The 108,594-nt window shown below is 39.9% G+C and overlaps 1 protein-coding gene across 1 annotated transcript; it reads left to right on the plus strand.

The window, feature by feature from the left end:
• The first annotated feature begins 29,701 nt into the window (after nt 1–29,701).
• Nucleotides 29,702–108,139, plus strand: tmeff2a (transmembrane protein with EGF-like and two follistatin-like domains 2a). The gene is made up of 9 exons (XM_061842260.1): nt 29,702–29,740; nt 30,161–30,290; nt 45,589–45,615; nt 73,960–74,056; nt 90,540–90,688; nt 96,829–96,876; nt 98,768–98,876; nt 104,804–104,962; nt 107,522–108,139. Exons 1-9 carry the CDS (start codon nt 29,702–29,704, stop codon nt 107,616–107,618), a joined length of 855 nt encoding a protein of 284 aa, XP_061698244.1. The 3' UTR covers nt 107,619–108,139.
• Nucleotides 108,140–108,594: the final 455 nt, after the last annotated feature.

The raw sequence follows: 108,594 nt of genomic DNA on the forward strand, positions 1-108,594 counted from the left end.
ATAGGTCCAGAATTTTTATTCCGAAGTGCCAGATAAATCTTTCTATTACAGCGACTGTATCGGGGCTGGAGTGGGGGCTCTGGACAATGCGGACAGTCCATCCCAGTCTACTTTGGTCGTACTGGACTTTGTGGCAGTGTCATTTGGGACTATGGGCTGTGGCACCTTTCAGTGTGGATAGGCCTCTGTTTATCTTACCTAGATCCTCAGTACTCTGACATGCCACCACACTATTTATCAATATGTGTTCAACTGACTGCTGGTGAAACAGCAGCGTTGGAAAAAAAAAAAAAAGAATGATTAATATGATATACATATGTGAAATTAACTGTAAATAAACAGTACAAGTCCACATATAAAAACTGTGTTGAAAGACAAAGAGAGCAAATGTGTTTGAAGAGGAATTTAAGCAGCATTTGTTTTTTTTTTTTTTTAATTTTTCATCCAATCCCAGCTCATGTTCAGTCAAACAAATATCATACCTATGGACAATTTGGTCTTTTGTTCACCCAAGTTTTAGATATGTGAGAGAAATCTGGGAAGAGTACCTGGAGAACACACAAAACTCCACACATCAGGGAACGAGCCAAGTTTGGAACCCAATGGACCTTTCCGACTGGCAATCTTCAGCTCCGCCCCCCGTAGCTACAGTTGCCATCCCCCACAATCTTCCAAAATGGCTACTGAAAATAACAGGTTTGAACTGGATTCTCAATCGCCTATTCCAGATAATATTTGGGTATGTTTTTTGCCAAATATGTCTGACGTAAAGTGATGTAAAGCAGAGTGAGTACTTTTTACTTAGAACAATCACGAGTAATATCATTGTAGTCTTTATAAGTGAGTAAAGTGAGGAGGTGTATGCATTTGACTTGGCTCGTAATGGAACCCAACGCCCTATCTTAAAAGTCCAATGCAATACAAATAGGCGAATGGACATTTTTCTTCCATGACATCGCGCATTTACATATCACTATAACCCGACTCTTTGGCATAAAACATGACACACTTCATTCAGCAGGTCTGTGACACACTCACGAAGTCAAAGTTGTTCTCCTGGAATGTATGAAGCACTGATAATAATTCAATCAAACTCAGAGAAGATACTTCTCCCTCACTTATCTTTGAACATACAGCCTTGTGTTTGTTGATATTGCTCACATTTAGTTGTACGTGCGCTCTTCCCCGAGCTTTAATCCATCGTAGACACTTCCTCAACTGTGTTTTAGGCTTTGGAAAATGACTGAACCCCGCCCCTTATAACCTAGCAGGATATCTTTCATCATAACTGCATGTTCCCCAAGCGCATCTGAGGACCATTTTCTTTGTAACATTAACTTTTGCAAGCGCACGCAACCAATAACCGGCATTGCTCGTGGGACATGACGACAAGGGTCAAGCCAGGGGTTAAGACAATGCGGCTATCTGATTTCTATTATTGTACGAGTGATTGACAGGTCGGAAAGGTCTATATCTGTCGACTGATTGGTAGATCTTCAAACCACTAACTCAATGTGCTCCCCACGTTAGATGAGAACTGAAAAAATTAATTCTAAAATTGGAGCGGGCAACACTCCATCAGCACACAAAATACAAAGAGCAGCTGCTGACAGAGCCGTTTACTCAGACACTAAGTAAACTATTAGCAATGGTAATAAACACAGTACCGTTTGATATTTAATCATGAAGTGTTTTATCCCTTATATCTACTATTAATTTGTTTTAGAAACGGAATTAATTCATGGATGAGTGTGCAGCATTTCTTTCACATACACAAATTCAGAGGAAGAGACATCTGAGGGACTCGGTGAGGAGAAAGTGAGTTTGCTGTGGTGGAATCAATGGAGGTCATTCATTGCAAAGATGAATTAGATTCACCGCACATTGACGCTCCAAAGACTTTTTCCCACTGAGTCAAGATGATAAGAGCTGTTTGCTTGTAAATGCAAAGGGAAAATACTACTTTTATTTATCTTTTAATTCAGGGATTCTCAAATCTTTTGGGTGCAGCGAACCCTTCCGGGTTGAAATATTTCCAAGAAATTATTTGAAGAGTTCAAACACAAAAGCAGACATCTCCATTTTATGTGAATTTAGTCGATATATAAATAAATAATATATATATATATATTTTTTTTTAATTCTGGGTTCCACGTTAAAACTGATCATTTTTATTTAGTGCATTATAACATCACATAAATCAAGGAGTGAAGAGGATAGATTGGATATAAATTAATTTTTATTGAAAAAGTCTTTCAAAAAGCTCTTGTATGTTATTTTGTCGCAAAATCAGACAACTCCAAGAAATAATTTTCCAAGCATTCCACAAAATCTTCACATAACTATAAAATGACACTGAAATATTATTATCCAAGTATTATTATTATATTAAGCATTATGCTTTGTCAGTCAGAATAAATAGAAAGTGAGTGTATTAAAACTACAATCGTTTGAGCTAACAGTTAACCTTAAATGAAATGAATGCTTTTCCTAACACTTCAAACTTGTTTCCACTCCAATCTCTGATGGAAATGATGTTTGCTGCAATAAAATGCACATGGCACAATTTGGTTTCTGCATTAAAGCCTTTATTTTTGTTTATATAAGAGTTGTTTGGTTTTGCAGGATTAGGAAATGCAACAGTAGTGTGCTTGTAGGCGTGGTTTTATTTTTATTAAAAAATCTGGCTTGTCTGCTTTTATAATTCAACCTTCATGTTTATCCCTAAATTCCAAAGGGATTTATAAACTGCCAATTTTCAACAAAAAAAAGCTGTAAGATACAAATTCGATTTTTCAACGGTATGATGATAAAGTTCACTTAAAAAAGAACAAAAGTGTAAGTCATTATGAAAAAAAGTTATACGTTTGCAAAGTCAAAGTTATATAAGGTAAGAAAGTCACATTTTAACAAGTTAACTTTATTTTCATAATGTTACGTCTTCTATTCTGGAAAAGATGCCTTCATTCTCATAAAATTATGTGATGATACATTGTGATCATATGGAGGTTACTTTCGGCTTGTCCCTTTCGGGGTCGCGACAGCGTGTGATCTCAGATGAACGCACATATATGTTTGGCACAATTTTTATGCCAGATGCCCTTCCTGACGCAACCCTTCTCAGGGAGTGGAGGCCGCAGCAAAATGATCAGTTTCTCTGATTTTGGATTTGTATATGTTTGAGTAAGAGGAACATTTTTGTTTTATTTTATAAATTACTGGCACAATAACTCCCAAATTCCAACAACAAGTGTTGCCATATAGTGCATTTATTTTCAGAAAATGCAAAGTGCCGAAAATATCCAAAAAGTGGTTAAGTCATTTTTTTGAGGCAGTGTGTGTGTGTGTGTGTGTGTGGGGGGGGGGGGTCCTTAATTTTTTTGCAGAGCAGTATATTCATACAGTATATTAGTGCATTGGTTGGTGCAGTCATTTTTTTTATTTGACCCCCGGTATTACCAGAAAACCTGAGCAGTAACTTGACAAATGGACCAAAAACAAATTAATTCATAGTAAATTAAGGTATTATGATGTGGTTTAAATGTCCATTTTTAAAAAGTTATTTTGGAGGTCATTAAATGAGAATGTGCACCAGTTGCCTGTTTTTGCTTAGCCTAATCAATTCAGTAATTGAGATGAAAAGGTCGCAGCACAACTCTACTGTCCTTTCAAAATAGACAGAAAAGATACTATGTTGTTCTTTGAAGATTTGGAAAAGTAACAAGTGTGTTTGTGTGTAAAGCAGGACTAATAGTTCTAAACATCACCTTGTGACAGCAATCTATCATCAAGCTCTAATTGGGCACAGAAATAAACAACCCAAATAGAGATCAGAAAACAAATGGGCCCTAAATTGGTGAAAAGAAAGACTTCAAGTTTGCACAAATATTTGTTATCTGTTACTATTTAAAATTACTCTCTTAGATCAATATTCCTTAAAGGTTTCAACATTGATTGAAAATGAACTTGTCGATTTGAGGAAAGAACTGATTTGACTTTGGCCCTGTGTTGCATAAGGTTTAAAGTCCATAGGGGTCCTGCTTTTATATATTTCTATATAATAGATTTCTACCCTTTTTTGTGATATGTTTTGAAAATGGACAAGACAGGAATTTATTTGAACTTATATTGATGAGCGACATAGTCTGAGAGAAAGCCCTTTGTACAGATGAGACGAAACTGGATCAAAAGTCATGTCATCTCTTTATTCAGAGATCAAAAATTATGTAGATTAGAAATAAAATAACACTACTTACTGTGGATGGGGTGGCTTTACATTATGTTGAATTGGTGCAATAAAAAAGAAATCTCAAGACAATTAAAGGAAACCTAGAGCAAAATCTGCAGATAGATATTGAAAAGTTTGATCAAAGCCACAGGTAATGACGTCCTAAAAAAAAGCCAAAGACACCCAAGAGTGGCTGAAAACAAAACATTGGACAATTCTGAACTGAACTGAGTTTGTTTGTCTATGTTACAAATGATGGACACTGCGAAAACAAGTTTAGAGAGTGGTAGAAACGAACTCCATTTAAGATGTGTGGTGTACAGAGTATGAATCTTCCGCTTTTATGTATGTGATGAATGTTTTTGTACGTGTCCACAAACCAGCACATTCCACAAATTTGAATAGCAGACATCCACGTTGAGCCTTGCCTTGTGGCCGGATTAGCGAGTTTTAATTTATGTAAACCCTCTCGACTTTGCAGTCAGGGAAAGTTGAATCGGAGCTTCTTTCAACATCACTCCACATGTCCTCCCTGACATCCTAATACACGTTCAGCATCTTAATCTACTTTCAGTCAGCCAGTCCTTTTTTTTTCCTTTTTAACTGAGATAGATAAAAAAAAATGTCTTGAAGCGCATATATTGGTCAGTATGGCCCTGTTTGTTGCTCAGGTTTGGCCACGATTCCCTCTGAGGTCTGGTCTCAAATTATTCTCTGAAAGCAGTCTAATGTTAGGGTTGTTATGGCTGGCTGACCAAAGCTCACTGCACTTCAAAGAGCCCATATTGGTTCACCTGATGCTGATGGGTGTGAGTGGAAGGGCAGCATGTCCTTCAGTTAAAAAAAAAAAAAAAAAGTAATATTTTCAGGGGCCATGCCAAACCTCATTTTAAAAAAAAAATCCACACAAAGCTGGTGGGTTTATAACACCTAATTTGAAATAATAAAACACGTCCTATTAAACAGTTTCACACGGGCCTAGCTGGTGGGGATAGCAGCTTCTGACGCAGACCTCATTCCATATATTTGCATTAATTTTTCATCTTTTTTTTTTATCTGGACAAAGTGTTTGTGAGGTGGGGAATTTATTACCTGGGCCAGGCCAATAAAAATGAATCGATGTAATGGCAAGGAGTAAGGTAAATACTCACCTCAGATGACATTGCTTTGCAACTTGCCTTTGACGCAATAGTGTGACAATTAGTGTCTTCCGGCTTTTGCGTAAAAGTGATGGATCTTTGGCCAGTGTCGCTGCCAGGTCACAGTCAGAAAAATTTGTTGTAGGGGTGTTTGTTGTGAAAAGTAGCCAAATTGTGACATTACAAGTGTGTAAAATTCATAATTGCTCTTATAAACATAGAAGTATATTTAAAATTATTTTTACCACTTGTTAAAATGTAATGTACGTGTATGTATATGGCCTCACAGTTCTGAGCCCCCTGCCTCTGTGGACTTTGCATGTTGTCCCCATGCTTGCGTGGGCACTCCAGTTTCCTCCCACATCCCAAAAACGTGCAGTAATTGAAGACTCTAAATTGGCCCTAGGTGTGATTCTGGGTGCAACTGTTGTCTGTCTCTATGTGCAATTGGCTGGAAACCACTTCTCTGGTTCGAGGCACCACTCACTGCATTGTTATTGTAAAGGGAGATATTGACATTTTAACAAATCTTTGAGCTTCACCTTCTTATATGTGTGAATAGGCCACCTAAGGGCAGTATAATACACACAATGGGTAGACATGAAGACAGCTCTTGAGTAAGCTATTCTAATATTTAGCATTCTTTACAGATGTTTGGAATGATTGTTACCTTCCTTGTCTATATGGTTTGTGCTCTCTCTCTCTCTCTCTCTCTCTCTCTCTTATATATATATATATATATATATATATATATATATATATATATATATAAAACATGGGGACACGGTGGCTCAGCTGGTAAAGCGTTGGCCTCACAGTTCTGAGGTCAGCCTGTGTGGAGTTTGCATGTTCTCCCCGTGCATGCATGGGTTTCCTCCAGGCACTCCGGTTACCTCCCATAAGCCAAAAACATGCAACATTAATTGGACACTCTAAAATTAGGTGTGATTGTGAGTGTGGATGTTTGTCTCGATGTGCCCTGCGATTGGCTGGCAACCAGTTCAGGGTGTACCCCGCCTCCTGCCCGTTGACAGCTGGGATAGGCTCCTTATATGCACATAAATCTTGCCATCAGTGCTATTTGTTAGCCCATCTATGGCGTGATGCATTGTTTGTTAAAATCATGCCAAACAATGTGGGTGTTGTGGATTTGTTAAATACATAATGTGTCATTTCTAATTAAAAGCTTAAAGCCCCTCTATTTTTTTTTTTTTTTTTTGATGAAGTGTTCTATATCTGCCAAACTGCTCCCCATTGTAAAGTGGGTTGACAATTGTTTACAGCCACCCTACAGCTCGCATCTCAAAATTTTACTTGCAGGTTAAAGCAGAAAATGGCTCAAACAACAGCTCATACCTTGAAAAACTCAAATTGGGTCTGTCTTACCTGAAGGCACCACTGTGTTTGAAATCTAGAATTAAGTTATGAAAACCTATTTTGTTTTTGATATTCTCTGTTCATTTGGAGAAAAGGTTTGAATTTATATAGATTTATCTTATAATACAGTATTTATAGCTACTATAAAAGCAATTAAAACATGTTAGCATATCCCATAACCCCTTTTTCTTTGCAGCAACAATATTCAAAGTCAAGAGTTAGGGCATGTAAAAAGTGTTTATTTTGTTTTGACATGATGCAATAAAAAAAAATCTCAGAGAGCTAATCAGCAGTTGTTTTATTAGATCTAGTTCACTTCGCAAAACATGATTGAACTAAGCACATGACTGCATTTGAGAGGCGTTGCGTTGACTCATGAATCATTGTGTACTGTTTGTCGAGGCGAGATGAGTGGTCAGCACAGCGAGCTGTCTCTCATCAGTGAACCCCTTCTGGCAGATCGCTGTCTTCTCACTGGTTCCTCCCGCTGTTGATTGTGCAATTATCATTACTTGGGTCTTTGATTAAACCCTTTCTCCCGTGATTAATTCCTTCTGTAAATAGCTATGCGAAAGTCCACTCAAGAGCCAAACACAAAGCTCCAAATTTTGAATCAACAAACATGCCATTCCTCTTATTACCATTTAGCAGACTTTAAGCAAATCTTCAAAAAAAAAAAAAAAAAAAGCTTCAAGCTGCCTCTCTCCACTCTAATATACTCTGAAACTAAACATTAAATAATTACATATCATGAATTCAAAACAACCATAACTTTGCTTTGATAGCCTGTATAATTTAATGCTAACAACAATGCAAAACTCCATAGGCTCAACATGAAGCATCAGTGTCACTGTTTTATAACTCTAAACAATGGATTTGACTACAGTAACCAGACAATGTAACAATACACAAAGCCATAATATATCTTCATCTTTGGAGAAAAATATTAATATTACTGTAGGTTTCTGAGTCCATCCATCCATTTTCTTCACCGCTTATCCTCACAAGGGTCGGTGGGAGTGCTCTAGCCTATCCCAGCTGTCAACGGCAGAAGGCGGAGTACACCCTGAACTGGTTGTCAGCCAATCGCAGGGCACAGTTTCTGAGTCACTTCTTCGTATACTTCTCTATAACTTTATTATACTGTTTCTTTGTGGTTAAGGTGCGCACACCAAAAGGAGCAGCAAAATATCTACTGCACTAAAGAAAATCCTTCACATTTATTTTATTATCCATCCATCCATCGTCGCTTATCCGCACGAGGGTGGTGGGAGTGGTGGAGCCTATCCCAGTTGTCATTGGGCAGGAGGCAGGGTACACCCTGAATTGGTTCTAGCCGATTGCAGGGCACATGGAGACAAACAACAGTCACACCTAGGGACAATTTAGACTCTCCAATTAATGCATGTTTTGGGGATGTTAGAGGTAACCGGAGTCCTCAGAGAAAACCAACCCAGGCACGGGGAGAACATGCAAACTCCACATGGGCAGGGCTGGGATTTGGACCCCAGACCTCACAACTGTGAGGCCAACAATCTAACCAGATGCTCCACCATGCCACCATTTATTTTATGACTGTTTTTTTATGAAGGTTACTGATGCTGTTGTGGTACACTCCCCTGACTTTGGTGCCGGCAGCTTTGGTTTAATTTCCACTCAGTGATGGTGTCTATATGTGGCCTGTGACTGACTGCTTACCAATCCACGGTGTAGTCTGCGTTTCGCCTGAAGTCAGCTGGGATAGGCTCCAGCACCCCACGATCCTAACCATCTTAAGTGGTGTTGAAAATGGGTGGGGTGTTTTCATGAAGTCCAAAATTATTTAGTGGTATATTTTTCTCATTAAAACATATGACAAAATATTTGCTGATTTACTTTGAGAGGCTGGAATGGATTAATAATGTTTTGATATAATTCCAAAGGGGAAATATGACTGGAGATACAACTGTTTTGAGTTACAGTACGAGTGTGGTCACTGGATGAATTCAACTCAAATCCCAAGGTACCATCATACTGTATTATAGGGGTCACCAACACTACTCATTTACGAGCTCCCTCTGATCAAATTGCTTAGTTTTCACCCTAAGAGAGCTCACTGGTACAAGTTGAAAAGCTTAAACATGCCCAGATAGATGGCTGACATTAAATCCTGAAGTATTTTTTACCTTCCACATCAAATGTGGGTGGAGAATAATGTCAAAGGTTGACTATTTCAAAGATTCGCCACGAAAACAGTGCATGCGATGGCCCTTTTTAATCAGTGCTTGCCTTACAACTTTGATTGTAATTATTTTCCAGTGATGGATAGGGGCGACAATAAAGCCTGAGAAGATGGAGAAAATTGCAGCTAGTGTCTTTCCTGAAAGATAGAGCAAGTGTGTCAGCTCCTCCGTGACTCTGAGCTCGCCTGTCAGACACCATTACAGAAAAGCCCGTCTCCCGTGACTTGGCTCAGGAGAGTCCACTGGGACATGCGGCCCAGGTCCTAATCAAGAGAAGACTGCCAAAGCAATCAAACAGCAAAGGCACATGCCAGACAACCTCCTACCGTCTGTCTCCCCCATTACTCCGAACCTGTCTTTTCCTTGGCCTCACTCAAACAAGCGTCTCATTCTCCCTGGTCTCTTGTGTTCGGCTGCTGTGACTTTGTCTTTGCATCCATTGTGATCAGTGTTTGGAAACAAGACACCACAGAGTAAGAGTTTGTCACTTAGCCGGACAACACTTCCAATTCCTCTGTCTAGAGAGTAGGGCTTGGCTTAAGCTCTACAACGGGGCCCATGGAGGCACGGTGTTTGTCTTTATTGGTTGAAGTTCTCTGTAGAACAAAGTCAGAAATAATTGGAACTAAAAGAAGAGTGAGATGAATATTGTTGCTGACCATTATATCAGAAAGAATTCCCTCTGTGAGGCATAATTTGTTTCCCACTGGTAAGATGGAAGAAGGCCAAGCCTCAGAAATACAGCCAATACAACTTTTTAGACATTTTCCAACATTTCCATCATATATTTCTCGCCAAAGCACTTCAATGAAACTAAGAAGCATTGATAGAGAGGAACACTATGCCAAAGCAGTCTAGTGTTCCCCATAATAGCCATAATCCTGTTGACAGGGAGGAAATGCTTAGTCATTTTTCTCACCACGTTCAATTGATTCCTCTCTCTTTACTGGTCTATTTGTATGCAAGTGCTTCCATGCATACATCCACGTCCTCATCACGAGTGAACTTGACTCTATCCGTGCTGAGGTTTGAGGGAAACAAACTACACTGCGGAATGGTGCCATCCAATCACTGGGCACAAAGAATCATTCATGCATTCACACTTAGACGATTATTTAAGTGTTTTCATTTCATGAGGACCAAACTAGGACCAGAGTAAGAGTATACAATAGTAGGCAGGCACGGGGAGAACAGACCAACTCCGAACAAGAGGGGCCGGGATGTGAATCTCAGTCCTCAAAACTGTGAGGCCAATGCTCTACAGCCGCGTCACCATGCCTCAGGCAAAAATTAATAGAGACAAATACTTTTGAATTATACAGCTACTGTAATTCCAACAGCAGTAAATGCATCTTTCCTCCATACATCCAGATTATATTGATCAATGACCATCTCCATTCTGCATTTATGGCTGCCTGTCTGGTACATTTTGTATTATTTGGACAATGCGATGGTATTTCAAGGAACTTTCCTGTTTCGCCACAGGCAAGTTGTCGTTCCCCTTCTGGTGCTCCCTCCATAAAAAGGTGATTTGGCAGGCGATTTCACAGTGAATTTGACGACTGACTGACCTTTCTCATATGAAAAGTCATCCTTAATCATTTTTTTTAAAAATGAGACATGTGAGGTATTGCACCCAATTTTTTTGGTTATCGCCAAAATGAATTCTTTCAGGTCGTGGTGTCCTTGCTAACCTGATATGCATGCCTTATGTTTCTCAGGGAATTGAATCACTCAGAACTGGACTGTTCTAGTTGTCTGAGAATACATTTTGCCTTTCACCCGAGCAGGCTTCATCAGATCATCAGTTCATGCAACGAGGCTTCTAACTAGCCTAACTAAGCCTTATTTAAATTAGATGGGACAGATTACCCGAGCTAAACCTCGGTGCATAAACTGAAGAAGATTGTACGAATGAGAGATGAAACGTCTTAAGAAAAACAATACTCCAGTTGCGATCTGTTCGATACCCTAAGAATGAAATGACCTGGATGAAAGAATATTTCCTGGATAGGGTCATAAAAAAAGGTTTACAAATGGATGACCAAGTAACGATTTACTAGAACCTCTTTTAGAAAAAGGGAAAAGTTTGTTTGGGGGAAAAAAGATATAGTATCTCAATCAGAATAAAAACCAAAAGAAGGACAAACTACTTCCTTTGCGTGGAAATAATTAGAAACACAGATCCTGTAGCTGATACCTCCTAACTTCCTGGGTGTATTTATTTCTATATTTTACAAATTCAGCCGCATGGCAAAGTTTCTGTCCTTGAACTTTAATCAGTTTAAATGGACATTATTTCTAGGTTAATGGAGTACCTTGAAGGCTTTTACAAGACTGAGACAGATGGACGTCCAGTCTTTAAAAAAAAAAAAAAAAAAAAAAAACACCTCTGGCTATAGATGTGACTTCAGAGTAGAGGTGTGTCGAAATGTGAGCATTACAATGCTTGTGATTGGAGGATTTATTGCTTTCTTCATGCATTATATTCCACATAGTTACTTAATACATGGGGCGAGTGAGTTAAAATTAACGATGGTAGAAAGGCACAGATCATCTCAACTCGTATGGAATGTCATTTAGTCTATATTTAAAGGTAGCCAAGGTACCAGAACAGTCAGTTTTGATGCAGATGTCTGGTTGGATTTATACTACACGAGTCAAATGGTAAGTGGTATGCTAGAGAGGTGTGTTGATTATTAAAAACAGATATGGACCGTTGGAGCCAAGGATGTTTATGGGGTGTGAGAATTTTTTTTTTTTTTTTAAAGCACAAAGTTCTGCCAAGACTGTTCATAAACTGAAAATAGCCTGTAATTTGAGGTCACTTTTCTTCAAAAAATGTATATATTTACATTGCAAACCAAGCTGCTTGCAAACCGAGGTTCTGCTGTATGTCGTAGTCATTGAGTAGGAGTTAGACACTTGGACCAACAGTGTAAATCCAGACTCTGTGGAGAATCACTCTTTGTTAGAAGACTAGTTGGCATTGATGGTTCAAACGAATGATGGGTTAATTGAATCTAAACCACACTCCAAAAGAGCCTCCTGAGTTGCCTTCCTAGGGTATGTTTCGACCCGGGAACTCTCGGACAAGGGTGGCCATCTCATGTCTTAAGCCACAGGTGAGTTGTGCCACCACCAGAAATATTGAGACATCTTTGTGTCAGAATTCATAAACTCTCAGTTTCATAACTGCAATGAGCCCTAAATGAAGCATAGATCAAGGGGATATCGAGGTGACTCAAGAAGACGAGTAGAGTGAAAAAGAAAACGGAACACCGAGGGGCTCATCGGAAGTAGAACGTGCTTTGGTTGTGCCGCCTTCAATCCTACGAGGCTAGGCCCAGTTTTAAGGAGATATTTATTATTGATAGAGGCGGATGATAGTCATGGGAGGGATTGCATAATCTAGAGCCCCCTCTAATGGTTCCAGGAAATGGATCGGGCTGTCAGTCAGGCTGCTGTGTGAATAAGGAACATGTGTGTGTGTGTGAGAATCGCTGTGTATGTGTTTGGATGAAGCTTGTGAAATTATACAGTTCTGGCAGCAACAGATGGAGTCAGTCACTCACAGTGGTTGATATGCCATTTGGTTCATTATTTAGTGTAAAAATATGAAAGTAATCACGTTTATGAAGAACCAGTAGGACATTAAGGATTATGGTGTGTGTCCCCACCCCCAGGAAGATTTAGGCGTTTTCAAAGGGAAAAGAATATGCCATAGCTGTAGTGTGAAATGGCTCTCTAATAGGAGGCTTGAGCGCAGTTGAGCCTTCTGTCAAAGGGTCAAATCAAAGATTTCATGGTCTTAATGGCTTGAATTTGTGTTCCTCCAGACGGTTCTTTATTAAACATAACCGTATTCACTTAACATCAGTCATATGAATCTATCTATTCATCCATTTTCTAACTGTAAATTGTCCAAGCTGACTTCAGTGAAATACCGGGGCTCACCCTGGAGTAAGACCTTACGGGAAAAAAATGCATTCAACCTCACATTCACACCGATGGCATATCTAGTCTTCAATAAACATAACTCGTGTTTTCAGGGGGACAAAAAAACAGGTTCCCTGAAGAAGACTGAACTAAAAGTTAAACATTCTTGGAGAGTTTGCAATACAGTAAACAGCATGAATCACAGTTCTGTATTCTTCCTTGTCACCAATTACAACTTTTCTCTTGGCCAGGGCTGTAGCCATCTTGTAGCATCATGTCATGGGTGAGTTCTTTCATAAATAACTAAAGACAGGTTCACCAGGAAAATGATGTGTAGGGGAATACGTGAATAGGAAATAGAGCAACGAATAGGAGTAGATTTACTGAACATTTGACCAAAGGAAGTACAACTTAAGGTTGGAGACAGATTTGCTTTTCACTGATAGTGTTTACTGCTTCTCGTCGCTTTGGTTTGTGTTGCTATTCTACTTAACCTGACGAAAACACTATTGTCGCTATCAATTTCGAATAATATAATAAAGAAGCCACCTGGTGGCACGGTGGAGGAACTGCTTAGAGGGTGGCCTCATGGTTCAGACCATTACACATGGAAAGGATATCAATACATGGGCTCAGGAACACTTAAAAAAAAGAAACAATGTCAGTAAATACAGTTCGGTGCTACATCCGTAAGTGCAACTTAAAACGCAACTATGCAAAGCAAAAGCCATTTATCAACAACACCCAGAAACACTGCCAGCATCCAAGATGCACTGATCTAAAGTGGAAAAGTGTTCTGTGGTCCGAAGAGTCTCCATTTCAAATTGTTTTCGCAAAGTGTGGACTTCGTGTCCTCTGGGCCGAAAAGGAAACTTCTTTGGAATTGGGGGGGGGGGGGGGTAATAAATCCACAACTTTTTTTTCCCCAAAATAGTCAACTTTTAATTTTTATGACATTTAGAAGTAAACATGGGGAACATTGGAAAAGTCTGTACCCTGTAAGTGCTCTCTGGACCCAAAAGGTTCATGAACCGCTGGGTGCCCAGAGGTTCTTGTGAAAGTTATACATCATACGATGCAATCAGTTTCCGAGTGAAAAAGTGATTGTTCATTGAACTGAATCATAAAATGACATCTCTTCTTTCTCAGCTTCATTAAAAGGGTACCAGTTAGAGTCTCTGTGATTTCGATGCGGAACATCCATTTCAAGGATTCTTTTGAAGGCCACATCAGGTGTTGTGTATCACTTAGGGATGAGTGGGTACCCATCCTCTCTGAAGACTTTTTCTGCAACGTTGGAAAATGCCAAAGTTGTTCCTGAAATTCTTGCTATATGCCACACATGCTGATGCAGCGATAACAGCGCAGCGAAGCATTTCATTTCCCCCCGTTTTATGTCAGGGTAAAGCCTGGGAAGCTTGAGCAGGAAAGTTCCCAAGAGTGTCCTTCAGCTGAATAAAATCTCCTTTCAGCAGTTCTGAGCCACTGGCTCTCGATGCGGAGGCGGATCGCGAGCGGGCCCACATGCACAATAAGCCTCCTGTGAAATTTCGATTCATTTAGTCCGAGACGAGTTTGTTTTCAATTCAGTTGATACTTTATTTTCTATTGGTATTATGGATGTTGGGCTCATGTCTCTTTAGACATTTGAATTCATGTTAGTTCAGATGGGATGTCATTGTTGGGAAATACACGTCAGATAAAAATGTTCATCTATTTTTTTTTTCCATTTGACCTCTGATGATGATGATGATGAAAATTAAACATACTTTTAGATATTTACCTTTATTGTGAATTTGTGACTATAAACCACATTCTGTTCCTGTTGATTAAAGTAATGGTTTATCTAATTCAATCCATCTAATCAATGATGAGGATCATCTGTGGGTTTTTCCCAATACCAGGCATGTTACATTGATTCTCAAAAACTCATTTAAAAATGTTTACGTTTTTCAATGCGCTCCACATTGATGTGTTATCTGGTTATCTGTAAACATTTTTAATTCAAATCCGCTTACGTTGGATTACTTGAATCTGTCATTCTTTCCATTTTCAATTGGCAAGATAAAAAAATGCAAAAATGAAAAGTGACATTTTATTTTTTTAAATTTAACAAAAATAACAATGTGCCAGATTTTTTTTTTAGATAAGAAAAAGCCATTTCTCTATTTTTAGTTGCCAATTTCTCAGTAGACTGAGGTTACTATAAAATGACTCCCCAAAAATGTTGACAATTACCCATCAGTCGTTTAAACCATAAAAATACCACAAACTGGGATTCCAAAACACTTACATGGAATTCCAAAGTCATTTACCACTTGAGCCTTAGAAATAAATAGCTTACCTGACCAAACCTGTATGAAGGTCATCGAGTGCACCCCACTCGCTGCCGGCTGCCCATGTCGTCCATATCAGAAAGTCTGCCTGCTTACCAATTATTTAATTTAGAAAAATGCACCATGACCACGGTGACCACGACACGCTGTACCTTGCACTAACAACCCAGGCTAAACTTAAGTCCTCCTCACCATATGAAGCTTGACTCTCATTCGAGATGCATCACTTCAACATGGACGCCAACTACTGTACCACAAATTCCTGTTAAGACAGCTATGGAAACATTTTGTAGCATCTTTCGGCTTTTCAGACAGAGCACAAAAATACATTTTTCAAAACAAATAGATTTCATGGAGTTGATGCACAAAAGACACAGCAGGCCATTGGAACGAACATAAAAATTCTGGATCACATTAATAACATTCATTCGAATATGAAAGGAAGTTTGTTGAAGCCCTAATTATTTTTGTGATAACACAAGTCTTCAGTCATGGTTACGTCCATTTTGTTTTGTTGTGCATCTTATCTCCCTGCCGCTTCTAAAAATTCCCTCAGTATGAAGCCAAAAGGTTCGCGCCACGCCAAAGTGCGTATAAATGTGCTGCTCATTGTCGGCTCCTTCTCAGCGAGTCTGAGGATGTGTCACCCCATGGTTGCCGGGATTCATAATTATGTATGTGTACTAATGAGCTCTGGGTCTCCAGCAGCTTCTTCTTTGAGGCGCATACCCACAGATTAGTAGAACATCAGAGTCATGTGAACTTCTTCCGGGCGTGTCGTTGTTTATTATAAGATGTTGAGACATTTGTGTTCTTTCCAATTTGATTGATATTTGCGTGCGCACAGCATGTTGTTGTTTCTATGCTTTGCTTGGCAAGATATCTGTTCTGCATGTGTCTCTGGTAGTAAAAGCTGCTGGTTATAAAAATAGTTTGACTCTGGACTGTAGTTGGCTGGCGACCAGTCCGGAGTGTACCCCAGCTCTTGCCCGGCCAGCTGGGATTGGCTTTAGGTCATTGGCGAGACTGAGGACAAGCGCAATAGAAAATGGATAAATGAATGTATAGATTGATTGAATTTGGCCTGAATCGTGTAACAAATCAGCTGGAAAATTTGCAAAAGGATGGCTGTGTTGATGTGTACACATTTTTGCATCGATTTGTAAAACTGGTAGAAGGGTAGAGTTTTCTCAATTTCCAGGTGATACTGGTGGCTGAGTTTTAAGGGGTTGGCTTACAAATCCATAATTTGTTTTTGTTTTTTTTCCCCCCAAACTGAGACAAACACTTGACAAACAACACAAAACACACAAGACTAGGAAAATTCAGATGCAGATGAGGATTTTGACATTGTGCCCTGCTGTCAGGTACTCTTTTGACAAGAGCTCAAATGCTAACATCTTAACAGTTGGTACACTAACAGTGTCATAAATACAGAAAAAATACGAGAGGAAGATGTAAGACAAAATCATTTGAATCAAGAATAGTAACCCATAATTACAAGAGGGACTTAAAATCTTGTGCAGGGTTCTCATGAATGAGCAGCCTATTGTTACAGTGCAGTTTGGGCAAAAGCAGCGAGGCTGCGTCTGACAGCTATAAAACTGATTTGTGTTTTCACTTACGGAGTGTGATATGTTGTCATGTTTGGTCTTGCAGCCATTTTGCAGAGCTCTAACCTCTTAAAACTGCACGCTCATTCCCTCCGCCACACTGCCACGCTCCCATGTACGCACTCCCCGTCACTACGAGTCGCACCTCTCCCTTGTCCTCTACTTGTGCTATTTTATTTCCCTCCCTATTTCAAAGTGTTATGTTGCTTTCTTTAATGGAATGCTTATTTTAACCGGTTCAGACAAATCACTTTTTAAAAAAAGTTTTCCTTGGGGCTCAAAATGCCAGCAGGTATGTTCTGGTAAAATTGTATGTAAAATTGCTTGTTTTTTTTCCCCCATGCACAGATCTGGTAGTTCATGTTGACTACACTGTTACGGTTGGGGCTGGTGAAGGTAAGGAAGGAAAGACAAAAGACCCAAGTGCAAGGAAGCAGGGGGGTATGGCAGGAGTCCAGGAATTACAACAAAATGGTATTTAATTTCAGAAAAACTAAACTAAACAGCATCTCACAACTAATAACCAAAGTAAAGAAACACAAACAAACCTGAACTGGAAGCAAGACAAGACGCAGTACAGAAAAATATGACATCAACAATCAATGGATCAAAAAGAAGTGAAAGAAACCAGGAAGTTAAATAGACACAGATTGATGAGGCAATGAGGAACACCTGGACAAGACACGGGTCGGTGGAATGAGCTGATTGGTCAGCTACACTAACCAAAACATAGTACACATGACATCGTTCGTACATCCCTCAAAACAGGATGTACAAAACCGTCTGATGGAATCATCCCTCATTTTAAACAGGAAATCAACAGTTTTGGTTCAAAGCAAATATTTTGGGTCAATTTCAGGCTTGCATTTAATTATAAACTTGGGGGACAGCCCCAGACACTTGTTTGAGCAATAAACAGGAAGTCAGCAATTTTGATATGAAGCAGCCATTGTGGGGGGAATTTTAGCATTGTACTTTATTAAATGTCCAATTATTTACTTTTAGGTGAATTCCCTCGAGTTGTACCAGTGATGGGGTTGAGGTGTACTTAAACCATACTAGTTACGTGTTTCATTTTAGTCAGTGATGTAATTCTCAGGTCGTCATGAATTGATAAATAAAGCTGGTAAATATGGATGATGGCCATACAGACGAGTCAGTGTTGTAGCTAATGTTAACAATATAGGTAACGGTTATTAGCTGGTAAATTGTTGACAAACTGTTTCTGTGCTCTTCTGACATGTTAGGTGCATAATGTCACAACATCACTTTTTTTAGTCCAGCATAGACAACATATATGATAGATACTCAACCTTCCTTAAGGTGATCAAAAATTGAATCTTGCTTTCTTGTCGCTGCCTCTGCTCACTTAGTGTGACATGAAAAAAGAATGTAATCCGGGGGCATTAGCTGTCACTTAAACTGAATTAAACCGTCACTTAAACTGAATCGCCCAGCAAGGATGAATTCCTTGAAAAACCCGTGAGATTTGTGCAAAAAAATTAAACACAAAAAGTCAGAAAACGCACAGACAGAGATTGGTCTTTTTTTTTTTTTTTTTTGCTTTTGTCAGATTATATCTCAATGTTTTTCTTTTTGCTTGCAATTCACTTTGTTTCACAGCCTTGTTTTTTATTGTTCATAAGTTTTGTGATTGTTTTTTTGGCACAAATCTGATTCCATATTTTCTCACTTGTGTTGTACCTGCAGCTCTCTTCTTCCCTAAACTGTATTTGAAACACTGTTTACTCCAGTGGGATTTCCCTTTTGCACTCATTTTACACATCACATTCTCCACAAACAGTAACCGCTTCCCTTTTTTTTTAATCTCATCCTCCTTCGCCCACCCCTGTGCGAGTGGTGTTTTTGTTAGAAACACAATGCAGGTACTTGCTGCTTTTGAGCCACATAATTGTGATTTCAGGTTCTCCTTTTTGAGCAGTGATTGTGATGCGCTGCACAACTGAATTTTCCTTATGTGCACTGATGCTGTGATTCAACTCTTTTGTGTCTGAGCTACAATCTAATCTATGAATATTATCGATGCAAACTTGTTAATGGAAGGTAGAACCACAGCAACCCCTGCAGGAGACTCGATGAAGAAAACAAATGGCATAACTCATGCAAAAGAATGCAACATAGTGTGTGCCTCGAGGATATACAGTATATAAAAAAACCTTGCAGCGTAGCCACTAGCCGAGCAAACAGCTGTGTTCATGCATCTTCTTCACCTGCCATGTTTTAAGAGAAGTAGCTGTGCGGTTGGCCAGGTTTTGTCATGGCAAAAGTGTGGATCAATGCATGCTCGTGTACGTTTTATGTGTGTGCGCCTTTTGCGGCTCCTGAGCCAGCAGGCGCATAAGGCCATGCCATATGGCTCTGACCAATCACCCCCACTTCCCTGTCTGGAGAGAATTATGGAAGATCAAATTCTCCTGCCCTGTGTCGATTCCCTCCTGTCTAATCCCCACTTTCCCACACAAACATGCACAACATGGCTGAAGATTGCACGAGCCAATAGTTTGTCATTTAGTTGTTACGTTTGTCCATTTGCAATCTCGTGTTGTGTAACTGAGATGAATTAGCATTGTTCAGTTCTGGAATGAGCAGTCATCAGTTTGTTTTAGTAGTAGTAGGAGAAATAGTAGAAGTGTTAGGAGTAATAATAACTGGACAGTTATCATTGAAATTTCACATGATTATCATGATCCAAATAAGTGGTCAGCATTAACAATACTAAATGAAATGTAATCAAAATAAAAAGAATCACAAATACACAAACCACAACATGTTTTAGTGTTGATGCTAAACATTCAACATTTGCAACCTGAACAGCATAATCCAAAATTAATTTTCATCCATACAAAACCTGACCAAATTTATGCAAATCCCGAGAGGGGTATTTTGAAAAGTGGTTAGGCTATCTTTAAACATGAACCTAATTAAACCCTTTTTAAAAAATTACATATATATTTATAATCTTATTTTGGCAAATAAAAACATTTGACACACTAAAGTTGGCATTGGCCAAAATAAGATTGTTATTATTACTGTTGTTATTATTAATCTATTTTTAACTAAGACTTTAACAATTACTATTGCAATTACAGCTCTTAAAATCTATTATTTTGTAATGAGTGGGTAAATAATTTTTTCCCCAAACACTGTAAGTAATTAAAATTAAAACTAAATTAACGATTTTTTCTAAATGAAAAAAAAAGTAGTACAACAGTGAAAGTACTTATTTCTCAGAAAAATAATTAGCTACTTCTCTGCTCTTCTCAGCTTTGTGGCGTAACGTCGGAGAGGAAATGAAGTGGTTAGCCATGCTGGTTATTTTGGTGTCTATGGTGACATGCTAACTCCCATAGCTGGTTGCAAAAGTTCAGTTCAACGGAGCGTTACAGTGAGATAATACATTTTACATATCCTTCATCAACCAAGCTGCGGTGTTGTGATTTCAAGCTTCTTTATTGAGCTGCCAATATTCTCAAGGCTCTAACTCATGAATTCAACTTGGCCACTGTGAAAGTTTAAATGACTTTTTACTCAAGCGCGTTATCCATGGGTTAGCTGTTCCAACACGGGGTTCCAGACTGAGCTCTGTCAGCTCCTCAAAGGGTGAACTGAGGGATATTGGCCGTAGCAGATAAACTGTTTCAACCTCATGCTGTTGTTTTTCTTTCTCTTTTCATTGGTATCAATGTTATAAATGAGTGTTCAAAAATGACTAGGTTTTGCTACCACAAATCTACCATGAAAAACAAGTTATGTCAAGACCAGGGTGGTTGATCTGATTGTCCTACGGTCACATCAGTAAAAAATATTTGTCACGGTACATTAATAGGCTGTTGTGATTCTTCTGATGGATTTGTGAAGCAAATGGCATTGATAGAAACTACTTGAGGTAAAAAAAAAGGGTGACCTTTTAAAACGGCGGTCTGATGATTGAACATCCACAGCATCTGTCGCACCCATTAAGTCGTGATCAGATCATAAACTCGGCTAAAGTCAACTCAAAAGCGCTTGCTTGACAAGCAGCTATGCTCTCTGTTTTCAAACCCCTTGGGAGAAAAGTGCATACTTATCCCATTTCCATCACAAAACTCACACTTTTGCGATAAAGGCTATCAGATGACAACGTGAAAAGAAATCAATGTTCTGTTGCCATCAAGAAAAATGCAGCAATCAAAGACTCAGAAGCTTCTGACACAGACTATTACACAGACACCTTTGTTTCTATTTCCGTATTGTGCAGCGACTACATTGGGGTCTGTACGCAGAACACAGACAAGGAGAACAAAGACCGGGAACAAAGGGCAGCTTAATGAATACTGTGATAACAAGGTCAACGGTATTTGAGAGGAATAGCAGAGAGGAGGCAAGGCCATGTGTGCAGGTATGCTTTTGTGTATGGCAAGAAAGTACAAGTTGGGCATGCGAGTCAAAAACTGGTAGGAATTTTCATATATGTACAACAATACAAGGCGAGGCTGTGCCAATGAACACAAATAAATGGAAACAAACAAAGAGAGCAAAAGGATTACCTAGCTCTAGAGAAAAAATGGTATGGAAATTCCACATTGTGGATGACGATCTCGAGTGAAAATTATCATAGTTGTCGGTGTTACTATGGTATTGTCAAAATAAAAATCTTTTGTAATTTGATAAAAACAAGATCACAGTTTTCCATCATAGCACTTCAAATGATCAAATCGCTCAATGTGTGGGCGTGAGTGGTTTTAGCCACGTTGGCTGGTGCGCAATGGGCAGAAGATAATTTGGGGAAAAGAGACGACACCGTAGACAGGTCGAACGTCAAATGCAGTAGACACAGAAAAAACAGCCTCACATGTACCTGTGGAAAATCTACATTCTTCAAGTAATCTAACATGGGTGGTTTTGGATAGCCACAAAAAAGAGGCATCCACCACTGTGGTGTCCATTGCAGATCCTCGTGTATGGCGCATGCAGGGGACACATTGCCAAACACAAACAACAATGATAAATGACAACATGAGATGTGTAATTACAAAACGGTGTGTAAAACATATTAATTAATTGCATTGTAGGCGGAACAGTGGGGCAACTGGTTAGTGCAGAGGCCTCACAGTTCTGAGGCCTGGGGTTCAAATCCCAGCCCCACCTGTGTGGAGTTGGCATGTTCTCCCCGTGCCTGCAGGGGGTTTTCTCCGGGCACGAGGCTGCTCCGAAAATGGATGGATTTATGATGCATTGCAATAATCCCCTCCCCAATTCAATTTCCATTCAGCAAATGTGAATTGATTCACCTCCTGGACTGTCAGGGACACTTTGCATTCATCTGAAACATAGGAAATTGACAAAACTAAGGTCTTTGTAAGCTGTCAGCATTATTATTTCCATTAAATTTCTAAGAGGAAATAAACACAATTTAAGTTGACTTGCGCTTTACTTTTTCATTGTTAATAAAACTCTTGGGCGGCATGGTGGATCAGCTGGTAAAGTGTTGGCCTCACAGTTCTCAGGACCCAGGTTCGATCCCGGCCACACCTGTGTCGAGTTTGCATGTTCTCCCCCTGCCTGCGTGGGTTTTCTCCGGGAAATCCATTTTCCTCGCACGTCCCAAAAACAAGCAACATTAAGTGGACACTAAATTGCCCATAGGTGTGATTGTGAGTGCAGCTGTTTGTCTGTATCTGGCTGCCAACCAGCTCAAGGGTGTACCCTGGCTCCTGCCTGTTGACATCTGGGATAGGCTCCAGCACTCTCAGCGACCCTCGTGAGGATAAGCGGGAAAGAAAATGGATGGATAAAACTCCTTTTTTTTACATTTGTTTTTGTTCCCATTTTTAGTTTCATATACTTACGATAATTGCTAAAAAAAAAATGACCAAACATACCCAACATTTTTACCAGTCCAAAAATTTATATTTAGAAACTCTCAACAGGTCTTTTAAACATTCATCTCTACTTCTTACTGAATCAGCATCAAAGCACTTCAATCACTATTGAATTGAATCAAAACCTACATAATCTAAACCAAATTGAATCTCAACCATGATCAATGCTGATGTTCTTAATAATACCCCTCTATAGAAATTACTGTATGGACTTGTTTTTGTTGACAGTCCTTCTGTTAATGTCGCTCAGATTTGCCTAAAAAGGACACGCAAAACAACGTGTAGGCGTAGCCACAAAAGCCACACATTAGCAAGCTCCTGTCTTGGCCCAGTTTGAAAAAAATCCCAACTCCTCTGGTGCACCTTGCAAACTAAGTACCTGCGTAGATCAAGGGATAAGATGGTGGTGGTGGATTTATTTTATTTTCGCAAGAAAGTCTTAAAAGACTCGCTTCTTTTGGGCAGCTTTCCCTTGCGTTGCATCATGCCTGGCATGAAGCCCCCGTCTTCAGGTTAAGAGCAGCCCAAGCCAGATGGGAGAGCGTGTGAGCCGGCGGAGGCTAGCAGAAAAACACCAGCCCTGCAGTAAACTATTCCCAGTGTCTTTGTGGGGCTGCCATGCATTTCGTTCTTTTCCTCTCTCCTTCTGAGTTGATTCTCTAGCTCGTTCTGTGGCCCCATTTTTTTCCCCTTCTTCATGATGCTATGGTTCTGTTTTTTGTTCTCCTGCATGCCTTGGGCCTCATGGTGCTTTTTTTTTTTTTTATCATGCCAAGTTTGTTGAGCCAGATTCGCTCTCTTTCTGGCCTCCTGCAGCACACATTTGATATTCTCTTTTACTTTCATTAGCCTTTATTCTTCTGTCTCCCTTCTCTCTGACTTTGCTCCCCTCAGCCCCATTTTGCTCAGCATTTTTTTTCCCGTTGTACTTGGCTTCCCTACAGCCTCGCGCCTTCCTGCATCCAGTCACTTTGATCAGACGCAAGTGTGCTGCTTCGCTTTCACTCCTTCCACTCCTCCTACTGCTTTTAGTGTCTTTTGTTGTGCAGTTCATCTCGTCTTTTCCTGCCGCCGTGCCGCTTGAAAACAGTGTTCGCAATTGATCGTTATGATGCTCCGGGGGTTCTGAATCGATGCTTGTGTTTGCCTTTCCCCTTCGTGTCCCGGTCGTGTGCACGCAAGTGTACTTATTTGTGTGCTGGGTAATCTGATACACGTTATAGGCCCAACACTCAATATAACCAAAATAATATAATTCAAACTTCTCAATTTTTACTTTATTATTATTATTATGAATGTGAGATAATTAGGGATGAAACCAGTAAACCACATTATTGTTTTAAATTGTAATTATATAAATAGCAGTCACTGATAGAGTAGTGGTACACACGCCTGACTTCAGTGTGGGCAGTGTGGGATTGATTCCCGCTCTGTGATGGTCTTGATACTTGCCCTGCGATTGTCTGGCAACCAGTTCAGGGTGTACCCAGCCTCCTGCCTGTTGATAGCTGGGTTGGCTCCAGCGCTCCCGTGACCTTCATTGAGGATAACCGGCTAAGAAAATAAGTGGATGGATGGATTTAAATAACGGCATTTACCATCTCCTGTAGCTCAGTGGTTAGAGCAGTGGTTTGGTAAACCAGGGGTTGTGGGTTTGTATCTCACTGGGGCCTCCACTCCCTGAGAAGGGTTGCGTCAGGAAGGGCATCTGACATAAAAATTGTGCCAAACATATATATGCGTCCATCTGAGATGATACGCTGTGGCAACCCCGAAAGGGACAAGCCAAAAGAAACACACACCATCTCCGAGAGTCAACGCTTCTCTCACTGGCTCCTTTTTGTATTGTGCAGTGGTCGAAGTAATGGACATATGATTTAAATCTCAAGTCTCAACCTTTAAGTCTCAAGCAAGTCCAACGTTAATTGTGGAAAAAAAAAATCTCTGTTTGAGTCTCCACTAAATTTAAAGCAGCGGCACCGAATCTCAGCTAAAAAGTGTTGGCCTCACAGTTCTGAGGTCCCGGGTTCAATCCTGGCCCCGCCTGTGTGGAGTTTACACGTTCTCCCTGTGCCTGTGTGGGTTTTCTCCGGTCACTCCGGTTTCCTCCCACATCCCAAAAATATGCGACATTAATTGGACACTCTAAATTGCCCGTAAGTGTGATTGTGAGTGCGGCTGTTTGTCTCTATGTGCCTTGCGATTGGCTGGCAACCAGTTCAGGGTGTACCCCGCCTACTGCCCATTGACACCTGGGATAGGCTCCAGCACTCCCTGCGACCCTTGTTAGGATAGGTGGCTAAGAAGATGGATGGATGGATGGATAAATTTAAAGCAAGTTATGTCAAGTCATTACACTACATACTCGGGTTAAACAGGTAATAAGTCAAGACATGCAATCTTGCTTTGTCACATATTTGCACATTCACTGCTTTATATTCAGTCGGCATCCTCGAGTAAGTTAGCTGTACTAACACTTCAACTTTTAGAGGTACCAAAACAGACAATGGATTCTTTACACGCAGCACTTCTACATTTGGGATAAGGAGTTATATTAACTTCCGGTTGGAAGGTTAACGCGTAGTGATAGCGATGGCAAGGCCATTGTATTTTTACTTGCATCTCAAATGTTTTGAGACACTAAACCCTCAAACCAACTTTTCAAATTTATAGAGCAATTTGATAAATAACCACACCGGAATAAAATGTATATAAAGACTCAGCATGGAGTAGAAATCCTTTATTGTCATTGTGTAGTGCAGATACAGCTAAAATTGGGTTATGAATACATAAAACCCAATAATATAACTGTAATCAGGACTTGTATGTACTACAGGGAGGATCTTCAGGATCCGACTGGCTTGGTTGGCTGAGCCAATTTTCGCAGAGTGGGCAGTGAACTTCGATAGCTGCTAACTCTTGTATTATTTGTGATGGTGAAATTGATTTAGTGAATATCACCTTTCCATCTCCTTTGTATTGCTGGGTGACTCGGGTAATGTGTTAAACCGCAAAGCCGAGATGAATCACTGAACAGAGCATAGAACATTGTTGACTCGAGGATCTATCTTCTCGTCTTTATAAGGGAAAAACCTTTTGATGGGATTTGAGCTTGAAAAGTAACAGCACTGAACCATTGAATTACACAAACCAAGCTTATCGCACATTTAATGGAGGAAGTGATTCTTCCATTAGATGGTGTCTCAGTAGTTTGAAAATGGAAAACTATGACTTTTCAACTGTATATGCCTAATGTTCCATTAAACCAAACAAATATGTATGAGAGGATTGATTGATCATTTGAGCCCATACAGTGGAGCTACTAAACCACAATGATTTTGGTGAACTTTTATTAAAAAGAAACTAAATATATTATTATATATATTGTTAAAGCTGGTTGGTATTTTCGACTGCTGTTGGTGTGCCCAGCTCTTTCCTGAGAACCATGTGATGGTCTGTGGGGGGAAAAGACAGACAATTTGTCCCAGAGATAACAGACTTCAGGTCAGTACCTTAGAGGTTTAAAAGACCCACAAGTGAAGACAGAGACAATCCAGAGTCTCTTTCCAGTGGGAACCCTCTGATAAGCCTTCATGTTACAGTGACATCCCAACCAGAGACTTTATTCACTGCGATATTCTTCAGTGTGTTACATTTAATCATGCCACGGTCTGTGACTGTGAAGTTACATTTTTCTCTTTAACCGCTGATAACCATTCTAATCCTGGCAAACAGTCTGGAACATTTTTCTGCCGAATTATCGCATTTGCTATTCATGCAAGCGTTGCAGTGTCAGATCAATATCAAATCATATTAATATCTTGCCTGTGAGAAATTTCCACCCACATATATAAAATAGAAAAACAAAATAGAGATGCAGAAAAATGTTATCAATCATATGAAAAATCTCGAGCTTCCACAGAGGCAACAGCCTCAAATGAAATGAACAGATCTCCAGTACAAGTCACTTAACCTCCACCTGTTCCAGTGACTCAATGTTAGGAGAATGAGATACTGACATTACTGTACAGCACAACCTGCTCACTCTTCCTGTCCTGTACCATCCTGTCCTATGGGCTAGATGATACATCTTTTCCTCAATGCATGGTTCACTACTGTTCTGCCCTTTCCTGTCCTGTCTCATCATACTTATTGCATATTGTGACCCTTCCTGAAATGACTTGGCACTGCCCTCCTCACTCGTCCTGTTCTATCCTATTTCATTTTGTCCTGTCCTGTATCTGCGACCCGTTGCACCCCTTCCTCTCAGTGTATAGTGCTTCCTTCCCAGTCCACATACTGAAAAAGTATGTCATATATTATTGTAGTTGTTGGGTTTTTTTTTGTTTGCTTTTCTCTGCCCCGTCTTCTTGCAAACTCCATCCTGCATGTCTGCAATTTCAATTAGGTAACTTTGTTTCTAGGCTACTTCAGGTTCATCTGTGTCAATCGCAGGTTATTCATATAACTGCTAAAAATAACATTTACTATCAGAAAAGATTAAATTGACTATTTTTTTTCCCATGAATTGATTAAGAGCAAGTTACTCTGTTGATCTGAAAAAGGGGAAAACTGTTTACAATTATCCACATTAAAAGCAGATTCTTTCAAATGTCTTATTTTGATTAAATGAAAAACATGCAGTATAGTAATGAGTCTGGTTTCATCAAGAAATAAAGGAATACAATATTTACTGAGAGGCTTTGTTTATTTTAATAAAAACAATGCCTCTAAATAATTAATGAGTTCTCAAAATAGTTGCTGATTAATTTGATGAATTAGTATTGATACAACTAATGTCCTGTCACGTTTGCCCACATCACCTCCACCTTGTCACACATCCCTCCCATTTTGTCCACAATTGCTTGAAACCTAACAATAAGTTATTATGAAAAGGGACAGACCGGTCCAAACAGTTCTGCATGTTCTCACACAAGGACCTCCATCTAAAACATTGTGGTTTGTGTGAGTGGAAAAGAAAGGAGAAACTGCTAATGAGTATCATCTTTTTTGTCAGACTCTTTGCTTAAAAGAAGAACGGACTGTGATAATCTGCTATGTGCAAGCCTGCCAACTAATAAATGATCTCTGTCTTATGACCATCAAGTAATGTTTTAAGTTGTTTGTCTTCACATTAAGGCTAAATTCACACTGTGCAGTAACTTTAGGTTTCACTTCCTAATAACAGTACATCAATTATAAAAGCTGTATCTCAAACTTGTTTAAAAAGATGACAATATTCAGTTAAAGCATTGTTAAAAATGTATTAATTTAGTTTGCAGTAATGAACGATCATGATACTTTATATAGTGTAGTTCCATACCACAAAGCTCTACAATCACAATCATAAACTGCTATCCAGAATCCTGATTCACATATTCATCACTTCTCATCTTGACCACTGCAACGGAATTTTTTCTAGCACAACCACCAATCTCCTCAATTAATTCCAGCCCGTCCAGAACTCCACTGCCCGCTTCCTCTCTCGCACCCATTCCCGCGACCACATTACTCACTTCTGTCCTCCAGAAACTTCATGGCTCGCCATTCCCAAATGTATTCAATTCAAACACCTCCTTGTTACCCCTCAACCCCCCACACTTCCCTTGCATGCAGCCTCTGCACTTCCACCACAACCCTTTCTCCAGACCACTGCCAAACACAAAAACTGCAGGGATAGAGTCTTCTCTGTTGTTGCCCCTGCCCTCTAGAAGTCTCTCCTGCAGCACATTTGAGATGGCAACAAGCTCCAAATCTTATAAAACTGACCTGTTCTGCCCTGCATTTGTTGCCTAGTCATCTTGTTATTCCCCGACTTAATCTTTTGTTTTGGTTTCTAATATTTTTCGTTCTGTTTGTTTCCATGAATGTGTTTGTTTTATTCTTTTTTTTGTCACATCCCATCGGAAACGAGAGTAGGACCCAAATGCAGGAACTCAGAAGACGCAAGGTAGTTCAAGAAGAGACACGTTTATTATATGCAGAGGTAGGGGATCGAGCAGGCAGTCCGGTGCAGCAGGAGTCGGTACACGGGAGAACAATCAACACAGGCAGAAGTATCAAAGGAGTCAGGCTTACAAGGTTGGTCGGAGAACGGACGAAGGTCGGTACACACAGGTTCAATCAGGGATACCGGAGCACACGAATGAGACATGAAGATCATACGAACTGGCGCCGGCCAGTTGTCATCGCGGTCATATAAATCCATACCATAATCAGGCTGCATGAGGCGCAGGTGTGCACCTTCCAATCCCGCACAGCTCGTGCTGAAGCGGCAGGATCATGACATTTTTACTGTTACACATTTTTGTAAGTTTGTCACTCTGTTCTTAAAATGTAGGCTACCGTGTCTTTAAGAACCTTGCATTATTGTTACTATTAATAGCCTTTCCTCAGAAGAGTCCCAGCAATGCTGAAGCAAATCCTAGCTATCTTTGGGGAGGAGGCAGGGTTACACCCTGAACTGGCTGCCAGCCAATCACAGGCCACATATAAACAAACAACCATTTGCCCTCACATTAACACCTACACGTAATTTAGAGTCATCAATTAACCCACCATGCATGTTTTTGGGACGTGGGAGGAAGCCGGCCGTGCCTGGAGAAAACGCATGCATGGGGAGAACACACAAACTTCACTTAGGCGGGTAGGGGATTTGAACCCCATTCCTCAGAACTGTGAGGCAGGTGCTCTTACCAGTCGTGCACTATTGCACCCATTATTATTATTACTATTATTATTGTTGTTGTCATTATTGTTATTACTATTATTCTCATCATCAGTAGTAGTAGTATAAACCTGTTTCAAACATGGTCACTTGTTTTTACGATATTTAATGTCTATGGAGTAAACAGAAAAGTAGCAGGCTCCTCTTTTGATACAACGTGTGCTCAGTTAGCGCAGCAACATTAACGATAGCATCGCCAAGTAACAGGGTGAAGGATAGTATTGATTTGCAGTTCAGCATGCCAGCGTTGTCGTTTCACCTTGCCAACGAGGGTAATGTAATCAACTTGTGCTATTCAAATGGGCTTGGCATCCTAGATTATCCAGTTAAGTTTTAACGTTATCAATAGATGCCCGTTTTATGCTGCTTAATTCACGCAACACTGAGATAGTCTAGTCGAGATTGTATCCAAACACTTAATTTGGGCAAGAGGAAAGTTTCTGTTTTTTTTTTTTTGGCGTCTTGCACGCATTAAAAATGCTATTTGCCACTTGCACAGGGTTTATGATTTTAGATATTTTGTATTCAGAATTAGATTCTTTTCCTCTAACACCTTTTAGCAATCAATATGATGATAATACAATACCAGATCACTGCTAAATTATTTGATTATTTCTATTCAACAAAGATTTATTGATTTTTTTTTTTGTTAAATTGTGATTAGCTTAACATTAAATAACCTGTTCCCTCTCTCCAGTGCAACAATGACTATGCTCCAGTTTGCGGCTCCAACAATCAAAACTACCAGAATGAGTGTTTTCTGCGTAGAGATGCCTGCAAGCAGCAGTCTGAAGTACTTATTCTGTCGGAGGGTGCTTGTCCTGTGGGTAAGTAAATTTATTTTATTGCTTTTTCAGTCAATGTAAACAAGAAGTCCCTCATGCTCACACCAGGACAAAATACAGTACATGAACATAACGTCAAATATAAGTAAATATTAGGATTCTGGACGAGAACAAAATTTCAGTAATGTAAAGAAAAAAAATAAAGAAGTGGAGTCCATGATAGAAGAGGCTTAGTGCCATGTTTGAACTGCCTTGGTGCATTGCAACTTTTGTCACCAACTGTGCCAGTGTCTTTTTTTTGGGTGGGGTGAAGTGACATTGTTATTGTTACTGACAGTTTTTAAGGCCTTCTGTGAGTAATATAAGATATTCTAGGGCAGGTGTCACCAACAAAATAGCACTTTCCTGTGAGCTGCCAACAGTCGACCAATGCAGAAATACTTTTGTGAATAACTTTTTGTATTTTACTTTTGACTATACGTAGTCCTCAAATGCTCTATAGCCACTTAAAATCAGCACTGTTTAACTCCTTCAAACTAAAACAATCACGGTATGTAGCTATGTACAGTAGTTGCACATTAACAAAAAGGTAGAAATGTAGAGAAAATCAAAACCAGAGTCCATGTTCAAGTGGTGGAGTGAAATGACATATTAGTCCTGAGGTGCAGGTATCCCAGACTTCGGCCCTCGAATAGCACAACTATATATGCATCCATTTTATGAGCCGCTTATCCACACAAGGGTCGCAGGAGTGCTGGAGTCTATCCCGGCTATCATCAGGTAGGAGGCAGGGTGAACCCTGGACTGGTTGCCAGCCAATCACAGGGCACATGGAGACAGACAACAATTGCACTCATAATCGCACCTAGGGGCAATTTAAAGCCTTCAATGATTGCATGTTTGGGATTGTGGGAGGAAACTGGAGTGCCTGGAGAAAGCCCAAGCAGACACGAGGAGAACATGCAAACTCCACACAGGTGGGATTTGAACCTCAGCCCTCTACTTACATTGTGAGGCCAATGGTCTAACCACTCACCACCGTGCTGCCGTGAATGTGAATGCTAATGGATATTTGTCTATGTGTTACTTGCTTTTAACCAGTCTAGAGTGTGCCCTGCCTCTCGCCCCCAAAAATCTGACAAATATGGAGTGAAGTGAGGTGTACAAAATGGATGGAATTGGCAAGTCACTAGTATCAGACACCCATTTTATGTTGTAACCCTATATTTCGGGAAGGCTCAACTTGGCAAAAGGTAAAAAAAAACAAGATTCTAATGAATTAATTGTAATGCATTATCCAAGAGCAGCTCTTAAGGAATTGGGATGTAGGATTGGCCTTGGGACAGTCTTTCTATTCACTGGTGGATAGAAAGACTTGGTATGTCCGTTGTTGTTTACATTGCACAAATCATTTTAGCACCGTTTCATGTTTTGAAGCCAATTCAATGAGTGTGCAGTGCATCCTCTTGAATATGCCAGCACTTTGCTGTAAATGAGTCAGTCTGATGAAAAGCGATGGGAGTTGCTTATGAGGCACACATAGCATATGAGTCACTGGCCAAGCTTTCATAGTACTGCCAGCATAAAGTGTGCATTTGCTGACACAGATGACTCAAAAAGCAGGTTAACAGGTCCAGAGAAAATGATGATCAGGGGAGGGGAAAATCCGCCTTTGAGCTCCTATGCAGAGTTGAACAATCATGTTTTTTATGGGTCAGCATCGGAATAAACAGCCTTTGACTGTAGCTCTATTAGCACTCTCGTGTCTCGTGTTACACTCAGACGCACGTGGATGGCATTTAAATAAGGACACCGGGGAGGAGTGACATGGGGTCAAAGAAGGTTAGTTCAAAGCCAATCAAACCAGTTTATAAAAGTGAGTGTGAAGCAGGACAGAATTACATGATGTGTGGATTCCTTCCTAATGTGCCTCATAACATCATGGTTATATTCATCGGGGTACAACATAATCAAAGACCAACGTCTGAGTCAATGGGTAGAAGTGAGTGCTTCCCTTTCTTGGTCCAAGTATTTACAGCAATTCCAAATTCTCTAAGCACCATTGTCTCAATATGATGCAAATCTAAAGATGCATACACAGATCACTTTACTTTATTCTTGTGAACAAGCAGGAATCAATGAGTCCCGACCTGGGAACAATGTGATGGGAATAATGGGGACGCATATCTACTGGGGGTATATATTGAAAATACACATATTTTAATCATTTTTGAAAAGGATGTATTTGAATTATTATGCACTATAATATCATGATATCATTGGCATAAATAAACATCAAGGATATTATTGTTAATCATGGTAGCTTTTTGGAAAATGCATCATCTTAAAAAAATATTGCTATCGTGGCATGATGAAACGTATGTTGAGAGAGCGCAAGATGGAATAATGTAATGGATAATAGAAAAATACTGTACAAAAGTACAAATAAAAATCTCCATGCTGGGACTCACATGGTCTCAAATGTAAAATGATCTATGTACACCTCGATACCAGTAATGAAATGATGCCTTGGCAAAAGGTCTCATACATGATCAAACCGGGAGAATGAAAACTGACAAAACAACTTCAACTTCTTAAATACAAATAAATGGTTTTGTCCATGAAAATAGTACAATAAACTTAAAAATTATATAGTAATAAAAGTAGGCTGTTCATAGTAATTTAAAAAAATAATTAGATTAATAAAAGCATGATCAGCTCTATACTGTATAATGATTATATACGTGTTTGTGTCTTTGTGTATATGTGCATATAAAATTGTACAACTACTGTATATACAGTTTATGTAAGTATACAATCATGTAAGAAAAATATTTCACGACCCTTGTGTCTTCAATTCTTTTTCCTTTTAATGCCTCGTACCACCAAAAGTATTTTAGCTGAAGAATACAAATGCCTAATCGTATTATTTAAATGTAATTTAGGTTATTATCAAAAACTAAAAAATAAAACATTGACATCCTATATCAAACTCTTATGAGTTTCTTACCTTGTCCAAAAAATGAAGTTTTAGTTCATTAGAAAAAATAAAGAAACTGCAGAAACAATGGGTCTAATATTTTTCCATGACTATTAAACATTTCTATTATAGACATATAGATATATATATATATAGACATAATTTCTTTTCCTCATATGCAATACTGTATTCGCTATGAGAGTGCAGTATTCTTGTATTTGACTGCCTTTCATATTTTTCATCATAAACAATGCATTGTGCACCCAGACAGTGCATTACTGTTTTTCATTTCATGCGGCGCCACGACACTCAAAAAGGGACCTTTTTGCTCCACTTGGGTAATAAGGGTTTTTCAGTTTGCATTCGGGTGTATTTTTATTCTTTTCAAGCTCCCTGATTTCCGAAGTGGTCTCCAACGACGAGTGCGGCCTGTATTCTGCTTAGAGCGCTCCAAGCTCGGCTTCGGGGCGCCGCGCACCCACGCTAAATTGTCCCATGCTATCGATTTCCTGCTGGTAACGCCGACACTTGTGTGCATCGCCGGCCGTGAGTCTGGCACATAATGTAACAGAGAGAAGGGTGGAAGAGCGAGTAAGGGTGGAGGAAAAAAAAAGTCTGACGCGGATCGGGATTTGGCATCGACGGGGCTGCTTTAGGGCGCCTCGTTATCGTGGCTTGAAAAAGCCCCACAACACCCTTCTGGAATAAATTCCAGCCACCGGTTATATTTTCATAGCTCCAACATGCACTGATGGCGTGATTTTTCACAATTTGAATTTTTTCCAATTCACATTTGTAGGGTTGTTAACGAGACGCCTCTCACAGGTGTTTGAATTTAATTTCATTATCTATTTATTTTCATTTTACAGGGAGTTTAACAAGCCCAAAGTCGTTATTTTCATTTCATTTTTCAAAAAAATAATTGCTAAACTATATTTAGTTTCCAGTGAGACAAAAATTAAGCATCGAAAGTAATGTTCCTAATGTACTTAATAACTGCACAATTACTCTGTGGCTTTCAATATGTCCAAATAAGACACCTCGGCTATAGATCATAATCATCAGTCCGGGTCATTAGAAGATAATAATGCTGACAAATTTGACTCCAGAGGTTTAATTTCCTGTTAGCATCCATCACATCCGTTAATAGCCCACCATTCTTACCAATGGAAGAGATTCTTAAGATGGTTAAAATGTGATTACAGTGGTTGAAGAAATCCATAAGGACACCTTAAAGTTTGAAATTGCTCAATTTTGATGGTAAAACTTTAATGGGTGGAATTCCTGACGCGGGGCCCTTATGTAACCTAGTGTTAAACGGAGCTCACTCATGTGGAAAAAAAACTGGCAGACAGTTCACACTTTGGAAAGTCTTCCCTCTCCTCACGGCTCGGGTATTCAGTCGGTTGCAGCCAGCTTAACTGAACGCGGAATATGTTCAACTCACTCCAACAGCAGCACATTAGCCCAGCTAGCGGTGCGTCTTATCCACTCCCTCACACCTTGCTCGGTGCACGTACTGCAACGAAGCCTTCTGTGTTTGTTCATTTTTTTTTCTCCTTCTCCCTCAATTCTCCATGGCCTCCTTTCCGATTCCCTTCATCTAAAATCCCATTAGTGGCAGCAGTGGAGAATGTAATAGATGTATGTCAGCTCGACAGTGCCAATACTTGTTTACAGGCTGTACCGGGAAATATCATGAAAGCCATATCCCTGGCCGCATGTCTTGCTGAGATACTGAAATATACAGAGGAGGTGTCTTGTCATAGCTTCGTTTTTTTTTTTTTCCCGTGCATGTCCATGCTGAAGTAGCCTCGCGAACCCCTAATTAGCTGTTGTAGTGCTAGGTACTGTAGTTGTAAGTGGAAATGGGAGCCAGAGTTTCAGAGTGGCATTCTCAGCAACACTAATCACGTACAAATGGCCACGATATGATTCCATTGCACTTTACTGGAATACCATATACAGTGAAGAAAATAAGTATTTGAACACCCAGCTATATTGCAACTTCTCCCACTGAGAAATCATGGAGGGGTCTGAAATTTTTATCATCGGTGCATGTCCACTGTGAGAGAGATAATCTAAAAACAAAAATCCAGAAATCACAATGTATGATTTTTTTAACAATTTATTTGTGTGATACAGTTGCAAATAAGTATTTGAACTCCTGAGAAAACCAATGTTAAGATTTGGTATGGTAACCTTTGTTTGCAATTACACAGGTCAAATGTTTTCTGTAATTGTTCACCAGGTTTGCACACATTGCAGGAGGGATTTTGGCCCACTCCTCCACACAGATCCTCGCTAGATCAGACAGGTTTCTGTGCCGTCACTGAGAAACACGGCGTTTCAGCTCCTCCAAAGATTTTCTATTGGCTTTAGGTTTGGAGACTGGCTCGGCCACGGCAGAAATCTTGATATGCTTTTTATGGCGCGACTCTTTGGTTTTCCTGGCTTTGTGCCTCGGGTCATTGTCATGTTGAAAGACCCAGCCACGACCCATCTTCAATGCTCTGACTGAGGGAAAGAGGTTGTTCCCCAAAATCTCCCAATACATGGCCGCGGTCATCCTCTCCTTAATCAGTGCAGTCGTCCTGTCCCATGTGTAGAAAACACCCCCAAAATGTGATGCTACCACCCCTATGATTCACATGGTGTTCTTGGGATGGAACTCATCATTCGTCTTCTGTCATGGTCGTGCCGGTCCAACCCTAGCTGTGCCCCGTTCCTGCTCTCCCGTATCTCTGATCGACAACCCGTGTATACCGACTAGGGATCGCAACCGGTTACAAATAACCGGTTATAACCGGATTTCGGTCTCTCCCGTATCTCTGATCGACAACCCGTGTATACCGACTAGGGATCGCAACGGGTTACAAATAACCGGTTATAACCGGATTTTGGTCTTTTTAAAACCGAAACCATAATCGGATTTTCGAAATTGGTTAAAATTTCCAATAATTTCTTCCGGTTCCGGTACTCCACATTGCGCTATTTTTTCAACATTATTTCCACTTTTTTCAAGTTTCGCTGTTAGAGTAAAGTTGGACTCAAAAGAACATTCAGTTAAATCAAAGAAACATCAAACATGGCATCGAGGAAACGCTCGGTATACTTTCATGCCCTTTCTGAAAGTTCGAAAGAAGAATGCTAACATTAAAACATTTTTATAAAAAAAATAACAAAAATTTAACTTACACGAGTGCGTTGTTGAAAGCCACATTCAACAAGCTTGTTTGTCAATATTGTATACAAACTACCCCATTACCGCGGAGTAAATTAACGATCAATGGTGTAGCGCCGGAGAAAAGGAGTCGGAGGCGGAGTGTCGGACACAGGACCAAAACTTGTTTTATTGGCAGACATCAAAACACTACTCGCATAACGGGGGGAATTCTGTGAACTCGTCACTCCGGAGGAGCAACAACAAAAACAGTCCGTGCGGAACCCCGCACCCCAACTCGAGGTCCTGTGGGTGAATTATGTAAACACCACAATGGTACCGGTTTTAAAACCGGTTAATCGTTTTTTTGCTACAGCAGTTCGGATAAAACCGGTTATGAAAGTAAGCGTTTTTTTGCGATCCCTAGTAACGACCTCCGCCTGTTCTCCGACCGACCCCGAAAGCCTGACTCCCTTGATACTCCTGCCTGCTTTGATCGATCTCCCGTGTACCGACTCCTGCCTGCCCGCTGACCTGCTCTCTACACCCGACGTCCTGACTACCGCTGCTGCACCTGACTGCCTGCCCGATCCCCAACCTTGGAATAATAAACGTTTTTCCTAATTTACCTCTGCGTCTCCCGACTCCTGCATTTGGGTCCTACCTTCATATCGATGGGTCGTGACATCTTCCTCCAAACACGGTTAGTGGAATTATGACCAAAAAGTTCAATTTTGGTCTCATCTGACCACAAAACCTTCTCCCATGACTCCTCTGTATCATCCAAATGGTCATTGGCAAACTGAAGACGGACCTTGACATGTGCTGGTTTAAGCAGGGGAAACGTCCATGCCATGCATGATTTCAAACCATTACCTGTTAGTGTATTACCAACAGTCACATTGGAAACGGTGGTCCCAGCTCTTTTCAGGTCATTGAAAAGTCCTGTTGTGTAGTCCTGGGCTGGTTCATCATTTTTCTCAGGATCATTGAGACCCCATGAGGTGATATCTTTCATGGGGCTCTACTCTGATTGAGATTGACCGTCATGTTTAGCTTCTTCTATTTTCCAATGATTGCTCCAACAGTGGAGGTTTTTTCACCAAGCTGCTTGGCAATTTCTCCATAGCCCTTTCCAACCATGTGGAGTTGTACAATTTTGTCTCTGATGTCTTTGGACAGCTCTTTGGTCTTGGCCATGTTACAAGTTTGAATCTTACTGATTGTATGGCGTGGACAGGTGTCTTTATGCAGCTAACGACCTCACACAGGTGCATCTGATTCAGGATAATACATGGAGGGGAGATGGATGTTTAAAGGCGGACTAACAGGTCTTTGAGTGTCAGAATTCTCGCTGATAGACACGGGTTCAAATACTTATTTGCAGCTGTATCACACAAGTAAATCGTTAAAAAAAATCACACATTATGATTTCTGGATATTTCTTTTTAGATTATCTCTCTCACAGTGGACATGCACCTTTGATGAAAATTTCAGACCCCTCAATGATTTCTAAGTGGGAGAACTTCCAATATAGCTGGCTGTTCAAATACTTTTCTCCACTGTAGGGGTAATTGTGGCGGTTCTGTTATGTATTTGTTAAACAACGTACACACAATCATTATGAATAATAATAATCTCAGTAAAGAGTAAGAACAATACGAGCATTTGACAACTGTTCAAGTCAACGAAAGTCCATTTATCGGATGTGGTGTCAAACTAATATCATGATGGAGACAAACGTGTTGTGCATCATTTGTGTTCATTGCCCATCTTTGGCATTTTGCGTCGTATATTAGTATGAATTTATTGAACTTTAAAGCAGGGTTATGTGATTGTGTTAAATAGACAAGGTCTACTGTTTACTTTGTCTGTTCATTTTAACTGAGTGTATCATTAAACAGCTTTAAGTATCCTTTTTAAAGAATTCCCCAGGGAAAAAAAATCATTCAACTGACGGCTTGTGTCTCCAAAAACTCAGCACTCTCCTTTTTTGTTTTTTTTTTTTTTTGCCTCAGAATGATTGGACTCTCACATATTAAAAGTTGTTCAAGATGTTTAAAGTCGATATGTGTGCACAAGCATTGATTGGGTGGAGACTGAACGGGAAGATTAAAAACAACAATGTGCACAGGATTGTAAACTTGAGGCATTATGTGCAATGTGAGGCTGCACTATAGGCAAGCTGCAGCACTCCTGTGTTCCTTTCAAGACCCGAAGGTGAATAAAAGGCCTGCCTATGCGGTCAGAATGCATTGTAAACCATGAATGCCGTGACTGCATCAATGCATTATAACGCACGTTGTGCAACAATGTCTCATATGGTACATAAAGACATCAATATATATTCAAGCGCTCATTTATTATCACTCTGGTGGCCAATTTAGAAGGTAATTTCCTAAACTGACAAAGGTAAAACATGCATGGAAATGATGCTGGTTCCATAATGGTATATAAAGAGGAACACACTGTTTTTTGTGTGATCCAACCAAAGATTGTATGTGGAACAGAATGGATATGTTAGGCTGCCGTACTCCATGGAAGCACATGGTAGTGGAATGAGTACCAGCCTTGCTCATTTGTGTCACAGTTTAATCAAAATGTCATTGTTAAAGCCTCCACCTGCTTTTTTTTTCCCCCCCACACATGCCTATTTGAAGATTAAGAGCACGTACTTAGTCTATAAATTAATTGATACTTCTATGCGATCATTCGGTTATAGTACAGTTGTCAACTTCCCCTATATTTGCATATATTGGACGTCTGAAGTCTGTTTATTGGTTGTTATATGAGATTGTGGGCTCTGTTTTCAGAGCCAGCGCATTCGAAGTGGCGGGTAAATGCCGACAATTTTTCATTTTTTTACAAGCACATGGTTTTATGCTATACAGTATGTGCACACAGGTCTGTCCCAAGCGAGGGTAACAAGTTGGTGGCAGGACGTTGGCCTAAACTTAAGACCCTTGACAGAAGGTAGACCGCTTGACCAATACGATTTTGGCAAATTTGATTGGGCCACAGGCAGACAAAAACTGAGTGCTGCAGACATTTAAATCACTCGTGGTTATCACCAGGTCCTTCTGGATTTAAGAAAGGTACCCTGTTACATTATCTGTTGCCACACCATAGCTAGAGCAGTGATAATGAGCTGCTCACACACATATTTTCTGCAATTGCACATCGCCCTCTTCCACACGGAGATATCTCCATCAAGACTCTCAGTAGAATTAAATTTAAAGGAAATCAGATGAGCCGCTTTGATTGGGAGTGGATGAAATTGGTTGTAAACACACCCACAGTAGCACAACATGCCCACTATTGGATCCTCTGAACTGTGCTGATCTACAAAATTAACACCATTATTCTAACGCACCCCTGACACAAGGTTCCGCCACTCGCCACACCGGATTTTAAAATATGATTTATCCATTGTAATTTGAAATAGTTTAGTTTACAGAGATTAAAACTCTCCTTTACAAGTGTGTCCCTGTCCAAGGCAAGCAGTAAACAACATACAGACGACATAAACAATAAAAAATAAATACCTTAGGCACATCCACATATACAATGAAATCAATAAAGATCAGCCATCAAAGCATTTACAACCTGTTGCATCATTGTCCAACCCATTCAATTTATTTTTAAAAACATGTAAGGCACAAATTTTCCAAGAGGTTCCATGCTGCAGGAGCTGCATCTCTAAACTCTTTTTTTCCATTTCAAGACAAACTCTGGTAACAGACGGGAAAAATGGGATCTTATGACTGAATAACAGAACAAATGACTGTAACTTCAGCCTTTTCTCTCCCTGATAATATCACAAATAGTTAAATGGAAGGAAATTGACAATGCAGGCCAACCAAAATTAGAATACAGGTCAAAATGATATCTTCGAGCCTTAGGACTTGTAATAAACTTCAAAGCCCCGTGATATACAGTATCCAATGCCCGAATTCCATATGAAGATGCATGCATGTTGAGAAAAATATGCAGACTTTATCCTTTGGATCATCTCATCAGTCCTGAGAACTTTCTCTAAAAATTTTGAAGGCTCGCCATTGTATCTCTTCGGAAAAGGCCAGCTTATCCTTCCTCTTGGTTTTGCTAATGAGAAGTTTGTATTTTCAGTCCTAGCATCTGCACTTCATGCCCTCTAGAGATTGTCGCTGATGTCATTTGCAGTTGTTTTTGGATCTTTCTTTACAACGCTCAAATTGTTTTGGTGGTCAGCTGCTGTTGTTTTCCTTAGTCTACCCATCAACATCTGTTACTTAGTACACCAGTGGGTCTGTTTCTTCTTCAGAACATTCCACAATGTTGTGTGTAGTGGTTTGTTCAATGGCTCACATTGATTTTTGGATATTTGGTTGTTTTCTGAGCAGCTCAGTGGACTAATGGTTAGCACACAGTACAGCAGAGAGATTCTGAGTTTGAATCTCTGCCCTCCTGTTTGGTGTTTGTGTTTTCTGCTTGTGTGAGTCTTTATAGATACAGTATGGCATCTTTCGCCCACATTCCAAAACCATTCTGGTTAGGTTAGTAAGTGAGGACTGCAAATTGTTCATTGGTGTGACTCTTGTCCAAGTCATCTGGATTGAGCTCCACCTCACCCTAATGACTACAAGCACGTCTGAAAATTGATGTTGCCTTTTTCACAAATCAAAAACCGTCAGGTTTGTGTGTTGGTTGCAAGACTGTATTACGACAGCAATAAAGTCTCAGTTTTTCATAGAATAAAAGACAAGAAAATAAGATTAATTTCCTCCAGTGTAGTCCTATTTTTTGAGTGCAAGTCTTTATCAGAAAAAAATCAGTAATCTTTCGAGACTGATATTGTGTTTTAGAAATTAACTTCTTTACATGATTATGAATCAAAATGTAGTTCTTCCCTCAATAACTTCATTCTCGTTAGATTACGACTTTCACCCTGACAGAAAAAAATTAATTTCCTTGCGAAGATTAAAATTTTTCTTCTTAAAACATGTGATTGTTTTGTCAGAACAGTATATTTTTGTCTGAGAAAAATAAAAATGTATCTTTACATTATGAGGCAGTATGGTGAAGCAACTGGTTAGAGCGTCTGCCTCACAGTTCTGAGAACCTGGGTTCAAATCCTGGTCCTGCCTGTGTTGAGTTTACGTGTTCTCCCCATGCCTGTGTGGGTTTTCCCTGGGTACTCCAGTTTCCTCACACATCCCCAAAACATGCAGGGTAGGTTAGTTGATGACTCTAAATTGCCCTGAGGTGTGATGCGTCTGTGAGTGGTTTACATGTACCCTGCCATTGGCTGGCAACCAGGTCAGGGTGTACCCTGCCTTCTGTTCGAAGATAGCTGCGTGAGGCTCCAGCACACCCATGACCCTTGTGAGGACAAGCAGTAAAGAAAATGGATGAATGGCTAGATAACATCCGTGATTGGCTCGCAACCTGTTTAGGTTGTACCCTACCCACTGCCTGATGACAGCTGGATTGGCTCCAGCACTCCCACGACCCTCGTCAGGAAGAGCGGGTCAGAAAATAGATGGATGAATAGATAACATTAAGATTTTTTTTCTTGAAAATAGGCCCGTTTTTAATCCCTACACCTTTGGGATTTTAAATGGGACATTGGAAGAAAATAATCTCAGCTGCCTCATTTGCAAATATTACTCACAGTCAAAACCCAAATATGAAAGTAAGCAAAGACATTTAGCAGTTTTAATTGTTCGAAAATAGGCAGTGCTTGGTTTACAATGAACTTGTCGGAAGTGGGAAAGGTTTGCTATGCAGTAGCAAGGTCACAATTACAATTAATATTTGTCTGCCAATTAAACATAACTACCTTGTATGCCCCGAAATGGCAGAAGAATTAAGTTAGATATTTTTGAAAAAGGAGTTACATTGTGAGAACAAATGTATATTTTTGGGGGGGTATAACATTGATTTCTTACAAGGATTCATTTTTATTTCATTCAGAAAAAACATGCTAACCTTTACAAGAAAAAGGTAAGAGAAAGTTGTAATTTTTAAGACAAAGTCCAGTTATTATGATATTACATATAGGAAATATGTATCAAAGGAAGAAAGTCATGTGATTCATGTGATGGTACATCACAATCATATCAGAGGTTTTAGATGAAAGCTAAGGTAAAGTTGTGTAATTGGTTCCATATATTTTTTTTATTTGGTGTGAAACCTGCAAAACGTAGGTATACGTTTTTTTTTTTAAATGATTCAACATCATTATTTATTGAAAAATATTATATGAACCCCGTGATGACATGTCTGCATTCAAGCTCTTGAACATGTCATGCATGAGCGCATCCGACACCTTGTACTTCACAGCTTCAAGACACTGTAGATAACCCGCAGTTCTAAACGCCGCACAGCACCGGTTGCATGAAGCTGACACAATATCCTTCGACTGTCCTCAGAGACTCAGGGCACGGTCTTCGGCCTTGCACTTTAGGCTGCGGCTCATATTACAGTGGCTGTTCCTCAGAGTGCTCATCAGTATCCTTTTCACAGCCATACAGCCGTACAGTCCAATGCTCAAAGTGTTTTAGGTCGGGGCTTTAGTGAGATTTAGTGGAAAGAAGCCATGGAGACTGCGTTGTTGACTTGCTAAAGCATTGACCGGACACAACGAGACTTACCATGGGGAGGCCACAAAAGGTTCACAGTTGGATGTGTTATCATCAGTAAACCAGGGAAGATGCTTCAGACCTCGCCACATCTCACTATTATCCTCTTAGCCCTCATGCTCTCGCTGTTTCTTTTGAACTCTGGTGTTCCTGTCGGATCGGTTGTACAGAAATAACCATCAAACGGTTCATCCTCCTCTTTTACTGCCCTGACAAAGACTTTCAGGGTCAATCTGGACTGATGAGACCACATTTTTTTCACCTCCGTAGTTGTGATGACAGCATCTGTCTTCTGGTATTTGTGTTTCAGAAATAAGAAGCGATTGACTACATTTATTTTGGGAAAACTTGGTTGCAGCTGAAACATCACTGCACTGACTAAAAATCAACGGGGACTTTTTTTTTCTTACCTTGGACAGAGTCTGAATTTCTGACCATGTATATATGGAAATGGGCTGGGATACACATCAAACGAAATGATGCAAGTTTGCCCAAGCGTTAGATTTAATCACAGATCTTTACATTCTCCTGGGTCAGTGGTGGAAGAAGTAACTACTCGATTTTATGAGCCGCTTCTCACAAGGGTCGCGGGAGTGCTGGAACCTATCCCAGCTATCATTGGGCAGGAGACTGGGTACACCCTGAACTGGTTGCCAGCCAATCGCAGAGCACATAGAGACAGACAACAGTCGCACTCACAATCACACCTAGGGGCAATTTAGAGTCTACTTTGTTTTTGGGATGTGGGAGGAAACCAGAATGCCCCGAGAAATCCCATGCAGGCACGGCGAGAAAATGTAAAATGCACATAGGTGGGGCCGGGATTTGAACCCCAGTCCTCGGAAGATCTGTGAGGCCAACGCTCTAACTAGTTCCCCCACTGTGCTGCACTTCACACCATAGGTTTCATAAAATATTCTTATATTTTGCTGTTACAGCACACCAGTTAGCGGTGATAACTACAAAATTACTGTTTCATTTGTCAGTACTGTATTTTGCATAATGTGTCTGACAAACATTGAACTTTTTAAAAAGATCCCTCTTCCAATTCTTTCAAAAAAAGATACAATCTAAAAAATCTTGAAACTATTTTCCAGTGTAATTGGAAATGTTTGAAGACTCTGAAACTCCCTCCAGGATGAATGATCACCCCCTCCACGTCCCAACTGCAAGTGAATCATCACTCTTGTAGCTACTCTTTGTGTTTACATGTTGCACATAAACAATGAAGGTGGAATCACACTCATGATTGCACTCAAGAGAAAATGAGAAATTACCACTGAAATCAGCACTCGAGTGTCATTCAGCTCAGTCTGGAGCTTGGGGTGTTCGATATATGCATTCAATGGTGTAAATTTTGCCCACAATATAGAATTGAACTGTACCGACCAAATTTGATACAGCTTGTTGAGACATTATCGAATCTGCCTCAGAGCTGGGGGAGCTGTCAGCAATTTGTGCATCTACTTCCAACAGTCACACATCCTGCCTGCTTTCCCGGCTGCTCTCGAACTCGGGGGGATTGGTAGGCTAGGTGCTAAACTCACTTGAACTCCACCAGCTATGAGCTGAGGTTCCACCAATTTCAGGATGTCACCCACTCCTATCTGGAGCCTCAAACAAGAACGGCTGAATGGGAAAATGCAAAAGTTGACAAAAATTCCAATAAAAACTTTGAATACAGCCAGGGTGAAATCGGGAATCATATTCCTGCAATCGCATGATGTTGTCGCCTGATGGAAAATTCATATTGATTGATTTAATTTCGTTTGTTTTCAGTAATTCATTACTAACCCTTTAATTGCTTTGCTTGTTTTAATGAGGAATTAGATGATTTCCAGCAATATTGATTATCTTTGTTGTTATTATATCTCCCAAATGAAGGCTTTCAGTGTGTTGAGGCAAAACGTGGACCCACGGGCACAGAAGCAGTCATCAATTTAGGATGTACTCAAAAAAGGTTTTGAGGCAAAAGGCAAAGACGACATGTAGAAGCAAACACTACATTAACAAAGGGGAAAGAAATGAGGTTGAAAATAAAGAAAAATGGGTGAACAAAATACCACCACTAAACTAGTAATAACATATATGATGACAATCTGCCAAAACAGACTGAAAGAAAGCAAGGAACTAAATAAGACAAACAAACAGACGAGACAAGGAGGCACACCTGAAAGTGAAGTGATTGGTAGATAAAGGACAGGGCTGACAAGAAGAGGTAAAATAATATAAATCGTAAAATATCAACATTTATGTATCTTGTTTTCGAACTAAGAGATGTTGGATGTTTTTTCTCGTAGTGTTTCTTATTTCTTAAATGTATTATCTGATCACAATCACCCTGATAATCATAATGATTTTAGTCACAATCACCATGCTCTGAAATGTTCATACTGTTTCATATTTAACTCCAACTAACAGAATCATCTAATTTACCTGAAAATAATGTGGCTACATCACAATGTAATGTGGGTCTATTTACTATCCTCTGTGTTGCGCATTTTGAAGAATTGATAAAAATTGATAGAACCACGTTGTATGCCTTGTAACCCCTGTTTTTGTCCTCACCTACAGATGCTGGATCTGGATCCGGAGACGATGGTAAGATTGCTCATACCTTCATTTTTCCGCTGCTCTTATCCCACACACTATGACATTCTGCTCACTGCCCACTGAAGCTATAGTTCATATAGCGGAGTTGAACTTACAGCCCCCAGCAGCATGTAAACCGCTGCTGTAAGCTGTAAACTAGATGCAATTTTAAAGGGTTGAAATGATTTTCTCATATCCCTTTTTTTGGCGTAAAGCGTTCAAATTGATAACTATAAAAACTGGGGAATATTTTATTCTATCAACAAACCCTGATCCATTGTTTGCAGTTCTGCAAAAATGGGCTCCGGTGGCCAGTAAAACAAACATGCTAAACTAATTACTCCTCATGACCTTAGCTTTTCTCCGATCAAAAACGATAAAAAGATTGTAACCCATCTTCACAGAAATCTGACATCCCTACAGGATTTTTTTTTAAACAAAAAGTTATGACAGGAACAAAAGATGCATTTAATTTTTTTTTTAAAGAATAAAGGTGTCTTCCATCTTAAAAGTTGTAGTATTACAATATTGAGTTTGTATCTCTGAAATACACTTTACTGTATACTCGACTGTATTTGGTTGTACTATATACTGTCGTTATGCTTTGATTTTATAACATTATAACGGCAGCTGGTTCACACATTCGCCTCACAGTTCTACACATCCAAGTTCAAATCCGACCTCAACTGTGTGTGGAGTTTGCATGTTCTCACTGCATAGATTTTCTCCAGGTACTCCATTTTCCTCCCACGTCCCAAAAATATGCACGGTAGGTTAACTAAAGACTATAAATTGCAGTTAAGTATGGATGTGAGTGTGAATGGTTGTTTGTTTTATATGTGTCCTGCAATTGGCTGGCAACCAGTTCAGGGTTTATCCCGCCTCTCACCCCCCATTTAGCAAGAAATTTAAAGGATTAGCCAAAAGTAGTGCACACTGTGGGTATGAAGAGGTGACTAAACTGCTCACATGGAAAGTGTGGGTGGTGGTATGAAAGGTGAGCAGCGAGCAAAGACGGGGTGGGGTTTGTCACAATATATAATGGTATATTATTGGACTGGACCCAAAAACAGAGGGAGGCGGAGTGAGTAGGGAGAATACTTTCCTCAGAGGTTTTTTCCAGATACTAGTAATTCCAATACATCAGGGTGGTCTGAAGGAGCAAGAAACTGCCAGAAGGCGTAAGTGTGAGCAGGTGAACGGGCTTGACGTCGTAGTTGAAGCAGGCAGTGCAACGGGAGACACAAAACGAATACCGGAAGTGCAGAATAAAACAAGAGGTTAGGTACTAGTGCCAGGTAAACAACTTACAAACACAAGGAGTTCTCTCAAGAGTCTCCTTGTGTACCATGGACATGTGAATACCCTGGCGCCGGATCCCCAGGTCAGGCAGCCTTAAATACAGGGAGTGATAAGTACTGATTGGGAACAGGTGTGCAGGCAGTGATGAGTGCTGATTGGGAACAGGTGCACAGGCGAGGGTTTGGTAATTGCTGGGGGGGGGGGAGAGAGCGGGGAGGGTGGGGCACAAAGCACCACCCAAGCTCCAAAAGAGAAACTTTTGGCACTGATCATGACAGGGTCTTATCAATTAAAAATTTGATGAATAACTTTTAACTACTCAATTGAACTATTGAAAGGCTACAATATTGCTTTGGTTGAAAGTTTTGCATCTGTAACTCAAATATATCTTGTAAAAAATTGTAAGGCATTTGTATATGGTGTCAATTTGTTGATGATTAAGACTGATTAAGTCTCGGTCATTTTAGAAGGGTAGCTAATCATCTGATAGCTTTTCTTATTACTGATGTGTCATTCAACTAAGTCCTCAATTTGCTGGCTAATCGACTCAAAAAAAAAAAAAAAAAAGAGCTGTTCATAAGGCCGGCGTTGTCGCGCGCACAGTCAATAATCGAGCCCATCTGTCTGCATGTTTGCACATATGCATATATTTGTGGCTGTCCATCTCTTGCAGCCCCTTCTGTGTGTTTCCAATTCCTTCATTATGTCCAGAAGCGCTTCCATCAGCGCCTGCTAGAGTACATATAAGGATCAGATTAGAAAGGAGATTATTCCCCCCCCTGCAAAAAAATGGAAGATGGCAGATGAAGGAGTTGGAATGAAACTAGTGCTTGATCTACCAGAGAAAGAGAGGTAGAGTGTTGACAAGAGAGAGCACAGGGTGGGGTGTCGTGGACAAAAGAAAATGGCCAGAGGAAAATGGCGAAAATAGATAACGGAACTGAGGAAACAGGCAGAGAGAGATGAGGGTGGAAAGTGTGAAACAGCGATAAGAAACTGAAGTGAGGCAACACGAGATAACCGAGGACAAGGCAATGTGGCCTCTGAACACAATATGTACATTTGTTATTCTGTACAATACATGTTCGAGATATATCTCGGGGTGATCCGTGCAGTGAATGGAAATAATTCTCTTTGATCATTGGTCCTCCACCTCATAAATGGCAATGTTAAAAACTAAAGTAAATACACAGATGTATCTAAATACATTATACATGTTTGAAGATAATTGCTTTCATCGTTCAAAGAATGACAACTTTGGAGTATTCAATTATGGAGCTGTATCATTAAAAAATGTTTCACTTTTAAACTTCTCCTGATTTTTTTTTTTGGGGGGGGGGCATCTGCCATGAGTCCTAACTTCCCCACTATGAGGACTAGCCCCTTATTTAGCATCAACACTAATTGAAGTCTGCAGTTAGGTAGCTTGCTATGCCAATAACAAAAAAAAAAGCATCTTTCCTCCGGATAGTGCGATGGTGTGAATGCTTAAGGGTACCTCGTTGTCGGCCATAGAAATATGTGCATCAAGCAAAGAAATGCTAATTTCAATTTAGAGCCCCTCTTTGTTGCGACGTGGAAAAACTAATGTATTCCAGTCACTGAATTCTTTAAGCAGATTTATTTTCGCTGCTCAAATATAGTTATGTGGAGGCATAAATAATATGTTAGAGGAAGTAAGATACATGTGCCCTTCCCCATTTGCGCTTCACCGTTCGCAACCCCTCATATTCACGAGTTTTGGGCTCCAAGTTTTTTTTTCTTTTTTACCATATTTTCATGATCAAAAGGTCTTAAATTCTCTTCTAAATAGATGGAGGCACTGCATTCCACATGGCACCTTCACTGTGGGGCACCTTATGTGCACACTTGAGTTCCAATATTTGCAAATGTTATGTGGCTTAAGGTACACTTACACAGACTGGTTACACTGTGAGCATGCATGCTAGCAAGTGTTTTAGCATGTATATAGGCTACCATATGATGGCACTCATGAGGCAGTGAGGAACCATTCCATTTCACATTGGTAAGCCAAAGAAACTTACATTGCCCCACATACACCCTGTATAGGCAGGTTATTACTGACGATGTTGTTCACATTCACGGTGTCACATCAAAACTAAAATGATCACACTACAGCAAACAGAGTAACATAACTAGCAAATAATAAAACAAATTACAATGAGGGAGTCACTGATGGTGTAGTGGTACACGCGCCTGACTTTGATGCTGGCAGCGTGGGATCGATTCCCGCTTAGTGATTATGTCGATATCTGCCCTGCAACTGAGTTCTGGGTGCAGTCTGCCTTTCGCCCGAAGCTAGCTGGGATTGGCTCCAGCTATCCCGTGACCCTTGTGAGGATGAGCGGCATGGATAAAACAATGACTCACCAATAATTGAGAATTCTGAACACAGCATGTGATTGACAGATGAGGGATGCGTGGATTCAGTGAACTCAGTGGACAAGCCCACATTGAGGGTTAAAATAAAGCCTTTGTTCATCACAATTTCTTATATTTATTCATTTATACTCGGTGGTACAATGTTTTCCCAAGCTTTATTGAGCCAACGCACATATTTTAGTGTTGAAAAATCTCACCGTACACTATCAAACAAAATTGTTCCAAAATATATATTTAGTGGAATATACATGACCTCGTCTCAATTTTCTCAAAAATGTACTCACACTGTGCAATAACTAAGGCTATTTAATTGAACACAAAGCAGTTCATTCAACAGGTGAATACACAGACTAATTGTACCCTCTAACTTGTAGAAAATTGATGTGTGTTGCCTGTCATGGTACATTGCTGGCATAGATAGAGGAACAAGAACACATTTTTTTCAGAGGAAATAATACTTTTCATGCAAATTAAATGAAATTTCTTGTGACACACCTCATGATCTCTCACGAGGCATGACACTAATGTGGCACAGTGGTTGGGAATCACTGAATACACAGTATTCTACTTCCATTTCCACTTCATATTTTGTGCGCAGTATTATGTCAAGAGTCAGATTTTCCCATGCAAAAAAAAAAAAAATGCTGGGACAAAAAAAAAAAAACGTTTTGTACTTGATAACATACCATTTTAATAAATGTTGTTAATGTTGCATTTAGCATGGATGATTTACAGTGTCCTATAATATCCAACAGTAATTTACAGTATCCTATTTCTATTTCCTCTTCATATTTGATATAGAGTGTACATGTATTGGGTCAAAAGTCAGATTTTACTGCTGCAAGAGAGAAAAAAAATAATGCATGTGAATTATTAATGACAACAATGCTGAAGAGAAGAGTCCATTGTGTTTCCCAGTGAAGTAGAACGGGAGAGAGTATTAGACACAAAAGTGAAGGGGGGCAAGAGGGTGTAGATGGCAAAGGTGGAAGGAGATCAGAGCTGCTGTTTTATATGTCAGGCTAGGAGGTGTAGGTTAAAGAAAGTGGTCGTAAAAAAAGCAGGCAGGGCTGGTGTTGAAGAAACCAACATGAAAGGGACATCCAAGGATAAACTCAAACGCATTTTAATGTCCACTGATAAATTTGCACATATAAAGCTCTGGTCAGCTGGGTAGTCGGCATTTTTATTGGCTGTATACTTTATGCATCTGTGTGGTCAAAGTGCTGTAGCCACACAGACAAGTGGATGCATTCATGCTCGTGAGAATGTGTGTCGCTTTGTGTGTGTGTGTGTGGTTGGTTTTTTTTAATCGGATATACAAGAACATAAGTCAGCTGTGCAGGGAAATGCCCTTAAGCCATGTGTCTGGTCACATGGCCCCTACAGTCAGCATCAGACATTTGTTCAAATCAAATTGTACACTTGGAGGGTCGGTAGAACGGAACTCACATGGGCATGAAAGGACAAAGGAAGACCAGAGCTCTTTTGAGTGAGTCTATTTTAAGGAAGTTGTTGAAAGGTTGTGCTCCTTCGCTTGCATGGGTTGGTATTAGCTTAGTCTGCGAGGTCTCTTTCCTGAATGAATTCGACGGGTCCTTGAGCTCAGGACTAAAGAACCAACAGCCGTGGACTAGCATCCGTCTATATACAGTATTTCCTTTTACACAGGAACCTATCTGAACTACTGCATCCGTTTTCAGTGATAGGAGTATTTGGGCATTGGGTATCAGGAATGCAACTATAACTTTGACCTTTTTGACATTTAACTTTTTTAATCAATAACTGTCTGAAGTCTGGGACGGACTCTCAAACCCATCACCAAATTGAGGTTTATTTGACAGGGATTCTCTGTCTCCACTTTCAGTCAAAAGCATCCTCTATTGGATTTTGATCAGACCACCGACTTCACTATCCAGCCATCCATCCATTATCTGAGCTGCATATCCTCACAAGGGTCATGGGAGTGCTGGAACATATCCCAGCTATCTTTGGGCAGAGGGCGGGGTAGACCAGGAACTGGTTGCCAACCAATCACAAGACGTGTCTAAACAAACAACCATTTACACTCACATTCACATCTACGGCAATTTAGAGTCTTGAATTAATCGACCATACAAGTGTTTGGGATGCGGAAGGAAATTGGAGTGGCCGGAGAAATTATTTTTAAAAATGTATTTCAAAGGTCTTGATGGCAGAGTTCTTTCTTTGGGAATGAAAGAGAAAAATGCATTGACAGAATTCAGAAATATCGAGAAAGTAGACTGACTTTGGTCAAAATGTACAATCAAGAGATGCCTTCATAAATGTAAATACATAAATTTCAAACAAGCGGTAACATCTACAAAGAATTTGTGTTGAATTACCCAGAAAAACACCTCCACGGTTTTGGAAACAAATCCACTGAACTTCAATTACTATAAGCTCAGTGTTACAGCATGGATGTGTACTGTATGTAACAATGTAATGACAATGTTAATTCATGTTAAGACAGTGGTGGAGGGGTTTCATGATGCTCATCAGCTCTAAACTTCAAACACTCAGTTAACTTTTAATTTATTTTATTCTAAATGAAATGTAATTCTCAATCGGTTTGGTGGATAGGTTGGTGTAAGAAATGCTGCAACTATTCCCGACTGTCGCCAAATAGCCGCTAAAACTCTTAAAACAGATTTGTTTAAGCCCTGCCACCCACCAATTGACTATGCACCACCCCTTCACCTGTCCACAACCACCCAATAATCCCTCTATTCGTCATCATAAATTAAACAACACCAGTGCGCCAACAGTTCTTTCCACCCACCAAACCATCCATCCATCTTCTCAACACCCACCACTGATTCATAGCACCTACTTTTTGGCAAGTTCCACCTACTTGTTCATCTTGTAGCTTGAGCAACTGAATGTTCTGTAATGCTCGAGTTCAGTCTGTGTGCTTGCTTTCAGAGGATCATGAATTTTGTATAGTTGGGTGCATCCGTCGTAGGTGTTCAGCAATTGAACCGACACGAAGGGGTGTCACACGTATGCTAATCATTTTTCATCCCTGCTGGGGAAATTTGAGGAAATATTCCCATCAAAAGATCCAGATATAATTGAATATTTATCAAGAATAGCAGTTTATGTGATTTGTTGTAGAATTTGGGGAAAATGGGGCAGCCAAGACTGGCGTTGCGATATCAATGCAAGCAGAGCGTTATCTCGGATCTATACAATCACGGAATATAGAAATTCACTTTCAAAAAGGAACTACAGCCTTAATGCATTATTTGTGTTGGTTCAACTAACACTCAAAGCCAATTCTGGTTGTTTTTGCCTTTTCAGTTTAATATCGATGTCATGAGAATCCTTCAGTGGGCTTAAATGAGTCCCCCAATAGGAACAACATGAGAGCCAGCAGGTTAAAATTGACTTTGAATCCTGCCATGCTGTGTCGGGCTGCTGGCATTAAAGTGACCTATTTCACTACAGCTTCTAAGGCTAACTCTTATCTAAATGAAGCAATTTGTCAAGGTCGAAACAGTGTCCCATAACTTATCATAGCCATTTTCTGTCTGAAAGGGCAGGAAAAGGGGATTATATTATTATGTTCTTCGGAACAGAGCAGAGTAATTACCCTTATTTATTAGGCCTTCTCCTGAATGCCTGTCAGTCTTTTGTGTCTTTTAATTGTTTCTCATTCTATACTAATCTCTGTATAGACAAAACACATTATTGTAATGTCTATAGTGTGAACAACATAAACCATGTAAAGTATGCAAAGTCGGCACACTCTGACACACACACATTTCACATTTTCTCTTCATTAAAGGTCGACAAAAAAAAAGATAAACAGTAGATTTAATTGAAATACACTTTCATGATTGGGGTAGTTAATCTAATGATCAGACCCTCCGACACTATGGATCTGCAAGCACTTCATTTATTTGAATTAATTAACTGTGGTGCACTTGTCAATCCAATTGAAATTGATCTACCTTTGTTGGTGTGCACGGCAGTGCAGGGAAATTATTCCACTGTAAGATGGCGCACCTAATCGTTTTGTCAATTATTGTGGTTCAGGAAAAATACAACACTAAATTTGTACATGATTTACAAAAGCCACGTTATGTACTTTTACGATTTAAAATAATTCCTCGGTTTCTTGATAACATGTTTGTGCTTTGGTCAAAATAGGCCAAGGATTAAAATGTATACAATACACTTTTCTCCCATCTCTCTGGGCTTTAGGATGTATTCAAATACATAAGTGACCGTACAGTATATCCTACCCCATATACGACTCATCCATTGGTGAGTCCAACTTTAATTACCATGACGCATTTGCCGGACCTTAACTCTGACAATTGGAGTGGTTTCTACAAGCTGAGAGCGAGCACCAATAAATAGACCAAAAGCATTTTCACTGGTAGATGCAGCACTTCATATGTTACACTATGTGTATGTTGTACATGAATTTGTCACCAAACAAAAATACCCCACTGTCACCGATTAGTCAAGCTATCATGTATGTGTCACATCAAAAATTGAAGAAAACTCGTTGCAGCTCTGTTTACCTTTGGGCTTTAACATGATGACAGCATGCATCTGCTTAGGTGCAGGTCTGCATCCTAATATTAGTCTTGAAAGTGGCTCTGGATCTTCACCAAGCCTGTCTGATCATGTCATGAGTGGAGAAACACATTGTGTGGCAGTTGTTACCCAAATTAGCCTTACTGTTGAACTCCAGTGGGTGTAAGTACATTTACGTAGATGGGCAAATAACTGAAGATGTACCCAGTTGTGTAAATTTTACACTTGATGAGTGGCCAGGCACTCCAGAGGCCAAACTATTTGCATACAAGCTACACCCAAACACAATATTTCTCCTTTCCCAATTGTTAATAATGTACTGATTGTGCTGCAGAGATCTGGACAAAACAATGATGCTATTCATCTTGTCTACCATTGAAAGTATTTGGGCCAAGAATAGATGATTGTTCCATCCCATGATACAACCCTCACAACCCTTCCTCCCTTCCTCTCTCCATCCCTCCACATAATCAGACCCCCACACTTCACCATTCCTGCTCCACTGACTTCTACAATGACGAGTTGCTGCCACAGTCACCCTGCTATTGCCATGGTAACCAAGTTAGAGGTTTATGGAAGTGAGTAATCTAATCTTCCCACTTTGTGGCCCTGCGATAAGGTTCACCACTGCCAGCCCACCCAAGTGTCTGTGTGCATTTATGTGTGTGTCCTATTTGGTCATTTGATGGCACATGTCTTCATACGCAGACACAAAGACACACACGCACGCACACGCACACACACACACGCGCGGACGCACACAAGCACAGAACCTATCTTGCCAATATGTTCCACCCTAATAGGCAGGTGAAAGCCGGAGGGCTCCCAGCCTCATTTAGAAGCCTGAGCCTCACTGAAGTTGATATTCTGTGCCGATATCCGCGAGTTTAAAGAGGACCTCCACTGTACTGATGGGAGCAGTTAGTGATGTCAGGGGAAAAGTTAGACTTCTTTAAAGTATTTGCGCTGTGTTGGTTTACTGTGAAGAAAATGACCAAGTTGTAATCTCCCTCTTTCTTGTCAAGCCTGAGAAAAATCTGTAAAGCTGTTCCTGCCAAAATTGTTGGTCAATTATATGTTCTTGGAATGAGCGGGAGTACATTCACTTCCTGCTCTTTGTATTGCTGATATTTCAGCTACAGCAATGAACCGCATGCGAGGGTCTGGGACAGTACATACGGTACAATGTCAATATCTGTCACATAGGCAACGCAAATGAGCAGAAACAGTTTGTCCTAGTGGGGTTGCCGTAGTTCATAGTAGCGGTAGATGTGCGCAGGCGCAGAAGGGTTCAACGCAGAGCAGGTAGTAACCACTAATTGTCCAAACGATCGCTCAAAGAAAAAAAAAAAAGATGGGGAGTTGTACAGTTTTTGGGAAGACTGGACCGCCATTCACAGGTGGAGGAGTACGCCAAAGTATTCGTGGTTGATGTTGCATCATAACATCCATCCATCCAGACATCCATTTTCCTCACAAGGGTCGCGGGGAGTGCTGGAGCCAATCCCAGCTGTCAACGGGCAGGAGGCGGGGTACACCCTGAACTGGTTCCCAGTCAATCGCAGGGCACATTGAGATAAATGGCTGAACTCACAATCACACCTAGGGGCAATTTAGAGTGTCCAATTTATGTTTGCATGTTTTTTGGGATGTGGGAGGAAACCTGAGTACCCGGAGAAAACCCGTGCAGGCACGGGGAGAACATGCAAACTCCACACAGGCGGGTCCGGGATTGAACCCGAGACCTCAGAACTGTGAGGCCAACGCTTTTCCAACTGACCCCACCATGCCGCCACATCATTGCAATGTTATGAGACTTATTGTACTCTAAAAGTGTTGGTTCTACATAAATGGTCAACTACACCTGTATTTAGTTTTCAAAATACGGATGGGTTTCCAGTTACACCATCTTGTGTGTCACCATCACCCTAAGACCAATCGGATAAATTAACGATAGAAAAATACTTCACGCTTCACCTATCACCTGTCTTCTTCGACCTCTATGACACCCAAGATGGCGCAATTGGAAAACTATCCATTGAATTGCTCTTTTGAAATTTTGGCATTTATGGCTCTCTCAGCCTAAAAGCTTCCCGACCACTGGTCCGGGGACTTGACTTGGAAATAACAGCAGTGTTTTCACACCATATAGACTGAAAAGAAGTACTGTATTTCGTCACACCTCTTAATCCGTCAATGCACCACAATCTGGGCTACACACTCATTAGTTTGCCCTGAATACAAAAATGTAGATGGATCCAGTGGCATCTGCCCAATGAAGTGTTGAAGGGCATCACACCACCATTCATGATGTTTGGCACATTACTTTACTTGAGACAATATATATATATACATATATATATATATTATATATATATATATATATATATTTTTTTTTTTTTTTTTTTTTTTTTTTACAAGATATGTAGTATATGTAATTTTACATTAACAGGACAAATCGATGATGGTTAATGATGAATAATGTTGTTTTGTTCAACTTTTTTGTCCGATCTAACGGCATCTTTCCAGTTTGTAGCCGCACAAATCTTTACCCATTTACTCTCATTAAAATGTTTGACATGCCCAGTAACTCCTCTTTAATTCAATACATAGAACCAAGATTGATACTAACATTCACATCACATCCTGGCTCAAGATTTATGGGGACAGCACTTTGGTGATACAATAAAATTTAGAAAAAACAAAACAAAACATCAATTTCCTGTAGCGTGGATCTCATCACCTCTCACTCAGTGTTTGCCGGAGTTACTCTTCTTTCATTTCAAGTTTTACATCTTATAGCAGACAGTTGAACTTTGGTACATTGTTTGCTACCTCACTCATGCTGACAGGCTGTCATGCTTACTTAATATACATGTGTGAAGATGTTAATGTTGCTGTTGTTTATGGTAATCAAAAAACAAAATCCTAAATCTAACTAATGATTGACGTTTTCTGCTTTCTTTGATTGGAGCTTTATTTCATTTTATTTTATTTTATTTTATTTTGGCGGCACGGTGGATCAGCTGGTAAAGCATTGGCCCACCCGTGTGGAGTTTGCATGTTCTCCCCATGCCTGTGTGGGTTTTCTCCGGTTTCCTCCCACATTCCAAAAACATCCAACATTAGTTGGACACTCTAAATTGCCCGTAGGTGTGATTGTAAGTGCGACTGTTGTCTTTCCCCGTGTGCCCTGCGATTGGCTGGCAACCAGTTCAGGGTGTACCCTGCCCCCTGACAGTTGACAGTTGGCTGCATGATCAGCGTGCTTGTGTTAACTCCATAAGAGAGAAAGAATAAATTAAAAGGGTATTGATGCCCTTTGAATGATGTGCAATAATGTTGTTACGTGGTCCTTGAGCACTGAAGTTGGCCCACCTCTGGATGGATCAGGTTTAATGTTCACTCTATAGATTTAATAGAGTTCACCTTAAACTCGATCCCTCTCATAGCGCATACATTCAGGCAGTGCACATGAGAGCAGTTTGGCAGATGAGTCTTTATTTTGTCTTGGGGATAATGTAGTAATCTAGACCGAGAGGGACGGGATCTGAAAATGAGATAGAAGCAAAGTCGTTCGATCCCTTCATCTATACATGCTCGCTCCCGCTCACCCTTCCGGTTTGCGCTTCTCCCTTCACCTCTCAGCGGGAACGTATCCAATCATGCCGCTCTGAAATTATTATTAACATTTCCATTGCCCGTGTTGGAGCGGGCCTCAGCGGGTCTTCGAATGAAATGAATTCAGGTGGTTCAGACTGTGTAAGGAGGGAATCTAAGAGCATCAGAGCTATCAGCAGAGGTGGATGAAAAGCGGGACAGTGAGCCTGATGAGAACGGCAGGGTCACCTTTGGGCCAAACTTCCATCTCGCCAGCATTAGGGATTTTATCGTCTTATATTTTTTTTTGTCATCTGGAAAATAATGCGTCAGAGGTGAGATGGAAAGGGGCGGTGGGAAAGATTGCTTTGCCCCACAGAAAGAACGATGGACGAATATTGGCTGCGAGAAACGGGATGATATGACCTTTTGGTGTAATGGCAGGATTTGACTGGGATTTAGAGGTAGACCTGAGGAAATTGTTGGGCACTTAAAACTTTTAGACATGCTTTGTGTGTCTGTTCGGGAGTGGATGGGGTCTGTTAAATAGGGGTTCTAAAACTTTTTGGGCTCCAGAGAGCCCTTGAAAAGGGAAGGCTTCTATATAGAAGGGAAGAGAAGGCACTATAATCCTACCTCATACCTCTATATGCTATAGAATTAAAAGGTTGTCCCATTTCAAGAAAATAACATTAATGATTAAAAATATTTTTTTTGAGAGCTTAAATTTGCTACTTTATGCTAGGACGTTTTTGGCAGTGGTATTTTATTCGTGGAAAATATTGCCACTTTTTGACCTAAGTCGTTCATCTACGATGCTACAACCACAAGCAGCTTCACCTGAATGGGGAGTCAGCCAATGTTCATATCGCAAAGAATGCATCCCGGAGGAGATATTGACTACAATGGGAAAACTGAACCTCTGTGTCTTCTGTGACACTAACGGATGAACTAATTAAAATACAGCAGTTCTTTGTTTACATTAAAACTGTATCTCATGCACGCTGTGATCACATGATCAGAGCGAGATCACAATTTCAGCATCGTGACCAGAGACATCTGTGATCTCTGCGTCTTCATCCTGCTTGCTGGAGACTTCAAACCCGCTCCGTTCTTTCATCTACTAAAAGCTTCGCGCAACATTTTGATTTTGCTTTATTTCACTCTGCTGTCTCCAGCCGGGGTGGATTTACATATGTGTTCTTAATTGCCTTACAAGGATAAATGTATGCGTAAGTAAATAAATAAATAAATAAATGCATACACTTTTATTATAAGTTCCAATGCTAAATTATGTGTATTGTGTGTGTGTGTATATATATATATATATATTTTTTTTTTTTAAACTACTCAAACATTATTTTTATTTTGAGGCTAGTCTTCTGGTTTTGTACAGAACTTTATTAGAGGTGTAGTTTTTGTTATAGCGTTCTCAAAAAAAAGCGATAAATATGCTATTGCTAATGCTAATATAGTAATGCTAACTGCTTCAACCAAAAATGCCACTCTATAGTACATGAAAGTTTATGAAAACATTTCTAGAATAGCACAAAAACATGCAGAAGTAGCTCGTACTTCACATGATGTTTTCTCTACATGACCTCAAAGCTCTTGACAAACTCAGAATCAGCTTGAAACCGCAACATATTTTCTTACTTCAAGTGGATTTCTTCCTTTGGAGACTTTTCTCTTAAGGGACGTTCAACAGTGTTGTGCTCAGTGTGTACTCAAACATCTAAAGGCTGTATATTTATGGGTTTCAATACTCATTGGACTGGGTTGAATTTTTTAATGTTAATAGAATGTGTGTTTGGGAAATGTGAATGTGGAGCTCTCAGTTCTCAATGGGATTTGTAGTAAAAAGGCGGTTGAATGAAATGCGAAGTAAGGGAGGTGACAGTAGTGTTGGTATAGATCTTTTTAAATTTACAGTACACCAAAGCCACCTTTCAGATGTGCTAATAAATACAAAGATTAGGATGAATGCAACAGAAGTGATTATGAAGCTTTTAATACCCAAATGAACACATGCATTATCAGCATCTTTCTTGACTCAAATTGAGACCAAGGCGGTACCATTCAGATCATTTAGTGCATTTTCCTTTTTCTATTGTTGACTTCTGGATAGGCAAGATTTCACAGCTGTAAAGTGTCTAGTCTGTAGTTTTTCTGACAGCTGTCTTACAAGACTAGAGCAGCAGCTCTGTGTGGGCAGAATTGGCATATACAATATAATAATTAAGCATGCCTTCCTCGGTGGGTCTGAGTCAGGTGAATTTCCTCCATGTTAAATAGCCCACAGCTATGAATGTGATGACACTGGTGACCCGTCTTTTTGCTAGTTGTTCACCTCAGTCAGTGTTTCTCCCAGTTGTCTTTCGTGTGCAAGTGCAATTGCGCTCAGAAGAATACAGTCCATGCAACGGAAGTCGTAATCTTTATGCAAGCTTTATGTACCAGGAGGAAACGGCTGAAACAAACAAAGACAGCTGACTGACTGACTTTTCCTCCCCCTGTTTCTGTGCAGGGATGTTAAAAAAGCACAAGTTCAGTGTGTGTTACTTTTGACTAACAGTCTCCATCAGCTGCTTCAACTATCACAAGAGCTGCAGGAAATGGAAAATCATCATTGGCCTTCCCTTTTGGCTCAGTGCTTCATTTCTCTTTTGGAAAATTGCAATTGCTCATTTTTCTCATCCACAGCCTTGAGGAAGAGAGAGATTTTTTACCAAGAACAGCCTTGTCTAATGAAGTGGCAGAATGCAGTCAGAGGTTTTTATTCAAGCCTTAATATGGAACTTCTGCACTTCTGTGAAGCAAACCTACAAAGATTCATCTTCTATCTGCAACAAAGTTGACTTGTGGGGTTTCTCATTTCAAAATATAAAAATGTGTTATTTTAAAAGCTGCAAAATTAACCTGAATGAATTGAGTTGTATTCCCAGTTTGGTTAAACTACAATACCGACCCCATACATCTAGAGATCAAATTATCCCCCAGATATTTTATAATTGACGATAATGACCAAGCTGAACAGTTATTCATATTATTGTAATACGTCTAAAAAAATGTAAACAGTATCAAGCACTCAAGCCTGTAAACTGGATATCTTTGCTCTGCAGAGCAGCGGATGATTTGCAAATAAAGCAACATAAACACAAAGCGGAGCAAAACTGTAAGTCTTTGATACCTAATTATCTGGACGATATAATGGGCTGCAAGCCATCTGCATATAGCCTGGTCCACTTTAAGCCCTTGACTCCAACACACAATCCTCAAGAAAATGTTAGCATGCTAAACAGAAGAGATATCCGTTAATTCATTTTGGTTGTGGGACACTTTGTAGTTATGGTTGTCCTCAAAAAAAAAAAAAAAAACTCATTGGAGATCCGAGTGATGTATGGTAGTAGTGAACAAAATTCAGTTTTACAAGAAGCAATATTATAGCAGCAAGTGAGGAGTACGTATAAGAAACTACTAGCTGTTTGATGCCACTCTAAGTTGAAGCTCACCAAAAGAGTCAGTTTAGCTTAATGCTAACAAACAGTTCAAAAAGCTATACACGAGTTTACAAATAGCATCCTTTGTCCTTTGCATAAAAAACTCCCAATTTTACTGCAGCTGAGCCAGTTCTGAAACTCTTCTGTGTATTTTCTGCTGTCTACTCAAAGACGTACATGATGTCCATTGACTTGAAGCAAAAACATGTGCCATAAACTATTTATAATTTTTAAATCATTACTATATGTTTATGAGTAGGATACTATTTTCCTGACTAAAATATTTTTTGCTGTTTGTTCTTGAACACATACACAGCATTTGAGATTTAGCATTTCACAGTGTACCACTGAATAACAAGATAGCTCAGAAAATTGTAAAGGTGGCGGATGATATGAATGTGACTCCTGATCACAACTAGTAAATATTGAATACCTTAGTGTGTAAGAAGTGTATAAAGTAGATGGGGGAAAAAAACATGTTTATCTTCCCCCCTCCAGCTCTTGTCCTTGCACTCTGGTGCTTGTGTGCAGACAGGATTTGCCACCAGCTCCCAGCTCACTTCCTCCTCCTTGCTTGAGCTCAAATCCCGCCACCATTCATCCAGCATCGGGTGGTCTGAGGCGTCTCTCCAGCTCTCACTGGCGTGAGATTGGCCCCTCGGGCTGGTGGCAAGATAAAATGTGGCATGGAGAGGCTTAAGCGAGCAACCAGCTGACACCAGTAAAGTTCGTGCCGCGTGGATGTAGGTCTGAGGCTGACATTTTCTAAGAATTTATGCAAAGTGGAGCAAGCAGGTGACAGGGACAGAAGGTGCGAGGGTTTGCCAAATTTTGTTTGTTGACAGAGAGCGACATCATCTTGGAGAATCTGCTCTGTTGAACTCGGGCATAGATTGAACCCTCGCTATTGGCTGTAGAGAGCAACTCAATACTTCATTTTTTTTAAATGTTATATATTCATAATTGAAACTGAATATAACACATATTATAACCCTGCAAGACTTAAAAACTTTAAAACTCGTTTTACAGCATTAGCCTTAATATCTCAGCCATTATCAGTAAGGGCTTTTTCCCTAGCTCGTGGGATTATAGCGTGTTCTTGAAATAGCACAAAAATCCAAACAGGTGAGAAGCTTTCACAGGAGTAAAGCAATTTGGTAAATTTGTGAATAATGAACCATGACAAGCCAGGATTTCACTGTATTCTTTATGCTTGACATAAAATTGTCATATCACAATCTAGTGTTTTACCAAATGCCCAGTTCACACACATACTGATCTGGGAAATTTCTTGCCCAATTTGACTCTTTTCAATCATAGTCAGCAAAAGCCCGATTAACCTAAGTTACTAAAACATTTGTGGAACTGATTTATTCTGCAGTGTTGTTCTAATTTATTGTGATTCTTGTGGTTATTCTGCTCAGAAAAGATTCAGGGCCAACTATCATAAATTTTAACCTTCTTCAAGATTTCATTTGGCCAGGCCACCGATGACGGCAAACTTCTGGTTTGGGCGACTAGACTTATGATTGCCAGTGGAGATATGAAATATGTTTATAAGCAGTGAGAGACAAATATTTTTTTTCCTTAAGTGGGGTTTTGTATATGTTTAAAAAAAAAACTGTCAAGCTGTTAAAACCCATAATGTATGTAACAGGCTTTGGTTATGATGAGGTTTTGTAGATCTGGGTGAGTATTTTTTCAAAATTTCTTCATTATAGAACGTACACTAATGAGAATTCGTCCGTAGTTGCTATGGTAATTGTGGAATTGTCCTCATTTCTTGTGAGCGGCCATACATTGTCTGCTTTCTCTCAATAGTAGCTATCAAGAGAGTAAAAGAATAAAATGCTTGAATGTTGAAGACAGTTTGAACAGAAAAATCTGTTCCAATCACTTTCTTTATCAAAATGTCCTTCAAGTCCTCATAGGAAATGACTGTAACTGTAAAGATGGCTGTAATTTTGCCTTTTAGGCTTTCCATTCTGGTTTGTGTCAGACTGTTACACCACCACCATTTCAGATAACGTCATTGTATCGTAATAATGGTGCTTGAGTTCATCTAATTTGCCGTCTGAACAAATTCAGACCTGGATGTCCACAAGAAGAACAAGGTCAGATGTTGTTTTGAATCTATGCAACAGAATAATAATCTTACTATATAATATATAATATATAATATATATATATATATATATATAATATATAATATTTATTATATATATATAATATATATAATAAACTATTCGAAAAATGGCTGGTTGTGTAGTCTCCACAGTTCTAGTTATTTATGGGAAGATTCATTCTTTCACAAAGACACAAATCTCAATCAGCTCATCCACAAAGACATTTAAAAAGCAATTTCAGACCCCCTCTTTTTTTGCCATGAATTAGTTGCTGCTTTAGCAAAGTAATGCTACAATAAGTGGCCTTAGAATGTGATTATTTTCATATTTGCTGCCGGCACACGCATTCTACGGCTGTCAACTTGAGGTATGTGCTGAGGACAGTCAAGTGGCTCAGAGCCATACTTGCCATTTAGCCCTCTCCAATTGATATCCTTCACCAGTGGATTACTTATTCATTTTGTTATTATTCCACACCCTTCAACCAGCTGCACAAGGTGATCCTGGGAAATGCTCTTGCCTGTGACAAGACAGTACAGTACTGTATATATACTGTGTATGTACCGTATCTACTTTATTAAACTGACCAGAAACCACATTATTGCCCTTAAACCAGGGATTAGGACTGCCACACCTTAAATTGGCTCAAACTAAAGGTGTTAAGCATGGTTTACGAGGTGGACTCCAACAACATTGAGAATTTCAAACAATGCAAAAGCCTGTCACTTACTGTCAAAAAAAGACACCCTCATTATTTAACTGAAAAGACATACATAAACTCTATCAGTCACTAGATTGACTAAATACCTTTGTGACATACAGATTATCTTTAAAAGCACAAAGATAATGGTATGTTTGAGATTAGAGATATATATTTTGGAAAACTTGAGAATGAATGCGTTGCGATGGGGATTTCTCAGGAAACTGACCAAAACTAGCGAGTGCCAGCTCAGAGGGAAAATTGATTGAATTTCAAATATGCAGATGGAAATCATTGTTTTCCTTACAGACACGGTTTTAAAAAATAAAATGTACATATATTACTGACCTGAAACACTCAAGCAGGAATAAATCCAAATAATGATCATTTAGCAAAGCTTATTTGACCATAAAGGGCATTTTCTTTGCTGTTTTGTTTACCTTTGTGCTGATTCGCTTGGGAACAACCGAACTTAATGATAAGATGTCACCGATGGGGGACGTCATTTTATGCTGATGATGTAATGACACGTCAGCCGATTAGTGGGCATGAATATGTCACGTGAGGCATATTGTACCAACACTAGAATCGTGCATCGCAATAAAGCAATAAATTACATAGCCACCCCAACATCACCAAGTTTGCAAAAACTCCACACTGCCATTACTTTGTCTGACTTTGAAGGAAGGGTCATGAAACTTGTCTTCTTTTTCATAAACACAACATGCATGGTCTTTTCCAGCACTCTGGCTGACTGTAGATACAGGAGGTGCCTGAATTGAAGGCCAGCCGCTGAGCCATTCAGGCGAAAAGAGAAACATAATGCAGTGACTAATCCCTGCAAAGCTGGGAAAAAGGTTTTTAAAGCTATAATTCCTTCTTTTTAATCCATTCAGCAATGGTTTGACCCAGCTTGAAGACCCTGCTCGTGGGCTGGTTAGCGGTTCCTCAGGCACTATCGTGTTATGTTGCACCTGGCATTGGCTAGGCTAAAGCTATGGGTGGGATTTGTCACGAGAGATGAGTGAGGCACACTGGGCCGTCATTTACATGGTTCTGGGTAAAATGCAGTGTCAATTGAGGATACAAGGAGAGGAGCTTTTGTTTGGTTATCTTGCTGACTGTATTACTGTTATGTTATCACAATCACAGAAAATTGACACATACATACATAAAGGCCCTTTCAAAAAGGATGGAATAGCATGGAAAAGTTCATTTCCATAATTCCGTTCAAAAAGTTAAACATTCATAGTTTACAAATGTTTCCCCAGGTGTGATTAAGTTTTGTCAGTTTGGTTCAATTGTCTCAGTTGCGCTGAATATCGGGAAGTTGACACAATGTAATCTAAATTTATATGTTAGACATTATATAGCATAGTTTATCTGTAGCCTACACTAATGGAGAAACAGTGTTGCGCAGTAATACATTGCTTTTACTCTGTTACATTTTCTCAACTAACATTTTCAATACATTCTACTTGTCAGAGTACTTAAAATGCAGAATACATTTTACTTTTAGTTGTGTTTTTATCTGAAGAAGGATTGATACTTTTATTCTGTTACAATTATTGACATGCTACTTGCTACTTTTATTTATCCATTGTTGCCCGTGCACTTCTATTTTTAGACTCCATCATTGGGTTCCGCATAGGGTGCCCGTTGTGCCATTCCATCGTGATCACTAGTGTCCTTTGGCTCCAGTTGACCAATCAGACAATCACCAATCACATGACTGCACATATAGTCTTTGCAAACCAATCAAAATGACTCCTTTTGTGGGGGCGACAGCCTCGAGCAAGCGTTTACTTTACATATTCCAAAAAACAACTGCTTTGTCCTGCAGCTCTTAAATTGTGACTGCCCACTTCTAACTTGAGAAAACAATTGTGGATGTTTTTGTTGTTAATTTGGCAGTGAATATGGCAACATTAGCCCTATCCTATGGTGTCACCCACACAAACGATCCCTAAATCCAAACCCTTTACTTTCAATTGGCATAATTCAGATATAGACAAAAACAAAACAAAACAAGAAGCAGGTATAAGATCAGAATAGGGATTCTTCCAAATGTGAATAAAAATACAATTTGTGTATCTTTTGTCTGCGAGAGCAGGCTAAAAGCCGAGAATTGAATTAGCCTGTCAATGCCAGCTTTCCATCATGAAAAGAAAAAAAAAAACAAAAACAAACATTTGGATCAAAATGACAGTAAATGCATAGACCATTGCTTGTTCACAATGGGGGCTCATGCAGAGGGAGTATTTCAAACTCCCCTGTTGCACAGCAAAACTGCTTCAGCACAGAGTATTTATATTAATAATAAAAGTAGAATGCTTTTAAAAAAATAATTCTTATCAATAGAGATCTGTCCACTTCATCTTTCAATTTTTGGTTGACCATGAACAACTATACTCTTTTTTTTAAATTGGGTTTGAATGCCAGGCCTGTCCACTGAATTTTCCGCATTGTGATTTTTTTATTCTTATCATAGTATTTATTCTATTATCCAGTGCACACCAAATCACCGATGATATCATTATTTATGTCAGTCATTATGCTTTAGTGCCTACTTCATTTTGCCATTTGCGTCACTGGAACAACTGCCCTTGGCTCACTTTTTGGATGCTGCTGCCTTCTCCTCATTTAGCCCAGCGACTGACAAATGACTTTGTGAGCTATGATATGGTCTCCTGGAGGAACAAAAAGGAATAGAAATTGAATCCTGGCCTCTAGCAGCAGTCTCATCCGTCATCTTTTTCAATATTGATATCTATTATAGTTAGAGATTTCTTTTCCTCCTCTTCCCCCCTTCAGCCGTGTTCTTTTCTTGCCCTGTTGGATCAGCCGCTTGGAGGCAGTGACCTGTTGATCATGTCACTTTGATTGATGGGCTTCATTGTTTAATTGTCAGCGCGGTCTTCTTTTAATGGAGCACCTACACAACAAATGGATTATATCTCGGCCGGGTTTCGCAAGGCAGCCACGTTTGGATTGCGGGATGATGCAAAAGGAATGTGACTGTAACCATTGATTCGGCATCGTCATTCGAGACCATTATCAGCCCGTGGGCTCCTGTTTATTTTTTCACAGATCATCTTTCACGGATCGTATGTCAGTTTACAGGAAGATAACATCCCGGGTAACGTTTATCCTACCTTCCTTACAGACACAACTTTATCTCAATAGCTCACGGGTGGTTCTAAAGGACGTTCATTGTTTCAGGAGTTATTATTGCATCTTGTGGTTGAACAGCTATGACGTAAACAATACAATTCAACAATAAATTATGCCTTCGTGAATCAAACTGTACCAAGAAGAACTCTCGCAAATAAGAGTGATTCACTGCAGTTTGGAGGCACCGTGGAAAAATAGCCACATGAAATTTGACATAAAAATATCCCATTGAAAAAAAATGTAGTGAGTCAGCCTGTTCTCACTTTGCTATTCACAAATGCACCTAATGGAACCTATCCCCAGTGCCCAAATTTGTTATTATTTTACACTTGAAAAGGAAAGTGACAATATCCAATGTCCCGAAAGGAAAGCAAAACTTCAGAATTGTATGTCTACAGAAAAGGTGACCTCAAAATCATTTGATAATTTAACACAGCCTATCACCGTAATTTAGAACGTATTGTAATGCTCTCAAAGGTGGTCAAGGTAGACACAACTACCAGTGCACCTTCAATCACTTTACTGACCAAACATTAACAAAAGTGAGTGGACAAACATAATACCTGCACCTCATATACATGTTTTGGAATGGTATTGTTGTTTATTCAATGAAAAACGTTTTTATGTGATTACCAGAATAGTCAATGGGATGATTAGTAGAATGGTAAATTACTTGCACGCCATTACGGTGCCCAAAGGGCTTACATTCATCCATTCATACACGCATTCATACACCCAGAATAATCGATTCTAAGGGTATTTGGTAGCTTCAGCTCTAATTTAACTTTATGTAGGAGGATATAAATTATTTTCACTTTTTATCTAATGTCATGCATTTCCTATATGATTAGATCAATACAATACAATACAACCTTTCTCCTTTGTCATGTACAAACAAACCAAATTCATTTCTCACAATTAATTTGAAGTCCAATGTAATGTATCCATCGTGAATAAAGTCAAAATGTTCAAAAATCATAGGGTAAGATAGTGCAGCATGTTTTGCGACGCCGTGTGCGGTTCAAAGCCTCTTCCAGTCTGACTGTCCAGACTGGCATTTTCACGACTGCCAACGAGGTCGAAGGTCAAACTCGAACCGGTAATTTGCTGGCTTTTGACACCACAGTGTCAGATGCGTGTGAGACTGATAGTCCACCCCTCTGCGTTGAAAACAATTGCCACTTTTCCACATTCTACCTTGAGTGGGGAAAACTGCAACTGCTGTGTGAACACACAATTTGTCCGATTCTGTCTAGTGGCATTCTAACTAATAACCAGATGAGGATGGTTAATACTACTACAGTACTACACTTATAGCACTGATTCCCCATTCTACCTGAATGTACTGTGAACTTGTCTTTAGAGACCCCACACAGCTGCTGTTCACGATTCATCACTCATCCCTCTCTTTTCGGTGGCGCTCCCCAGTGAGTTCCCAAGCAAGGTCATAGTAATCTTTTTTTTTGTCTGTTTCCCAGGGCTCTTTGGGCCTTCATTCATCATTTGTATGAGAGCCCTGCACCGTAGTGCTCCAATTCTTCGCCCTATGTTTAGGCCTTCAGATGTACTTGTTTTTATGGTTCCTGCAGGAAATTGCATATGATGTTCACTCTAACGAATGACATGAATTTGGATGAGCACATTTGCCCAAACAGTCACTAACTGAGGTATGAGATGAGCGAGCGTGCAGGATTTCAAGGCCGTGTGCAGGATTTTAAGGCCGTTCATCCAGAAGGGCATTTGCGAGGTCACACACAAGTTTTTTGACGCATACAATTATCAACAGCTTTTTTTCTTTCTCACTCCTCTCCCGTTTGTTATGCTGGATTTACAAAGAATGGTTCAAGTAATTTAAACACTGGCAGCATGAACAGAAAAATAATACAGAAGTTGATATGATTGGAATAAGGCTTCTTCTAAATGTGTTACAGTCAGAATTTGCCACTTTGACCTGCAGTCTAAATCCAGAACTCGAGATTGCTAATGTTGTATAATTAGATCCTATTTGATGGATGGGGTATGCTTTTGCTGTACTTCTGTCATTGTCTCTTTTTGGTTGGTTTGGTTTTGTTTGTTTCCTGTATTCCAAGTCTCGCCTGTTCATTTTGTTAGGTATGTCCACCTGTTCACATTTACCCTCCTCTCTTGTGTTGACCAATCAGCTCCCTTCAGCCACTCGTGTCTTGTCCAGGTGTTCATTGTTGTCTTGTAAACCGGTGTATTTAACTGCCTGGTTTCTTCAGGTCTTGTCGGTCCATTGCGTTGTTGACATCATGTCTGCCTATGCCCTTGCCATTGTCTCCCTGTACCATGTCTTGTTTCTAGTTTAGGTTTATTTAATGTTTTCTTTGCTACTTTGTTTATTTGTTTGATGGACTGTTTTTCAAATGAAATATCATTTGCTAGATTCCTGGACTCCTAGCTTGCGTCCCCGCTTCCCTGCACTTGGATCCTCCCTGTGTTTTCCTTCCCTTCCTTGCCTTTATTACACTCAACCGTGACAAGTTCAGATTTGAGTTTTTTGTAATGAGTTTGTCATTTGAGCAGATGCATATATTCATCTTTTTTTTTTCTTTCACCCAAAATACATGTTCTACTTCTCATGACTAAAAAATTGAAAAAGCTAGAAACAGACTTTTTTTTTTTCTGGTGACGAGGGTTCTTTTTCGTTTGGTCAATTTGCTGTCTATGTAATCACAGATGACAATATTGTTTGTGTCTTAAAATATCAGTCATAATGCTGTAAAACGGCTGGCAATATCGGGAACTCTGCTTTGAAAAAGGTAACACCAGTGTAAAGCGACTGTGAGGAGGTAGTGTAATGTGGGATGATGTGAGAAAGGAAAGTGCAAATAAATCGAATTGAGTCACTTGAAACATGCAGTGAAAATGTAAATACGAAATTATTGGGCATATGGCATACAAAGCATACAAAAAAAAAACAGTTCCAAAAAACAAAAACATACTCATTTTAATAAATTTTTGCAAAAAACATATGCATTGGGAATATTTTTTTAAAGTCTTATGAAGTCTGTTCTAAATGTGCAGATGTCATGCAGCAACAAGATTGTTTATTTGACCAATCCAGTGGGCTCAAAGTGACAGAGTAATTTGTTCTAGGGTTTTCCAAGGTCATACACCGTCCCTTGTGAAAACAAGTCAAACAAAGCACAGAGTCTACGTGGTCACACGTTGAGTGTTCCAACACCATGAGTGTCTTTGCATGGATGCATCCTGCTCCCAGGATGACCAAACCCCAGACGGGAGTGAGGGGATTAGAGACGGTCTTGAACCGCCACAGGTTTCCCCCACACCACCTTGGTGTCTGATTACCATTTGCTGCTCATCTGTCCTTTGAATGTTTATCCTCCTCATCTCCTCTAATCTTGTGTCATGTCACCATAATCTGATGTTCTGTCTTCTCAAGAGAGTTGATCACAAGCCCCCACCCCAATCCTAAAGCCCTCTGCCTTTTCTCATTGTTTTAAAGGAAAACAAAGCGATAAAGATGGAGATGGGGCTAGCCCAGGTGTGGATCAATACTACATGATGTAGCGCTTGTGTGAGCAAATGTTATTGTGAGAGCACTATCAGACCTAATCATTTCGGTCATTATCCAGTGTGTTTCCTGATTCCAGGGATTTAGAAGACGTAAGAACAGGGGGAATGAGACTCTATCAGGGATTTGAGGAGTGGGAAACAATGCCCACCCCTGTCACCACTGGTAATTGTTTGGATAGTACAGCGAGGGAGCGGAGGAGAAGAGAGAAAGAGACAGAGAGAGAGAGAGAGAGAGATAGGATGTTTTTGCAGTTCAGAGAAAGGAGGGTGTTGTGTTTGTATCACCCATGAGCGTAACCCAACTCTGAATGACTTTGTTCCAAAACAAAAATGGAAACACTACGCATTTGTTTTCGCTCTCATTTTTCATGAGCTGAACTCAAAGATCTAAGACTTTTCTATGTACACAAAAGGCCCACTTTTCTGAAAAAGCGGTCCCAAATCTGTTAGTGAACGCTTCTCTTTTGTTGCGTTAATGTATAAGCCTGAGCTACTGAATATTTTTCTGATCAATTATTCTATGCATTATTCCATTACTTAACTGAAAAATTAGATGCAAATATATTTGGAATTTTATTGGATAATCTTTTGTTATGGTTATTAACTCTCTGTTGTTGACTTATTGTTGTTTGATAAATGCACAACCAAATATCACGCGAGAGGGAGTGATGTTGCACTCAGCGACGTTTTTGAACAAGTGTTCCTGAGGCTTCCCGCAAAAAAAGCCTTGTCTAAAATGTACACTTTTACCAAATAATACAATGCCACTACATGTTTTGTGGGAGCATGTGTCCACGAGAGTTGCTGCCCATTCATATGTTAATATTTCTACAATAAGCCATCTTCAAGGGTATTTCAAAGAATTTTGAAGTATATCTAATCATCCTAACATTTAACTACACTTACTCAGAATCTCTACATACAGCATTTTCACCTCCATGATTGTCCGAGACCAGCAACCGGGACATGTGCCAGAAATACTCTCTGAGAAACTCATCCGCATGTTCGTCATCCTCATTGGGGTGTTGACCTGACGGCAGTGTGTAATTTACGTGGGTAAATACGCTCATCCGATGGCTTTCGGCACTTTGGAAAGGTGTTCTCTGCGTGGATGAATCCTACTCTTACTGTAAAGATCTGATGGTGATGTAAATGGCCCCTTGTGGGTGCATGGTTTTATGAATTCCATATTGTAGATCGACAGTCCCATGGTGGAGATGGGGTTATGCTATGGGAAAGCATACAGTATGTTGTGGACAAAAAATGCATTTCATTGATGGGATGTTGAATCAAGCTACCGTGATGAGATCCTAAAGACCATTGTTAAGCCCATTCATCCACAAACATCAACTCATGTTGCAGCTTTTTTTAATGTACAGACCCATGTTGCAAGGATCTGTACACAATCCCTGAAAGATGAAAACAACCTAGTTCTTGCATGGCCATCATATTGATCTGACATGTCTTTTGGGATTCTCTGGATTAGAGTATACGACAGCTTGTTTAAGTTCCTGCCAAATTTCCAGGCGCATCACACAGCCATCGAAACGGAATGGATTAACGCAGGATAACCTGTGCCAAAATTTGAACCCAGAACACGTGAACTGCGAAGCATGAATGTCAGTATTTCACTGGGTTGCCGGCAAGGAAAACATTGAAAGCAAAGAAAGTTAACTGACTTTGACCTTTTGAATTCCAAGTCAAAGCTAACTTAAACCGATGGTGGAAAATAAGGTCGTGCATACATTCCACCCATTCCCACCAAGATTTTGTTCGTATTCATCCCATGTGTCTCTCAGGGGATCACAAGAAATAACAGTTGTTTCAGAAGGAGAAAATGAAAGAAGCGACACGAGGGAGCGATGCACGATGGCGGCAGCGACGTGGGCGCCCGCAAGTCAGGGAGATTAAATACATGAGAAAATGATGCCAAGTTCCACCCCTTCACCGTCTTCTGTAGTCCCCCCTGTGAGTTTAAAAATAGAACGCGTCTGAGGAGGAGTGGGCCCGCAAGGAAGGTGTACGGAGACTGGCAAGAACCGCCTGCGCTGGGAGAAAGCAATTTGAGATCATCCAAATTGCCTTTTCTTTCAGCTATCCCCCTGCTGCCCCCCTCCACCTCCACCTCAGCCACTTGCGAATCCTCATATGCACTGGCAGAGTCCCTAAGCCAGTGTAAACCCAACGTCAGTACCCACACTGTGAGAAAATCAGCAGGACGGAATAAAAGAGGCAGTCCAAAAAGATCAGCGGGATTTAGAGAGTGATAGATGAGCGTCGGCAAGTAGAGTGGAGTGCGAAATGGGCTTGGAGAGAATGGATGAAGGAGAAATCTTTTCATATGTAAACTTACCGTACAGTATATCGTTGATGGGTAGCATGAGAACAAACATGAGCTAGTTAGTTGTCTTGCACAGATATTTCCAGCTCAAACCAGACCGAGAGAGTTTGCTGCATTGCATCGCATGAAGTGCTTTTCTCAATCGCTCTTTTTTTGTATTCCTCTAGGTCAACTAGAGAACTATATCTGGGATTGAAAACCTGGTAAAAAATAAGGGGGAAATAAAGGCCATGCTTGTTTACAGTTCTGACTTTTTGTTAAGGTCGGAGTAGGCGCTGAAAATTGTACAGCGAAATATTAAAATCAAACAATGCATTTCGGGAGGCTCTCCAACAGTTTATACTTTTTGTTTAGCAATTTTTTTTTGCCATCACACACCCTCACATCCTTATAAGGATGAATAAACTTTGACACCATAATCCGCCTACATTAGATGTTTTAAGGAAAAAGAAGGCTATGCGATTTAGTGTCACCCATCTGTCTAGAATATCTGTTTTTCGATCGGCGCTCATTTGGAACACTTCCCGAGTTGAGTCAAAGAACAGGCCCTGGAACTTAGTTAAAATGATGGCTTCACAACAAAATGAATTACTTCCCATTTGATTTCATCCATGGGTCTTTGAGACATTTTTATGAGACGTATTATGGTATACATGTCTGCCTAAATTTGTGTTCATCGCTGGAATTGGTATCAGTGACTCATTCTTTTCTATCGGGGGACCACGGAATTTGGGACGAATGTGTTCTGCACCCTTAACATACATACATCACCAGGAAAGTAATTTGTACAAAGAATACTAATTAACCTAGTAATTTTATTAATCCATAGCAAAGGTCCAACTTGTTGTGATTACAATAAAAAAAAAAATCTGACATGTAAGTGTTGATAGTAAAACTACAAAATACAACAAACCAAAGAAAAATCTTGTTACATTTTATTTGTTCATAAAATCTTTCCTTTTGTCTTTCAACACTGATGCCATTGTTAGAAAGTGCTATGCACAGAAACATGGACGCTGAGGTGAGAGAGAGAGTAATCTTATTTTGTTTGTTTTTCACATTTCTTACTTTCAGGAGGAGAGGGCTCGGCTGAAGCGGGCCAGAAGGAAACATCCACCTGCGACATTTGCCAGTTTGGGGCTGAGTGTGACGTGGACGCAGAGGATGTTTGGTAAGTTGCCTCGCAAGAGATGACAAAAATGGACAGATACTCTAATTATTGTTAAATGGCTTCTCTACATATTGTATGAGTGAAAAAAAAGTGAACAAATAATTCCCCCATGGTTGTTAAGTGATGAGTTGGAAGGCTGAGTTCAAAGAAAAAAAACAAAGCGTATTAACCTACAAGTTCTGAAATAGAAATCCATTGTGCCACGATGCAAAGATATTCATGAACGAATGGGAAACAACGTATTTTTGTTGGGAAAGGGTTACAATGCGTTTCGCAAAGTCTATCAAACCAAAAGTACTCCAAAAGCTTGTTTGTGTTTCTGTTAACATTTTTGTGACCACTGAGAGAAGAGGTGAAGGTTTTCTGTTATTTCAATATTTTTTTAACATTTCTTTTGGCGTGATGAATCTGATGACTGTGAGCCTTTTAGTCGCTATAATCGCCATATTCAATTTTCATAGTGTGTCATCTCCACACGCACACACCTTTTTTGATTTACAAAGTCAAAAAGACTTACATTTTATATAACGCCACGTCCATCTTCCCATCCATCAATATTCTCCCTTGTTAGTGTAATTCAAAGGTCTTTGAAGAGTAACAGCTTAGATGAGAAATTTTCATTTTTCAGCAGACTCTCGTGACTGAACATCCGCTGAGGTTTGGTGCACAGCTGACCATTTCATTTAACCTCAATTACTATTGTGGGGCATAGAGAAAAAGCAGACTTTCGCTCATTCTGGAAATCCAATTACCATCCTTACAGGACTTGCCAATGTCAGGCCAAAATGAATTTGGCTCACACAAAGAAAAGTAGTTTAACGAAGATGCTTCCATACATTTTTACTTTTTAGTTTTTCTTTGCGTATGAGATGGCAGCAATTTATCAACTGATCCACATGCTTTAGCAGAGAAAAGGTACTACAAAGGGGCTCTGCCTGCAACTGTCACCGTCACCTCTCGCCAACAACAGGCAGGATAACAACTCCATATGTCCGTTTTAAAGCACGGTACAACACACAGAGCGATCTTTAACATCATAATAGATTCATGTACATAACAATATCAGCACCCACAATCATGAGTTTTCTCTCCTTAACTGGATGATTAACATTAACGATCAGAGGATAAACATCCCTCTGAACACACCCAAAACCAGCAGAAATTCGCATCCAAATAATCATCAGAGAAATCTGATAAGGCCTTTGCTACTAACTTTGATTGGAAGGGATTAAAAAAGTGCTCAGACTTGTCTGATTTATTCATACGTGCACCCTGCTTTAGTTCAGAATTTTTCTTCATGAAACTTCATGTTGGCATGATTGTGTTGCATCTTAAAAAGTCCCTATTTTTTCCCATTTCTTCTATCCAAAATGCTCAAATCCAACCCTGTTTTTGGTATGCGGATATCCGGGATGTGAAGACCTGGGAATCACAAAAGGAAGGAAAAATATCTCAACATCACTTGCAGTGATAATTCCACAGAGAGGATGACTATTATCAAATAGCTTGGTGTAATGGAAATATAATATACCCTGCTACGGAATTAGCGGAATGCGAAGGATCGAATTCATTGTGAGCCTTCTTGCATATGACAGGCTGTTTATAACGTAGCCCACTATTCCAAATGCAGTTTTTCAAGAATTCACAAGGGTCTATTGTCAAAATGAACAACTTATGCAGAACTTTGGTGCTTAACACAAGAGTAAAGACATCCGAAAAACAATCATTCAAGCATCTCATTAAAAAATACAAAATCAACACAAACACAAATGTGTACTTTATCTTGGTAAATATTGATGTAATGCGGAAACTACAAGTACCCTTTAATTTTTCCAAAGTGATACCCTCACCCTATCCCACCCGGGAATTGTGCTGACAATATCTGTGTTTAATATTCAGAAAGATAACTCCAAGCAGAGAACCCGTCATTTTCATCAGGAGGCAGCCATCCGGCATCTTGATTAAAATGACAGGTTCTTCCAATCAGACAGCAGCTGATTCCAATCACACCAGCTGCCAGTTAATCGATCAAGTGGAGAGCAATCATTGTAATTACAAACCGGGTGAAGCCCGCACCAGCAGATTTATGCGTTATTCCCTGTTTTTACTGGCTCTCGATTAAAAGCTATTAACATCAGTAAATGCTTTGAGCCACACACACACTTGTGGAAAAGTAACTGCGGAATCGAGCTGTCTTAAGAAGTCAACTGAGACTTGTGCACATTTGTAATTAGTGGGGTGCTCATAGATATCAGAAGCACGATTAACTTTTGGACAAGTTGATGATAGTAATGGTGGGTAATTTTAACGTGCAATCTTGGAAAGGTACAGTGATTGACACAAAATAACTTTTCTTTGTTCTCGGGAGGGATCCATCAGATAAATATCAGTTATGGTATTCCTCAGCCCTAATTTCCACCCAACAGTACGGTTCACCCCATGGTATGGAATGGAATTCCTATTTGCACCATCCCTCACAAGAAGAAAAAGGATAGATAAAATAAGGTAAAATAATAAGAAATGATATGTAAAAGTGACCTCAATGTGACATATCAATATTAGGTCATTGTGAATGTGCGTTAGGATATAAAGTACAGTGTGTGTGAGATTGTATTATGGAAGTCACTTGATAATTTACTTTATTAATAGTTGAAATCATAGATATGCCAAACACAATGAGCCTAATATCCTTTTTAATATCCATGTTGATTGGTCGATGGACACATTTTCCACAATGCTTGTTTTCTAGTAGAATCTGCCACGATTTTCATCCTCATTTCAGTTAGGTGTCTCTTTTCCTCTTCAGTTAAGCATAGTTCATAAATACTTATTTCCAACAACACACAATCATAACTCTATGCCTGATATTTTTTAACTGCAATTGTTGCAACTGGATATCAGACTCACAAAAGTTGCTGGGCAATGTTTAAAATATTAATTAATTAATTAATCTTTTTCTTTATTTGAGATATCCTACATCTGAGTAAAAAAAAAAGTTTCTTATTGCTCTTATAGACTGCGGCATATTCAAAATGACCAACACAGCTCACCAGATAAATTTAACCCACCCAACAATTATAAGTCTCCACCAAAACGGAAAATCTAGACAGAGAGCTAGCTGAAGAAATTCAGGAAGCTAGGCTAACTCTTAATGTATCTCATTTTACTACCTGGTTTAATATTTGCAATTGTTTGGTCTGACTATTTTTGGAGCCAGTTGGGGAGGAAAAATCACTCTTGAACACACTTCACTTGAGCACACAGGATAATCGTTGAAGACATCCAATACTTGGGCCTATGATGACTTTGATCAAAGGGAGACAAATGCGCAAATTCTCCAAACTGACTACCTTATTTGAGTCTGTCTTAATCTGCTGTCTCTTAAGACCAATTTGCTCTTTGGAGATCCACTTCAGGAAAATTTGTATTTCTATGTGTGTACTGGACTTTAGACTGTACTATGGTTGGTGGTAGAATGACACCTTCTACATACACCCCTGCTCACCCTTTGATGGAAACACTATCCCTATCCATGTTTCAAATTGTTTGGCGGTAAACTCTTGATTTCAGATATCCGCAACATCTCAGCTTGTCAGTGGTGCTCATTGTCTGATAAGAAAAAAAAAATAGTAGCCAGACTTGGGTCAAATAATCTTCAAAAGCCATACCAGGGACAATCTATTGTACACCTGATGGTTTGTAATGACTACTGTGAACAGTATAGGACAAAAACCGCCTGGAGGTGACCCATTTTTCCCCCCCTGCACCTGTAGACATTCGGGGTGATTGGATTGCCTTCCCTCAGCAAAAGACGACTGGCACTGCGACCCGATGCCAGATAAGCTGCCGTAAATGGATGGATGGATAGCCTGGGGGCACTTATTTGACAACTTCTTTGCCCTAGTTCTATCAGAGTTATATTTAGCGCTACTGTTGTTCATTCCTGTGAGACAGTTGTGAAATGAACTCAATATCGGGCCCATTTTTGCAAGACAAAGAAACTGACAGATCCCACATTGAAATCTGAGACAACTTCATGAGCCAAATCAAAGCAATTAAAGAAACGAAATCATTGAATAAATGATCAGTGTCAAGATTGAAGCCTCTGTATTGGCTATAGGTGTGAATGTGTGTGAATGATTGTCTATTATGATTGTTCGCCGAGTGATTTAGCTGACGACCAGTCCAGTGAGTACTTGACCAGAATCAACTGGATTAGGGACTGCAAAGAAAATGGCTGAATTAATAACTACAAGTTGTTCTAAATTTTATTTTTTTTTTTCAGTTTCGGTTTCAGTCAGTAGTATTTATGATTGACAGTGATGATCAACAATTTCATTAGTAATTGGGATATTATAAGTGAGTTTTGATACCACTTTTTTCAGACTGATAGCAGTATAAGTAGTCACTGTTGAGTACTCAAAAGTGCCGAGTACTGGTACCACGAGTGCTTTTGATACATAAAATTTAAATTAACATAATGACATAATTGTAAACAAGTTGCAATTGCCTGGCAACCAGTTGAGGTAGCTGGGATATGCTTCAGCACTCTTGCGACGCTTGTGAGGATAAGTAACTCAGAAAATGCATGGATGAATGTAAACAAGTACCTTTTTTTCTGTCAGATTTGGCAATCTGTCAAACTACTGCAGTGCGGGGCCAACTACTGGCCTTGAAGACTTGGTGTCAAAGTTTTTTGTTTTGCCATAATTATCAGTGTCTGATATCAGCAGCCATCACAAGTAGCTGATACCTTAAAATAAGGCAAATATCACCCCAATACAAATACCTTGAATAGTTACTCACTCATCCTGAGATATCATTGAACAAAACCACAACGATTACAATTTTTATTTTGCCCAATTATTACAAAACACAGTATTACAAATTATTATGCACAACTGTTTAAACAAACTAATACTCGATAAAGAATTAAACTTGTAGTTTTGGTGTATGTCATTTTGTACTGATAAACTATTAATTCATATCATATATAGTAAATTAATGTTCAGTCAAACAACACCTTTACCAATCAAGTCGCATCTTCGCTATCACCTTAACAACTTTTTCATGATTGAAGAAAGAGCTAATGCTTAACTTTGGCTCAGTTAGACGAGGTCATGATAAACCACTGTGGTATGCCTGCCACGAAACATTTAGCTGAAGGGTGATTGCCGTCTGGCTCAAGGGTGACTGCCGCCTGTCTCTAGGGTAATGGTGGGCCTTGTACATGAGATGTCAAGATATGTAAACTGTGTCTTGAGTGAACAAATTGATTCTCCTCTCTCACAGCCACTGTGTCATGTGTATTTATTTTCCACAGTATTGAACTTTTCTTTTGTCCAGATACTGTATTGTGGTCTGCCCAGATGCGGGAATTGCCTCCCACTGTTATAGATCAGCCTTTTAAAGATGCTTCACAGATTCTGTGTTGCATTAGGGATGGTGGTAGCCACACTGTGAGTTTGTTGCTCATAGAAGCTAAAGCGGTCAACGTATTGTTTGCAACGTGGGCTGGTGTAGTGTCCTGCATGATTATTTTTTCACTGTCAAAGGTATACTTCTTTTTTCATATGGCAAGAAATGGCGAGTTAGAAACTCCACTTTCTTTGCAGAGGTCATTCTGACACCTTCAGGCATCCTAAAGGGGCCTACCAGCTCATTATTCAAGCATTGGAGAGGTTTTTCAGGCTCCAGAGACACCAACAGCTACAAATGCCTGCTTGCTGCCCATTAGTGGCTTTTTAACAGCTGTTTTCTTAATGTGCTGCCTTTGCTTGACAGAAACTTTTTTTTAATATGCTTGGATCTGAACAAACCTGTTTGCAGCCTGAGTCACTGACAAATAATGTAGCAGTACAATGACTTTCTTCAGTTTACCACCAATCACTGTTTTGATTACTTTCTCGAAACATTAGGTTTTGCCTTTGTCTTGTCATGTCGATTAGGAAGGAGAGGCTTGCCAACACAAAAGAACTCCAACAATTTTAGGCATTTGACATTTGAACAGAGTCTGTGTATGTACTATATGGTAAAACTAGAGTAATGTCTTACGTTAAGTAGCAAAAATTGCGTGTTGCAGTCGTGACTGAATGAGTAACAAAGCCACTGATGTTCATCTCGAGCCATGTGGTGAGTCAACATCGCTCACGGCGTATTTCATTGTTATATATCTGTAAATAAATTATTTTGCCATCAAAAGTCCATCTTCACAGTTGTTTTTGTTTTATACACTGCTAATCATTCCTTTGAATTTATTTAATTCTAACTTGTACATCGGTTGAACATGATTAAAATGTGTCAAAACTAACATATATTATACTTATTTTAAGAAAGCTGGGGTAATTACACCAGTTTACCACATTTTTATAATGTCCAACCATCATCCATCCATTTTCTGAGCTGCTTATCCTCACAAGGGTCACTGGAATGCTGGAGCCTATCCCACTTGTCATCGGGGAGGAGGCGGGGTACACCCTGAACTGGGTGCCAGCCAATCGCAAGCCACATAGAGACAAACAATAGTCCCAGTCACAATTACACCTTAACGCAATTTGGAGTCTCAAATTAATGCGTGTTTTTGGGATGTTGGAGGAAACCAGCGTGCACAGAGAAAACCCACCCAAGCACAGGGAGAAAATGCAAACTTCACAAAGGCAGGCCCAGGATTTGAACCCCAGTCCTCAGAACTATAAGGCCAACCACTCCAACACTCCCGTGACCCTTGTGAGGATGAGCAACTCAGGAAATGGATGGAATATATTCAATAGGTTTTGAAAGATTGCTCAAACTGCCCTTCAATAGCTGGCAATATGGGGAATTCTGCTTTGAAAAGCTGCCGTGAATCCATTTATAATGTGGAACAACCTCATCAAAAAGTAAATGTCCTAAAAAGCTATTATCAAACCCGAAATATCCATCAGTGATCTAAACAGACAGGAGAAACAATTATTCAAACCCTCCCCCACAAAACATCTCACTCAGATATTTATCTAACTTAAATCCTGTACACATCATCATTTGGAACCCACTGTAATGTGATTATATTAAAGAAGCATATAAGTAAAATAAGGTTTATGAAGGGTTATTTTCGTCTGTCGAGAACTAGAGCTAGATACTATTGCTTTGATTTTGTTATTGTTTAAGATTTTTGATTTTCTGGTCATTCCAATGTTCCGATGTAGTCTTGGTACTCTCAGATAAACATACTGTCCTTCAGCACCTGTGACTACACCACTTCACTCAGGGAACGGGCCGTAAGCAAAATGACCAATTTACCTCAAAGATCAATAGTATATCCTCGAAAACCCATTTAGGTCCATTTGTGGTGTTAAACTATAATTACCCACAACAAAAAGGCTTGCTTTTAGACGAGGAGCAGTTAGTGGGTGTACAGTGAAGCTCCAGGGTGCTTGCTTTGGGAGCGTGGGCTCATTTAGACATTCTGAAAATAGCACAAGGGATTTCAAAGCCCCCCTTTTCTGCCATCAATGCCAAAAGATTTTATACAGAAAACCACAAAGACAATTCAATGTTACACTAGCAGCAGGGATCCTTCTGCACATGAATGACCTGAATAGTTTAGCACCACGTTTTTGTGTTTTAAATTTGAGAACATTAATGACTGTGATTGGTTAATTGAAGACTCTAAGGCAGGGGTCGGAACCTATGGCTTGCGAGCCACACCTGGCTCTTTTGGTGGATACATCTGGCTTGCAGAGCCCTCATAACGACATACTGGATACAGCAACGATGCTCAATGTGATCGCAATTGATCACGAGGAAGTTCTGGTCGATCGCGTGACTGCTTGGCCATTTTGGCACCACACATAACTTTCTCTAACAACGACCTGATCCACAGCCTCCAATGACAGCCACACACTCTTCTTCCTAGTTCACCTTCCATCGCCCCCTCCTCCGCTCTTCAAGGGGTACACTCATGATTACAAATGTTACAGTCCTTACGGAGCCTGTCAATGTGGTTTATAATGACAGAGTGCTGATGCGCTTCTCACCACCGGAAATTTTTTACATAAAGACATGCCTCTGTCGGCAAGCATTGTTGGCGAGCGCACATAAGTGGGGACAAATGGAAAAAATTCAACCTGCAGACCAACCGATTGTGAAAAATTGGAACGCACTTCCCGTCATATACCACACATTGTAGCTTGTGAATATTGCTGTACTGACAATGTTTGGTTATACCTATGCATATGAAACGTCTTTCTCACATTTAAAAAAACATTAGGACCAACCTCCGTTCATGAATAACGGATGGAAGTCTCAAAGTTTGCATGAAGTTTAATTTAAAGACGTATGAAACAGACGACTAAGGCATCAGCAAAGAAGTCCCATTAATGTTAACAAGTACTTTTGTCATCATTGGTTAGCAACAGTATAATGTTATTTAAATGAATTTAGAGACTTATTGTACTCTTAAAGTATTGGTCTTACATAAAATGCACATATGCACTTGTATTTAGTTATATTATATGTATTTATTTATTATTTTATAGTTATTTAGATAGTTATATATATATAGTTATATTGGATGGCTCTTTTAGAATTACGTTTTCAAATATTTGCCGTTTATGGTTCTCTCACCCTAAAAGTTTACCGACCCCTGCTCTAAGGTAAGATAAAACCTATTGTAGTTTTTTTTCATGGGCTAATTCTGCGAGAAAAGTCAAAAATTATTATAACTAAGTCACATTTGAAAAACTTTTAAAGTGAAAATACTACATCCATACTTACTACAATGGTGTGCTTGAGTTGATGAAGTCATTATAGTTGAATCGAGGTCGTTTTCATGAACCGTGAGGAATTAATGTGCTTTATAGTTCCAAATTAGTTGCCACAGACTAACATCTTGATGAAAAGCCCAGCGATTTCTTTCATATTCTTCAGTTTAAACCACTGTCATTCCACACTCTCTCTTTCTCTGGGTGGCACTCTGTGTACAATAGACAATAGATAGAATCATCATTACCATGGCTGGCACATCAAATGCATGGCCTAGAAATGTGTGGGGCGCACCCCAAAAAGTTTGAAAACCACTGGTATATAACATCTTATTCTCGCCTTGCTGCCAAGTCACGGGTGGAGAAATTCACTTTATGGGTGGTTATTACATATGGCTTAGGGTTATGGAATGAATGGCTTGCTCAGGGACACAATTTCAAATATTTACTTTATCATTTGATTTCAGACTTAATACGTGGCCAACTTTCCAGACACGTCTTTGTCCAAGAGCAATTAAAAACTCAGTATGTATCCTTTCAATTTGAAAATATCTCCTTTTGAGGAACTACCTGCATGTCTTGTTGCTCCATTCAAAAAAAAAAAAATAGATATATAACTTTTGGGCCGCCCAGCCGTAGCATAAAGTGGCTTTTACGAGCTGAAGCCAGCAGACAGTCTAGGGGCTAGGAGGGGGTTGGGGGGTTGCTTTGATGGGAGTGAAATAATCGTAGGCAACTAATCAATACAACACATCCTGCTAAGACCATCTCCTCAGAGACATGTCTCACACGCACACACATTCACACACACCATTAACTTTCATGTAGCGCTTTGTTTCTCCCTTGTGTGCGTGCGAGAGAGACAAAAAAAAAAAAAAAAACGAGCTTCACCTCACAAGACCGGGGTGAAGCATTAGGATGTGTTGACGCAATGCAGTCTCGCGGAATAGTGCCTATTGTAGGGAAAGTGAGAGTCGGCATTAAAAATGTATGTAGGCCAGACATCAGCCACTGACCAACCGTGGCCTCTTGGGAAGAAGACGGGCATTCGGAATGTTCTCCTACAAAGAGAGGTTGATGGTGTCGTGTTTCACACCCCCTCCTCCTTTTCAGGCTTAAACTCATCTCATTGTGAGTTTGATGACGAATGCACTGAAATCCCAAATCCTGTCTTGGGGGTAATTTCAGAAGGAATTTAAGTCAATCTCTTTTGTTCATTACATATTCTTGACACCATGGCAACCTCCTTATCTCCTGTAATTCAGATATGAATATTTCTGCCTTCACACCAGTACAACATAATTGGGTTTCGCTACTCATCATAAGGATTTCTACTTGTCTTTTTCAAGATCGCTGTCATGTAAACAACATCTGGGTGCAATACAACAGTATGTGCTTCACCAATGATGCCTTCACCAGAATCATAGTCATCTATTCGTGATGTATCTCAAAGCAAATTCACAGTTTAAAACACTTCCTGGCAGGTTAGTAAGTCGGTGTCAATACTGTATGTCTGTGACTATACACGTAAATATGCTTGCAATACTACGATGCTAATACCATGTTAGCAGCATCATGCGTATGTGGGTGGAGTTGGGTGGAATCCTCACACTTGCAAATCTCTCACTTTTTAGGAAGGCAAAAGAGGAACTTTTGTTGAGCCATTAGCACTGCATTGTTTTGTTTTGTTTTTAATAATAACGGAGCCATGTAGGGACTTGACCAATTGTTTTGATTTGTGGGAAAAATGAACTTGGTAGTTTTGTGTCAGATAAGAAGATAGGAATAATTTAACAACAACTAGTCTTGAAAAAATCAGCTGTCTTAAAACTAAAATCTGAAATGCCATAGACGGGCTAATAAATTTAGCGTTGACATCACACATGTTATAAACTTTTAAATAACAAATATCCACAGACAAATGGAGCAACAACATATATTGAAATAGGATACGAGAACTATCATTAGAATATATTCTTTTTACTTCATGATTTTTTTTTCACTTTGTGGTGGTCTTTCTGTCTTCGTCCATTTCACGTATTTCTCGCTCAAAACAGCAGCATTGTTTGCAGTGTTTCTAAATTTTCGTATTGGTTTTTAGTCTACTTTACAACTATACTACGACTACTTACTACAATTAAACATTAGGGTGTCTCTGTCTCATTCAGGTGGGTCACTCGTTCCTTATTCTCGTACTCGTACTCGTACTTATTATGTGTGTGATGCGTAACAAAGCCGCGACAATCTCACCTTCTCTACTTCAACTGATCCATCATTGTAAGGCGATCCTGCCACACTTTGCTGCATGGCATTTCAATCAACATCAACATGAGCTGGATCATCAAGGCCGATTGTGAAGGTGTCTGCCTGAGGATGTTTGCATCTATGTGTGCGAGTGTGTGTGTGCACTAGTCATCTGAATACTGGTGCTTTAGTGTGAGCCGGGAGAAAATGAAAAGGCTGAGAATAATGACAGATTTGTAATTACAGTGTCTTGCATCTGTCTCAGGGAGGTTATCTCCGAAGTTAGTCCTCATTAAATCTGACACAGCGGAAGGCCACACTATATGCATACGTGTATACGTAAATGTCTAACCACGTGTTTATTGTACGGACTCCATAATCCAAGTGTTGAATTTAACTTACTGGATTAATATAACATAATTGTAAAATTAAACAAATACACAATTAAAATAGAAAACAAAGATTTCAAACTCAGAAATGATCATTTCCAATTTCAACTGATATTAGTAGAACATGATATAAAATGGTATTTAAAATAAATAAATAAATAAATAAAAATTCTTGATCTGACAAACCTTATATGAAGAATCGATAAATGCACTGGCCTGTCAAGGAATTAAGATGAACGGTCTATACCCGCAATGTTTTGAAAATGCTGAAACTTTAGCTCAACATAATCGGGCGTGAGTGGCAACAAGCTCGCGATACATTGTAACACACATTCCTGTCGTGACGTATTGTTGGTGGAGGGGGGGGTGCACGCGCGTATCGCCACGAATGCTATAACTAGGAGGGTGGCTTGCTCAAACGTGCCTTTATATGTGCGTGCGCTCGGCGTATTGTCCACACCTGAATCAAGCAACAAGGTGGATAATAGTCTAATGTCTTCTTTTTTTGGGGGGGGCGCATGCCATCACACGATCAACCAAAACTGCCCCGTGATCGACGCATTGAGCACCCTGAATTTCATAACTGAATTTCCTTTGACATGGCTCATTATGTTGATGACTTTCGATGTAAATGCGCTCGCAGTACATGAATCAGATCAGAACATGTGCGTTTGCCATCAATTCCGTACATGGTTAACTTTCATTTCCTGGTTCCGGGTGAATACTGATTGTTTAGGAGCAGGCTTGTTTAGTTAACAACATTTATGAAATAAATACGTAAATTAATGCCAAGACTACACAAATTATGTGATGTCTTTCAATATCTATTTTTTCTACTCGTAACAAATTTTACGCGCGTGATTTTTCGTGCTCGACTGTCCAGATTTGCGACCGGGAAGGCGCGCCCTTCAAATGTGAGTGACTGGTGTTCGTCCTCAGCTCGTCCGAAGTTGCAGGAGCTGTAGTCAGTCCCAGCTGTCTTTGGGACACAATCTGGAATGCTCACCGGTCATCAGAACTGACTAACTAACTCATTGTGCCACCCCACAATGATCCAAGTAAAAAAGAATCATAAAAAGATTTAACTGAAAAGTGTAAGTATATTCATCCTATAAAATGGATGTTCTGATGTTTTATTTTTTATATTCCATGAACCAAGTGAATAGAAGTGTCAGATTGCATCAATTAATTGACAACTAATAGAGCATCAAATTAATTAATTATTTTGACAAAATGTATTATTAATAGAGCTCGTGTTTAACGTCAAATTGTCCAAATCCTCTCAAGAGAAATTATTCTCTTCTTCTGTAGTCCTTCATGAAAGCAGACATTATCATTTGTGTTGAATCTATATAAGACATTTGCAAACATCTTTTTATACTTTGGAAAACAAAGATCAACATTTTTGTCTGTTTTCTAAAATGGTCCCTAGTACCTGAATCATAAGCAATTTATGGATAAAGAATATTAGTCAACTTTCATCTTTTACAAATATAATCATTATTTGCAGCCAACATATGAATTTCCTTGTAATTGTCATTTTTATTCCTCTATTGTTGCTTGTGAAATCTACACGGTTTGGTTTGTCAGAGAGTAACCTCTGACTCTGTTTCACCAATCCAACGGCACTACTAATGAGGTTTGATACCGTCAAATGAAGCCAGGCAGTCACATGACAGCACACAAGTTCTCTGCGGACTCACACAAAAACAAGCCACGTTTTCAAAGGGACACATTTGTGTGATTAAAAATACAGGAAATAATGAAATCTTTGCCTGGTCTGTCTATTGTGCTGTTTCATGGCTGGAAACAAAGTTCATTTAAGACAATCTTTTGTGGCAGAATTACCATTACAATGTGTTATTTTATAAATATTAAATGTAATACTATTTCAGTTAGAATAATATTCATTGGCATTATGGAATTTTGCACATTCTCATTTTTTTTTGAGTAGTTGATATTCATGGTTTGATTAAAACAAATATGAAGTTGCTCACCCCTGTTCCTCAGTACTCTTACTCGAGTAATTATTCTTAGGTTTTTACTTTAACTTAAATCATATTATTCCAAAGTTATATTACTATTACTCAAGTACAATTTTTGGCTGCTCAAACCGTCTTCTTCAAGACAAAATATATATATATATATATATATTGAAAAAATTTTATAAATGGGGCGAATAGTGACTTTGCTTCTGACGCATTTTAAGGAATTAAAATTGCCTCATGTCAAATTGTCTAAGGAACATTATTCATTGTTCTCTTTCAAAAACAAACGTAAGATGAATTAGACCAGCAAAAAAAAGGCCAGGCTCATATTTTATTCAACATAATTTGTCGCTCAGTGAAGACGTTAAAGCAATTGTCCCTATTTAGTGACAAAGGAAAGCTTAACGTGTTGGCTTAAAGTTTTATGAAAGGAGAGAATATGCAGAGTCGAGAAACTGAGATGCAGGAATCGCCAGAGGCTGAAAACAGACCATTTGAATTTTTTATTCAAATATGTAGAAAAGCAAACATTTAGCTACATAAACTGCACAAAATTATGCCGTTGCCTATAAGCAGAAAATGAATAAATGACAAAACTAATCAGTCTTTCTCAAGGGAATTAAATACAACATGGAATACAATTAAAGCACTGGAGTTTTGTTTTGTTTTTTAACCCAAAACTAAAGTATAATAATTATAAGAAAACTGACATTTGTTATTTTTAAACTCAAACTGCCTCTTATTTGCGGGTCAAATTAATGAATGTAATAATTAATTTAAATTTATTAGAAAATGTGGTTTTAGATTGTATGGAACTTATTTTCATTGGTTTAATTGCAACATGTAAAATACAGATGGTTCATTTCATGTTTTTTTTTTCCATAAACCTAGATATTTAAAATTAAATGTCAAAACTGCACAGAGGTTTAAAAAAAATGTTATTTTTAAGGTAACCAGAGGGTTAATGGATGTATGGGACATGTAATGTGATAAATCTCACCCACTGTTCATGCATTTTACCAGTGGTGGCAAGTAACGAAATACAAGTCCAATATTTTGTTACAATACTTAAGTCGATTTTTTTTCAGATATCTGTACTTTACTTGAAAAGGCCTTTTTATTTTTATGACAGCTTTTTATGTACTTGTACTCCCTACATTTACAAACAAATATCTGTACACCTTCTCCGAGTCCATAAAACACATGTAGTCTGGTTAGGCGAACTCCCATGCTCCCTCGAGGACCCTGCCACTATTGCTTGGCCAGGATGAAAACCACATTACTCCTACTGAATCTGAGATTCGACTTCCAGCACCCCTGAATAGACCCTACCAGGGGTCTGAGCAGTGTAACCCACCTGTAGTTGGAACACACCCTCCGGTCCTTCTTAAAAAGGTGAACCACCACCCAAGTTTGCCACTCCAGAGGCACTGTCTCCGATGTCAACCAGGAAAGCCTCACAACAACCAGAGCCTTTAGGAACTGTAGGTGAATCTAATCCACGAACGGGGACTTCCCACTGAGTATGTTTTAAACCACCTTGGCGACCTCAACCCCAGAGATATGAGAGTCCACCTCTGAGAACCCAGACTCTGCTTCCTCATGGGAAGGTGTGTTGGTGGAATTGGGGAGGTCTTCGAGGTATTCTCTCCGTCAACTCACAATGTCCCGAGTCAGCAGCACCCCATCCCCACTCTACACTGTGTTGAGGGTGCACTGCTTCCCACTCCTGAGATGTGGGACGGTGGACCAGAATTCCCTCAAAGCCCCCTGGAAGTCTTTCTCCATGCCTTCAACAAAATCCTCTTATGGCTGAGTTATTGTTTCAATGACCACCAAAGCTGTATTTCTTTTGGCCAGCCAGTACCCATGAGCTGCTTCAGGAGTCCCGCAGGACTAAAAGACCCAGTAGGACTCCTTCATTAGCTTGATGCCATCCCTCACCTTTGGTGTCCAACAATGGGCTCAGGGATGGCTGCCACGACAGGCACCAACCACCTTATGGCCACAGCTCCAGTAAGCCAACGGAGGCGCGGAACATGGTTCATTCATTTTTCTCCACTATTGGAGCCACCTCACCACCAGTTCGTGGTCTATTGACATTGGTATATACATAGAAATAAAGTCTGCTGTGGTTTACTTTTTTATGTTTACTTCAGTAATGTGAGGGGCTTACGGCCATGCGACCCTGAGCACGCCCGATCTCATCAGATCTTCAAAGCTATGTGGGTTTGGCCCGGGTTAGTATTTGGATAGGAGACCACCTGGGAATACCAGGTGGTGTAAGCTTCTCCCCTCGGCTAAAACGCCGAGGGGTTCCGTCAGGAAGGGCATCCGGTGTAAAAACTGTGCCAAACAAATATACATTCATCCGAGATGACACGCTGTGACGACCCCTAACGGGACAAGCCGAAAGGAAAAGAACAAGACTTCAGTAATGGGAGTAACTTCAGCACAATTTTACATCTACTTTCTTTCAGTATGAAGTGTGAGTAGTTTTGCCAGCTCTGTAGGTTACTACTAAATTCTCATTGAATGTAAACATCAGCAGTTGCATATCACCACAGTTGGACAATTGACGATGTCGTTCACTCTTGAAACGCATCTGACCGCTGTGGCCTGTACATTATACACTTTCAGCTTCATCAAGATAGTGTCAGGTGTGGACGGCCTTAAAGAGATGGTAAACAAACTCTTTCGGATAATGGCATGCTAATACCATATTATCAGCACCCAAGTTAGTATTTTCCATTCAGGGCTGTTTTCAAGAAGCAGTGAAATCTGTGTTTTTGTTATCTCTTTGTTTCCATTGTGAGGTCTTTTATCGGATCAGCCTGCTGTGCAGCCTGTCTCTTTTTTTTCCATCTTTTTTTCCCACTAAGTTTCATCTCTTTCGGTATTGTGTCAAATTGAATGTGTCAAAAGACAATTTGAACGGAATTACAATGCTCGGGCACAATATCCTGACCGAGTAAAAGCTTGGCTGTGTGTTTTCCGTCAGGTGTTAGGCGGTAAAATTTTTTTTCCAACAGTTTCATTAACCCTTTAGTCATATTAAGACAAAATGTTTGTATACTAGTGTGACTACAAACAATTACTTAAGTGGCCTCTTGTGTTGCAGGTGCGTTTGCAACATTGACTGTTCCCACATCAGCTTCAATCCAGTGTGTGCCTCCGATGGCCGTTCCTATGACAACCCCTGCCAGGTGAAGGAGGCCTCCTGTCAGAAGCAAGAGCGCATTGAGGTCAAACACCTGGGCCACTGCCAAGGTCAGAATCAGTATTGTAAATACAATGTAATATATCACAAATGTACTTGCGCAATATTCTATCAAAGACAGCTCCGGTCAGAGGTTGAGGTTCCTGGTCAAGGGAGAATATTTTTCAAAGGAATGTTTTGTAATTTTGACGCATATTTAACATACAGTAATTACAATGTGCTTTAATATGTACCGGATTTTTCAGACACTAAGGCACAGTTAAAATCCTACCATTTTCTCAAAAATCAACACTGCGCCCTGTTATCCAGTGCGCTTTATGTATTAATTCTGGTTGTGCTTACTGACCTCAAAACGATCGTCAAAAATTTGTCAATATGTTTCAGTACAACTTTGCCAAACTGCAAAGCCGCACTGCTGGATGGTATGTCTCGTCATTATGACTACCATAGTCAAGAGCCTTGTGAAGTAGTAGGGTTAGGGTTAGGGTTTAAAATTGATAAATGGATGGATGGCCATGAGAATTACATTTTGTTTAGATGTTTCAACCTAAGTACTGTATTGGTGACCAGTTTAATAACCCGAGTGTGCTGTTAATATTTTTGTGATTGAACAAGTGTTGTGGGCCTGCACTTTGGGGTTTTTAGCCAAACACAAGCAAACAATGTGATGTAAATACAGACAGATGTCTAATTCATCCCAGTTACAAGCACGAAATCATCAATGTCAGGCAGACTCTTCACATCTCCAAAATAAAAATTAGAAACAGATTGATAGAAACAGATTTCACAGATCCCCTGACAAGTCTATTTCAAAAGTCTCTGAGTCTTGAATTATCAAATTAAAACAAACAAACCACACAAAAATTATCTGTATGCAAACCTAAATTTGTGGGTGACCAGCTTCCTTCCGCAGTAAAATATTAACGCTATCAAAATTCCAGTAAGCGGGCCTACCTAACTGTAGCTAATGTAATTCTTTTCATTTGTTTTTGTTTTTGTCCAACATGCAGACATTAGTTAATCTTGAAGCAACATCATGGCACGGCGCTCCAACAGAGCAAACAAGATGTGGAGTAATATGACACTTTTGCTCTCAAGCTATTTTTGACCCTTTAGACCCGGCTAATACATTGTCATTAAAAAAAAAAATAGTTGTGGGCAGACCATTTATATCAATTTGTGAAAAATGCCAACTTAACAAGGCGGATGCTTTATTATCTGACTTTTCCGACCCCTTTTGTGAATATTTAAAAAGGAAAAGTTGAGTGGCCATCAAGACAATCAAGACATTTTCACTTGTGGAGGTAGCACTTCTTAAAATATCAATTAGTGTGTGGATCTGTGCACATAGCACATGCAGCAGGCACAATGAAAACACAAATACGACCCTCCATATTCCCACCACCATTGCGTTGACCACCCAGGAATTAAGTGTGCACCGCTGATTAGAACCTAGTTTAACTTGGTGGCTTTTTTTCAGCAAACCCCTTTATGAGACAGTCTTAAATTCCATATTCCTTTTAGATGAGTCTATCATGATCATAAGAAGGCAGGAAGTTAAGATTCCTTGAACCTTTCAAGCAGAGCACTGCTTGTCATGTGAATATGCCAATCATTAACATGTACCATCTGTTGGTGAGAAGCATTTGTGAGACGGCTAAAACGTGTAATCTCATGCAAAGATGCACTTCAAAATGTCTTTTTCCTCACAAGCTTATTACAAAAGAAGAATAGAATACCCCAAAGCTTCCACCGAGTTCTGCTGCCAGCCACCGGTTGGGAAAAATGTCGGCATCACTGAAATGAGTCAATGCTGTTTGACAACTGCTGTGCAGAAAGATTTAATCAAATAATGAACCAAAACCGGCATGACAAACGAACCCCAATGTGTGAAGGCACTATGGGAGGTTGTAAAAACAAATAAACTGTACATCTAATCATTTTCTTGACTGTGTCTCTGCATTAGGGTTGCAGGTGACCTGTAAAACCTCTTGAATCAGAGGCAGACTTGCTCACTAATACCACACCATGCCCCCATTGTAAAAAAAAAAAGAACATGAGCCCATGAAAATTGTGTGCTACTATTTATTTTGCAATACAATGAAACCTCCAAAATTGAACACAATCTCTTCCATGACGACAGTAGACCTCTAACTTGATGTGTAATAAAAATTTATATCCGCCCCGTTTGTAATGTAATAGGAACTCATTTGTTGCAGACTCAACCCCAGGTGATTTATACAATTTATACAATTTACTCTAAAAGCGATAATTCTACAGGAACCTTTCAACATAGCTGTGGGTCCGTACTGGACCATTAGGCAAGAAGACCAAGTGCACTGTCCTCTCCGTTTTCTCGCTACTACACCTCCAACCGCATTGACAACACAATTGCTTTAATCACATTATGGAAACGTTTGACAAGATAATCTGCCACCCCCTACCTATAATAGCTGGAGTATAGTGACAGCAATACTGAATGTTAATTACTTTCCATTACCTTAATTACCTTCCATTCGGATTCAGTGTTTGTTTGTTAATGTTCCAGGCAGAGAGATATTTTATTAATCAGCGTGGTTAAAACCCTTATAAAGACACATTTTTCTACTAATCCGTGCGGCTGGAGATAAAGATGTGTTGTTGTCTTTTCCGGGTGGGGGGGTTGTGCCTTTTTTTTCTGGGAACGATCCTGCAGCATTTTAATTTGTCTGTATTTCGGGTCACACAACCGCTCAAATTGGCAGAAGTTGCTGTCATGTGGGCAGAAAGAGCTTCAGTCACAGCAACAATTCAGCAAAGGTGCTCAAACCTTGACGTTGCTCTTTAATGTGATGGGGTACATATCGACTCGCTGAGGCATTTGGGGACAATTGATTTGAAATTTGAGGCGAATGTTTTAAATAAGTAACAGGGACGACACATTCAGTCCTGATACCTGTATTCTCTCATACATATATATGTATATATATACAGTGAAGAAAATAAGTATTGGAACACCCTGCTATATTACAAGTTCTCCCATGTAGAAATCATGGAGGGGTTGGAAATTTTCATCGTACGTGCATGTTCACTGTGAGAGAGGAAATCTAAAAAGACAAATCCAGAAATCACAATGTAGGAATTTTTAATGATTTATTTGTTTGATACAACTGCAAATAAGTATTTGAACACCTGAGAAAACAACTGTAGAATTTCAGCTCCCTCCAAAGATTTTCTATTGGGTTTAGGTCTGGAGACTTGGTAGGCCACGTCAGCACCTTGATATGCTTCTTACGGAGCCACACCATGGTTTTCCTGGCTGTGTGTTTTTGGTCATTGTCATATTGAAAGACGCAGCCACGACCCATCTTCAATGCTCTGACCGAGGGAAAGAGGTTGTTCCCCAAAATCTCACAATACATGGCCGTGGCCATCCTCTCCTTAATACAGTGCAGTCGTCCTGTCGCATGTACAGAAAAACACCCCCAAAGGATGATGCTACCAACCCCATGCTCCACTGTAAGGATAGTGTTCTTGGGATGGACCTCATCATTCGTCTTCCTCCCAACACGATTTGTGAAATTATGACCAAAAAGTTACATTTTCGTCTCATCTGACCAGAAAACCTTTTCCCACGAGTCCTCTGTATCATCCAAATGGTCACTAGCAAACTTAAGATGGCCCTTGACATGTGGTGGTTTAAGCATGGGACCTTCCCGTGCCATGCATGATTTCAAACCATGGCGTCTCAGTGTATTACCAACAGTCACCTTGGAAACAGTGGCCCCAGCTCTTTTCAGGTCATTGACCAAGTCCTTTCGTGTAGTCCTGAGCTGATTCCTCATCTTTCTAAGGATTATTGAGACCCCACGAGGTGATATCTTGCATGGGGCTCCACTCCAATTGAGATTGACCGTCATGTTAAGCTTCTTCCATTTTATAATGATTGCTCTAACAGTGGACCGTTTTTCACCAAGTTGCTTGGCAATTTTTATCCATAGTCCTTTCCAGCCATGTGGTGTCCATGCCATGCTTTTTGGTCTTGGCCATGTTACAAGTTTGAGTCTTACTGATTGTATGTGGTGGACAGGTGTCTTTATCCAGTTAACGACCTCACACAGGTGCATCTGATTCAGGATAATACATGGGGTGGAGGTGGACGTTTAAAGGCGGACTAACAGGTCTTTGAGGGTCAGAATTCTCGCTGATAGACACGTGTTCAAATACTTATTTGCAGCTGTATCACACAAGTAAATCGTTAAAAAAAATCATACATTATGATTTCTGGATATTTCTTTTTAGATTATCTCTCTCACAGTGGACATGCACCTTCGATGAAAATTTCAGACCCCTCAATGATTTCTAAGTGGGAGAACTTCCAATATAGCAGGCTGTTCAAATACTTATTTTCTTCAGTGCAACAAAAAAAACATGCTTTGGGTTAGAATAAAGTAGATTGATCATGTTGTATTTGATGCAATTTGTTCCAATCAGGGCGACTGGCAAGAGAAACAAATGATGTCGCCTTGCCTCGGTCAGTGCAGCTCAAGAGTCAAGGGGTGCTGTGGGAATCAGGTCCAACTTGTAATTATAGCTGTCAGCTGCAATGACGGAGCCCTCGACCACTCTTTTTTTAAGGCAGCTCTTCAAAAACATCATCAAAACTTTAATTTTATGCTTCGGCCGCATTATTACAACAAAAAAAAGCTTTGTGTCGCCCAATATGTTGAGCTAGGATAGGATACCTGCTTTTGCTCATTTGCGCAAATTACCTGATGATTTAGTGGTTGTCAAGCTTGTGTGTTTGGCCCCTCGGAGGCCTGTAATAATTTGAATAAATGATCATTGTGTATCATTTAAATTAGTGCATACCTACAGTATATTTGGAGACAGGCATGCCAATAAACCAAACATAATGAACCAATTAGTTCTCCCTTCTCCCAAATACTTTTCCGTTTTTTAATCAACAAAAGGCATATCATGAGAACAGGTCAATTTTTTTGCATAAATTATTTATTTCTTTGAGAATACATTATTAAGACTGACTCTCCCAAGACTGACTTTCATGCCCCCAAAATACATATTTTTTTCTTTTTGGACAAACATGGATTTGTAATAAGTCAAAGATAAAATGATTTAGCGATTTTAACTTCTAGTGTTGAACTACAAAGCATGTGTTTTTTAAAGCCTCCTCCCTCATCACCACAAGGCTTTGGCACAAACTGATGAAGTTGATACGTGTGATGTGAAAAATGTGTTCTCAGTCCCTTCAAAAGGTGAATGATTTCTCAAAAAGAATAACAATAACAAACAGTGATTCCAATATGGTGGACTTCACAGCATCTGGCATAGCTTTCAGTCAAGATTGGAGATTTTCTTTTCTTAGAAAGGGTTCCTGGCATCGAACGTAGCCAGTGAGGATTTGAGTCGCCGCGACAGAAGCGGAGCCAAGAATCTGGAAGGAACAACAAAAAAAAATAAAAAATACCCATAAAGTGAATAAAAGCATTTTTATTGTGAAAGCTGCGTGCCTCCACTTCATACGCTTGTCAATTCGTGTGCAGATATGTACATGTGACGCATTCAGTGGACACAGACAAACACTAATTGGGGGTTCAACTTCACCAAAACGTCTTAAAACTCTGTTAGGCAAACACAAAACTCGAGTTGCCGCTGATACTATAAGAGTAAATAAACCCAAGCTTGAGAAGCCCAGCGCATTTCTTGCATTCTTTTTTTCCCTCAACATTTCTCTGAAACAGTGCAAAAAATACTTTGGCACAGTAACAGTGGAAATACAATCTCCTGGGCTCTAAAAAAGAAAAAAAAAATCACCGCAATAATCTGATAATGAATGAAAAGGGGACTGTTTTACGATTTCAAAGTGCAATTTTCCAAGCAGCACCAATAAGGGGAGCAAAAATAACAATTCACTCTTATCTTTTGTACGCACAGACTGGGATCCTTTCGACCCTTTGCACAGTATAATAGAAAAAGACATGGCGTGCGTTTGGAGAATTCACTGTCCACATTTATATCTATTAAGTGGCAGGTGCAGACGTCTCCCGCGGCCTTTTGTTGAGGTGGATTCACATTGAATTCTCTCACTTCCCAATGCGGCATTTCTTTGAACGTGTCCGTCCTAATGGCTGGGTGAAAGGTTTCAGGCCGAGATCAATTTGACTTTCTGGCCTTTTTTCTTTTTTTTCAGATGGAAACAAAGGTGGAGGTGGACATTTCACTCCCACTGACATCACTGGTAAGTGTGCATTGTCGATGAGGTTGGAAAATTCTTATTCTGATTTTATACACGCACACACACACATATGCATGTGCATTACATGCATAACACATGGATTTGACTTGCGTTACTCTGTCATCACATGTTACATGTGTGTTACAAATGAACATATACACATATTTACTGTATCTATTACAGATTAGACATGCATTACATTTTACATGTCAAATGTGTGTTTCGCCTGTTGCGCTTATGTTACACACAAATCTGCATTACACAAAAATGTTTACATTTTTTTACGTTACACAAGCACGCATTATTTCATAAATGCATGCATAAACGTGAACATTATAGACACAGTATAGAGCTCGTGCACCCACCCCATCAAATCACGTCACTGGCCGGAAGTGCCGGTCAAACAAACCATTCTTCAATGCAAAGTCGGTTGGAGACAACACGAAAGTACGTCTTATAGCACGACGCCCAATGTTTTTTCTGATACCGTTAAACATTTAAAAGGTGATAATAAACGAAGGTACGTGGAAAAATGAGAGACACTTGTCATAGAGGAACCCATATTTAATGCCGAAATCGATGTTTTTGCCAATAAGAAAGTGGACTGTAAACCTGCTTCCGCTTGTCTTGGACAAATGGATCTACACATGGATCTGGTGAGTAAGTCGTCGAGATTTACACGGAAGAGTTTGGAAAGCGTAGAAAAGTCTGGACGCATACGAATACTTCGTTGCTGGGTCTGTTGTCAATCAAGAATAAATCCCACATAGTGATGGAGCCACTCAGATTTTTTCAATACAAATGCCAATTTTTAAATAAATGACCCCTGCTTTTACACAAACTTGCATTAATTGGAAAAAAATAAAAAAGGCAGATAGTCGCCTCTTCTTTACACGAAGCTTGTTGCGGCCACACGTTAAACTTCAGTAAACTTCTCCGTGAAAGACGTTTCTTTTTTAAATATGCATTGTTCACAAATGAGTCCAATGCGTATTTAAAAAAGAAAATAAACCGCTAGGTTGGGCTTCAGCCCCCGTACACGGAAGCACGTTGTGCCCACAAGTGCAACTTCAGTAAACCTCTGTGTGACCGACGGTTTGTTTTCTTTTTTTAAATACGTATTGGACTCATTTGAGAACAATGCATATTAGGAAAAAAAAAGTCTGTCAGGGAGAGGTTTACCGAAGATTAACGTGTGGCTGCAACACGCTTCATGTACGTTGGAGACGATTCCCTGTCGGGTTTTTTTTCATGCATTGTTCTCAAATGAGCCAACTTGTCATTGTAAATACGTCTTGGGAATTTGAGATCGAGAAGAATAATTCCTACCTGAAATGAGGTGATCGTTACACCGTGGTATGTATTTGGTTGGGCACCATCCATCACGTTTAATTGCCGAAATCCATCGATCTTTTCTCATCTTTTCATCTGGTATTCCATAGAAAGATCTCTTTGAATATCTGTCTCATCTGTTGTAACAACCAGCAGCACAACAAGTCTCGGACATTGTGTATATTCTGCTCCGGTGCCGGTTCAATGTCTCCCACGCTATCGAGCAGCTTTTTTTGACCGGCAATATGGCACCATGAAAATGGTGACATCCCGTGGACAAGCTCTATATAGATGCTACATATGTGTGACAAGGGTGTGACATATTTTACTCATGCTATATGGTGTTACATGTGAGTTACGTGTTACATAGCAAATGTTACATTTTACACATTACATATACTTCACATGAACTACACATTTATTACATATGTGTTGCAAACATACTAAACATGTTATATACGCATTGCGGGTTATTATTCATTCATTATGAGTGGATCTCTGCTTGGATAATATGGATTAATTTCCCTGCTTCATACTCCCTAACCCATTTTTCTATTGTCAGGAAACGGACAGGCAGATGGCCTGTACACCCCCTGTCCAGATCTCTACAAGAATTATTGTGTACATGGAGAGTGTCAGTTTCCCAGCATACCTGCTCAGCCCTCATGCAGGTATGCACACACACACACACACAGCCATGCCTTACATTCACTCTCCATGGCTGTGTTGAAGGTTCTGTGCAGAAAAGAAGTTCAGCCCATTTGTCCTTCACAGCAGTGTTGCGTACTCCTCATGTAAATAGCAAATTCACCATTTATTCAGTGCTCAATTTTAGGTAGCATATGGGAACTGCGAGATAAGGGATTTGATTAATCCCAAAGAGGGAAGAAAAAAGCAAACTGTTGTGTTCATGCAAATATGCAATACAATGAAGACAAGTCTCGATGCAATTACACCAGAAGTGCATTCAAGCAATATTCAAGGATTTCATTTGATGTGCGTCTTGCGGGTTATCGTTCCATAAATACAATGGACGTAGGAGTTTTTGGGTTTTTTTTGGACTTGATACATTATCATTGTGCTAACATCCACTGCAACACCACTCACAATGCAGTAAACCAGTGGAAGACCAGTGTTTTTTTCTGTAGATACGCACAAAGGGGAAACTTTACGGAAAGTTAACTATTTATTGCATTCATTAGCCTGGGAGCTAACAAGCTCAGGATCTCAACAGCTCATTTTACTGTGGAGACATTGTTTAAAACATCAAAACTTGGGAGATCTGTGTGTGCTCCCCACATAACACACATACACGTACACACACATATCAGTAGTAATCAATGGCCGGCAGTAGTTGACCTCAACAAAGTCATATTCAGCAACATTTGCGTGTGTGTGTAAGATCATGACTTAACTCCAACTCTCAGTATCTATTCAAATGGAGCACTCAAAATCCCTGGATGACTTGTTTTCTTCCTTTGGGACATCCATTTATGGAGCAAAAGAGCATCGCATGTACATACAGAATATACGCTCTTGTAACGTGCGCCGGCGGACAGTTTCACTTGGATGATTCAGCTTCTCCGGCTATTTTTTCGATTTGCTTTTGTTTTCTCTTGCGAGCAAGTTTTGACCTACCTGCGAGGCTTTGTTTCTTTACCGAGGACAAACTATTGTAATGCCACTGCATTACTAGATCCAGCTTTTTGCTCTAAGCAATTGCAAAGGGGGTAAAATATATTAAAGGAGAGATATTCAACTTTTTTCCCCCCACAGTTTAAAACTATCCCCAGGTGTTTTAAAAGTTTCTTGTTGTGTTGAGAAAAAGCCTATTTTGAGGAAGCAGTCGCACTTCATGCAAATAAGTTATTGTTTACCTCGCTCTATACTCTGCTCAACCAATTAGCCTACAGAATACGGCTTTTCTTTTTTTTAGCATGATGCTCGGGGGCAGAGTCAGGGTATTGAGTGAGGCAAGCAGGTCCTACCTGTGGAAGCACAGTCCAGAATGTCAAAAAGAGCAGTTTTCTTTTTTGTTTTTCTTCCAGATTTATGCACAACATTTTAGCAGATGTGAACAAATCTTCAAAAGCAGGCTTCAAGCTGTTTAATGCTACACCCAGTTGAAGTGCACCCTAAAATTAAATATAAAACAAAAAGCTTTTTAAAACGTTTAAATTAATGCTAATACCAGGGGTGAGAATTATCCGCAGAGTTTTTTCAGGTGAAATTGACATATTTGTGAAAATTTGGGGGGGTTAAGGCTTCACGTGGGGGCGAGGTTGTGATCAAGACCGGCCACCAGCATCTATCGGCAAAGCTCGTCGTGAAATTAGTCACGGCTGTGATTGCGGAAAACGGCATTGCTATCTGTTTACGGTATTGCTATCTGTTTGCATTAAATTTGGTGTTGATAATAACGACAACATTACGATTTCTGGCAGCATTTTGGTGGTATTTTGTCGGTATTTTCACTCTCATGTTAACATTTTACTACGGCATAGCTATAACTTATAGACCAGCAGTCGGCAACCCGCGGCTCCGGAGCCTCATGCGGGTCTTTCATCCTTATAATGCGGCTCTGATTGGCTTGGGAAAATAAATTACTAAATTTTTTTTTTAAATTTAATTGAAGTGTGTTTTATTTGTGTTAGTTTTTATATTATTTTAGTTCTAAATTTGAAGATTGTGATCTTGAAATATTAAAATATTAATTAAATTATTTGATATTATTTTTTCGTCGCTCAAAATAGACGTCACACTGCGGAAGCGGGTATACCCGCTGAAACGCCGTCTATTTTGAGCGACTTTCAAGCCCGGCAAAGCCAATGGAGAAACATGCTGCGGTAAAGTAGTAGAAGTTTTTTTTTTCTTCATTTTAGATGTGCGGCTCCCAGTGTTTTCTTTTCCGTGGAAACCGGGTTCAAATGGCTCTTTCAGTGTCAAAGGTTGCCGACCGCTGTTATAGACATACTAGACATATATATGTAAACAAATTACTTGTGTACTTATTTCTAAGTTTCGCAAAATTATTTTGGTTGTTTGGACTCATATTTTAAGCTTTCAAAATATTATGATTGCCCTATTAGAAGTAACCAGAGGTCAACATTTAACAGTGTGTTTAAAAAAAAAAAAAATCGTGCCCAAAGGGGGGCGTACCCACCATTAACACCCCCCCCAGGCAGACATTTTCAGTCTTTTTCCAAATTGGTCATTCTCAGCCCTCTAATACATAACTGGTAATATCATACATGGGCGAATAATTACACTCTATGGGTTGGTGTTGTAATGCCTTAAGGGACTGATATTTCAACACAATCAGTGCAGCAACACATGAATGCAGAGATTATAGTGACGCTGACCAGCATATATTTATTATAAATTCATCATAAAAATGAATAATATTAGTGCATATTACTGAGTCACTTACAATAGGTGAGTGAAATTGCTCTTCATTTGTCTGCATGACTGTATTAGAGTGCAGCCTTTCAAGCTGGACGCACCAGAAGTACCCCCAATGAATTAATCATGGTGCACAACTCTTTACATCATTTTTATTTGAGTTATTACTTTGTTTTGATAAAAGTACAATTATATAGATTGCGATTTTCCTCATTAAAGCACACAATTCACTCATTTCCCACCTGGGAGCCACTCATGAGATGCAACTATTTATTCCCATAATGTGTCCCCTTTAAATACATTTGTGTTTTAATAAAAATGATCTGTGTTGAAATGTCCTGTAACTATTGCATTTTATTTTATTTTATTTTTAATTTTTTTTGGTCCTCATTAGTGATTAAACCCAAAACCAGCCCCACCACACACATTTTGGCAACAAGAGTGAGACAGGCACTAATGTGACTATAGTTGCACTGCACAGTATTCTCTCGACCACACAAAATACACTTGAATGCAGACAGCGGGAGATTTTCGCCTTTGCATAAAAGCACAATGAGAAACGAATACTCAAGTGCAACAACAAGCACACAGAGGGAATGTGTAATTGTACAGCTAAGACTCCCATCATTTACAGCCTGATAGTGGAGCAGCCAAGGGGTATGCGTATCTCTCTCAAACTACTATCTCTCTTTCCCTTTCTTCCCTGTTTGCCGAAATGGACATTTTTTTTATTTTTTTTATTTTTTATTTATTTTTTTGCTGCTGTGAAGATGCTGTGGTTAAAGATCTTTGCTGCCCCCTACTGGTATCCCGAATCACAGCTTGTATCCTAATGCAAAGACCTCCAAAATACGGAAGGGTTGAAATGTTTACCTCACTCTGTGAGATGTTGGGTGAACTGTGACTGTGTGCATGTTTGTACCAAACAAGGATACTCCGCTGTTTGCGGGTAACAATCTCCCCAGAGAGACAGGGAAGGCAGCTCAAAGGAAGACGAAATTGCGAGGCACAGTCAGACAGGCAGAACGATAAAAGGTGGACCATTTAGCTCCTCTCTGACGATAGAGATCATCCAGATTTGTTTCCGTCTCCCTCTGTCTGGCAGTTTGTCTTTCTGTCTGGCAGGCTGGGTTTAGCGTATCCACTGAGAAAAGGCAATTTCTGAGGACTGCACTGAATGCCGTCGCAGAAAGTTGAGATGCATGGTGGTCACCTTTCTCAGGATCACAGACAGACCAGACCCTTGAGGAACATCCATATATACTGTATATATATTGACTGTGTTAGTGAGAGCCGCTATGAGGCAGAGCTTCCAAGACAAAAGCAATTTACCTGACCTTTCTCAATCATATCAGTTAAGGGTGTCTTGATCCGATCCAAAATCGGTCCGATGTAGGCAGAAAAGCAAGGATAAGACTGAATCTCAAATCTCTGATTTTTACCATGGTTATTCAAGCAGTACATTTCAGGCACTGCTCCAGCACTTTATCCATCTGCGCCCGGACGGCATCCAGAGCCTATGTGATCACAATTGGGTGCTGAAAGACTCGTTGGTTGCTTAAAGTCATTTTATGACACTCTCGTTGAGGTTCACGTTCAAATTAAACACATAAAGGCTCAGCTGGAAAGCGTTGGCCTCACAGTTCTGAGGTCCCAGGTTCAATCCCGGACCTGCCTGTGTGGAGTTTGCATGTTCTCCCTGTGCCAGCATGGGTTTTCTCTGGACACTCCAGTTTCCTTCCACTTCCCAAAAACATGCAACATTAATTGGACACTCTAAATTGCCCCAAGGTGTGATTGTGAGTGCAACTGTTGTCTGTCTCCATGTGCCCTGAGATTGGCTGGAAACCAGTTCAGGGTGTACCCCACGTCCCGACCCTTGACAGCTGGGATTGGCTCCAGCACTCCCCGCAACCCTTGTAAGGATAAGTAGCTAAGAAAATGGATGGATATTACAGTCACTGATGGTGTAGCAGTACATTGGCCTGACTTCGGTGTAAGCAGGGTGGGGTTCAGTTCCCACTCAGTAGCGGTGTGAATGTGAGTCTGAATGGTTGTCTGTCTCTATGTGTCCTGTGACTGATCGGCGACCAGTTCAGGGTGTCGTCTGCCTTTCACCCGAAGTACGATGGGATAGACTCCAGCGTCTCATGACCCTTAACGCCGACATGATCAAAATTAGGATGCAAGTCAGAACACATGTAGTCTCCACCGCTAATTAAAGGTCCAATTACAATTGTATTTTTATGAGAAACATTTCCGGGCCATAAATATTAACAAAGTAAAAATTTAAAATATCAAATTACTGTGTTTCACAGAAACACAGAGTCTGATGATCAGAGTCACTATGAAGTGTTTCTCTTTTTGTCACGACAAAATCATTGCCCTCGGGGCAATTATGCTATTTTATGGTGGATTATCATAACGTATTAATGTATGACTTTAATGCTCGTGTCAGAATTGTTTACTCATGTACTTGTGCATCAAAATACATCAAACAGTCGACTCTTTCTCCCACCCGCCTGTAATATGCAATTACAAAGCCAGATGTATCGTTAATGGTATTCTCTGCCATGGCAACCTTCAGCCTATGTTTTGATCTAAACTTCACTGGTTGTTTGATCGCCGCAGAATTTTGGATGAGGAGAAGGCAAAGAAAACTCCTAGAAAAATATGAATGTTTTTGAACTGCTTTGTGTAATGTGCTAGCTCATCCTTGCCTTACGTATATGCCACTGACCCCACCAACATGGCCAACCCCATTCTATTGAAATCATCCATCCATCCATTTTCTTAGCTGCTTATCCTCACAAAGGTTGCGGGGTGCGCTGGAGCCTATCCCAGCTGTCAACGGGCAGGAGGCGAGGTACACCCTGAAATGGTTGCCAGACAATCGCAGACCACATAGAGGCAAACAACTGCACTCACAATCACACTTAGGGGCAATTTAGAGCGGCCTATTAATGTTGCATGTTTTTGGGATGTGAGAGGAAAGTGGAGTGCCCGGAGAAAACCCACACAGGCATAGGGAGAACATGCAAACTCCACACAGGGAGGGCCGGGATTGAACCCGGGACCTCAGAATTGTGAGGCCAACGCTTTCCAGCTGCTCCACCATACCGCCTCTATTCAAATCAATGCAAGTTCTTTCAGCGCTAACTACCAACTGTGTCCATTTCCCCTCTTTGCGTGGTAGTTGCCACTCAGGTTTCAGCGGACCCCAGTGTGACACCAAAGAGTACAACGTGCTCTACGTGGTCCCGGGCTCTGGCAAACTGCACTACGTTCTCATCGCCTCCATCATCGGAGCACTGCAGGTGGTCATCATCTGTGTGGTGGTGCTCTGCATTACAAGGTGAGTCATGTGCCCATACGAGACGCTCGGAGCCTTACTAATGAGCATAGGTGGGGGACTCGAGTTGCACACGGGACTACGGCGCTCCTCGTGCTCCTAAACCCACAGGAAACACCGAAAAGGTCACCTTGTATGTGTCGCTTTCTCTGGGTATGGAAACAAAGATGCAAATGTTTTTGATTGACAGTTGATTGGAGCGCGGTTGCCATGCATTGAGCCACCACGGCCACAGCATCCGTGAGCTAAGAGATTTTGCAGCTTCATTTTGTACTTCCCCCATATACAACACTAAAAATTCCTACACGTACTGTCTAATTGTTGTTGTTTTGCTGTTCTTTTTTTCTCCCCGTGCATAAACACACACCTGCACCTGTTCCACAGACAGCGATGATTCATATTCGTATTGACTGACAAGTGCTAAAGCGGACAAAAGGATGGCAAATGAAATCTGGATGCATAATTTGATCCGGAGAGCTAATTTTCACCAGTATTAAGATCATCATCTCATTTCACCATTCACATTTTATTTAATCAGTGCCACCTGGAGGACTCGTGACATATTGAGGCGGACGAATTTTACCAGGCGGCTCAAATGGGATTGGTGCGAGTGTCTCAAAACTATCTTAGATTCCATTAGTAGGCCAAAAAGTCCAAACACTTTTTTCTTATTTTTATCTCAAGTGACACATACCGGTACTTAAAAAATGCTCCGAAATGAGTATACAAGCATCAACACTGAAGTAAAAAATATTGTAATATGTAAACTAATGAGAAAAGAAACATAGCATTACATTGACTCTGGCTCTTCAATTACCGTAATTTCCGGCCTACAGAGTGCACCTGATTAGAAGCCTCACCCATTGCATTCGTAAAGGAAATACCATTTGGTACATACATAAGCCACACGTGTGTAAAAGCCGCAAGTACCCACATTGAAACACAAAATATTTACAAAGAAAGACGGTAAACGGAAAAGTTTTCAAAGTTATTATACTTTAGCTTAGCTTGACATAGCAACAACACAGTAGCACGAACAGGGCTGGGAAAAGAAAAAGAAAAAAAATTTTAAAAAAAAGAACAGCTGCGGCAGTAACACAGTAGCAACATGGTTGCACAGCACTAACAGGCCGGTTAAAAAAACATACTGGCAAAAGTCATTTCCTCGACACATATATTCCACCGGTCTCACTCTTAACTTTTCCGTTGGAGTGCCCCCTTGTGGCCGTTAGAAAAAATCTGCAAATTAGCCACATCACCGCATAAACTGCACGGTTGAAACCGTGTGAAAAACGTCGCTGCTTATAGGCCAGAAATTACAGTTCTCTACCATGTTCCTAATTAGGATTTTCCAGATCTTGCGTTAGATTTGACCGTTTTAGACAGACCACACACAAAAAAAATTGCAAAGAGTTGAAATGGCAACATATCAGAATTCTGACAAGTTTAGGTACCTGACATTCAAATGGAGTAAATATTTATGCTATCAATAGTATGTGTGGCGCCATTAGAAAGTGTGTGCGACCAGAAGAACCCATCTTCTTTTGCTTATTACTAAAGAATAGAAAAAGCTTCAAACGCAATTCTCTTTTCTAGTAAAGGAACAAAGTCTCCTCTTTCATGTGGTACATTTGAGGCTTCCAGTTTATCGTCAAAGAACATTATTCAGTGTGTTTTGAAAGATGTGTCAAAATGCTGTAAGACGGCTGCCAAAATAGGGAATTATGCTCTGAAAACGGCTGGCAGTCAATGAGTTAATAACGCCTATTCTAATTGCACCTCTTGAGGATTCTAAAATAATAATAATACTGCGTCACTTTAAGTACACAGTATTACCGTAATTTCCGGCCTACAGAGCCCACCTGATTATAAACCTCCCCCACTACATTTGTAAAGGAAATACCATTTGGTACATACATAAGCCGCACCTGTGTAAAAGCTGCAAGTGCCCACACTGAAACACCAGATATTTACAAAGAAAGACAGTACAGAGAAAGAGTTTTCAAAGTTTTAATACCTTAGCTAAGCTTAACATAGCAACAACACGGTAGCACGAATAGGGCTGGAAAAGAAAAAAAAAATCAATGAGACGCGGCAGTAACACAGCAGCAACATAGTACCGCGACGCCAATGTTAACACGGCACTAACGCTAGCGTGGTGCTAACGCTAGCATGGCGCTAACAGGGCCGGTTAAAAAAATATATACCGGTAAAAATCACTGAGACACAGCAGTAACACAGCAGCAACGCACTAGCACAGCGCTAACACGAGCGTAGTGCTAACAGGTCGGTTAAAAAAATACACACTGGTAAAAGTTACTTTCTCGGCAGGTACATTCCACCGATCTCATTTTACCTTTTCCGCTCGAGTGCCCCCTTGCGGCCATTAGAAAAAATGCACAAATTAGCCGCATCCAGCGTGTGAAAAAAGTTGCAGTTTATAGGCCGGAAATTACAGTAGTACTCTGCGTATATTGTTTTCTATGAGGTTCCTTGCAAATGTGATTGTTTTGGGGGGGGGTCCATCTCTGAACATTGTTTTCTCTGTCCATCCCCACACAGAAAGTGCCCTCGCTCCAACAGGATTAACCGGCAGAAGCAAAACAATGTCCACTTCAGTTCCGAGAACACCATGCGCGCCTCCACTCGACTTATCTGAGCTCGGCGGACAGAATAGCCGTCCATTTTATGGAAGGCTCGTCTTCTTAAATGTCCCCCTCTCCTCCACACTTTGTAGAGCAACCCCCCCCCAAAAAATGTAGGATCTGCTTCCCCTTTGTGGCTGGGGCTTCGTTCTCTCTCTGCCGGTCTGAACTTCCAAGAATCCCGACGGAGCAAAGGCAGAGGCGGCACCCCAGTAACTGTGAGAGTTTACGCACGGAGAATGTGGACAGCGTCACTTTAAAGGTCTTTCTGTAGAACACCATGTGAACACAGGGTGAATTGGTGAGTTGGGGGAGGGGGAGCAGGGGGGTGCTTTGAGAATACCGAATGTGAGTATGTATGTGTGAGTGTATATTAGATGTGCGAGTTTTGGTAGATGCGGGTTAGCCAGTGTCTGTCATTTGTAGGCGAGGGGGCAGAGCAAATCGGGGGTAGTGCAAAGCAGGGTAAGGAGGCTTTAATTGAGACTTTTCTTTGTTACCGTTGGGGAGGCAGGGGTGGGGGGGATTTCGGGGGGGGGCTACACGTGATGCCTTGCACCTTGTGTTATAGGAGACCCTTGACGGAGGTCATGATGTTATTCTAGAGCTCTCTTCTTTGGTTGTGACAATGACTTCAGCTACTGTATTTTGGGTTCTGTTTCCATGAGTTGTTACTACGTTGTCTTGATGGAGTCATTTTTTTTTCTGTAAATGTAAATAAATAATTTATATCACGAAACTGTTACTCTATGGCTCTGTACTTTGCTTTTTGTTATCACTAAAGCAAATATGACATGGAATAGATCGCACATACTGTTTAGTGATGTTACAGTGATGCCTCAGTTCTCGACGACAATCTGTTCCAGAAAACGGCTCGAGAGGTGATTTGTTCCAAAACCGAATTCATGTTTCCCATTACAATAAATGGAAAAAGAAATAATGTGTTCCAAGCCTAAAAAATGTCGCTTTTTAAAGAATTTTTTTAACTTT

The sequence above is a fragment of the Syngnathoides biaculeatus genome, chromosome 14, assembly GCF_019802595.1.
Source record: "Syngnathoides biaculeatus isolate LvHL_M chromosome 14, ASM1980259v1, whole genome shotgun sequence".
NCBI classification, from domain to species: domain Eukaryota; kingdom Metazoa; phylum Chordata; class Actinopteri; order Syngnathiformes; family Syngnathidae; genus Syngnathoides; species Syngnathoides biaculeatus.

What these genes read in the sequence shown, in the direction of transcription:
- tmeff2a (XM_061842260.1), top strand. Translation starts at nt 29,702, where the DNA reads ATGCCAGCGTTGTCGTTTCACCTTGCCAACGAGGGTAAT. An exon ending in ACCTTGCCAACGAGGGTAAT is followed by an intron (nt 29,741 to 30,160) that starts GTAATCAACTTG and finishes CCCTCTCTCCAG; the next exon opens with TGCAACAATGACTATGCTCC. An exon ending in ATCTGGATCCGGAGACGATG is followed by an intron (nt 45,616 to 73,959) that starts GTAAGATTGCTC and finishes TCTTACTTTCAG; the next exon opens with GAGGAGAGGGCTCGGCTGAA.